Consider the following 138,190-nt stretch of genomic DNA (forward strand, 5'->3'; position numbering starts at 1 on the left):
GTTTTAAGAAGCTTATATTGATTAAACAAACAAAGCTTTGACATTGAAATGCCTAGTAATCAAAGCACTGGATCTATATAAAAAAATCTTTGGTGTACTTTATGTAAGAATTTGCACATATCTATTTCAGAAATTGTGGGATTTTTTTTTAACATCTCCAGCATTCATTTATTTTTTTATCTTTATTCTTTCACGCTTTTCTGGGTATAGCAAAAATTGTGTTGAGGTAATATTGATGGGATTTGAAAACTTAAAAAAATGTTAGTTCGTTATAACAAATGTTTTATCCCTTACTCTTAAAAGCCTGGTCTCTGTCTGCAACATTTTAATGAATTTCTCCTTTGCTCTCTTTGTCAGCAGTGGGTAGTAGTATGAATTATTTCTTTTTAAGTTTCTCCCTAAATAGCAAACTGTGCCTATGGCTCAACTTCTCCTTCTCATTTTACTACCTTTCACTGAAATTACTTGCGATTTAGGAAATAGTCTTTTGCAAGCTCTCTGTGCAAGTATAGAGTGAGCCTTTTTAGTGTCTGTTCTGCAGTACTAACTAAGGATACGTCTATACTGCAAAGAAAAACCCGCAACACAGAGTCTGAGACTGGGTCAATTGACTTGGGCTTGGAGTGTGGGGCCAAAAATACCTGTATAGATTTTCCCACTCTGGCTGGAGCCCGGGTTCTGAAACCCGTTGAGGTGGGAGGATTTTGTATCCCTGACTCCAGCCCAACCAGGAAAGTTTACACTGCTATTTTTTAGCCCCGCAAGCCCAAGTACAGACTTCTAGATTTATTTGCTTGTTCTACTACAGACTACAGTAAACAAACTGCTGCGTGCGTACTCTCCTTAATATACCTGTGCGCTCTTTCAACATTGAATGTCATGGTAATCTGAGCAAGAATATCAAAGCAATCAGTCGAACCCACCAGGTTTCATATGGTTTCAAAATTATTTTGAAAGAAAATCACAAATTGGGCCAGGTTTGCCAAAAGGTGCATGTCCTAAAGGCCCATCAGTACTACAGCGATAACCAATTCAGGGATCCAAAGTTTTTATCAGGTTGTGGAGACACGAGACATCTATACTATAACTTTTAACCATATTAAGGCTGAGTCCCCTAACTCAGTTATAGTTTTAAAGGTAGGGGCTTAGTGAATCTTCCAGACAACCTGGTTTATGTTTACAGTTTATTACAAAATATGGAACCCAGCAAGTTTTTTAAAATTTTGTGTTTCAGTGAGTAACCATTTTAAATCAACTCTTTTCAACTTCAATTAAATCATTGAATTTTACTATAAATTATCATATGACATCTGTCTGTACTGCAGACATTTTTTATTTTAAAAATCCTATGCAGTGAGTATTTTAACTTCTCTCAAAATCAAATAATATAAGTTGCCAAGATGCCAAGTGGCTACAAAATATATGAAAGAAATGACTTTTTCTATAGGCCTTTGCTAACTTATGAAAAAATTAAATCATCTAAATTTGTATTTCTATAGCAGACCACAATGTCTCCAAACAAATGACATTTGTGTCCAAGATTTACCAAATACGGATTATGCCAACAATAGAAACTTTGAAAACTGTTTATAGATTCATAGATTCCAAGGCCAGAAGGGACCATTGTGATCATTCTAGTCTGACCTCTTGTATAACATAGGCCCTAGAACTTCCCCAAATAATTCCTAGAGCAGATCTTCTAGAAAAACATCCAATCTTGATATAAAAATTGTCAGTGATGGAGACTTTACCAGGACCCTATTGATAAGTCTCAAGTAATAAAACCTCTGAATTCTTTTGCAAAAAAAAATAATAATTTTGTAGCCAGTTCAAGAAATGCCTTCAGCATTGATACAGTTCACTTACAGAACCAGCTGTTTGTTGTGGAATATCAGAAGTACTATTTTGACATTTCACTCAACTTTCTTATCAGTTGTTAGTGAGTGAGATGTACTGAGGAATGTGCACAGATGTTGCAATATAAGAGCAAGACCAAGCAGATGTGTCCATTTCTGTTTGTGGCAGATAAGGATTCTGAAAATGGCTAGAAGAAGTAAAGCATTCAAGGTAGGGAATTTTGTAAAAACTGATGCTTCTAAGATCAAACCAGACACAACCTTTCTAGAAATTTCAGCAGCAAAGCAGTACATCTCTATGTTATCAGCATCCAAATAATAGTCTAATCTGTCAGTGATTCTAAGCGGAAAGTAAAGAAACATACCAAAGAAAAGGAGCTGGGGAGTCCCACAAACAGTAGGTAATTCAATTTGATATAAATTGTGTCAGCTTGCAGGGAGCATCCTTAATTTAGTTGAGAACTGCCCTGGAAACCTTATGAACTGAAATTCAGAAGCTGTATACTTTAATAAACCAAAAGATGTAAGCAGGACTAGATGTATGGATGCAAATCCATATCCAGCAATCCTTAGAGATTTATGACCAGAAACTGTCAAGTAAGCAGTATAAAAAAAAAGATTGAAATTTAGCTAATACTTTGACATTATATATTCACTTCTACAAGTGCCTTGCTCTAATTTGTTAGAAAAAGTAAATTTTCACTTGGTTAATCTTCTGACTTCCAATCTTTTAAGACTTGGGGACAGATCCTCAACAGGTATAAATCAGCATAGCTCCAATGATGTGAATTAGCATAGCTCTATTAACATCTGCTGAGAATCTGGACCATGATCATTTGCATATAGGAATCCGAGGTAGATTATTGAATAATAACGCCAAAATAAACCATTCAAGCAATAATTAAAATTTTTCAAACTCCTGTTCCGCCTCTTGTTTCCTACACAGAGACCCTTTCCTGAAAACGGAGGGGAAGAACCCAGTTTTAGTCTTTGATTAGTTAGATTTTGCCATTTGTAATGACAAGTGTAATTTTAATTGTTAGATTGATCTTTATTTCAGCTAAGTAGTGCATCCTGGAGATGTTCAGTTGGCTAGTTTGCCATTTGGATTCTTGATTAATTGTGGAATGAAATGTTGTTTCAGATGCTGCCTCAAAGATTACTGCTTTCATATTCATGCACAAATACCAAAAATCTGTGTGGCTTTTCCTGTGTGGATAAGAAACATGTCTTTGGAGTCTTTCAGGTTTGGCTCCACAGTTATGATTTCTTTGATATTTGTGTGCTACAATCATGTTTCAAAAGAAAATGGTAAACTTGATAAATTGAGGGTAAGTGCTCCTTCAACTTACCCTGTTATGTTGAATCCTGCACCGGAACAGTGGAAAAGCTGACCTATTGCAGAGATGATGATCTCTGTAGTCAGTTACTACTTATGCACCCTTCCCTCACCTGACTGATACACTAACAAAGTATTAATGTTTGTTTTCCCTGTAAAATGCTTGTGACCTCCCTGGGTGGTTGCAATGAAAAGGGAATGTATCTGAGCCCAGGATGAAACTTATTTTGTAGCTTTAAATGTTGTCACAGGCCTTATATGCTTATTAAGCATGAAAATAGACTACAAAAAGAAAAGGTACTCAACATTTGCTGAGAAGAAAAAGCATGAAATAATTGTTAAAAAAATATTTAAGGCTGACCTTCTTACTCTAGAAACCAGTGTCTGAAGAACAACCTAGCTTTATTAATAAATGTTCTTCCTGTTGCTTATAAGGAGCCATTTAAAATGGGCTAATTCTGAACAATCAAACAGATTTTTAAAAGCTCAGTAACCTGTGGGCACTGCTAAATCGATACATGTAGCACTCACCGAAGTGTAGGCACCATAGGATGTCTATTGGGTTAATTATCTCCCAAATCTTTTCAGAATAATCGTTTTTGTTGTTTGTAGATAGTATATTAAAAATGTACCCTTACAAAAGATACGCAAATAGCAAAACCAGGAATTTTCTAGAATAATGAAAATACTTAATTATGTTTGTTTTCTGTCTGCAAAACGATATTTAAAATAGGAATTTAATGTTTACTTGGAATTAAAGTTAAAAATACCCAGTCACAAGTGTCAGAATAGTTATGAAGAAATTTCAACTTAAATATTTGATCCTAATCATAAAAATAAATAGCAACAAAACTTGTTCTAATTCTTTGATCTTGCAAAAGCTTGTTTTTGATTTCTTCAGTGGTTTCTTTGTGTAACATGAGTTGATTAACATTTAATAAATTTAAAGCACAAAGTAATGTATGTGTCACACATATGCACGTTGTATCAGGTTTTATTAAAGCAGAAAAATTACAAAATGTATTATCAAAAACATTCTTCTGGGAAGGAAAAAGTTAAACTGTCTTCCAGCAGTTCAAACACAATTAGGACACTTTAGATTAGCGGGTGCATAATTTTTGCTTATTTTTCACAGGTTAGGAATGAAATGGAATTTAAGCACATGGCTTTCTATTCAACTGCAGTCCAGAGAGCCCTTCCTACTGGCGTGCTAAATGTAACATTTGGGGGGAATTGTACTGTGACAGATTGTTGGACTGGTTGATCTGATGGTCCATGAGGAGATCTTTAGAGCCCTGCAGATCTGCAGATATTCACTTTATATCCACGGATCACGTTTGCAGATAGCGGATCGGATGCGGATACAATTTTTGTATCCGCGCAGGGCTCTCGAGATCTTTCCCCTCATGAAGTTGGTCTTCAGAATTAAAAAGTTGGAGAGCTTTTGCTGTACAGTATATGGCTTGGTATCATTGAGCTACCCTACTGATCCCCCTTGTAAAGGTCTACGCTCAAAGCTGTTCCCCTGTTGTTAAGGCTATCAGTGCTATATAATTTATTCGTTAGTGTATAACATTTTAACTGACCTAAGACCAGATGTTGAGTTTGGGCTGAAATTGAGCTTTGATTTGAAAGTTCCACTCAATCAGTTTAAACAGTTTGTCTTCTTTCATTTCCTTTCTTTTCGTCTTCCTCCTTGGTTTTCATTTCATATACATTAATAAGATAACGGAATAGTAATCTGTACTCCGGCATTCTCACTTTGAATCTCATGCTTTAGGTCCACTAAGTGAGTAACTGTGTTTCAAATTAGATACAGACTTTGTTTATAGTCCAGAAAGGCTGGAGAGAGTTCTGAATCAATAGTTCTATACAGGAACTTATATCTTAGCTAGGCACAATTAGGTGTTTAAACCTCATCTGGCACACACTTTGAAGACGCTATTATTTTTGTAGAGCAAAAAAGCAAAATATATTTGATCTAAAAAAATCAAACTAAATGATCTAGTGTTTGTCATAGTATCAAAGGAGAACGCAAATAGTAAGCAGGTAATGATTATCTTTTGTGTTGCCTGTGACATTTGTCTAGCAAGTATTTAAAAAACAGACCAAAAAACAAAACAAACAAAAACAATATTTTAGGTGTTTAGCCCTTGAGGGGAGCCACCTTTTCTTTGGAAGACCTACTGTTTAAAAATATTATGTTAGTTTTTAGAATTGATCTTTTTAATTGTTCTTCCTCTTTGCTGCTGCTGCTTGTTACTTTCCATTTGAGAATCCATCCTCATGAGTTACAAGTAGAGAGCCCTGTGTGGATACAAAATTTGTATCTGCATCTGATACATGATCTGCAAACATGGTCTGTGGATATAAAGTGGATATCCGCAGATTTGCAGGGCTCTACTTACAAGCAACACGTTTCCTGCATATAAAGATTATAATGTTTTGTTCCAAAAAGTCAAAAGTATGACAACCTCTAATACAGATTAATAGAATAGTCTGCCACAGGAGGCGAGAGAATACACAAAGCCTAGCACTTTAAAAGAACAATTTAATATAAATAGTATTTATTGTAAATGTATTATTCAGTGTAATGTATAGTTTAGTAACTAACATTCTTAGACTGGAAATATTGATCTACAAAATTTACTTGCTAATATTTAACCATTAAAATATATCTTTGCCAATGTAAATTCTGTAAGAATTTCATTTTTTTTAAACGTACCCTTTTATTAGTAAGGCTAAATCCTGTTCACTATACTCAGGTAAAGTAGTTTCACTGACTTCAGTAAGTTTACTCATGAAAATGATGAATATGACATATCCTGAAGTGATTTATCTATTCTTGTTCATCACATTTATAAAATTTATCTTTATTTTCCTACTGTATACTCTGTATGCCTATCCTGTAAGTTAAAAAACACAAAATATAGAAGGACTGCCTGTCAATATAATCACCCCTACTCTTAACCCTTTCTCTCCTCAATAGCCTGAGTAAAGAGAGAAGACAATATGGGCTTTGTAGCATTCCTGGGGACTAATAAATCCAAGGACCTATCACAGAAAATGCTCTGCCAGCAGCTCCCTCTTATTTCTATTGAGGGCATGCCAGCTCAAGTGACTCTGCTGATCTCAGATGTGGTACTGTGTAATATGAGGAAAAGAGATCTATCGTCTCTCACAGAAATAATGGTTTTCTGGCTTAGTACTTGGAAGAATTCTCCAAACATTGCTTTCCATTAGGGTTACTTGATTTTATTGTTCCCACTTTGTTTCCCATTTTATTTGGAAGTGCCAAGATAAAGACATTTTTCTCCTCATAGAAACATCTGATCATAAGGTGTGTGTTTGATGTGACAGCAGCTATCAGTAAAGAAGAGAACACGATATAACTGCAAACATTTGAAGCAGGTGTAACAGAGTAATGGGATAAAAGTGAGATGAATAGCAGGGAAAAAAAACTTCGCAGTGGGGGGGAGCTGTGAGGTTAGAAAATTGGGGGAAGCTCTATCACTTGAAATGTTCTAAAACTGGAGAAAGTGCTACAAAATGTACTTCAGGGAATAATCGTGCACTTCTTGGGACATGGACTTAAGACTTGAGATGTTTTCTTTGTAAAAATATTCTAACACTTTAGATTGGGATTATGTTTCAGTCTAATATTTAGAAGTTATGTTACGTGTATTATGTTGGACTTTGCTTTTTTAAAGCATTTCTAATAAAAGCAGACATGTTTGCACCAGTAAATGTGACCTTGTTCTCCTCTTAGATTCTAACATTTGAGACGAAGAATCCAACAGAACTAGCGGAGCGTTTGCGTTCTGTATGTGGAAACCAGAGCAACGCCTATGCCCGTCTGCTTGAATACCGTTTAAATGCTTTGCGTGGACTCTGGAATGCCCAGCGCCAGCTAGCCTTGGAAGAACAACACGAACGGGAAAATTCTGGGGATGAAGAAACATTGGCCTTGCTCAAGCGTCAGGGTTTGTTACAGCAACCTGAGCAAGCACCATTTACTTCACGGATGGGACTTCTGTTGGTCTTTCCTCTCATTCAGTCTCAAAGTAGAACAGACCCTTCTCTCTGTAACATAACTGCTGAGGTACTATTGAATTGCCTTCGAGATTGCCAGCCTTTGAGTTTGACTAAGGAACCAGCTGACTGTCTTAATGGAATTGAATCTTTGCTCTGCTCCTGGTTGGAGGAAACATCTGCCTCAGGCCAACAGATTCCATATAAACAAAAAGAGAATGCTGCTGCCGCCCTTGTTGCCTTGGCCTGTGCAAGGTAAGAAGAGTCTATATTAGACAGATGTCATGGTTGATGATGGTAGCATGTGTTTGTGCTAAAGAATGGCAGAAATTATAATGTGGTCATGCTGTGGAAAAGCTTTTCATTTTACACTAGCTAGTAGTCTCTTCATATTAAAAATTGCCTGGAAAAGGTTAAACCAATATGCGAGATATAAATGCTTAGCTCATGTGGAAGAGGAAAGATTTAGGCTAGGACTGACTCTTGTGCATGTGGTTTCCTTTACTGTGTTGAACCCATCTGTAAGGATGGTTGACACAGGATACTAAACATTCTCTTCATTCTCTTTCTTTTAATAAATGGGGAAAGGTTTGTCTGACTTCTCCCTGTGCTCTCTGACCCTGGTCCTGCATCTCATTTTTCCTCAAGGGCTTATATAGAGGTCAGTGTACGTCAGTCTGTCATCTGCTGCAGGAGGTCTTTTTCATTCAATTGCCACTTTACATAGAGAAGCCCTCAGAGGAAGTAGATTGTGCTAATTCAGTTTTTCTTGGACAAAAAATGGTGTAGGCTAAGACTTTCAAAATTAACCATTTATTGATTGATTGTTTTGTTTGTGTTCTACTTCACTTTAAAGGCTCCTGATTTTTAGAGGACTGGTGTTTAGCACTTTCTGAAAATCGTGACTCTCTAATGTACACCAAATTGCTGGAATACTGTTTCCCATTCTGGTGTCTGCAATTCAAAAAGGATGAGATAAATTGGAGAGGTTTCAGAGAAGAGCCACGAGGGTGATTTAAGAGATTGGAAAACTTGTCTTATAGTGATAGACTCCAGAAGCTCAATCTGTTTTGCTTAACCAAGAGACGGTTTGGGGGTGGGGGGGAAGAGATTTTATTCCAGTCTAGAAGTACCTATATGGGGGAACAAAACTTTGAGAATGGGTTCTTCAGTCTAGCAGACAAAGTTATAACAAGATCGAGTGCTGGGAGTTGAAGCTAGACAAATTCAGACTAGAAATAAAGCACAACTATTTAACAGTTAGTGTTATTAACCATTGGAACACCTTACCAAGGGTTGTGGTGGATTCTACATCAGTGGCAATTTTTAAAATCAATATTGAATCTTTTTCTAAAAGATCTGCTGTAGTTGAAACACAAATCAATTCAGGGAATTCCTATGCAGGGTTATACATGAGGTCAGATTAGATGACCACAGTAGTATCTTCAGGGTTTATAATCTATTAAATGCATTAAATAAAATGTATGTGACAAATAACATTTGTTTTGTGCATCAGTTGGGGGACAATGGTTGCTATCTGGCATGTCTAAATTATTATCAAAAGGCATGGATAATGTCTTTGTGAATTTAAATGGTTAAAGGAACCAAAATTAACTAAAGGCATTGAATTGAAGATCTTCTTCTTAGCTTGTCTTTACAAAATTATCTACATAATGCTACCTACAGTGTTATAGTATTTTGAGTTTTGTGTTTACCTACAAAAGCCATGCACTCCTCCATGCATTGGGCACCATTTATAAAGAAAGAAGCCTTTGAAAGAAGACTACTATTGATAATCTTTTTTCAATCCTGGATGCTTCATTTTCCGAAGGATACAAAAGCAATGGGATGAATATTGTTTTAAAAAACTGATTAAAATTCTTGGGGGGAAATTGAAATTGAGCATTTCAAAGATGGGATGTCAAAGGACTGTCAACCATTAGAGGCTTTTTCCAGGGCGTAGCACTACTAAAGTTTGTACAAAACTAATGTACTGGTAATCTGCTTTCTTAGTTTCTATATGCACCTGCAAGTTAAACATTTTGTAGAAGCTCCTAAGGAGCCCCTTCAGTTGGGGAAGAACCCATTATAAGAAACATTTTGGTAGTGGCCTAAACAATTAAGAGATTTCTACCGGTCAACTTCTCTGACAAACACTTGCAAGTGTATACCCCAAGTTCTATTTTCTAGGCTTGGGATTTTTAAATTCCTTTTAAGGATAATCAATTGCGGAAAGCACTTGACTATCCCTTTGAAGCCTTCATTTGCAACACTTATAAACCAAATATAGTCCTTCAGGCTGCATAGATGTCATTATTTTTCTGAAATGATGAATAAAAAGAATCTAAAATGCTCTAATCTAAGATGATTCCCAGTTGCCCTCCCTTGTATATTGTTTATGGAGCTGCCTGTGGCAGCTGATGCCCAAAATAAGAAGTGGGTTCAGGGCTGGCAGTTAGATAACATCCTTCCCTCTGCCCCCTCTTTGTTTGTGTTACCCCAGAGTTGGGTGGAAATAATCCAGAAGAAGGATGCAAACAGGAAAAGATGTTGGCTCGTTGAGAGAGAAAACATCCTTGAGGTTTTACAAAAAGTTGTCATTGGACATTGTCTTAAATATCTGTTATCCTTTGTTGCCTTGCATACAAATTAGTGTATTTTCCATGAACAAAGACTTCTAACTCTTATTTTAATTATTTTCCTAGGGGATCACTGAAAACTTTTGTTCACACAGTACATCTATTACAGAAACAGACAGACCTGGGATCCCTGCCTGTGGCTGATGTATTATACAGGTGGGTAATAACTTTTCTAATTGTAGTTCTTTTGCATCAACCTTGAAAATGTGTAAATATTAAAGATAAAAGATTAGTCTCAAAATGTGATCCACTGACAAATCCAAGACTTTATAGTTACTAAAATGAAAATTTGGAAGCCCTAGGAAAAATCCGGTTAATTGAGGAAGGATAATGATCAAAGGCTAATTCTCAATATGTGTTAATTTAAAAAAAATTAAATTCCTAAAGTTCCCTTAAAATGGCTTAATTATGAACTGTAACATAGAGATAAGAAATTTCCCATTTAAAAAATATCTTTAATCTTAATTTTCAAGCTGGTTAATTGTTGCTTTTATCATTACTCTGAAAACATTTTCTTTATGTATCTTACTCTGTACTCTTTTTGGTTTAAAGGTTGCTGCTTCTGGAAGGTGGGCCTGGATCTCCCTCCTGTTTGCTTGGGGGAAAACACATGGTATCTTGGGGATTTGAAGATATGTTACCTGCACCTGATGCCAACAGTGGCTCCAGCTCTGAAAACAAAGGTGAAGAGTTTGTTTTATGACTATACTAAAATCACTTAAGAGGATCAGATTTTTTTTGCATTGATTGTACAGAGTATTTTTTCCCCTCTATCTAAAGCTTTAGAATTTGAGAAGTTCTTTTTCTTTTTGTTGGAAAGAGTATAAAAGCAGTCATGAGGCATAACAAAGAGCACACATGGGGCCATGTTTTTAAGAAGATAGCGTACTTGGGCATCTGTAGGAACATGCAGGCACTTGTTATAGCTGCAAAACCCCACATTTGCGCAAGAAGATGGCTATGTAGGGACCCAGTTTTCCAACTTGCACATTCAAAAACAGACTAATGGGCATGGACTTAATTTTACAGGTAGCCTGTTATTACTGGGTCATCTTTGTAATAGTACACAATCTTTGTAGTACACAATCGTGGAAACTTGATGGAGATGGGTACAGGAGTGAATAGAGCTTCCTTTGGTTGCCTTTTTTTTTTTTTTTTTTTTGAGTAGGGGATTGACTGGAAGAAACAAGTCCACTTGTATTAAAATTAATAAAGTTTTAGCTGGCTAAAGGAAAGTTTTAAATCTGCATATTGATGTAGTACAATGGATTGTATCACTTGCTATTGGCTTCAATGTATGGGTACAACTCAGTTACTGGTAAGGACTGAATGTCATTTTTATCATGGCTAGTGATCTGGGGTGTACATTTAGGATTCTATCAAGCAATATGCATAGCAGAACTCATTGATTTCAATGGGAGTTTTGCACAAAGATTAAATTGAGAATAGCTTTTATAATGAAACTTTTGGTTTTTTGTCTAATGCATTATTGTCACGTTAAGCATCCATTAGTGGGAAAGTGCTTAACCTTAGGACTGCCAGTGTTTCTGTCCTTTCTCTTCCTTACCCATCCTCCTCTGCTCTGACTTATCTCTTTCTGTGCCTCTCCTGTTCTTCGCTCTGTATTTCCCTGCCTGCAGCAATTCCCAATTCCCACCACTTCCCTAATTTTATTGCTACAAAGGTAAGCAATGAAATAGTTATTGTTGGTGTTGAGGTGTCATCAGACTTGAGTTGACATCTCAGTGAGATCACTGGAGATGAAAGGAATTCACACCTCTGAGTCATTGTGTCAGCTTGCCTACAGACTCAGGAAGACAAATGTATTGGTTTACACTCTATGCATATTTGGAAGCTTCTGTTTGCAACCATGAGAGCTAGGAAGTTACTTGTTCTGAAAAAAAATGAAAGCTTAGATTCTGTGATCTGAGGATGTAATGTCAACTACCAAAATACCTTAAGTGGGCTGGTTATTTGACATTCCTGCGTTAATATTATATCTTGGGTGCCATACATGTATCATTGCAGCCAGATTTTTCCATTCTCCCCCCACCCTCCATCTTTTTTTGCTTGCTTGTTAGTTTTCTACTTCTGATGTATATGAGTTAAAAGATTGGGTAGAGATCTCATCCTCCTTGATCAGAGATCTTTCTCTCAACTAACAAAGATCTGAGAAACAAACGGCTAGATGTACGAGCAATTACTGGCACCAACAATTATATCTTCAATGCACTTGGTTGGATTTTTTTTCACACAGTTACAAACAGTATGTTACGGTTACAGTGGTGGTCTTGAGCAGAAAAGCTTGCCATATTCATAAACCTTGGGTGTTATCTCCCCTTCCAGTATGCTGATGTGTGAGCAACAGTAGCCTCTTCTTGATGCCCTAGGAACAAGAGTTAAATCCTTCTATTCTTTTCAAGCAAAACAAAAGAAAATGGTCTTCTGCTCCATTACAACCTTCTGAAAGTATTTAATTGAAAATTATGTTTAAAATGTATTGTATGGAATAATTTTAGATTCTGGTAGTGAAGGTAAAGCATTTTCATCTGAAATGAGTCCTGTTGATCATGTCCTATTAAATGCAGCATTCTAACTTGCACCATAGTCAGACTTGAATAGTGTACAGCCAAAAATGTGCAGGGGCTCTCTGATTAGGTCCTGAACTCTGAATCAGAACACATGAGGAATTTAAGATTAGAACTTAAACTCTGAGCCATATTGCATAACAGATAAGAAAGCAATACAGAAATAGGGAACTTCTCAAATGTATATCATCCATATCTGAGAAAACAGTTTGTTACCTGATGCCATTTTGCATACTTGAATGAGCAGCTGGGTGCATGTTACACTGTTCTCATTCAAGTTGCTTGGAAGCACTTCACATTTTTTGTATAATTTATTTCATATTTTAATATATGTATATTAGCAATGTGGGTAAATTGTAAATATACAGTTATGCATAACTGGATACAGGAATGGTAGAGTGCCTGCTAAAATGGGGCATTGGTCCTTGATTGGTCATCATAGAAGTGACTGTAATACAAATAATAATTTATATATAAATATAAACTTCTGACCAGAGAAGAAGAGGAGCTCTCACTGGTTTTCAGTCACTGTCCTAACAGCAGCAGCGACATGATCATTGTAGCTTTGCTGTTCATAAAAGGTCTCCACTCAATGCTTCCTTCCTATTTCAGATGCAGACTTAGGGCGCTGTCTTGCAGCAGATGGACTTTATCTTTATACAACTAATTCAGTAGGCAGAGGAATAAGCAAATTAGGATCTGGATTACACGGTACTTTACGGTAAGCCACAGTATTGTGATATTTCTGCCTTTGCAGATCTATTATCCTATCTAGATAAATCTTTGTTGTCAGAGGACCTGATATGTATATGAAGCATCTAATATTTTTTTCACTAAATCATTTTTCAGTGATTCAGATTTAGTGATTTGATTTCTCCCCTTCTTATATTGAAAATTACTGCCATTAAATATCTTCCTCATCTAACATGGCCCATATTTTGAGATGTTTTCCTTTATAGAATATTGTAGGCATAAATTTATTCTTCCCTGGGAGCAGTTGATAGTGGCAAGTGGGACAGCCTCTGTACCTAGGGAATGAGACTGTCACTGAGGGACACCAGGAAGCTTCCCCCCCACATTGGAATCTCTGATATCCATTGGCCAGATGGAGCAAGGGGAGCTGATTGACCAGCATTTGCCAGCTCCCAGGATTTAACCTGAGTCAGGGGCCATGTGGAGGCCATGTAGAGCTCTTTTGACTCTGTTCCACCCTGAACTAGGCATGGGAATCTGGCCTGACTGGTACTGCGAGACTAGCCAGTCACCCGTTTGGGGGGTCAGGAAGGAATTTTTTCTCCCATGAGCCAACTGGCAGAGGACCAAGGAATTTTTCACCTTTCCTCACAGCACCTTCAAGCCACAGTAGGCTGAGTAAGAATACGCTTAGTACCTAAATGAGGTACTTGGTTGAGTTATGAATTCATTGCAACTTACGGCCCTTCTCCAGTGGAGTTGAAAGGATAAAATTAATGGTTCCCAGAGGTAAAAAACCTGGGATTTTGGTGGTGGCCTTGGGCTCATGGGAGAGGGTGAGTCCCTCGTGGGTCAAGGTCCTGTTCCTTCTGTACCCTCCATCCCAGTCATGGAGGGGTGGGTGGTTGGACTCGGAACGAGCTGAGCCCTGAGGAGAGCCTACCCCAAGTTACTGTTTGGATGGTGGGGTTTACAGGGCTCCTACATTGGAACCAATGAAATGCCTGGTATAGGAGAGTATTGATGCTGGATGGGTAGTGCCACTTTCTTGTGTTTAAGTTTAATAAAAGTCGCGGCCTGCTGCTTAAAATCCATCCATCTCATTTCACCACCATGTCCGCATCAAACCTTGGTAGTTAGGAATTTATATCGCCTATGTTACAAATTTCAGCCCTGTGCAATTCACAATACAAATTATTAGCACCAAGATTGTTCTATCTCTTCATTCTTTCCTTGCTTATGATTCTTGAATCTTCAGAGTCTTCACATGCTTAAAACCAGTGCTACTACGTTAAATAGATACATGGATTTGTAGCTAGGTTCAAACAAAGCTCAAGAAATGTTTGAAAAGGTGCAGCATATTTAAAGGTTTGTAATGTCCTGCTTTTTCCCCAGAGGCTTTGTATACTGTCGTAACGAGGAGTTGGAGGCTGGATGGGTTGCTTTTGGCAATGGCAAACTTCTTCATCGGCCTGTCTCTTTTGATAATAAGCCTCACTCCCTTTTCCAGGTCATTGACCAGAATACCCTTCAGGTAAAAAAACCACCAAAACCCTCATGCCTTTATTTCATAATCATAATATAGTAAGGAAATGTTCTTAAATTGTCAAAAATAATAATAATACTGATGTACTTTCAGCAAAATTTCTAATTCAAATTTAATTAGTTCTCTTGTGCTGGGAGTTTGCTTTTTCCCTCCATGAAACTGCTTCTGCAGATTCTCACTGGTAGGTAGAGTTGCATGTCATGCCTCACAAACCATCTTACAAGTTACATTGTGTTACAGTGTTTATGCGCACACATCACAAATTAATAGTATTTTAAAACAAAGCAAACTGATATTTATCTTTAAACCAAATAGATTTAGAGCCTACCTATCCCCGATGCCTCCATTTTTCTTAAGTACAAGAATGGTTGGCACCTTCACTTCTCGCTATAATTGTGTTTTCAGACGAGCAACTATCCCTCCTGACAATGTTTTTCCATTGTGGTTTAAAGAAGTTTCACTGAAGAATAAGGAGTAAGGCTGTTTGTCTGTTTCCAGCCATATACAATATGTTTCCTCAAATTAAGTGTTTGGATTCCTCATTAAATGAGTTTCCTTCCAGAATTTTGAGCAGACATTTCAGTGAAGTAGGATAAAACAGAGAACTATATTAATATTTACATTTTGCTAATGGTAATATGTACATTTTTCAGCAATTTGAAACCATGATCTTTTGTCTATTTTTAGATGGATAACTGTGTCTTGCTAGCATGGAATTTGTTAGTACGCAATACATCTATTTGGCAAACTGTATTCTCCCTCAAATCATAGCAAATTATAATTAGATAAGTAAGCCTAATGAGCCTTGCTCTAGAATAACTAAAAACACGCACTTTTTAAATTAATAGTCTGAAGAACAGCTTCAAAATGTGAACTGGACTCTCCTTCTTTCTTGCTTTCCTACTGATCTCTAGGTATGTCACATACTCCCCATGCCAGTAAATCACTTCCCAGTTGGCAGTACTATGACCACAGTACATCTTTCTTCAGATGGTACCTATTTCTACTGGATCTGGTCTCCTGCAAGCCTGAATGAAAAAACACCAAAGGGACATTCTGTCTTTATGGATATTTTTGAACTTATAGTAAGTGTATTTTCAATTAAATTAGCAATTTGTTTGTTTATTTGTAGCAGACTTAGTTTAGTGACATGAATAACACTTCTTAAAATAGTAACATTTAATAAAGTTACTGGACATGTTAATTGTTCATTTGAGTGCTAGTACATAACTTCAGGAATACAGTCAAAACATTACAAGCAGTTGACATAGTGTTTAACAGGATGAAAAGCCATACTATAAAATCTGCACTTCCAAAGGACATTCCAATATTGAAGGCTTGCTTGTAACATGTGGTGTTAGTGTGAAATATATTATAGCATCATTATTACTCTGTTTCATACTGAAACAGTACTTTTAGTGTAAGTGCCATGTACTAAGTGGAGACTGCTTACTCCGTATTACTCTTTTAAAACGCAATAAGATCATTTTAATAGAAGTTGTCTATATAAGGCTAAAAAAGTGCACTTTATCACTCAAGTCTACATTTTGTACTGATTTTTTTAAAATTATTTATTTACATTTTGGAGCTATACATGACAACAGTTTGTATTCCTTTCCTCTCAACAGCTCCTATACATCCTTGGTTGATACTCCTGAGGTGCAGAAGAAATGTTAAAAATGTAACACTCAGGTTTCAAGCTTGCACATAATTGCTGATATTTATTTAAATGGCACAGTCTCCAGCAGTTTAAACAACTTCAGTTCTATAGAAGCTGAAACCATATCAATTTAACAACTTTTTTTGGCATTGGTACAACCCTTAGTATTGTCAGTACCAATAGACTTCTGCAGTGGTATATTGGAAGCAGTATAAATGGTAGAATTGATGAGCAAGAATCAGAAAGGTAGGACTGAAAGGCACCTCAGTAGGTCATCTAGTCCAGTCCCCTGCACTTAGGCAGGACTTAAAATTATCTAGATATGATACAGCTGTGGGCGACAGTGCAGGTTCTGACTCCGTAACTTGCAGCAGACTCCCACTGTACTGACCCCCTGAACTATTATTCTCCAATTTGCATGGAATCTTGGGAATGAGTTGAGGACTTAAAAATACATCTAATTTGGCAAACATATAAAGGGGAAGGGTCTTCCCATTCTTAAGGTAAGAGATTCTCCAATTCATTTCCTTTGTATGTTACTAGAAAAAATGAGTTTCAGTTTCCGAATGACCTCCAGTTGGGTCCCTCCAGAATGTGAGCACTCTGGGCGGGTGGTTCTGGCCTTGGCGCTCTGTTAGGAACGTCTTTTGCAGGGGAAGCACTTTAGAAAAACTTTTCACTCATTCCTGTAGAGAACTCAGCTACTGTCTGACTTTTTGTGGAGTTATTAGTTAAAATACTCAATTTATTAAATGTCTGATCTACACTAAATATTTTTACCAGCATAGCTATGTTGATTAGGGGTGTGCTTTAAAAAAAAAAAAATGACAGAGCTGTATCTGTGCTTATGCTAATGTAACTTATATCTGTTCTCCGAATACCAGTATATTAGTATAACTATACTGGTAAAATCTTCTTGGGTTAGACATGGCCTAGAACTTTCCCAGAACTGCATTATGTAGGGAAAATCTTCCATCCAGTTTTTCAGCTAATGTGTGACTTAGACTTTTACAAAACTTACTCAGAAAATAAAAATAATTTTTAGTATATTATATTTGTTATAGTTAAAAAATCATCTAAATACTGGGTTTTGTATAATGTTAACTTCAACTTTATTTCTGGAAATTTATTTATGGCAACTGGACTATTACTGCTGTATTTTCCAAAGTAAGAAATGTCTAAAGATGATCAGTCATGATATGATTTTGGCCATGATATAATAATCTGTATTTCTAGGTATTTCAGTCACACCAATCACCTTGGTATCAGACTTCCTTGCATACATCTGGATCTGGTTTTTGCTTCTCTTCTCATTTTGCAAGCATGGAGGAATAAAATCCTTAATCTCTTAGGGACTTAAATATCTAAAGATTTTTTTTTTTCATTTGTATAGGTAGAAAATGATATATGTATAGCAAATCCTCTACAGGAGCGCATTATACTAATGAGAAAAGAGGGAGAATCTGCAAAGAGTATAAATGAGATGCTTCTGAGTAGGCTTTCAAGATACAGAGCCTCCCCATCAGCAACACTGGCTGCTCTAACTGGCTCTACAATTTCCAATACATTGAAAGAGGACCAAGCAGGTCAGAAGAGTTCTCTTCTCCTTTACTATACTTTTTCACTTTTGTTTGGAGTGATGCATATTTACAAAATTATTTCTCTAACTGTAGAATTTGAAAATCCTACATACCTGTACGTATAGTGTCTTTAAATTTAGGCTCTTTAAACTGCCATCATATACATTACTGTTACGAATTTCTTAGAATTTATTAAAATTCTTTAAAGTTGTGTGAATTTCTTGTAAAGATAATTGCTTTTGGAATACTTCATGCAAATACATACTTCAGTGCAAGTGCTTAACATTCAGAGTTCTAATAGCAAAATAACAGTTCATATTCAAGTAAAATACACTGCTGCAAGGAAAAAAATTGATCATGCAAAAACTGTAGCTGTCGTAAACACAGCGCCCTTTTGTTGCTAGTTTATGGCTCAATTGTGCCACCCTTACTCTGATTGATAGTCCCACTGAAAGCTATAGGACTATTTCAAGAGTTACTCCTGGAGGAATCCTGCACTACTGCATGTTCGCATAATTAACAAGCTGTGCATATTAATTTTTTGTACAGAAAAAAGCTTCTGCCAAAATGTTGCTGCAGTTCTGTCTTTTGCTTACCAGAGGGTGCTGTGGCAATAGAACACAGCAGCAGCTCCCAGCTAGTGAGGGAAGAGAAAGAGCCTGCCTTCTTTGCAGCGCCTGTCAGGCCAGGAGACAGGGGCTATGGGAAGACAGACACCATGGGGTGCTGGGTGGGGGGTCAGAAAGGGGGTCATAAGGGCTAGTGGGGGAGGACAGACGGGCCAGGGGCTGAATGGGAGTGGAGGCACAGGGCCTCGGCAGGAGGGAGGTGCGGGGCTACATAGGGACAGGAGGTGGCTGAGTGGGAGCACAGAGACACATGGGGAGAGAGTGCAGAGGTAAATAGGGACAGGGGAGTGGCTGGGTGGGGGCACAGAGACACATGGGGACAGGGGGAGGGGGTACAGAGCCACTTGGGGACAGGGGGAGGGGTGCAGGACCACATGGGGATGGGGGGAGTGGGTGTCTGAGTTGGGGTGGAGGGACACATGGGAGTACAGGAACACGGGAACAGGAGCAGATGTGTCTGACTGAATGGGAGAGGCTAGGTGTCAGCCAGGGTCTGCATGGGGTATGCTCCCTAACAATACCTCCCCGCCCCTCCTCCCCAAAAACCTCTTCCATACTTTTCCCACCCAGACCCAACAACCCTCCAAGTTCACACCCAGGCTCCTTCCCAGCAATTTACTTCCATTTCCCTCAGCTCCTCCGTTACCCCTGACTTTCCCAAGCCTTTGCACTGCTTCTGAGGGGTGCTGGAAATATGGTTCTGTATTGTAGTTTAAATGAATTACTCAGAGTTCTGTATTAATATGCCTAGTAAGGAATATATTTGTCAAAAAACATTAACTGAATCTTTTTTGTTGTCTGTATTGTTACAGACAAACTTGCTGACAGGCATTTTGAAATAAATGACCAAAAATAATTGAAACTGGTGTGATTATATTGTGTTATTTTGACAAGTAAAATATGCAGAATTTTGAAATATTGTGTGCAGAATTTTTTAATTTTTGTTGCAAATTTTTTAACTTTTTTGGTGCAGAATTCCCCCAGGAGTAAAGAATAAGGTATCACTCAGTATTTGTCACTGGCATAAAATATTAAGAATACGATATACTCAGTAGACTGGTAGGAATTGTAGAAAAGTAGGGTAAAAATCAAATTAATTTGTAGTGCAGATTGATCTTGAATTATTTTTACAGGCCATCTGGATCCCTCTGTCTCAATGTTATTATAAACTCCTTTAATTGGACTAAAAAGAAAACATTCATCAGCCATAACTTATAGAGCTTTCCTAGATTTTGGTGAAACTTATTTCACTGAAGATCTCATAATACTTTGATTTTAGTCAGGTAGCTCCTCTCTTCTATTTAATTCTACATTTCCAAAAGATCAATAGGAAAACTGAATGTCGAAGAATAAAACTAATGGCTAGACTATGAGACTGGTGTGTCAGACAAAACTGACTTGATTACCCTCCCAGAAAATTAATTTTATTGTCAACTCCATGGTTAAGTGATTATTTGTTGTTGTTTTTTTGTCCTTAAAGGACCAAGATATCATCTTTGATATGGGGATGGGGAGATACAGCCTGTGAAGGGATTTGAGGAGAAGCAGAAGGTGGTTGGAGTGGCAACCAAGAGGAATTTAGCAGATGTATTCTGAATTGATTTGAGGAGGATCATATGATTTTCATGGAGACCAAAGATGACATTGGAGTAGTTATGTGTAAGATTATCAGGGTTTAGGCCAGAGTTTTGGTAGGGGGTATAGAAAGGAAAGTTTAGATTCTGGAGATAATGTAGAAAGAAAGCTGACAGGATTTCATGATAGATTTGATCTGGGGAGAAAATGAAGGAAGAGTAAAAATAACCCCAGGATTGTGAGCCTGTGTGGGGAAGGGGGTAATGGAATTGCCAATGAGATGAAGATAGGAGGAAAATGAGAGACTAGATGCATAAGTGATTTCATAAGGATTTAAAAATGGCATTAGTAGTACATTGAGGCAATACTTAGAGGCCTTAAAAATCTTCCAAGAAATCCAAAAGGATCTTTTCCTTCAGAAGATGTTTCACTTTTAGGCTATAAATAAAGGCTTACATGGAACCATTGACAAACCTGTAACAATAGCATGGTGAATTATTTTCTTCTGGCATTATTAATCCTTACTATGAATAGGATACTTCAGAAAATCCTAAATCAATTTCCAGTAAGTGTCCCAAGCTCTCAAAATGAACTTTAACATTTCTGTTGGCAGTAGAAATTGTTAATCATATTCTTAGTTTTTTATGCCAGTGACTGTGTGTGTTGTGAAATTTCATTATACGTGTGTAGACTCATATTGAGGTGAGGGATACTCCAGTGGTGATGCACCATATTGTTTGGGACATCAATAAACAAGTGGTCCAATTCCCATTCAAAGCACTCATCGAGTACTCTTTTCACACTGTAGCACTGTTGGAATTGCTTTTTGGGCACTATTCTGCAGTACCTCTTCATTATTGATGAAATAGCAAATATGTGTGACATAGTTATTGGTATTCTGATTAATTGTTTATATATTACAGTATTACTGTTCTTTATGACCTTATTGAAACTACTATAGTAGTTTCACTTTATTCAAACACCCTGTCTAAACTAGTGTAGTAATCACTTTCTTTGCATTCTGAGGATTTTTTTAAAGTTCCTTTTCAGGACAAACTTTCTATGTGTATGTCTTGAATAGTTCTCTTCCTTTTTTTTCAAATATGCATTAAACAACCTGGAACCCTGGGTTCACTGACTAATGGTGAGATTACTGTATGCATATGGATTTTAAAAATCTCATGGATCCAGTTACATGTTGTTATAAGTTCCTCAGTTAAGAAAATGCTCTCTCTCTAACCAGTGGAATGTACATTTACACCACTGCAAATATTTTTCTAATGTTTTTGCACGTACCCTTTAGATTGTGACAGGGAGTGGAAAGAGGTATAATGGAGATCTTGTAAAAGCTGTATGTTGCCTAGTAGTGAATAGGAGTGCTTCAGAAAATAAAATATGGGTTCCTCTTGAACAGTATTCAGAGCAATGTTGATCAGCTTTGGCTGGAGCTCCACCCTCACCACCTTGGCTGGAAGTTAGATCACCATGCTTTACTGGATATGGGACCAGGGTAGGGGGATTTCAAGGGATTAAAAAGTGGTAGTGAATGCCTCTTGTCTTAAAACTTCCTTGGGCTTTAAAATGTTGCTCATGATATTTTACCATCTTAGACATCCCTAGGACAGATTTTTGTTTGCTTCTCTGTATATTATACCTTCTATTAGCTTTTAGGTTTCTATTTTTTTCCTGATGTTGTTGTTTGTTGTTGTTGTCATCATCGTCATTATGGAAACTAGGGCTTATTATTTTTATTCATATTTAAAGATTGTTTTATTCAAATTATATTTTAAAATGCCACTGAAACCGTGCATGCCCTCTGAGGAATTATCTCCTAATGAGTGGGGGGGGATCTTTAGAGTCCACTGGCCAGCCCCACAAGTAACTTCCAAAGCCTGCAAAAATGTTAGATTTGTCAGTATTTCTGATGGATTTATTTAAACTCCAAAACAGATTATATTTAGGACTTCTATCTTGCTTGCTCTCCATATCGTACTAATTGTTTAGAGAAATAATTGTTTGATTCATTGCTTTATTTAACATTTCAGCTGCTAACACTAGTTGTGGGCTACCACTAAAAATGTTACGAAAGACTCCAATGTACACATGTGGAACATATTTGGTGATGTTGGTCCCACCTCCAGGTGGGTCAGGCAGCTCTGCGACACGATCACTGTTTGGTGGGACAAGTGGTTTGTCATCTTTGAAAAGTAAGTTCTTTTTTTTGTTATCCTTACAGCAGATTTCAGAGACTCTTTTCTTTATCATATTTTAAACGTTTGAGAAACTAATTGGAGAATTTTTTTTTTAAAGTTCTTGCTTCTAGCTTGGTATACAATATTTCGGATGGGCAGTTCACAAGCCGAGCGGATCTCATTGATGCCGCAGGAAGTTCGCTTGGACGTGGTGCTCTAATACCAGGACTTGGTAAGAAATACATTTATTTTTAGGGACATTCAGTATTGTAGATAGTAATCTGTATTTTCTAAATTTTTTCTTTCAATTTCCAGTAACTTCCACTTTTTTTGGTAAAAATTAAATAAAATTACAACTTAGAAGATGTGATGTGAAAATTCTAAAGGAAAGCTTTTTTCCTGGTTTCTTATGCTTTGGTTTGCAAGTTTTGAAGGTGCACTCTGTCTTCTAGAAAGTGAGAAGAGGTATTGACCTTAGGTGGAGAGAACTTGGAAGGTTTTTTTAATATCTGTTGTATTACAGACTCTTAAAAGAAAGAGTCAGTGTTTAGAAGATTTGAACTTTCCTATCTTCACTTTAAAAAATAAATGTATTAACCAGGAAGATGTTCTGCTTACATTTTCTTATTTCCCTGTGACTTTGGTTTTCACGACTTCACTTGAATTTGCATTCTGGACTTGGATTGCTTCTGCCAACTCAATAGTCAGAATGATACAAAATAAAATAGGAATAAATTGTTAAACACCGGCTATGCTAGATAGCTGGCGAGGGATAGCTCAGTGGTTTGAGCTTTGGCCTGCTAACCCAGGGTTGTGAGTTCAATCCTTGAGGGGGCCATTTAGGGATTTGGGGCAAAAATCTGTCAGGGACAGTACTTGGTCCTGCTGTGAAGGCAGGGGACTGGACTCAATGACCTTTCAAGGTCCCTTCCAGTTCTGTGTGATAAGTATATCTCCATATAATAGATACCAACAGGTTTTAAACAATGCTTAATTAAAATGTTAACTAGGATCTGTATAGGAGTCAAGTTGACAAGGATCAAAGGTATAATTTTTTTAAATGTTCGTTAAAACACTTTGGCCAACATATTTTGAAACTCTAGCGCAGACAGGGCTAGGAGTATGTTAACATGTTAATCAATCAAGCTGAAGGTTCACCTCAATCCGCTTAACGTCTGTCACAATACAACTAGTCCAGTCTACCCTTGAGTTTTGAAATGTGCTTAAATATCTTCTATCCTAGTCTAGACAAGCCTATAGAAGAATTTTCTGCAATCTCATGCAGTGGGGATACTGCCAAGTTCATACTTTTCCTCTCTCTCCTTTATATAATTTCTAAAGATCCAGCTATGACGCTCTCTTGTTTTTTCGATGTATTGTGCCCACTTGTAAGCTCCTCAGGCCAGAGGTCTGTTTGCCCACCACTCTTCACCAGTTGTACAGCACCATACATGCCACCAGCTCTAAATAACCTGCAAAGTAGTAACAGCAAGGCTATTAAATTAAAACCAAATGCAATTAATTATGAATAGAGAGAGCCAAAATATTTGAAACTGCTTTATCTATTTTTCTTGAACAGCAGCATAAGCAGGGGTACAAATTTTGAGGTCCATGGTAACTTTTAAAAAAAATTGAATGACATAACATTTTCCCCTCTCCCCCCCATGTCCATCACTAAGTACAGTAATTTTGTCAAGTGTCTGTCGTGCAACATTGTGGTGCTGACCCCTGAGCATAAGATGCTAGCCCCAGCATTTCAGCCAGTTGACTAATTGGTAGCAGGCAATTTGAGTGATAAGGACACAGGAATACGAAATATAGCACTTAAGGCATTTATTTGTTGGTGCATGAGGGGTTTGCACTAACCACATTAGGAAATTTGCTTTAAAAGATTGTTATTCTTAACCCTTACCTTTAAGCAGCTTGATGTGTCACATAATGTAATTGAATTAACTTTAGAAAACACATTAAATACACATCTGATATAGCAATGTTTGAATTGCTTTCCAAGAAAAAAATTCCAATAGAAAATACTATCATCAGACAACTTTTTAATAAATAAACTATTTTGATTTTTTTTGTATATTCTCTCTTCAGGTGCATGTTATGATACTATGAATAACATGATATGGACGTGCTCTAATGACTATATTGATCAATGGTGTAATCCTGGAAACCAAGCATTCCATTATGTCTGTCAGAGACTGGGAGTTAGTCATATCATCACAGAGCCTAGAGGTGAGCATATAATCAGCACTTTGTATAAGTGTAAGTATTATATATGAGATTAACGTAGTCTAAACTCACATAAAGCACTGAACATACTTTCTTCAGAAAGCCACAAGATTAGTTACAGCATATTACAAAATTACTTGATCTTTATTGAAGATAAGAAAAAAGCTTTTTTGTGCATGTTTATTGGTTTTCTGACTTCTGCATTTAACACTTCTAAAAACTTGAACAGAAATCTCTTACCTTTAATGCAGACGATAGCTCTGAAGTGCTGCAGAATATCAGTGATGCTAATGATGGTTTCATAACATATTTTAAAAAGGAATGTAAACTTGATATATGCACCTCTGTGTTCATAGAGAAAAGTATGTCCATTTATTTTTTTCTTTCAGGAGATGCTATAACCACAAATGAGGTTATCAACCAGTTACTGCACCATGTTGGTGCCATGTGCATACACCAACTAAATCTGCTTGCAGCCAGTAATAATCTCCCAATAACAAATTTTTTGGGCAAACAACATCCAATTGAAGCACACCATCTCAGCAGTATTTGCGACATCATGGAGAAAGCTATGGTGAATGGAGATACTTGCATTATACGCTGCATCCTTGTTGTCTTTCAGGTATAAACAAATCTTAAATATATTTTAAAATAAACTCTGGAAAGGAGACTTTAAGAATGCAGATCAACAAGTAAGCCTCTTTTTAAATGAATCGTGACTTTGTATTGCGTAGAGAAGAGCTAATGGACATTAACCTAGAGATAACTTCTTATTTTGCATTTCTAGAATGTGTTATAGTCTAAAATTAGACCCCTATGAGTTCTTATCTATGTTTTACAAATTGGATAAGATCCAGAGAGGTTAAGTTATTTGCTCAAGGACAAGGGTGGTTTGTCTAGTTTTTGTTAAGGCTCTGATCACAGACTCAGTAGATCTGGATTCAATTCCTGATTACCACCAACTTTGAGCAACCTTGGAGAAATTATTTAGAGTGTTGGCCATAAAAATCTTTAAAGTTGGCCTAACTCTGCTTCCATTTGAGCCACTATGTTATAGGGGCTTTCCTGTATGAAGCACTTTTCTTGAGTAGAAAAGAAATTTGTTTTTAATATTGCTGTATTTTCTAACTATCATTTTTGTAGGTGGTTTTTAAATTTTTCTTCAGCCCCCAAACTGAGAGAAACAGAGACATTGTTAGAAGGTCTGGCCTTTTACTTTGGCAGTTATTGATGGCACCAAAGAGCCAGATTTGCCCTGAAATTCAGAAGGAGGTCTGTCTAGCAATCAGGTAAATATCAATGTTACTTTGTCAAAACAAAGTGAAACTAAGATCTTAATGATAGTTATGAAAAATCATAACCTGACTGTAATTTCTTAGTTTACTGTTGTTTCTTAGTTCACTGAGCCATTCAAGTTAAAAATACAGCTAATCTGAACTTTATTATAAGAATCCAGGATTTTGTGTGTAAACTATGCCTGTGGCAAATTTTAGATAAATATGATCAGATCTTGCAAATTTGGTTGGTTTGGAGGGGAAGAAAAATGCAGGATGTTATATTAAGTGGCGAGGGTGATGCAGTATGCAATAACTACATTATGCCTACTTTAAATTGCTCCTGCAGTTCCTATTGGCTACACTTTTTCTTTTAACCTAACCAGGAGTATGGTGTTAAATAGCTGTCAGTTTCACCCAAGAGTTGTCTGCATTTCAGTGACGGGTGCAGTGTGTTTGTGTGTGTGTGTGTGTGGTTTATATATGCTCTGAGGTGAAAGAATCTGTGTAAATGATGGTGGTTAGAGCAATGTTTCAGAAAGCAGATTTGAGACTTTTTGGGGGGGTGACCAGGGGTGTGGAGACAAGTGGAGTGAGTGGGGTTTGGGGATGCTATAGGTTGAGGATGATTTTGGAAAAGTATGAAATGGGTTGCAAGGATGTCCAGGTGGCTTGGGGTGGCGGGAGACTTGTGTTTAGGGATGAGGAACATGTGTTGTATAGACGTCCTGGGATGGGGTGAGCCCAATGTCTTTGTGTTGCGGCATCAGCACCTAACAGTATTATCCAAGCAGATGCTTCAGCTCCCCAGCACACTGGGCACTAGTGCTGAAGGAGCAGTGTCACTGAGCCTGAACGGCACTGCTGTCTCATTTGAGCTACAAGCTGTGAAACTTTTCTGTGGTTTGTCATGAAAGCAGAGTGACCAAGTTGAGGACAATAAAGTGGGAAAAAATGCAATTGTTTATCAAGAGAATCCAAAAATGTGCATCTCAAGGGCAAAGAATGTTGTCTCGGGTGTCTTAATCACAGATTGTAAATCTGCTTTCAAGTGGGAAATCTTCCAGAGCTTGAGAACAAAATCTTCCAAAGATCAACCTGTGTGCCTTTCTTATAAACCACTAAGTTACAAAATGTATACAGCCATTTAAATGTACTAGAGAATAGTAGTACCTCTTTGGTTTGAAGGCCGTCTTTTCAGGTTTTATATATGCTGCTGACTGTTTACACAGCGGATATTGATAGAACAGTTAAGTAGATGTTACAGTATTTGACTAGATTCATTGTTTTTGGTCAGCAAATACATTAAAGCATTGTAGCTTATGTAAGCAAAGGAGCAGATCAGTAAAGATCAGGAAGGATTTCTTCTTATTGTAGTAATAATAAATTCCAAGTTAACTTTGAGGTTCATATTTTCTGACTTAAATTTTGAATTAAATAAATTGTGTTGTAAAGTACTATGAAATGTAGGCTCTCCGGGTGGTGATGGCTATTCTAAGGCTACATTTCAAAGAGACTTGACTGTGATCAGTCTTGGAGTCAGTGACTGAGTTGGGAAAAAAACTGCAGAAATCTTGGCTCTAGTTCACTCTTGTAAAATGAACAGTAGACCACACACTTATGTTTGGTATGAGATACATTTAATAAGGTAAAACATGTCCATATAGTAGCTCCTTTAACACTATAAGCAATCGGGAGCACACGCCTGTGCACAAGGGTGATCTTTTACCCTTGATATGGTGAATAATTTATGCAGAGGGGACAAACTATTAAAGGGTGGGGGAGACTAATTTTTTTTTTTTTTTTTTTTTGGAGGTGTATCTATAGCAGTGCAGTTCCAACATTACTGTACTTCTGGCTCCCCACTTAGTTTAAAGAAGGATTTCCATAATGGGTCAAAGGTTAATGAGGTTAAAGGAGTTAATACCAGTCAAAGTTCTAGGCTACTGGCTTTCATTTCCTATAGCTCTTATTTCAGATATTTGATTTGCTGCTTTCTACCTCTCTCCACCACTGTTCTGCTCAGATTTGCAGTAAAGCCGTCATCCTGTGTTTGACATTGGTCTGTTTGTTACAGAAATGACTGTGCTATCATATGTTACAATGATGACTTCACTGTAGGATTTGTCAGGAGGGAGCAGATGGCTCAGAGAGGGGGAAATCCTCTGCTTATACAACAAAACTTCTTTGATTAGCAGAAATCACAGAGGAAACATTTGCAATTATATGACAGATAAATTAATCTAAATGTTAAGATGTGTTGGACATCTCTCCTTAGTATAAAAATATCTCTTTATAAAAATTCAGGCAACCATATGGAATAATTCTAAGGGTGATAGCTATACAATTGTAAGCTCCAATTTTTAATGTTCTGTTTCCCATGTTTATAATGGAACTATTTTCCTTTCACTCATTATAAACAAATGTTAAATTCGACTTTTGATTCCTCCCTCTCCCCACCTTTTTTTTCTTCTTAGCTCTGGCTTAAATATCCTATATCCTGGAGAAGTGGAAATTAATAACTTACTTAAGTTGGTCTTGACAGAAGGTGAGTTCTTATTGATACTCTGGAGAATAATTTTTTAAATTTAAAAACTAAGCAGAAAGAGGGCAGTTTTGTCTTTTTTCCTGTTAGTACTTTTTATTTCTGGAATTAAAGAAGTTCAGGAAAAAGGTTGAATGTTAGACTATCATAAACTAGTACCTCCTTGGAAGTTATAGAATGTTTTAAATTCTCAATGCTTTGCCTGGATGTGTGGGGAAGGTGAAACACTGTATCAGAGTAATGGCAAGATCTAACTTAAAACTAGAAAGGTTTACAAATCTGTTTTGACATTATTCATAATGTACTTTGTCTAGCTTGAATATTGTACCTAGTAGGTACACAGCAATTTCTCAGAAAGGGCCCTCGTCATACACACATCTCCATTGTATATCATTTGAAAAATTATTTTATGTATGTGTAGATGAGGGACGATGTGGAACTGGCAAGTGGTGTCGTAAATCTGTAGGTGAGGTGAAACAATGAGACTCAATTGAGTTCCAGAAACATTGCAACATCACTGACTACAGTTTTTACTGTTTAAGTTAATTTCAGTATCTTAATGTGGTGTTCAAAGCTACCAAACGACAATGTAGTAAAATATGTGTATTAGTTTTACATGGGCAAGTATTTATTTTCCCCAAAAATTATGAAGCTGTTTAGCATGTGGCAAAAATGGTGAATACCAACATTTTGCAATATGCTAACATGAATTGTTTTCACATTGCACATTCTTAATTATCAAAATCTCTCATAAGTGATTTTAATAGTTCTCTATATTTTCAATTGAAATTTGCTGACCAGATCAGTCTCACTGAAGGTTGTGTAGCAGTAGATTGTGTGCCCATAGTTCGTACTGTGTAGTGGGTAGATATAAATGAATGTGAATTCCTAATACAATGCTTTGCCATTTGCAAGATTTTGTACATACAATGTAGCATCTAGTCTGCCTGATAGGTTTTAATTTGTAATTGCTTATGCATGCAGTACTAGCCTTTGAAATATTCTAGAAATTAGCTTTTAATTCAGTTACACATATGCACAGGTCAATATTAGAGTTAAAGATTCATAGATTCTAGGACTGGAAGGGACCTCGAGAGGTCATCGAGTCCAGTCCCCTGCCCGCATGGCAGGACCAAATACTGTCTAGACCATCCCTGATAGACATTTATCTAACCTACTCTTAAATATCTCCAGAGATGGAGATTCCACAACCTCCCTAGGCAATTTATTCCAGTGTTTAACCACCCTGACAGTTAGGAACTTTTTCCTAATGGCCAACCTAGACCTCCCTTGCTGCAGTTTAAGCCCATTGCTTCTTGTTCTATCCTCAGAGGCTAAGGTGAACAAGTTTTCTCCCTCCTCCTTATGACACCCTTTTAGATACCTGAAAACTGCTATCATGTCCCCTCTCAGTCTTCTCTTTTCCAAACTAAACAAACCCAATTCTTTCAGCCTTCCTTCATAGGTCATGTTCTCAAGACCTTTAATCATTCTTGTTGCTCTTCTCTGGACCCTTTCCAATTTCTCCACATCTTTCTTGAAATGCGGTGCCCAGAACTGGACACAATACTCCAGCTGAGGCCTAACCAGAGCAGAGTAGAGCGGAAGAATGACTTCTCGTGTCTTGCTCACAACACACCTGTTAATACATCCCAGAATCACGTTTGCTTTTTTTGCAACAGCATCACACTGTTGACTCATATTTAGCTTGTGGTCCACTATAACCCCTAGATCCCTTTCTGCCGTACTCCTTCCTAGACAGTCTCTTCCCATTCTGTATGTGTGAAACTGATTTTTTCTTCCTAAGTGGAGCACTTTGCATTTGTCTTTGTTAAACTTCATCCTGTTTAACTCAGACCATTTCTCCAATTTGTCCAGATCATTTTGAATTATGACCCTGTCCTCCAAAGCAGTTGCAATCCCTCCCAGTTTGGTATCATCCGCAAACTTAATAATCGTACTTTCTATACCAATATCTAAGTCGTTAATGAAGATATTGAACAGAGCCGGTCCCAAAACAGACCCCTGCGGAACCCCACTCGTTATGCCTTTCCAGCAGGATTGTAAGATGACAGTACACAGCTTCATATTATGAATATGTAAAAGCTATGAGAGAAAGAAGTGACTTAACCAGAAGTAATGAAGACTAAGTCCACAAACAAGTCCTTGCCTCTGCACGGAAGAGGGATGAAGAGCATGTTATAGCTCTTACCAACCATGTCATCAACAATGTGACAAACCCATTTGACCCTGAAGCACATCCAGGGGTACTTATCAAAATATCTACTAAACTGCATGTAACATCAGTGTTACAGGAGCTCTACTGAAAATAGCAGATGTTGATGAAGAACAAATGGAGAGATTTGTGAGAGGTGCACTTGATCCTGAAGAGAGACACAGCTTCTTCAGCCGCCCAATCAAGAAATCTGGCATCAAAATACTTGCTGACATGGCCAAGAAGAACAAATTTAAGCCTGGCAAGGGAGGCACAATCGCAGCAGATACCAGTTTTCCACAGAGCCTTGTCCTTTGCAAGATGCAATGATGATGTTTCAATGGGAATTGTTCTTAGTCAGCCAGTAAGACCTGTGCCTTTGTCCCGCTGATGGAACAATGAGAAGAACAGACAAAGCTGAATTAGGGTATCAGCTGTAAAATCAAGCTGGAATAATTCATGAGCTAAGAGCATGCAACAAAGAAACCACAGTGTACATCCGAGATGCCATAGCTGTCATACAAATGATGACTGAAGACAAATTCCACACGTTCGATGAATGGGCTGCTGAGTATATGAGGCAGGTCCAAAAAGGATTTGACAAAGCTAATTCTGTAATCGAAGTCTGAAGACAAATATGACAACAGTAACTCTGTGAAAACTGCAGAAAGACAGTGCTGGACAGGATTTAAGGATGGATGCAAGAAATACCAGGCCATTGGTGGACATCCTGTGCCTCAGTGAAAAAAGTTTCTAAAGTTAGCATCCAGTAAGCTGTCACTTGTAAAATTCCTCTGTGAATTTATGGTTCAAAATCTACCTGACGGTGTAGGAGTCACACCCAACACAAATACTCCTTGATTGAGTCTTTTCCAATGGTGAAGGAGCAAAGTCCATCACCAGTAGAGGTATTGCAGAAGCCCAGGACTTGCACAGCACTCAAGTGGAAGTGGACAGAAGAATGCTTCTGCATGCTGTATATACCAATATGGCATTTGAGTCTCTTTGTATCAAAGAAACTGTAGTAATTAGGTCACCTGATGCACATGTTTTGATCCTTGCTGTTCTCTTCTTTCCAAGAATGGAACATACAGATAATGTGCGGATTGAAACAGGTACCATTACCAGCACAGCTGACAAGTGTTGCTTCATACCCGTGCATGCAATTTGTGATGCATGTACTTCCTGTTGTACATATTAACAGGATGACTGTGTCATCCCTATTTGGTGCTCGGAAAAAAATTATGTTGTCAAAACAAAGGGAACTTACCACTTAAGAGATCTTGCCAAATTCGAAGAGAGTGCTGGACAAGCCACAGTTTTTGCAGCAAGGAAGTTGGTAGCAGTGCTGTGGTCAGACAAAAAAAAAGATGCACAGAGACCTGAATTGCTTGTGCCTCAATCTAGCCATCAAAAAGGACAAGTCACTGGCCAAACTCTCATCATGTGAGGACAGTTTTGAAGAGCTTGTCAAAAGAGCATCTTGGCAAACAAAGATTTGGATGTCTTTGCACATAAGTAAACCAGATATTGCATCACCATTGTAACACAGGTGGAAAAATATGGATGATGAACTACTTCCTGTATTCTTCAAGGGCCCAATGGCATCTGAGTTTCTATAAGACCTTATTTGTACCAGTAGGGGTCGCTGCACAGTCAACTGTCTGTAGCCAGGACAGTCTTCCCTGCATAGACCTATGTACATGCCAAGGCAGTAAAGACTATGGTAACCCACTCACTCCCGGCAGAGATCATAATGATGAACAAGATGATGATGATGATAACTAAAAATGTCACCACTGCTAAAAAAAATTATATAGCACACAGGTTAAGAAGAGAGTGTCTGTACATCTGGGTATATTGCTTAGATTATCCACAATACAAAGTTTGTTTTAAAAAGTCATAATATATATATATATATAGTGCATAATCAGGAATAACCCAAATTAAGGTGAATAAATTTAGCAATACAGTTTAGATATTAGAATCCGAATACTCGGGTACATCACTAATGAAAAGTTATACAGAGAGTTGGTTGTAGAAAGCAAGTATAAGAATGAGTGTAGATTGTCCCTCAGTAATTGAGCATTTAGGGTAGATTGTGCAGTTGGAAAATACAATCCATGAAGAAAGTATTTCAGTTACTTTCCCCACTGCGCTTCTCATCAGCACTGCAGCTCATCCCTCCTGTTGTTGCCGATATCCGGTGATGCGTTCTAGGTAGATGTCGCTCGACCACCTGATGGCGTCCAACACCATTAGTTGCTGCATCAGCCGAGCGTAGCGCTGACCGATTCTGCATTCTCTCAACACTCGCTCATTACTGGGGTCCCATGCGCCCAATGATACCTGTACAAGTTTATTATTAGATTTTGTTGTACCCTTTAGATTGTTGTGATGCACTGAGGTTACAAAGAAATCCAATGTTATGTCTTGAAATAATACATAGAGTCTTTAAATTAATAGAAATGAATGCAAATACTTCAAAGTGGTCATTTTAATGTGATGATGGTGTCATTAGTTATCCCCATTTCTGTGGAAACGGCACCAGTTGACAACTGCATATCATACTTCATCTTAAAATAGACACAATAAGCTTTGATATGCATGTGTGTAGAGAGCCTACATTGTCGACCACATTAGTGGTATCTTCCGATCAACTAAAACCAGTGAGTCGTCTCAAAATTTAAAACAGTGCTGCATATGTAGTAAGTCCCAAACTGCTTGTATGTCTGTGGAGAATCACAATAAATTGTAAGCATAGTTACTGTTAGTCTGTAGTGTATGTCCAGCAACATTCCTTATGAATTAATAAAAAATTGTATCTAAAAAAGGCTGTTTTACAATATTTTTCATGTTCTGCCATTGTAGGAGAGAGAAATAGTGGGCTCTCCCAACTTCGTGATGTGATCCTCACTAACTTAGCTGAACAGCTTCAGAACAACAGATTTGGAAGTGAAGATGACGATCATTACAGGTAAAGTGAAATAACACAGTTGTCGCTCTTAATTTGTATTGAAGTGCATTTGGCTTGTCAGCATTATTGTAAACTGAGCTGCTTTCTGTCTAAACAACTCATTCCCTTTGTTACTGCAGTTTGAGCTAATGCTAGCCTTGTGTACATATTGTACCGTTTGCTAAAAGCACTGAATTCCCCTGAGGGTTTGAGGTATTATGGAACTTTTGGAGATTTCTGTAGAACTACATAAGTGGTTTGGAGGAGATTTTTGTGAATTCCCCGATAGTTAAATGAGAGCAGATGACATTTTATAATCTAACACTGCACTCCATATTACTGTGTTTTAAGTGTCACTCTTCAGCACTAAGACTATCACCCTCAAGAAGCTCTAACGTTTACTTAAAGATTGAAGTTTGGAAGGGTTTTCTTTTTATTAAAAAAGAAGGCTTCACTTGATATGGACTCTCTGGAGGTACAGTGAGCAAAGTGAATGCAGAATGTACTGATATTTTAAACAAGCCAGAGCTATATCTATCTTATATTATACTGTGGTAAGAGACATTTTATTTTTCAAACATCTTTGATATCAGAGTGCTTTGGTTGAGCATATTAGGGCTTGAGCATCTCTGATGCAGTCATTCAGTCAGTGTAACCTAATTTGTAATATGATTTGTCAAGACTTTTCAGGTGTGTTGACTGTATCGGTCATTAATTTTCTTTAATTATAAATCATCAACATCTCCTCATGTCTTTCCTGCATTTTTAAAGACTAAACGATGAGCTTTTGCACTACATTCTCAAGATTGTTGTTCGAGAATCTTGCATCTTAATCACCAAGTGCCAAATTGTATCTAAAGATGAATTTCAAAGACTTCTTTCAACTGTGCCTGTAAGTAAAATGTATTTGTTGAAAATATTCAATTTGCTTACGTTTTCTTTCTGTTCCTTGATTCCAGCAATCCATTCCCTTTTATGTAAAAGTATACAATAACACAGTCTTGAAAAAGAATAGGGGAGGGGGTTTTTAAGTGCATATTGTTGCAAAAATAAAACCTGATTAATATTACTGAATTAAAATGCTCATGAATAGAAAGGGGGGCAAGACACTTTCATTATAAAGAGATCTTGTATAATAGTGTGAAAGCAGGTTTATGTATTGATACGTTTTCCCTGGCACCTTGCAAACTGTTTGTTTTAACATTTATTTTTGTATAAGGTCCTTCAAAGTTTCACAGAGTGATTTATAAAGTGGATTAGAATATAGAGAGAACCTTTTAGAGTTGTGTTTAATTATGCATATAGGCAGAGAGGAATACTGTATGCTCAGAGTTGGGAGATGAGTAAAGAGCTGAAATTTTTAGTAGTAAAAATTCACATAGATATTCTTGCACAACCGTTAATGAGTAGGAGAACATGAAGTTGCAGTAATGGGGAAGTAATAAGTGGGATGAGGTTTGGGATCTGTTGTTTTCAGATTTACTACAGTACTTTACTATGTTAGTAAAGTTACTAATTCTCATTTCAGTCTCGTTGACCTGCACACCTCGAATCTCACACCAGAGACTGTGCGTCTCCTTTCAGCAAAGATTTCATGGTTGAGCTCTGCAGTGAGGTCTCATGTTAAGACTTCATTACTTTTATTATATACACCATAAAACATATACACATACACATTTAGTATTTAATTACGACTACGTTTTTGAAACAAATTTAGTGCTTTATGATGCTTCATTCTTTTTAAATGTTCCACCTACTTATTAGTTCACTAAATATTTTGGTCTCCCAGCCTTCAGTATGAATTGGTGAGATTCTGCTGATTTAACAAGAACCATATAACTCAGCGACAATAATTTGTTCAATAGCAGTAATTTTGTATCTTTCTTGTACTTTTTCCCCCTGCTTGTTTCCTTTTTCATACTTTAAAAAAGCACAAGGATTGCCTGTGCCAAGTCTGATTTAAAGAGTTCAGATAATGTAAAATGTGCTTATTTATATTAAAGGCTGCATCTTCATGCTTGCGGTATCTGATGGCTGTACAGAACCACCTTCTGAGTAATACTATTTTGATTAAACCTGATGAAAATGATGACAGTGACAGCTCCTTGCAGGGAGAGACATTGAAGGTACAGGTAAACACCGAGTTTTATTCTAGTACTGCTTTCTACGGCCAGTGTTCTTCTGACAGTTCTTATGTTTCAGGAGTGCAACTTACTGGTAGAATCTGTTTGTGTTGTCAGTTTTTGTTGTGTTGAAGAAGTTATATAGTGGAAGTCAATACTGTCCCATACTTCAGCTAGAATCTGTGATTGTTCTTTGTATAGATTCATTTGACACTATATTGTTAGAGTCTGCCAGCACTTCCCTTCTAAAATTCTGCGTGAAGGCGTTTCATACTTGGCTGTTAAAGAATGTAAAGTGTCTTCTGGACTTCATGTATTTTTTTAATGTCATATTTAGACTAACTTTGGAATACAATTTTAGAAAACATTAACTCTAGAGATTTTTATATATAAACTTACTGCTTTCAGAAGATGTTTTGGCCTCCTGTAACTATTGACTTCACTCATAAAATTTTTGCTGTTTTTTAACTAAAAATGGAACGGTGTTTCCCCTGGTCTCTATTAGCATGACTTTGCTAATCTTCAGAGCTTGCTGCAAGCCCCATCTTTTCTCCCTGTCCCAGAGGGAGCTGGGGGAAAGGTGAGGTTGGGGGATTATGGTTGTTTCATTGATTTGAGGTTTACTAAATTGTGACTACATTTACACTGCTGCTGGCGTAGTGTTGTCAGTAGATAATTGTCAGTTTTGTCCCAAAGCCCAGGTTGTTTTTGTAACTTATCTCATAATCTTACTAATTGTATTGCTAATGTCATTGGGCTGTTTCTGTCTGTTGCTTTTTATAGGCGTTTGTATGCTTGTTATCTAATGCTATTTATGTTTAAGCTTATTGAGTAACTTCTAAATGTTTCCGTACTATTGTCTGTCTTTTTCACTATTCATCCATGTTCTCATTGTTCAGTTTCTCTCTACAGTTATCCTCATACCTTCTAGGACATTCTATCCCCACCGCAGTACTCTGGCTGGCTACTTTCCTGTGCTGGATTGAGGACTCCTTCCCTCCCTAGAAACTGCGTGTGCATCCTGTAAAATGCACCTAGTTTCTCCCAGCACTTTAGGGCTTAGCATTACAAATCAAATTTAAGTCTTGGATGAATCTACTACCATAGGCTTTGCCAGGTCACATTATCATCATTTAATTTGGAAGCCCACCATTTTGTTCAGTTGTCAGTTGTTTATTCTCTAGGAATTTAAGTATTATTGTATAACATTTTGTACCTAGGAGCTAAAGACCAGTATTTTGGCTCTTGCTACACAAATCCTGACTGGATGTGATGAAGTTTTAGATATGCTGCAACAGGTCACTACAGCTCTTATAAACAGTGACATTTCTGACAGAGAGCAGAGGTAAGACAACCTGAATTCATATATTTAGCCTGAAATATATGAGCTGCTGCCCATTGTGTGAACCAGCTTGCTTAGTAAAGGGAAGCTAATACTATCAGAATTCTTACCTCCCTTTATTTTTGTTTTTAATTGAATGATCAAATTATTGAAGGGCTTGGAGCTATTTCTTAATATGAATTATCCTTTGGCATCCCCAAGGCAGTCTTCCTTTGGAGAGCTTTGAGTCGGGCTTTCCGTAAATTGATTTCAGTCGTATTAACATAATATACAGATCAGCAGAGACACTCGAAAATCGTAAGTCTCTTTAGCTCTATAATTAGTCCAGTTACTTGGCTAAGTACTATAAACATTATAATAATTGGAAACAACCTTAATTGCCAACATCCTTTTGGAATCCATCCTGCTAGAAATTCTGTAGTTTAGGGTCTTTATCTCCTGAAGATCTCCTTGGCAGCAGCATTTGTATCAGTCACATTCCTTGGTACTACTCTAATACCCTTCATATATCATCCAAGCAGCACCCTCTGCCCTCTTTCTTCAGGCAGGAAGTGAAACTTGGGACTGGAAAACAAAAAACTCCCCAAAATCTTATTGAGGGTTTTGAAAATGTCTCCATGTTGAAAAAAGAAGAGTTAGGCCTAAAAATAAGTAACTGAAAATATCCAGAATGAAGGAAGGCTTTTCTACAAAAAATCCTGTTTCAGACTCTAGGCTTTGAGCTGCGTATTCTGTTTGCACCCATAGGGTCTGTATTGTGTTTTTGGAATACGTCCCTTTTTTTGGACTGCTCTCTTATTGTCATACATACAGATTTGGTTTTTTTGTGTGTTTTTTTCCCCTCATACGTAGTCTTGGAGACTCAGATGCCTTACAGCACTTTTATATTGTAAGGAGTTGTGGACTGGGCCCTGTGTCTACCTTTGTGTTGGTACAATGCATAGCACATTGGGGGCCTTGATCCCAACCAGAGACTCTGGGCACTACAGTAAATTAAGAATTTAATTATCATTCAGCAAACAGTCTTCTAGGACTGTCATTGCTTAATAGGAATTGCTTAACAGAAAAGATTGTGAACCTTATCATATATGTTATGAGATACTGGAGTGTTCAGTAGACAATAAAATAGACAGATTTTTCTCAATACACTTGCCCATAAAAGTTTACTGCTGCACTTTGAATCATTTACTTACGCAATCTGATTTGGTATTAAACTCTTTTCTTTAAATAAAAATAGTAGTGGGTCTGTGAAAAGAATTGTTAGTGTGTACTTTTGACTCTTGTTGCAGGTTAAAAGGCCTGGAACAAGTTACCAAGGCTACTATGCTTGGTCACCTGCTTCCGGTATTACTGACATCTCTGATGCATCCAAATTTACAGACCCTAACCATGGCCGATGCACTGATGCCTCAGCTGGTACAGCTGGTACTTTATACCAGTCAGGTATGGCCTTTATACAGTGGATTGAAGTATACATATTTTTAAAACAAATTTAAACACATAAATATTAAACTTATCGATGGTATTCTCATGAAGGATACCAGGGTAAAATATCAAGACTAAGGAATAATGGTGAAATGTTAGCTCTCCAAAATGAGCTGTGCTGTTGGTGGGGTTCTTCCACAATACCAAGATTGATAAAAATGTAATAAGAACTAATCACTTGTTATTGTTTTGAATCAAAGCTGTCCTTGTGTTGTTCACATACAAGGAAACACATTTTAAGGTCTAAGGTGAAAAGACCAAGTCCTTATATGTTCCAGCTAGCAGCAAATTTCTCCAAACTATTAACACATGGAGAATTTTCTAATTTGTGATGGTGTTTACACAGCTACATTAACTAAAATAATTTTTTTCCTTAATTTGTTAGCTCAAGGGTTCTCAAACTTCCATGGTGAGGGAGGATCATATCCTACAAGAGATTTTCATATGCCCACTTCCCTTCGCATGGGCAATTTCACAATGTCCCTGTGGCAACTACAGCAGTTGTTTATCTGGAAAAGTAATAATAGGAAAGCATTTAATTTATTTTTAGCTTTTTTAAAAAATATGTGATTTAGCAACTAGAAACAATGAGGAGAGCTGGTGGCATGTTTCCAGCCAGCTCTCTACAAACCATCAGCAAGTGTTCCATGGATCACAGTTCAGGAACTGCTGCTTGGCAACTACTAGTAACAGAAACAGATGCTATCCATTGTGCCCCATCCAGTTTAAGTTACAGCATTAATAACTATGCAGCGTAATATTAACAAGCTTCAGAAACCTACATGATTCTTACAGTGAAACATGGTGTTTATGTATTGTTAAAGTTGTTTGTGTTTGTTGCAGACGGCCTTGTTGCTTAAAACCCAGTCTCCAGTTTTCTCAGAGGTGGGCAGTTCCCCCAGTGGTACATCAGAGCAGAAGGGCAAGCTGTTCCCTGATGAGAGGTGATTGCCTCTTACTCCCAATATTCATGACTTTTATATTGAAAACACTCATTTTTTAATTATGTTGCTCCTGGTCTGACCATTGCTGAAGAGTGACTCATAGAACAAGGATTGTAAGGGGTCAGCATTACAGTAGTCTGAATCTACAAAGCAATTTTACATAACAAGACTTTACAAAGTGCATTTAATTTTTTGAAAAGAAATAATTTCCCATAAAGAGTTGAAATATGGGTCTAATAGGAAGCTTAGATGAAGTATAGCATGCGTGTGTGCTCTCTCTAGCTTTGGAAAAGGATTTCTGCATGCTTGAGCCCCAGGTCAATGTATAGAATCATAGAGAGCTTTATAACAAAATGTGGTTCACTGTAGCAGCATAGAGTATATTAAATTCATTGTGATTTTTAAGTAGTAAAGGGCAAGATGTAATTTATCTCTAGTCCTGGTTTTAAATCTTAGGTCACAAATGAAAAGAATATAGCCTCAACGTAAATCCAGTTATCGTGTGCAAGTTTTGTTTAATGTCATATTTAGCTTTTCCTATTTGCACTGGTAGTTTTGAAAGCAGTTTTTTTGAGATATGGTAAATGCAACCACTTCCTTTCCACTCCAGACTTACACAGACTTGAATGAAATGTTACGTATATATTCTTTTATGGTGATTTTATCTTTTATCAAGCATTATCCCAGGAGGGAAGATGGATTATGTATTAAAATTCAGAGACTGGAACCAGTTTATAGTACAATACATTACTTGTTAGATATAATTTTTTCCAGGGATTTCTAGATTTCTAAAACTGTGACATATCCAAGTTTACTGCTTACAGCTTGACATATTTTATTTGTAATTTAAAGCGCTCAGGTTATTTAAGCTGCCATTGTACCCTCCACACACCTGCTTAAAGTGATCAGACAAATATTTTGTTTGCCACTAGTAACCCGAAGAGAATTATTAGGCTTTTAAAAGCATCTTATGGTGGTGTTTGAATATATAATGCAAAACGATATATGTACATCGTCAGTACTACCTTTTAGCTTTTTCTGTGATTTCAGAATGCTAGAAGAGAAAGAGGAGCCAGGTTTTCTCACTGGCTTGAAAATCCCAGCTCCGTGGGCTGCTGGGAAAACTGTAGAAACCGTGCATCCTGTCAGGGACAACTATAAGTTTAAAGAAACTGTACATATTCCAGGAGCCCGCTGTTTATACCTTAGATTTGATAGCAGATGTTCTTCACAGTACGATTATGATAAGGTAAGCAAGGGCCAGTACAGAAACTTCTTTATTATGTGTCTTTCATTAATGTTTCTCATTTTCATCTTTGCTGCTTCTCCTCATCCATGGCACCTTATTACTAGTAATGAGGATGATGTGGGAGGTTTTTACTAACAGCAGCACTAACATACTGTAATTCCACAAGGTCTGATTGTCCCTAGAATCCTAGAATTTAGAGATGAAAAGAAATTTAGGGTAGTAGGCAGCTGTGAATAACTTCTCAGGGGAAAGGTGTCTGTCTCATTTCTTAGCACGTGTAAAACTAGGTTGCATTATAGACTAGAAAATATATGGGGGAGCTATCCTGAAATGGCAGAGATTGGACTGAATGATTTAATAGATCTTTTCCATCTCTGATTTTTGTGGGGGATAATTTCTATAATTCTATTAAGAAAAGGTCAAAAATTATGGGCTAAACATTTACAAAGGACATTTTTGGAACATAACATCCAGTGAATGTCACTGTTGTCTAACAGGAAACTTAGTTGGTAGATCCTTAAAGAATTAGGTTCCGTACAGAACTTTTCTCCTAAGGTGCTGGAATGTGGTGATGGTAATTCAATGGAAGAAATGTAATAACCCTCAGAAAGGTTACCTCCCCTACAAACCCAGACCAACATTCCCTGTTGACATCCATTTCATGACTGCTTAGATTATTCCTCTTTATTGTAAAACGTGTTGAGTTCATTCTCCTTTTTTTGGTCATCCAGTTTTCCTTATTTCTTTAACGTTAATTTAGTTGTCTCCTTTGTAGATCAGCACAGTTTGCCCAAACTGGGCAGAACTGGAAAGGATAACTTTCTGATTATAAATGGCTTGTTTACATGGATTAATATGAGTATGTCTTTTCAATTTCAAGAATATAGCTAATGAAATACCACCCTTATTTTCTGTGTACTCTAAGAGCCACTTACACTGCTTAGTAATTGTTGCTGTGTATTCTCTAACATTGTAGTTTGAGTCCTGTGATACCTAATCTTAGACTTACTGGTTTTGTCACCAGTAACTTTTAAGCACTTAAAAAAAAAGGGCAAAACAAAAAAACTTTGGGCCTCATCATGTCCCCATTGAAGTCATTTGCAAACTGTTAACTCCCATTAACTTCAAAAGGAGCAGGATCCAGCCCTTTATTTAGAGAGGCAGCATGTTCTTGTGGGTTGAACATGGGACTCTGGGAGCTAGGATTGAATTCCTGATTTCTATTCCAAATTCTGCCACTGACTTCCTGTGTGATGTTGGGCAAGTCACTTAGCCCTCTCTGCCTCAGTTTCCCCATCTGTAAAATGGGGATAATAATACTTGCCTGGCTGCCTATCAACCTCACAAGGTTGTTGTGAGGATTTGTTTCTTAATGTTTGTGAAGCGCTTTGAAGTTATAAAGCGCTGTGTAAGTGCTAAGTATTATTATTAGATTTTTTGTTTTTCTTTTACAGTCTAACAGTGTATTTTATGTTTTGAAGTTGGTGATCTATGCTGGTCCTAACACAAACAGTAGGAAGGTTGCTGAGTATGGAGGCAATACACTGGGATATGGCAGCCGTAGTGTCTTAGGAACGGGTTGGCCGAAAGACTTAGTGAAGGTACGGTATTACAAAACAACAATATTTCACATAGAAAAGTCCCTTTTTGAAAACTGCATAGAGATTATTTTTAACTCTTATTTTTTAGCAGTGGAGCCCAAATATTTTAGTGTAAGCTTATCTTTGAGAGCACTCGCTAAGATGGTGTTTATGTCCTTGGGGAAGGAACTCTTGTCCCATACAACATTACAGTTGCCCATATTTTATAGGAGCATGGTACTCATTTTGGCAGTAATGGCATTCCACAATCAACATCTTGTAGGGGCATCAGGAAAGAACTGCACTTCCAATCTCGGAGACTTTCAGGACACTACCATTCCCCATGAGTATATATAGCAAAAGTTCCTGCTGACCCTGAGGCTATGCAAATAGTCTCAAGGACCATAGGGGCATAGTTTTAGGACTGCACACAAGCCACTAAAAATATTAAATATAACAATTTCTGCTCTCCTACTCATTTGTCTGTTTTTTTTTTAAAATCAGTTAATATGCATTTTTTGGGAACATATATTTAACAAGAAATAGAAGTCTGAGATTCTCAAAAACCTATAGGAGCTCCATCAAGATTGGTGAACTTAGAATGTGTTCAGTATGTTCTCTCTGACTTATGTAAGATCACTTCCCTTATGTAGTTGTGGTGAAGCATAATCCTGAGTATTGTCCTATACTAAAATTGGATGTGTACTTGATAAAAACATATGATATTGTCAAAGAGGAAAGCGAGAGGTGGTTGTTCAGTTAGACAGCAGTGCTTTGACTTTCAACGTGGAAGTTCTAGTCTGGGAACACTCTGTTCCAGTGGCTCAGATTAGCGATGATAATGGTATTTTGTCAGAAATTACATAGATTTGTTAGCAGCCCCTGCTGTTTACTTATTTACTAGCTTCCTCTACTTGAAGAGCTTGCCTGTCTCTTTGGCCATAGGAAAGGAGCTGGTGATTATTGCCTGTGCTCTCCAAAAAATAAAGAAAATGTTTTAGTGGAAATTTGCCTGCCCGGGTTAGCTATCATAGTAGCCATATGGCGACACATTCTTTCTTTGCCCCACTATAGACAGTAAGCAGCAAAACCTAACCAAGGTGTAATCAGAAATGGATATCTGCATGAAAAGGGGAAGAACTTAATTAGTATACATAATTGGAAAGAAAGAGAATTTTTAAAATAAAGCAACTGTCATTCTTTTTAAAATTAATCCATAAAATAAGCCAGTTTTATAAAAAAAAAAAAAAAAGTGTTTGCATTGTTTTAAGTGTCTTTTTTCCCCTCCCTTTAAAATTTAAGGTGGAAGGGGATACAGTCACCTTCTCCTTTGAAATGAGGAGTGGCCGTGAGCACAACACTCCAGACAAAGCTATGTGGGGCTTTGCTTGCACTGTTCGAGCACAGGTACTGTCAATATGACCAGTGTTGTCAGATAGGCTGAACTGAAATTTTTCTCTGGTTTACATTATGTACATTATTTTAATTTTAAAAAACAAATGGTGGTTGTATTTATGAAACAGACCTAAATGTTGGGGTTTGGGTTAAAAAAAAAAAAAACAGAACAGCTGTTTGGATGGCCATCTCTTTACAATGGAAGGGAGCTACTGCCTTAGATCTCTCACTTCTTCATTGGCTAGATAGGGTTAGGCACACTTTGTAGTATGAGTAGGCTTTGGAACAATGGATGACAGTTCTAAGTCCCCTCTGCTTATCTGTTATGAAGCATCAATGGTGCTGGACTTGGAGGAGACCACTAGATATCCATCCAGGCTTGTAGGATATGAGTTTAATGGGAGTGGGGGGGTTGAGTATCTACTAGTAAGCTGGGCATCAGAGGTATAAATAATGGCTCTAGGACAGACTTGGGAGGAGAGGCAGGAAACTGGGATCAGATACTATGAAGAAAAATTCATACCACTGTGCCCAGGAGATAAGACAAAATCTGGTCTAAGAGAAGATAAAATGGAGTTTTCAGAGGTGATGGATTGCCTGCCCTCAAAAAAATAATTCTTAGTCCTTTTGGGTTATATGGCTTCCAGTTTTGTAAGCACATGAATTTCTTAGTACACCTCTACCCCAATATAACGCTGTCTTCGGGAGCCAAAAAATCTTACCGCGTTATAGGTGAAACCACGTTATATTGAACTTGCTTTGATCCGCCGGAGTGCGCAGCCCTGCCCCCCTGGAGCACTGCTTTACTGCGTTATATCTGAATTCGTGTTCTATCGGGTCGCGTTATATCGGGGTAGAGGTGCATTCAAATTCAGTTCTTATACATTCTGATTTGTAGTGTTAAGTAAAAAATAAATAAAATTGCCAGAGCGTGTTTTATTGTGGCACTGTATGATATGCATGCCGTATTTTGACGTAGATTGCTTAGAGAGCCACTTCAAAGTTGTGGTTTATCCCTGTCAATACTGCAGGAGTCTTCAGAAGATGTGTCGGGAGGATTACCATTCTTGGTTGACCTGGCTTTAGGCCTTTCTGTGTTAGCTTGCTCCATGCTAAGGATATTATATAATGGACCAGAAATTACGAAAGACGAGGAAACATGCCAGGAACTCTTAAGATCTAAACTGTTACAGAGGTAAAAAATCTTGGTTTTAATCTGAATTTAATGTAATTGTGTGCAGTGTAATTGTAGCAGTGTTGGTCCCAGAATATTAGGGAGACTGGGCAGATTTTGGGCTCGCCACTCTCCTATAGAATAATGGGTTTGCCCTGGCCTCCTTGATCCATCTTTGACCTCCAAGGTTAATATCACCAATCATCCCTCCAATGTGTACCCCTCAATTCCAAAGTTCTTCCAGAAGAGTCCTTAGAGGACCAAGGTACTAGTTTGCTGGTCCTAAAAGCTCCAAAAATGCCATGCTGAACAAGGCCCCTGCTTGTCCACAAAGACATTTGGGCTCAAGGATCCGCACCAGATCCCAAAGTGTGATGAGGTTATTTGGTACAAATTATAGACTTGGTTTGTGTGCATTGTCTTTTCTGAACTTGTCAGTTAGCCCAATGTCTTTTGAAGAGGGTGTAATCATAATTAAGGCTGTGAGTTTGTCACAGAGGTCACGGATTCCGTGACTTTCCATGACCTCTGTGACTTTCCATGACTTCTGCAGCAGCCAGTGCGCCTGGCACAGGGGCAGCCCAGGCAGCCCCTCCGCCAGGTGCATCGGCTGCTGATGGGGCAGTATTGGGCCATCATGCCTGCCCCCCCAGCAGCAGAGTTTGGTTGAGGGACAGGGGGTTGGGGCACCAGATGGGGTGAGGTGGGCTCTGGGCAGTGCTTACCTGGGGGGCTCCCTGGAAGTGGCGACCTCACCCTTGCTCAGCTGCTGGGTAGGGGCGTGGCCAGGCGGCTCTGCGGGTTGCCTCCACCCAGAGCACTGGCTTCACAGCTCCCATTGTCTGCCCCTCCCTCCCCCCCAAGTTTTATTCACTGGTATTTTTAGTAAAAGTCATGAACAGGTCATGGGCCATGAATTTTTGTTTACTACCCATGACCTGTCCATGACTTCTACTAAAAATACCCGTGACTAAAATGTAGCCTTACTCATAATCCATGAGGTAGACTTTTTCTGTGCTGTGGGGCTTTGGATTCATGTTTTGTTCCAAACTTTGACATGTGACAATTCACTATAATCTTGGGGTAAAAGGTTTGTCAAAATTTGACTCAATAAAGACTGCTTCAGGTTTATGCATTATAAGACAGATCCTGTTCTCATTTACGTCAGTGGCAAAATTTCCATTGGTTTCAATGGGTGTGGTATCCAACCCTAATGAAGCATGAACCTCATACTTTCTTCATGTTCTGAAGTAAAGCCATATATACAATATTTTTAGGCAGTGTGTTGCACTATGCCTTTCTCAACCTGAAGAGTAAGAGCTAGAAAGAAACTAAAGGCTCTTTAATATGGGTAACTGTTTATCTTTATTTTCTCAGATGCCAGTGGCAGGTGGAGGCCAATGGGGTAATATCTCCAGCCCTCACTCCAAGTCCTTCTCCACTGCCTCTTACTATAGATGAGGATCGAGAATTCACATATCCTTCTGATGTCCTAGTTCCTCCTGTAGGACATTACTTTGATCTGCCTAGGATCAGGTTGCCTCCAGGAATCATGATAAAACTCAGGGAAATATCTGGACGTGCTCGGCCTCAGTTTAGACCTAGTATAAAGTAAGTAACTGTTTCTTCACCACTATTTTGCTAATTTATGTTTTATTATTATTGAAATTGATACACAAAGTGCTGTCAAATGCACAAAGCAAGCAAACTAAATAAAAGTATTCTCCAATCCCTCAGTAGTAGTAAATGTAGGATGGTATTTGTAACAATAATATTAAGCACAGAAATATCAGATGGAAATAGATAATTCTCAACTTGGTGTGCATTCAATAGTTCCTAAAGCAAAATTTCTTGAATACCGTGGCTGGTGAACTGTAAATATAAATGATGATGTATCCTTGCTAATCAGTTTGGTTTCCATCTGTAACAGAGAAGTGATTCAGCCAGATGTAATGGAGGAGATGGTAGTTTCATGTGTTATTAAACATTTGAACTTGGTTGATGCACTCCAGTCCCTAATAAACTTCCAGTATCAAGAAGAACATGCTGAGGAATATGATTTGCTGTGTAAAATTATGGGAGAGACCTTTAAGAAGCTAAATGCCATGGAAAGACAATTGCAGGTAAGACTGCTAAAGAAATAACTTTTATTACTAACTACTAAGGATATTACTAACATAGAAATGTAAAAAAAAAAACCTCAAAATGCACTTGAAGACCCCTTTTCTCTTACTGAAGCTAAGATAAATGGATGCTTACGTATATTCAATATTTTTGTATCTTTACTAGAGTGTAGCTGAATTGGAACAGAGATGGCAGAATGAGGTAGATGATGCCATACATGGGAAGCTGGAAAACAATGTTCCATTCTTTTATGATTATCATTTCAATGAGGTAAGCATTGCATTTATCCCATTCATTTATAGAGATAAGAGTTTGCTCTCTTATTTTTGCATTTGTAGACTGCAGTATAATTACTCTTTTCTTTCATTTACTGCTAAGTTTTTCAGTGTGTAAGTTTATTAGTACTAAAAAATTATAGTGCATGCTTTCAAGTTGTCTAATGTATATACTGACAATAGGAATTTATCATAAATGTCCATCACTATTGCTTTTTGGAGTAGTTTTTGTTAGGAATATAAAAAGAGTAAGATCTCCCAAAAATGTATTATGATTTCCCAGTGTCTGTATCTGCATTAAAAAGTTGGCAATTAGATATGAGTGATTAATATTCTTGGTTTGTAACCATGGACATTTTTAATGCATACGTGCAAAAAAAAAATCCATGATCCTACTGAATTGGATACATTTTTATCCTGTTCTTCTCTAGAGCAAAATGAAAGAATTGGAACTTCTATGTTCAATGAAAGAAATTTCCTTTGATGGAAGTGATCTTGAGAATATGGTCCTGTCATTGAGGTTAGTAGTTGGATCTGTTAGCTGAGTGTTCTAGGCCCTGACTCAGCCTAGGTTCTTAAAGTATATGCATAACTTTAATCACATGCAGTCTTACTGAGGCTAGGTCTACACTACAGCGGGGGTCCGACCTAAGATACGCAACTTTAGCTACGTGAATACCGTAGCTGAAGTTGCGTATTTTAGGTCGACTTACCTGGCTGTGAGGACGGGGGAAAGTCGACTGCTGCCGCGCTGCCGTCGACTCCGCTGCCGCCTCTTGCCGCGGTGGATTTCCGGAGTCGACGGCAGAGCGATCAGGGATCAATTTTATCGCGTCTTCACTAGATGCGATAAGTCGATCCCAGAAAATCGATTGCCTGCCGCCGGACCCTCCGGTAAGACTACCCACAGGTTTAAAGTTATGTATGTGGTTAAACATCTTTCCAAATCAAGACCTAAGTCTTGTATGAAACTTCTCGGTGATTTTTACTTACCTTGATTAGATTGTTGTTTTGAAAATAGAATTGAAAGGCCTCTTCAAATTGCTGGTAACTCTGCATAAAGAGGGTCATCTTTGGGAAGATCAAAGTTCATCAAAATTTGAAATGCTGGAAACATAAATACAGTTAACTGTTTATGGATGTTATGTAACGGGGAGGGAGAAAAAAACAATAGGATTATTCTGTTTTCTATTTGAATACATTTCTTAAGTCAAAAACAGTAATTAAAGAGATTACAAGAGGGACATCTTTAAAATGTTACCAGTTAAGATATGTTATATCAGGAGGCATAAAGAACTACTAAGTTTACACTGTTTTTTCGTTCACCATTTTAGGGAGAAATTTTTTCAAGAAGTCAATTCTCTGATTCAGAAGCCCTCACATCCCTTGGCTAAAACAAAAACATTAGTAAAGAGCTTGATGAATAGAGCAGAGCTACTGTTGCATGTTACTATTGCAGCACAAGCTGGTATCACAAGAAGTATATCCGGTACCCCTGCTGAGACACCAGGTACCAATTTACAGTGCATCGGATTATTAGACCTGAATATTTGCTATTATTAGTTGCTATGAATATAAATGACACCTGTAATTAATAATCTGTAATGCCCCTTAAAATCACATTTCTCTACCTATTTTTCCTTTTCCATTTAACAAGCAGTGAATTTGTTTTTAGGGCTCTGTTTACTATTTGTCTATCAGTGTCACCATGTTACCAGCATAGCTCTGTGAATAGTGTTAACTAATTTCAAAACCAATAAGTGGAATTTGCAACGTTAATAACAATTATATTGCAAACATAGTCTGCTTAGTCTTTTAAATTTCTCATTTATATAGCTTGATTTTAAAAATAAAATAATTAGGTCTTCTGATTACTATAATCTTGCACACCTCAATCGAATCGCCTCTGATTCCTCTCCTTTCCTATTGATAAATAATTCCAGGTTCTGCAATTTCACATTATAAGTAAATATTTCATTATAAGACTATTATTAGATGGTGTAAAGAGAGAGGATTAAGAAGGTGGTAGCCCGTCTACAATAACCTTTTCTATCAGAGGTTGCCTTAATATAGAAACTGGCTGTAAAAATGAAAGCAGAAACTTTAAGAATTACCCGTTAATTAGATGGTCTTGAAATGTTAAGATAAACATGGATGGAAGACAACTTCTAAGGGAAGTGACCCAGTGTTAATTAACATTTCTGGGTCTATAGAAACTATTTGTTCTTTTTCCTCCAAAACTTATTAGGTACACTCTGAATTGCTGATGTAAAATAAAAGTGAAATTACGTATTTTCCACTTTCCTTACCTAAAGCTGACTCAATGATACTGCAGTCTCCTAAAATGTAAATACTACACATAGTAATAATAAAACACATCATCCAAATAAAACCAGGTACCTTGAAATAAAACTTAAAAATGTATGAGGTTGCCAGCAGAAGAGCCATTTAAATGGAATTTCAGATTCTTGCATGGGATTAGGGGAAATGCATTTGGTGTTTTGTGTAGGTTGTTGTTTGTGTTTTTAATTTGTTTCCTAATTTGTTTAGAAATTGCTTTACACTGCAAGACCAGCAGTGACAGAACTTTGTTTTATAACATTGCAGCTTGTAAATCAGCATCTGAAACAAAAGTGATATCTCATGCTGTCCGCCAGCCTGTCTTCCTTCGTAGCATGTCGGCACCTTCTGACCTAGAAATGATTGGAAATGAAGATTTGGAGTTCACTAGATCAAGTCAGAGGTATGCAGATGGTAGTCCACTGAATTGCTGTATGAAACACCTAAAAGTATATTCTGTATTTCTGTTAATAATGTACCATGTTTTTAGAAGAAAATTTTTCATAGACAAGCCCATTCTTAAATTCTCTAATAAGTGCTGTTTTCCCATAGGCGGCGCCATGTTACTAGTCATAGAAGTAGCTCTTTTACTCTTCTTCAATCTTTGACCGTCGAAGATAGCAGAGATAAACCTACATACAGTGTCTTGTTAGGGCAGCTGTTTGCTTTCATTGGGACAAATCCTGACCAAGCGGTATGTCATGTTAAACATGCTAAATCCTTATATGCTCAAGCACAAATGTAACATCAGCTTTTAATCTAAGTTGAAAGGTACAGATGTGGGGCTTATGTAGTAAAACAGAGACATTTCTTTATAAGGTATCCAGTAGCAGTTTTCTGTTAGCTGCTCAGACCAGGTGGCGTCGTGGGAACACAAGGAAACAGGCACTGGTGCATATGAGAGAGCTTCTAACAGCAGCAGTTCGGGTTGGTGGTGTTACACATCTTGTGGGTCCAGTGACTATGGTACTTCAAGGAGGACCAAGGTAAGTTGTTCCTCAGAACTTTATTAAACTTTTGGGGCTAGATGGTGTGCTTTATGCAAGGAATGGTACTGCATTACACCAACTGCAACTAAGGAGATAACTGGCTTTCCATGCCCAGGGCATGAGTTCTCAGACTTTGTTATGACCAGTCCTCTTGTGAGGCATCTTGGAATTCCTTTTAATGTTTCCCACAGTGCTTCAAAAGAATTGGTAGGTCCTATCACCTGTCAGAAGGTACAGGTATCACAGAGTCTTATGAGATACTGCTATTTGAGGACTAGCTGCAAGTGATTTTAGCAAGTTCATCTCAGTGTATGACTAAAGACAGGGAAAGAAGTAGGAATTGTAACCCCACCACCAAGATACCTGCTGCTGCCTCTCAACCACTTTAGGCCAATGACCCATTAGTTGAGAACTGCTGACTTAGGAGAATTGAGTGAGCGAAGACTTGGATTTGGTTTGTATTATGTTGTTGCGGCCTAGTGGCTGTGTGCAAGGCTAGGGAGGTAAAATGTTCAGGTGTTAACAATTATATAATACATTTTCAACTAATGGCAAGAACACATAAAGCACAAGAGAGATTCTTTTACATTTGTGATTTAAATCTAAACACACACCAAATAAAATGAATTGATAAGATCTGAACTAGTGGGTTTTTTATGGCATGAGGTAACAAAATCGGATTTAGGCTCTTTTATAAAAACTTCTTTATGTAACTGTAAAAGTAAATTCAAATAGTTTGTTGGGCATCTGGAACCAGTTTCTCAGTTAGGCAGTGTAGCCAGAATGGTGATTTAAGTCAGTATTTTGCATGCATTTTGGGGAGCAGAATAAGAATGCCGTATTTTGTAGCATTAAGCATTTCTTACATTTTATATAAATCTGGTATAGAATTTTGTCTTCAAATCTTTCATGAATTCTTTCAAATTGTGGCGATTTCCTGTAGCTTTGTTTTGGAAGCTTTTAATTTTACTTGGCGCAAAAAGACATGATTTCAAATATATAACTTCCAACAGAATCGAAGAACTCACTTGTGGCGGGATGGTGGAACAAGTCCAAGAAGCCTTTGGAGAGACCATGACCTCGGTGGTTTCATTGTGTGCTCGTTACCCCATTGCTTGTGCAAATAGCATTGGCCTCTTGTGCACTATACCATATACCAGGTAGGAAAGGTTTTGCTTCAAGAAGGAGAGAGAAAAGAATGGTTAGATTCTTTTTATACAGTTGTGCCATATAGTTACGTGTTGCTTCAAAGGGAAGTATTATTATGTAGAGTGGAATGGACTTTGTTGTTGTTTTTTAAAATCATCCTGTAATATCTCCTGGCAGTGTATTCTGGCAGAATAAGCACAGGGGTGAGCATTGGGAGGGCCTGAGTCTTGGCTCTGCTACTGATTTGTTCTGTAGCAATGGGCAAGACACTTCAGCTTTCTCGGTTTGCCTAAAGTAAGCATAGTCCCTAGCCAACTATCTCTTGGGGTGTTGTGAGGATTAATGAACATTATGAGAGCATTTTGAACATAGAAAGTTCTATATAAATATAAAATATTACTGTTGTTAATGGTGAGGCATGAAATAAAGATGATTAATATGTCTTCCATTTTTAGCAGGTGGCATAACTCAAAATGATGCTCTGTAGACTGCATATAGATTTAATAACCCTTTATATAGCACTTAAGCTTCTATTAGGAACAGCTTGGCATCATGACCATGACATTCAGAGATAATGCTGGATGACAAACTTGGAGAATATCCTGTTACATTTTGTCCCTGCTAAGGCTAAAGTAATGGAGGAAACATTGAATTGTCCAATGCTACAATGAAAGATCTGATAAATAGATACAGTACATATGCTCAGAAATGTGGGATAGCTTGTGTATGTTGAAAACGGTTGAGAAGTTACTGCAGTACAACCTTAATTCTTTGTTCTTCTGAACAGGAGTGAAGAGAAGTGCTTGGTACGCAGTGGCCTGGTGCAGCTTATGGACAGGCTCTGTAGTTTAAGCAGCCAGACAGAATCCAGCTCAAATGAAAAGCAGACTAAAAAACAGAAGGTGGCTACTATGGCTTGGGCTGCCTTCCAGGTCCTAGCCAATCGCTGTGTTGAATGGGAAAAAGAAGAGGGTAGGAGCAGTGTTGATATTACATATTGTCTATTTTAAAATTGCTGCTAGACATTGAGTTCGTGTATGAGAGGAAACAGTATAGATTTTTTTAAAATCTTGCATTGACCAGACACTGACATTTAGGAATAATTATTTTTATTAAATATAAAATATTTTATTATATATATTAAAAGTTATGAAGTGCTTTGAGATCTATTGATGAAAAGTGCTGCATAAGAGCTAAGTAGTATTATTTATTTACCAATAGTGTTGAGCTGGGATGTTAAAATGAGTGGGAGGGGTGGTGTTTTTAAATGAATCAAGAGAAGTTTTTCATTCTAGAATTTTTTAAAAGGGGAGAGGCTTGAGTGGCTTAGTGTCAGGTTTAATCAACAGTATATGCAATGGCTCAAATTCTTCTTTGGTGTAACTCCAATGGAATAATTTTGTCATTTCAGTATTTTTTTTAATCTGACAGGCTGTTGGTGAACTTGAAAAAGTTCTGTTGACTCTTGTATTCTTATATTTATAGAAAACCAGCATGTACGTTTAGATACCCATCTGAAATTTCTGGAGCCTGGGTTTTCTCTAAATTGTGTCTTTATGTAAAATTAGCAAAATTACTTTGGTGGGAAACTTACTCACTTAAATATTATCCATATAAATAGAATAGTATGTTCAACTACACTGTGTCATAAGACTGAATGTCCATTTGTTACCTAGCAACTAGATGTTATTGCAGGTTTGGCTTTAACTCAGAATGATTTTTTGTAAGCAATTACTGTACTGTAAATGAATGTGTCTAGGTTTTTCCAATATATTGCTTTTTTATCATGTATACGTTTAACAATTGTACATTCTTGCATTACCTTTGAAGGTGGTTCAACAGAGGCTGTTCATTCTGGTCTGGCTCGTCAAGTCTCCAGCCTTCTTACCAATCACCTGGCACGAGCGACAGAATGTTGTGGTAATCAGGCTGCTGGAAATGATGCACTGCAAGATGTACTTAGCCTTCTTAATGACCTGTCAAGGTACTGGAAGTACTTCAATAAAGTCTGTTGTTGTTTTTTTTTCTGGACTACTCTCCAGAGTTGGAAAGCACTTCATTTCCTCTAATGGAAATATTAAAGATAATGACACCTCTTTCAATACCATTGCAAAAGCTTGAGGCTATTTTGAAATGTGGCCTGCAGCATAAACACACTTGTGTTAAATTTTAGGATTAATCCCTTGTTGATAGCAGGTGAGGGTGTCTAGACGTCCAGTAGTACTTTCTGAAATTGAAATCTATACTCTGTGTGGCAGAGTCAAGTGACTTGTTTGACAACATTAATGAGCTTATGTGTGTCACATGGCTGCATATTTTTAAGATATATGCTGTAACAGAGTAATAGTTTATTCATTAAGAATGAAACCATTCAGTATAATGCCATTGTAAACCTGACCCTGCTGTCCTTGGTATAGTTTTTATTAACCTCAATAGGAGTTGTACACTGGGAACAACTGCAAGATTGAATATGAAGACTGCAGTCTCACATACTGTTTTTGGCATCTTACTGTGTCTTTTTGTTGATGAAAAGTGACACACAGCTGCAGTAATACCATAGCTAAAGAACTTTTTTGTATTTGTTCTGGGCTGTGGAGTACATACTGAAATAATACAGTACTTATATGTTACAAAGGAGATTAGTGGAGCGGAATATCACAGACTTCACAGTTGCTCTTATGTTTATAAGCTTTGGTGCCTAGGGAAGCCTTCTTGGATTTTTTGAGCTGGAGGATTAATGGGACTAAATAGCAGCATTTAAACTGTTTTGCTCTAAAATTTGTCATGAAATCTCAAATAATGGAACTATCTTCAAGAGCTGTTTTATGAGAGATTATATGGGAAACAGGCAACCATTTTTTATGGGAGTTGTATAAGAGGCTCCAGACACCAACGAGAAATAATGGGGTATCATTCATCTTGCATTTGAAATTGATTACTACTTAACTCTGATGGACCATTTTATGTGTTTAATGTTAAGTACGGGCTTTAATAATATAATCATGTATCGCCATAAAGATCCCTTTACCCGTGGCAGGATGTCATCTTCTAGTTTGTATTTGATTACAGGAGTATGATTTAACTTTCCTGTTTTGCAGTCAGAGAGATGACTGTGCTCTTTTCTCTCAGGAGTCACATAGGTAAAGCGATCCTGAGCCAGCCAGCCTGTGTCTCCAAACTTCTCTCACTGCTTTTGGACCAACGACCTTCTCCAAAACTCGTCCTTATAATCCTCCAGCTGTGTCGTGCTGCGCTTCCTCTCATGAGTGTAGAAGACTGTGGAAATGTTGAACTGCCCCCATGGAGTTACTCTGTGCCCTCCCTGAACAGTGAACAGGATGACCCCAGTGACCCAGCCTCCAAGATTGCATCACTACTCTTAGCAAAATTGGCAGATTATGTGGTGCCAGGTGCTAACCGTTTCTCATGTCTAAATGTTTGTTCTTATTATGGGTAATAAGTGTGTCACAAGCTTGAGAAATAATGCATTATTGTGCAAGAGGCGTGTGTTGACAAAAGGCACAATTAGGATAAATGGGTATTAAATGTTCGTGTTCAGAGGGTTAACTTGCCAAAAATTTAACAGCAGGATGAGTTTGAATATCTAGTAGTAGGCATGTTTCTATAACTCTGGCATTCTGACTGTTCAGTGTAGTTCAATTTTCTGAATAGGGTGCTTATTGCAGACACGTGAAAGAAAGCTCATATAAATCTAAAGGCAATGCATATAAAGCCAGGAAAGTTTGTTAAGGAAGCTGACTTCAAAACAATCCTTGAAAGTATCTGACTGTTGCGCTTTTTCTTTTCTGCTTGAAGGATGTCAGACAGTTCTGTCTCCAACTGCGTCTGAACCAGATACCACTTTGGCAAAAGCCAGCCCCAAAAATTCCATAAAAGGAGATAAAGATCCTGGAGAAGAGAGTGAGGCAGTGGATGGTAAACTTTCTATTTTTATTCACAAACGGGAAGATCAGTCATCCCATGAAGTCCTTCAACCCTTACTGAGGTAACTTTAACTCAGTGGATTAGAATTAACAAAGCAATTGGGGGGTTTCCATCTTTATTTCTATACAGTGCCAGAACTGTAGGAAGATTTTGTGTTGGAGATGATCATAACTGAGCAAAAGCAAAATGCTTCAAATTCTGTTTTCTGTTGCTGCTTGTAAATAGTGGGATTTTTATCCAATAGTGAGTTTTGGTGATGATGTGCAGCTACATAAATAGAAATGCACACAGCTACATTGAAAGTTAAACCACAGTTCCCCAAACTTGGCCCATTGATGCACAGACACCATCAGCTCAAAAATCAAATTTCCATTTGTACTTTACTTATAGATTAGAGGAAGAAAAATCTTTTCTTTTCACCTATTTGTTTTTGTGTATTTGACAGCTCCTGGTGTATAGTCAGGTTCATTACTTTGTTGATGGTCAAATGCACTTCAGGTCTAATTCATTAACATAGTGACCTTGTCTGTGCACTAATCTAGGGGAAGCTTATGTTCATATTCTTCCCCAGTACCTGCAAGAGTGTGTGAACCAGTGACCACAGCGGCAAAGCTGAAACTTCAGAGGCAGATACGCAAAGAGGGAGGGAGAGGGTAGAGAAGTCACAGCCTGTTTGGGGAGTGTTGCTCTTTGATCTGCTCAGAAACCACAGCAGGGGAGCAGAAAAACCCTTTCAAATGTGTTTTTAAAAGAATTAAACACAGGACCCACTACTTAAATGGTACTCTATCAGAAAATTTGAAGAGCCTCCTGTTAATCCACAACACAAGGTGATATTACAAATAGTAGAATCACCAGAAGAAAAATTATTTTAAATGTCACTCTCAGTAAGGCCCTCCATTAGAATAATTCCATTAGAACTTCAGAAGTGATCTTAGTTTTCAGTCATACCAACTCAGACTGTGATCTCTGTAAAACTCACAAGAGACCCCTCCAAAATAAAAGTAGGATGCTGGAAGAAGTGATGTTGGTAGTTCATTACATGACACCTCTGTCTCTGAGTCAGCCTTGAGCCACTGCCTCAGTATAATGCTAACAGGCATTGTTGTTAAACCATTCCTGCCAGCAGTGCTCTCTTTCAGATGAAATGTAAAACCAAGACTCTTAGGCATTCATGGCCACTAAAAAAACTCATGATACTTTTTTTTGTAAAAATAGGAGAATTAACTGCAGTAGCATCGCCAAATTGCAATGTGAATAACTACATTCTATATACTTGCATTTCTCCTGCAGTTTCAGTACAATGGTAATCTTCCCATGGTGTGTCCTCAACTCATTAGAATTGCTGTGATATTAAGCAGCTCAACTGGAGAGAATTCTTTTCACTACAGAGCAGGTTGAGTTCTTCATGTAAATAAAGGCTTTAAAGTGCTTTGAGATCCATTAGAACAAAAGGGTAGCTAGTTCACTAATTTTACATAGTAAAGCCACATTTAATAGGTTTTATTCTTACATTTGTAGTAGTTCAGAAGGTCGACCATTCCGACTTGGCACTGGAGCTAACATGGAGAAAGTAGTGAAGATGGATCGGGACATGACTAAAGTAAGGAAGTAATAAAGATAATTGTTTAACATATTAGAAATCATTAGACAGTCAACATTCTCACTACCCCAGTGTTCTTAAACCTTCTGTAAAAGAACCAGAAAACTAAATTTAATTCTCTTCCAAATAGATAAATTATTGGCTAATATTTATATTAAACAAGTGAAATTCAAGAAAACTTGTTCATAAACTTTAGCAGTATAATGATGTTATTGACATGCATATGTAAATCCTTGAAAAACAGGTGTTGTGTTACTGCAAAAATATTTCCACTAATGTTTTCTCAAACGTGTTTGTCATGGTTTTGTGTTCTTTCACAAGTATTTAAGGAGACCGAGTTTTACTGGGATGAAAATCCATAAAAAGTAAATTTCAAAGATCATGTTAGAATATTTAAGGAAATTGGTTTTAAATTCATACTCATGAGTATTTGTGTCAGAAGTACTCATGCATTCTTCGATCAAAGAACAGAAACACCACCATGTGACTATCTGACCGACTAAACTAATAGTATTGAATCCACTCCTTGATCAAGTCATCGATTAAAAAAATGAAATCAAACAAAAAACTGTCCAATATGAATAATGAATACAGTTTGAGGAAGTGTTGATTTCTTTGTGGTTATACCACAACTGGGGTCAGGGGGAAGCGAAAATTTGTCAGATAAATGATTCCCTTAGCTCTGGCTACCTTGGGTTATGATTGGTCTGAATAGAGCTATTTAAATAGTCACTTTGAATATCTTCCATATTTCTTTTTCAGAGTGGCTGCTGTGAGGTTATTACAGAAGAGGCTGCTGCAGCTCTTCGGAAGGCTACCAAGTGGGCGCAATCTGGCCTAATTGTCAGTGTCGGGCCACCTATTGAATCTATCAGTCCAGAAACCACTAGCGGGCTGTCAACTGGTGACAAAAAGAAAACTGCTCAGACCTCCATTTGCAGGGAGAGGAATTCTGAACTTGCCAGGTAGAAACTCACTGTGGAGTCTTCAAAAGAACATGAATGTCTTTGTAGGAATGTAGAGAGTAACTATTAGTACCCTAATCTTGCATCACTTGTGTTGGGCAGGGGTAACAATTGAAGTGTTTATTGGGCAAGTGACATTTTTCTTCTCTACAGAACAGATCCTGTGCGCCCATTTATCAGTGGTCATGTAGCAAACAGTATGGCAGCAGAGGTGATTGCTCTGCTTCACAGCTTATTGATGGCACCAGAATCAAATGCAGCTCAAATATGGACAACAACGGCTGAAAAGGTAAGCAACGGAGGATTAGGTATCTAAATGGGTGATGCACAGTACAACTTCTAACTGTTGGCATTCTTGAGCCAGTTCCTTCCTCTCCTGATTCCTTGTTTAAAATATATATTTTTAATTGTCACTATCCAGGTAGATCCTATCTGTCCTAATAGCCCTTCTTGGGCCCATCTGCCATTTCAGAGAATGTGGGTGGAGGATGGGGGAAAGAATTTGTCCAAACAGATCTGGAAACAAGGAATTGACTGCTGATAAATAGCAGTGTTACATTTTTTTATACTTCATAAGACTGTTTATTCAGGCAGTCATCCTGCCTTGACAGACCAATCCTCTCTCACCCGGACCCCTAAGGGCCAAAATAATGGTTGGAGGACGAAGTCTTTGCTTCCAGATCTCTCAGCATACGTTGTGGCTGGTCAGGCTGTGTGCTGGAGAGAGGATGACACATCATTGCCCTTCTAACAGTTATGTGGGAATCAGCAATGGAACCTGGCTTTGTTACTCACTGATCACAGAACTTATTTTAAAGGATGACCGTACACTTCTTCTTGAAAATTAAAATAGTTCCTCTGGTGTATTTCTAAAAAATTCAGCTGTGCCCTCAGTGCCTACACGTTCCTGACCCATATTTCTGCTTTGAATATTTAGGTTCTGTCTCGGGCTCTGATGTACATTCCACAACTTGGGAAATACGCAGAGAGTATCTTGGAGAATGGGAGCAGCAGTGGCAGGAAACTTGCTAAACTTCAAAGAATTGCTCGACAGGCGGTGGCTGCACTGTGTGCTCTTGGTGGCTTTAAAGAGACAATTAAAATAGGTTCTGAAGTGCAGGTAATTAACTTCTTTTCCTTTTATACTTCAAGTGAGAGGTGATTCTTTTGATCATTTTACAATTTTAAAGTTGTACTTCCTTGTTCATTTTTGTAGGTTTTGGGTAGAGGAATAGCAGGAAGCATTGGAGTGGTGGCTTCTATTAATGAACAGGAAGGTATAGCAACTGTCAAATTTCCACCTGCCAGTATAGACTGTAGAAAGACCTCACAAGCATCAGACACATTAACTATTCCATTATCTAGGCTCTGTGTTCCAAGATCTGAGGTAAGGTCATTTTAAAATCCAACATTAAGTGTAACAACAAATTGTAATTATACTGTGATTTAAAACAACAACGACAACAGTCTGCAGCATGTAAAAGCCTAATTCATGTTTGGTTAAAGATGACTTGTGACGTTTACATCATTGTTTTAAACATTTCATAGCAATGTTTATATGTAATTTCTCATCCAAATAACATATAATTCATCCTTCAGCACTTAAGGATGTTCCATAGCATGTTGTGTTACCTTTCCTTTTGGCTTGTGATTTTTGTGTGGTGCTGTTTTTGTGATAGTACAAAATGAGAATTAACTCCAGGTGATGAAACGCCCTCATGTCTTAGAAACTAACTACTTGAATTTAACTTTTTACCGTGCCCCCACCACCACCACCACCACCATCAGGCATTGCCTCTTCATAAACTGTCCATTACTGAGAAGGTAGTACAGGCAGTCCAGTCCATGTTGCTTCCTCAGGAGGGAAGTCTATCTATTCATACCTCACTTCCTGCAACAGGAGATGGCTCAACTCCAGTAATGGCAGTGGTCCGGCTCCTTGGAGAAATAAGAACAAGGTGAGGTTTTGTTCATTATTTATAAAGGGCTCTAAGTGTACAAGGTGCTGTACAAAATGTAAATGCTCCAGCCAATTGAGGTCATCTTGAGGCTTGTTTTTCCTATGTAAATATTGGCATCTTGCTACATGGAACAATTGTGTGTTTAATAAAGAATCATATTAGTTTCCAAAAGGAAATAAAGTTAACTGACTTTGTTACAATGTCCTCACTGCTAATAAGGAGCCCAAAGCCAGGAGTGGACTTGGCAACCTGTTGAGCTGGGTGTTTTATTAACATGAAGTTAGTCAAGTCATTTCTGCAGCAGTCCCAATGAACAACTAAACAAACAGAAGTAGACAAGAATACGCATTTTCTTGAGGCTAGTCCTGAAATTATGTTCACAAGTATTGACATCAAGTTCACCATAGAATGTATATTTTTTGTTTTTTTATATATAATATACTTTTTTTTTTTTTTTTTACATTAAGAGCATGCCTGGTGATGGCCCAGCTATTAGAAGACAGTTTGTTTTGTGAAGAATTCATACAACAATGTCCAGCTGCTGTAGAAGTTCTTAATCTGGTGGCACAAGAGTGCAGCCCTGGTATGTATTTAACATGTCCATACAGTTTTACTGTTGTATTTTGTCAGTGCAGTGAGATAACAGATAAGTAAGGTTAATTTTAAACTTTAGGTACTAGGCTATATCCCAAATAAAAGTGAACTATTTAAATACTAAGGAATGGAAGACAGTATTAATAGCACTTACTAATATAATACAATGTGGCTTATTACAGTTGCAGAGATCTCAATAAATTTATGGTGGCTAATAGCTTGACTTCTTGAAATTAGGTTTTAGGTATAAAGGCAGTGGATTTACATCTAGTGTGAATATGGCCAGCGAGTTTCCCCCCTCCTCATAATACTCTGGTCTCATGGCTGGTTCACTGGTTTTGTGTCTTGTTTTTGATAAAGAATATCAGAATTTTCCCAGGAAGCCTCTCTTGTATTGATGCATACATCAGGGTGCAGGTATACTCCGTTTTAGTCAATAGCAAAGTCAAGTCTGAATGAAATTGCAGGTGATTTACTCAAAACTGTGAGAAGTTATAATTTTATTAGTAATCTGTGATGGTGATTTATTATAAGCTGTGGTATTTACATGAATGTACCCATCCATACTAATGTACAAACTGAGATGAAGGGAAGTCTCTAAATCTTGGACTTTTTTTTTTAATTTCTCCATAGTTTTTTGAGTGTAAGCTGCTGTTTTTTCTTCATTATTCTCTTTTATTCATTCTTTAGTGTATCAGTGCTCTTCTTGCCTATTTTAAAGACTACTCAGTCACTTTGGTGTTGATTTCTGCCTTTCTCTGTCTTGTAAGTCTTTCTCTCCCCAACTGTTGTTTAACCGTAATATAAAAATAGTCAGCATTCAGATTACTCCACTGCTGTCTTTGGAACTTTTATTCTTACAAATTTGTTGTTTTTAATCTTTCACTTAAAAATATATTGGCTTTGTAGAACTGTGTTATGACATATGATACTGTTCCCAGTAGTGAATATACTCAGTGTGATTAGTTTAAATAAAACACAAAAGAAATAATTCTTCCTGCCTGACAAAATTTGTCTTTTCTCCTTAAGGTTCCCCTTCCCCATGTCACTGACATGGTTCCCCTGCTTCCCAAAGTGGATGCTATCTTGGAAATATTGTTTTCATTGGCTTCTAATGTTCCAAATCTAAATGTAATCAGAAATTAAGTTTAAACCTTTGAATCAATTACAGGTGACTTGAATAGGATAGCTTCTTTAACAAGAGTTTTAACCCACACTTTTTATCTGTATAGGGACTAGTGAAAACATGTTGACTTATGTATCAGACAAACCTACAGATAAAGTAACAATAGTTAATAGCCAGGAGAAATTGTTACTTTACCCCTTCCGCTTTTCTTACTCATTTCAGTTTTTAAAAGGAATATTATGTAAATTTTAAAAGTATGATTTACTGTTCTGGATGCTAATTTAAATTTCAGTTTTAGAGTGTTTGCTTCATTTGTAGTCATTTGAACATTAGGTTAAATCCCCTTTAGCACAACTCTTCTTCAAATGTAGTGTTTTCCTTGATCAGGAATTCCCTGGCTCCCAGAGTTAGGTCTGTGCACAGTATAGTACCTTCAGGGAAATGTTAGCTAGGCCCGGAAGAGCTCAAGCACTATCTGCACTCAGCTTCTAGGGGAGACATGCACTTCATACCAGTCTTGTTCTTTCAGTGTCAGCTCAACCGCAGGCTAAATAATTTTAATAGGAGAGAAGGTTTATCTGTTCTCGTTCAGCCAAAGCTCCGTGGCCTAGTTTTTTAAATAACTAGTGATTTGGGGCGTCTCAGCTTTTGGGCACCCAACTTGACACTTAACACAGCTTGATGTTTCAGAAAATGTTGAACACCTTCCATATCTGTCTTGGTACCCCAAATCACTAGATACTTATGAACAATGCAGTACTGGGCTTAACATTAATAGCAATCTATTCTATTCCTAGTGAGTATCTCCACTGGCCATTTTATTCCAATGGTCAAACTATAACTTCAAGGTTCCCTTTCCTGAAAGTATCCTACAGACTTCAGTGCATTGAAGCATCTTGACTACCTAACAGCAAACAGGATAGTTTGATTTGATGGTGTCTTAGTCAGTTTCATTTGCAGCTGTAACAAGCTCATTGATTTTATTTTAACTAAATTTAACACAAACATGTATTGTCATAAGGAAAATTAAACAAAACAAGGATATTCTGAATAACGACGGTGGGGTGTAGGTATGAGGGTGTCTTTCCATAGTATGGATGTTAGGTGCTGTAGTGCTGTGTAGTACTTCTTTACCATTCATGCTAGGTAAAGATGGAGTGACAGCCCTTAATGCAGATCAACTGCTTTTGTTCACCTAAAAATTTTGCTGTTACTTGGAAATAATTTCCATGTAATTTTTAGATTTGTAATTCCTCTCATACATGAGGCTTTCGCTGAAATATAAGCCATTCTCAGGTGTACTCCTTAGGTTTTTCTCAGTTTGGGTTTTTTTGATTTTGGGATGGGGAGGGGGAAGAAGTGAGGGAAAGATTAATTTCTGAAATGGACCTGATTGTGACATTTAGAGATTTTTAGCATAGGTGTAATCTTGAGATCTCAAATGACTGTCTCCAACTAAACTCTCATGTTCCCAGTATTAATGGTGTTGGTTTGGTTTGTATTGTTACAGGGGAGAGGCTTCTCGTTGTAGAAGTGCAATGTGAAAGGTTAAGAATGTTATATCGAGATTGTGCTCGTCCCCCACCTCCGCCACTCCAGGCAGACCGAAGACAGGTAAACATATCAACAAGGTGCTGCTTTTCTGGCTCTTTCTCTAATGGATTCAGTTTCTCATATGGCGGTCTAAGGATGACCGGAGTCAAACCATTACAGTGGTTTAAAGGAAAAAGAAAAATTCATCACACTTAAACATTCTTGAATGCAACATATTGGTTACTTAATTATATCCTGGGTCGAGTATGCATTCCATAGCAGATCTTGGACACTGGATTTCAGTAGAATGAAATCTAGCTTGTGACCTCAAATGCAGTCAGACTAAAACACTCTTTACCTGTTTTACAGCCCAAGGAGATTACTTGGAGCCCTTCTAGAGTGTTCCCACCTGTGCGAGCATGCATGTTCTCATCACATCTTACAGCTGTGACCTTTTTGGCTGACCCTAGTGCAGGCGGGGGACTGCCTCGTGGCACGTTTATCTACGCTACCTCCCCAGTTCCAGTACAAGTAAGAAATCACAGTGATGGAGCAAATTTCTGTGTTGTTTTACCGTCCCTTTTTTCTTTTTTTTTTTTTTTTTTTTTTTTTAAAGATGACCAACACATTTTCTGCATGGCTGTTTCCTTAGGCCCCATCATTTTACTGGGAGATTGAAATAGTTTCCTATGGAGATACAGATGACGACACCGGTCCAATAGTTTCATTTGGGTTTGCCACTGAAGCAGAAAAGCGGGACGGCGCGTGGACAAATCCTGTTGGCACATGTCTCTTTCACAAGTATGTTGCAAATGTGTTCATTAAAAATTACAGCCTGATGCACTGCGTAAACTGAGTATAAGCGCCTCTGGACTGGCACCAGGCTTGTTTTTTGTTCCTGAATAGTGCTGAATGGATCATTTCAGTGGAGGGATTAAAGTTTTGAAATATAGTAATTTCTTATCAAAATGAGGAGAGTTCCAGCTGCATTTTAGCAGTATATAGCAACCACCTGAATGCTAACTGATGGTTATTTACAATGATTTTTTACCCTAGAGGGCTGCTCTTTTATGTTTAACTTTCTTCTTCACATTTACTTTTAGTAATGGACGAGCTGTGCATTACAATGGCTCCAGCTTGCTACAGTGGAAGAGTGTTCGACTGGATGTGACCCTTTCTCCTGGTATGTCAGAATTCAGCTTATTTACTTAGCTGAAAGAGCCTGACACTTCTTAAATATAAACAAGGTAATGGATGAAAAACAGAAAAATCCTTGTTTCTTTTTGGTCATGTTTTATTTTCCTCTAGGTGATATAGCAGGAATTGGCTGGGAGAGAACAGAAGGCACTCCTCCCCCCCCAGGACAGCCAGCTAAAGGAAGAGTGTACTTCACGTATTGTGGACAGCGACTTGGGCCTTATCTGGAGGATGTCTCTGGTGGAATGTGGCCGGTGGTGCACATTCAGAAAAAGGCAGGTTTAACAATAAAACACCTACTTTGGGATGTATTTGACTTTCATCAACACTAGTCAATGTTCCTGTGTGGAAACCATAAAATATTTTTAATATCATTTTCACCTTTATTTATTAATTTGGGTTAAAACTTGTATTCTCTTTCTAATGGGCATATACCTTTACCTTTAATGGGAGCTAGTCTCACCCATCAAGACAATAAAGTAGAGCTGGTCTGATGAGGAGAATGAGCTAATCTTTATATACTAATAGGCCTTACTTGACTATTACTTCACTTTAATTTTAACAGTGACCTTGCTGCAAATTGCATTTGTCCAAATGACTGTATCTTGAAAGTACCAGGCTGAACAATTAAAGCTTAAAGATTGTATTGAGCAGGTTTATACTTTTCAATTGTGTATTATCGGACTTATTTTTTAAACTTTATGGTCAATAATGAAAGGAAATCCATATCACTAGAGGATATGGTAATGACCAGTGGGGATCTCATCCTGTGGCCAAGGTTTAGAATAGGAAGATCATATCCAAGGGTTAAAATAGTACTTTAAAACAAAAGCTTCTTCTCTTATGCTTTATTTGAATTTTGTTACAGAATACAAAAGTCCGTGCTAACTTTGGATCTCGCCAGTTTGCCTATGCTGAGGGACAAGCTCACAGGAATGCTGCTGATCTGTGCATTGACCTAGCTGAAGAAATAAGTGCCAACTTTGAAGCACTGCCTTTTGCCATGGCTTCCGATAGTGATAATGATGCTGGTACCAGCATAGCTTCTGATCCTGGAACCCATGGACCTCCTTGTAGAATTGCTGCTGTTGCCACAGCTCAGCAACGTAAAGTGATCATTAATAACATTTAAATTGCATGTTCAGTTTATTTCAGTAAAACAGTCTAAATCCAATTAAATGTTCTCTAATTGAAATTCTCAGGGTGCTTACCAGATAAAATACAATAATAAAGCAGCACAATAGACATTGGCAGATAAATGCTCACTTCATTTTAGACAAAGCATTCTAAAAATCAGTTATCTTTCTTTTACGTTATATGGAATAAAGCATTCAAATTGTTCTGAGTTAAAGTACCCATAATGAAAAATTATTTTATTAGGGCTCTGAATGTAGTTAGATGCTTCACTTGATTGAGTCATTCAATGTGCTACACTATGTCAAAATGCATTAAGTAACTTCCACCAAATGATTGGAGAGAGACCACAGAATACAGCGTATCTGAAGAACTTCATGAAATGTTTTAGCATGTCTAGTGATGATTGAGAGTTCATTATTTCAATTTGGTTGGTTGCAGAGTATGACAGTGACACTTCTTGTCATTATAAAATGGAACTCAGCTATGAGAACTTCTTCACATCAGGCCCAGATCCACATCCCCCTGCTATTGCAGATGACGAAAGCGATGATGATGATGATGACGACATCCCCCGGGTAAGGAAGATGGGACACCTCACATGTTGCAGAGCTGCTCTCTAACTATAAATCTTTGTATTTAAAAAATGTGTTATGAACTGATTTTTTTTTCTTTGAGAAACTAGAGTTTCCATTAAATCTCTTGTTCTAAATGCCATTTGTTTTTTGTTTGACTTCTCTTCCCAGGAGGATCACTATGCTCTCTTGGTTAAAGCCTGGGAGACTAAAGTTTTCCCTACAATTAGAAGACGGTTTCGCAATGAAGCTGAGAGGAAGTCTGGTCTAGACCAGATTAAAGGGGCTTTACAGCTAGGTATGACTGTCAAATGTTTATTTCTGTGGTCGTAATTGTATGTGGCATATAACAGGTGCAGGAATGAAACTGTGGGAGCTGGATTGGTTTTGTTGCACCTACTAGAGTCAAGGCTGCAAAATAGTTTGTCTTCTGTTTTTCACATGCTTGTAACTTACAGAAACATTCTTCTTTTGGGCGAATATTTTCCATGCTTGGTTTCTGCTCAAAAGTGAGATATTTTGTGGGGGGTAGAGGATTGTGGAAAGTTTCTGCAAAATCTTTTCTGTTTTTTAGGTGATGAGCTACGAGTCTGAGAACAGAAAAACATGTAGTAGTTTGGATTTTAAAAAGCCACCTAAACACACTTTTTAGACACAGCTATATCAATACTGACTGAAAATATGAAACTTGTGGGGAAGCATTTTTAGAAAGAAGAAAGGTTATAGATGATTGAAATGGTTGGCAGCTTGTTAGCATTTAGTAGAGCTTAATGACATTTCTACCCCCTTATGAGACAGTTGGGCAAGGAATAGAAAAAAGGTTCTACATTTTTCGTTGCAAAGATCTAACCATTACAACATAAAGATACGGGCTGCTGACATCTTAACCTGGTTCTTCAGGGCTTAATTTGGCTCATTTTGAACACTAAAATTAATGTTATTGTTGGTACCTTAATTTCTCTGTTTTATGACAGATTTTTTTTTAGTTGTATAATCTTGTATTATCAGAGATTTTTTCATTTACTTTTCTATAGAAGTTCTTTTAATCAAAATTACTTGGTTAAGGACCAAAAGATCTTGACAAAATGCTACACAGTTTTCATGAACTCCTGGTGGTGTATCTGCTTTTGATACTTGATTTTACTTGCTATTCAGGAGTGATTGGCAAAGTGCATAGCTGTAACCTCTATCAGACGTATGCTAATTTATTTTATTTTTATGGCTAGAAACCTTAGCTCTAGTGTTAGGGTTTTTTCCCAAGATGTGTCTTCTTCCATGTTGATAAACTAGTGATTTGGACACAGTGGAATGCTGCAGAAAGACTTTTCATTTCAGTACAAGTTTGGCAGCTCAGCCTCACGTGCAATTACTTGCTCAGCAGGAGAGTCAACAGCCTTCTCGTACAGCTTATGTACGGGGGTCCAATCAGCCTGAATATTCCATGACACATGTGCTTTGTAAATAAGTCTTTCTCCTCTGTGCTTTAGAAGTCATTTTTTTTATTTCATTGCCACTCACAAGTTAATTGCACTTGGTAGGTCAAAGTTTATATAGCAGCTAGCATGTGAGTGACTGAGTATGTCTTTGTTCCTAGTCACTTGACACTGAGGTTCCTAGTCACTTCTTCATGCAGATTAAAATAAAACGTTCCTTTAAAAAAAAAAAGCCATGAACAATTAAGTAGATAAACATTTCTGTTGTGATAAAATCAAAACAAGCTCCTGTGCTGTGGTTTTCCCTTTATAATGCTCTTTCTTAGTTTGTTTCGTGATTATTCTAATCCATTGGCTCATTAATCTTAGTTTAATGTACCCCTGGGTGGCAGAGGTTGAGGGCTCTAATGCAGGATATACTAGCTCATTGTTAAAAAAGCCTCACTTCAAATCAGCCTGATTGATAGAATTTAAATAATCAATAAAATCTCATGTACCTGTGATGCTGATGAGGATGAGCAGTGGTCTTAGTATTTTGGAAAAATCTGTTTATTTCTCACTTCAGCTGGGTGGGAAGAGTAGAGCTCCTGCCACTTCTGTTTTCCTTTCCTCTACTCTTTTACTCTAGGGCCCTTGATATGCCAAGTGCAACATTTCCAGATATGGAAACCATTCCGGATCGGCAACCTTCGGCACGTGGCTCGCCAGGGTAAGCCCCCTGGCGGGCTGGGCTGGTTTGTTTACCTACTGCGTCTGCAGGTTCAGCCGATCGCGGCGCCCACTGGCCGCGGTTCACCGTTCCAGGCCAATGGGGGCTGCGGGAAGCAGCGGCCAGCACATCCCTCGTCCCGCACCGCTTCCTGCAGCCCCCATTGGTCTGGAACGGTGAACCGCGGCCAGTGGGAGCCACGATCGGCCGAACCTGTGGATGCGGCAGGTAAACAAACCGGCCCGGCCCGCCAGGGGGCTTACCCTGGCGAGCTGCGTGCCAAAGGTTGCCGATCCCTGGCTTATAGTCTGCAAGTAGACATTTAGTTTAACTATGAAATAGTTATCATCAGTAGTAAACAAACTTCTTTCCTGAAACAGATTAGCTCTGTAAATATTCTCCAGAAATCAATATGATATTGCTTTAGACTTTTTGAGTGCTAGACATAAGGCCAGATTTTGCTATCTCTTATCCAAAGTGATGAGTGAGGTGGAGGAATCTGGCTTGTAATGAGTAGATGAGACTATGTTGTAATGTATTTGTTAGATTGTGTGGTTTGTTACAAGACCAAGGCCAGCGTCTAATCCAGATGCTATTCTGTTTATCAGGAATGGTCGATATAGCCCGACAAACAGTAGAATTCCTTTATGAGGAAAATGGTGGTATCCCAAGAGACCTCTATCTTCCTACCATTGAGGATATCAAAGATGAAGCAAATAAATTCACTATTGATAAAGTTCGGAAAGGTATGTCTATTTCAATCTTTATTTGCCAGTAGGAGAAAAGTTAGGACGGAATACCCTTTGACCTTGGTGCACACAGGACAAAATCATTATTTGGTTGAAATTAATGCTGCAACTTTTTTAGTTCAATAAATGGATAGAACTGGAGGGGTTAAATCACTGCTTTTGTTTTGCCTTTTTAATAACTTTTTAAAAAAGTGAATCACTTGTCAGTATATGTGCTGTGCACAAAGTGAAAATGTTAAACAACCCACCAAATAGCAGAATCAGGTGTGCTAAGGCTACTACAACCTGTGCATTGTTAATGCAAACAGTCTTCGTGCATTCTGAGCCAAAGATTTGTCTATCGGACTCTGGGTGGTAGGAGTCAGCTTGTATATACTGTTAGTTTATTCAGGACCTTCTCATTGTAAATGATGTTTTGAAGACATGTTATTCCTTTATCTCCAGGCCTCACAGTGGTGACTCGCTCCCCAGACAGTAACAATGTGGCCAGCAATGCTGTGGGAACGGCTTTACCTAAATTTGCTATTCGTGGGATGCTGAAGACATTTGGTCTCCATGGTGTTGTTCTGGACGTTGATTCGGTGAGTAAAGCTATATTTAAGTTTTTTAATGGGTTTACAGCATTTTTCTCTGATCTACGTGGTAAAACATGCTAGTTCATGTAAGATGCTGTTTTCTGCTCTTTGAATAAAGATGTGTCCAATGTATTGATGATGGCGTTGTGTTTGACATTTCAGGTAAATGAATTGGTGCAAGTAGAGACTTATCTCAGAAGTGAAGGTGTGTTGGTAAGATACTGGTATCCTATTGACATGTTAGAAAGGCCACCTGCCGGCTACAGGAGGACTGCAACAAATGGATTGGTTACTCTGGATAGTACAAACATCCAAATTCACAGGTAAATAAGAAATTAATTTAGTGTATTTAGAGTGCATATATCAGTATTTCCATGCTTACTACTTGGATGAACGTACAGTGTTTCATACGGTAAAATGAATTACTTACTGCAGCTTTGCATTAAATAGTAGATTTCAAGTAAACTTCTGAACACCTTCTTAGTACATTCACTAGGTTTAGACCTAAAAAGAGGTCATTGGATCTCCACATAGTATTGGCTAGATCATCTTTTTATAAAAGGAGTTATGATGATCTTATTAGGGCATTATTAAAACAAGAATGATCTCTAAATTATTCATAAATATTTAGCTCTGGCAAGGGCAAAAACATCTTGTCTAGTATAGTCACTTATTGTGATGGTGGTAATTTCTGTTTATCATCTATGTGCTCAATCCTGTGTGATTCGAACACTTCAAATTCCTACTGACTTCAGTGGGACCTCAGGGCACTTCACAGGATTGAACTCATAACTTGAAGGATCAAGTTGTAAAAGCAAAGACCACTAGTGGAAGATACCTAACGTATTTGAGGTCCCAACTGAAAGCAAAGGGAATTTTAGGTAGGAAGAATTTATACCTTTACCTTGCCAAAAAGGGCCATCAGATCATTAACTAAAACTGAGGCATTGATCACTTCATCTTTCTAGAGATGAGAAGAGTGTTTGTTCACTGCCCTTGTCTCAGAGTTACGAGTAAAGAGGGCTCTGTTCCTGTCATCCGATCCATACATGTGGGCCTCCACAACTATGAAGAGCACCATAGAGGTTTAAAACTTGTGGCCTGCTGGTGCCCAAACACTGGATAAGCAGTAGTGAGAAGTTTAGAGTTTCTCATATAGAACCTATCTATTCAGTCACTAATGATTTCCTCTCCAAAGTGAATAAGGAAGATTTGGCTCTACTTAATAAATTATTGCTGTTTTTAAGTTCATACGTCTGGTTTGGGTCCAAAAATCAAGCTGCTAGGTATAGTTCCTATTTTAATTAACTCTGTTTCTCGCTTTTTTATAGAGAACTTTTGCGATGTGAAGCCTCACTTGCACGGTTGTACTGCCGCATGGCTCTCCTCAATATTTTTGCCCCCAAATCTCCACATATGTTTACTCGTCTATTTCATATTCCTGCTATCCGTGACATCACCCTGGAGCACCTGCAGCTGCTGTCCAACCAACTTCTTGCACCACCCCTTCCTGGTAAAATAATACTTGCTGCATTTTTCAGCTCATTTGCTTTTGATACAGTAGTATAGCAATGTGTGTAAGACTGATTAAGTTTAGGAGTTTCTTGAAACTGACCATTTTCAATTTGTTTCATGAAGCCATTAAGTGCTATTGTTTTTAAATTAAGTTTTTCAAACTTGCATGAACATATGAAATAAGCAATCTCTTACTAGATTCATGAGCAGGTAGAAATAGGGCTAACCACTGTGTAAAAGCAGTTAAATAAATTCTGGGCTAAACTGAGGTGTGTTCATTGCAAATGTTTATTAATGATCTCATGAAAAGTAAGCTGTAGGAAAGAATTCTCCCTCCCTTTTCCTCCCCCAAATATTACATTTAATATGTTGCTGTTCTTCTTTTCGTTTGTGGGATACTTGTGAGAAACTGAAAATGTTGTACAGTTTGAATTCAGTATAGGTATATAGCTGCCAGTTGGGTCACTTCATTTTCAAAATTCAACTCATCTCCAGTTTTACAGAACAGTTCATCCTTTTCCTAACAGAGTCATGAATCTGATAAGTATCAGAGGGGTAGCCGTGTTAGTCTGGATCTGTAAAAAGCGACAAAGAGTCCTGTGGCACCTTATAAACTAACAGACGTATTGGAGCATAAGCTTTCGTGGGTATTAGTCTATAAGGTGCCACAGGACTCTTTGTCGCTTTTTCTGAATCTGATAACTAATTCCTCATGAGTCTAAGAGAATGCATGTGGCCGAATTCTGGGAAAAGATCTTGGGTTAAATTAACTGTGTGTTAGTGGTGGAAATCAACCTGTCAAATTCCATTCTGCATGCCAAGAGATGCATGCAACATGGCAGGGCACTTAGGAGGAACTAAAAAGTAGCTAAAAATAGGTTGTTAATACCCAAAGTTAATCTAAAGCACTTGAAGATCTTCCCTCCCCCAAATCATTCTGAGACTGGACTAGCTCTCACAGAGGCTGCATCATGTGTGACTCCTCTGCAGAGTACAGAGTATTTTGAGGAATTGCATGGCTTTGGGATCCTTTTCTAGATTACAAATTTAAATATCCGTAATTAAGCGCCCACCCTCCCTCCATACTTCCTTGCTTCTCCTGCCTTCTTAGCAATATTTTTTTTCCATTTCTGGCCTTGTTTAGCTAATCTGTGAGTAATTTTTATCATGTTAATGTGTATAATTGCACCTCTCTGAGCGGGATTTCTGCAAACAGGCTCTGTAGGAATTGCTTTGTCTAGTGCCACCATGCACTGCACAGCTCCTGCAGTAACTTAGTAGACATCAGTAGTCTGTAAGGGAGGCAGTGATAGGGAGCCCTCTAAAAATCAGGGCCGCCCGGGGGGGGCAAGTGGGGCAATTTGCCCCAGGCCCTGCAGGGGCCCCAACGAGAATATAGTATTCTATAGTATTGCAACTTTTTTTTATGGAAGGGGCCCCCGCAATTGCTTTGCCCCAGGCCCCCTGAATCCTCTGGGCGGCCCTCTAAAAATAGCTTGTTTGTGGGTGGGAGAAGCTTGAGGACAGGGACACCACTTCTCCCCGCTTCATCTCATGGAATGAGCGGGGGGAAAACCTAAAGCACCATGGACTCATTGTACAGCCTCAAAGAACCCCTCAAGCTGGGGCTACTCGGCCCCTTCTGTCTCCCTGGCCATCATGCGGATGGGGACACGCCCCCACCCACATGGGCATGGGGGGAAGCAATGTCTCCATATCTGACCAGTGGGGTGGGGAGCTATCTGACTGCTTCCGGGGGGGGCACAGTTGGGTGGCCCCGGAGCCCTTCCACTGCTTTTGTTCCTGAGGGAATCCAGGTAAAGATTGGACTAATGCTGGGACAGAATGAGACCGGGCCTTCGACCCTCCATTCAGTTCTGTGACAGCAATGTCAGGGGCACAGGTTTGGCCCTGGAAGAATTCCTTATACTGCTAAGCCTTGGGAGGACTTGCACTTGGGCAGGAATGCAGATATAAAGGCTTGTGATCTGAGTGTTTCTTTGACTGACTACTTATAAGTTCAGAGATCTTCCAAAATATGCAGTGTATTGCATTTGTTCTTTACAGATGGAACAATCAGTTCAAGTTCTATTCTTTTGGCCCAGTCCCTACAGCATTGTATCCATTCCCAGAACTGTTCTGCCACAGACCTTTTCTACCAGGGCAGTTCACAACAAATCAGGGAGTGGCTGACTGTAGCCATCACCCGGACACTACATCAAGGAGAGGAGAGTCTGTTAGAACTAACTAAACAAATCTGTTCCTTCTTGCAGGTAAATGATATTTTTTGATGCTTTCTGAATGTTTATAGTACTGTAAAGAAAATGTGAATTTATTAAAATATGTATTAATCTTTTTCCTCTAGAGCGATTCTTTCTTCTTGCCAGAATATTTTTACGTCAGTTATTACTGTCCTTAAATTCATAATACTGTTAATCATAGTGCAGTGTTTCTGTGCACACACTGCAATGCTGTCTGGTCATACTATACACTTTGTGAACATGTGCAGGGGGATAGCCTGTGTAGTACTGAAATGAATGGTCTCACGTTATCTAACTACTTTGCAGTACTATTTTTAGCTGTAAAATAAGGGGCAAGGAAGGGGTTTTGGCTTATTGCTTTGCTTCTCCCAGGCTTTCATTGTTAAATGTCATTTTACAGACTGCACCAGAACAATTCCCCGCTGAAGAGTTCCCTATTTCAGAGTCCAAAGTCAATATGGATGTTAATTTTCCTGGGGCTGCTTTTGTAGTTGTGTCCTGTAAGGAAAGTCAGTCTGGATTCCGCAAAGAGTAAGTTATTAAGGAAGCGGGAGAGCAATCAGTTATAAAGAGACCCTGTGCAGGCTGCTGGGCCTGGGTTGTGATCTGCCTCTCTCGAAGACCTCTTTGGGAATTCTGTGTAATGCTTGTGTTAATTTTTCCACAAACCTTTCCAAGGATTTATCTTGGAGAGGTGGGGGATGATAGTGCAGAAGGATATGACGTACCCCTTGATTGTGTCCTTTTTAAGTTTGGGTTTTTATGAATTTTAATTAATTAATTAATTTTGTTTTCTGGTTATTTTCTAGTTCCTCCCTGTATAAGGCTCCATGGGCTCGAGTGTTTGTCTATGGTCTTGGTCATAAAATAAAAAGGAACGGTCAGTTAAACCTAACAGAGGCAGTATGTTACCCTCGGGATGCCTCTCCAACCAACACAGGCTTGACACCACCCCCAACAACCAATCAGTATCCTTCAGTGATTATCTCCACTGACAAGGTCCACATCAAATTAGGTAAATGTTTTTAGTATTTTCAAAATGAGGACAGGCTAAATCACCTTATTTCTCAGACTTTCCTGAGGCAGCACCAAACCTACATTCTGTTCATGTGGGTACTATGCTGTGCAAGGTATCAGAAAATACCAGGCAATAGGACTATACCGTCACTAACTAAACAAGCAACCACTTCACACTGCGATCTCATCAGTTCTCAGAAGTCAGTCAATACTTGGCGTTTTCAGGGGGGGTTTCCCCTCTGCAAGCTGCAGGAATTGGGGCCGGTGACTGAGCAGGCAGTACTTGTTCTGCTAAGTTCAGTCCTGAACCATTGCCCCAGGTTGGTGCTTTGTTGTTTGAGATCCCACATTTTAACCTAGTTTTATCTATGTAGATAGTTATATGGCTGGCCCTCATCACTGTACGATCAGGGCCCCTTGAAAATATTTCAGTAGAAATAACATTCCTTCTTCTCTCCAGCCTGGGGGAGAAATAGCTTGATTTGTTTATAATAAGGGGGTGAGGGGGGGGAAGGCCAAAGAACAAGTTTTCTTTCAATAAATTCTTCAAAGACTCACCACTCATGGTCACTATGGTTCCTGTATTCCATTTTGCAGTAGCACTAGTGTCCTGCCAATATTTAGGAAACCATTGGCTACATCAGGGGTGGCCAACCTGTGGCTCCAGAGCCACATGCGGCTCTTCAGAAGTTAATATGCAGCTCCTTGTATAGGCCCCGACTCCGGGGCTGGAGCTACAGGCGCCAACTTTCCAATGTGCCGGGGGGGGGCTCACTGCTCAACCCCTGGCTCTGCCACAGGCCCTGCCCCCACCCCTTCCTCTGAGCCTGCCATGCCCTCATTCCTTCCCACCCACCCACCGAGCCTCCTGCACACCACGAAACAGCTGATCAGGAGGTGCGGGGAGGGAGGGGGAGGCGCTGATCGGCAAGGCTGCCAGTGGGCGGGAAGTGCTGGGAGTGGGGACGGCGGGGGTTGACGGAGGGCTGCTGACATATTACTGTGGCTCTTTGGCAATGTACATTGGTAAATTGTGGCTCTTTCTCAGGCTCAGGTTGGCCACCCCTGGGCTACAGCATTAACTTAATATTTTCCTTTTCTGTCTTTTCATTTCTGTTTAATGAGAGGATTAGTCAATTTAATGAACTACCTCACTTAACAAACACTTGAGCTTAGAAAAATGTAAAACAGTGCTTGAACCTGGCCTAATAAGACATTGCTTTTTCTTGACACAGTTGTTACCTTCTAGTTTATAGAATTGTAATGGGAATTCCTCTGTCGTCTTGTTTAAGGAGTATCCCCCCCTCCTGGCGCTGTCTTAGTTTTGCACTCTCTTCCGCTTGAATTCCCTCTGGCTGTGGCGTTTACAGAACAGCTGTTAACTTGGAAATCAGAGGATGGTGATGTGAAATCAGAAGATGAACTGGATACTATCCCTGCTTCAGTTCTCTTGCAAATGGTGGAACTTTTAGGTGAGAGTACAGCATTTCTTGAGTATTTAATTACCAATGAAACAGCTGATCAACTGGAATGTTCAGAAAGAAAAAATTACAGTATTTAAGCTTTCTTTAGTAATTATGATGGAATTTATGGTTTTTAAACTCTAAAATAGTGTGCATTCGCATGGTTTAATAATGCTAAATTCTAAAATAAACTCAGTACTAAAAAAATCACATGATTTTCCAGCTGATATCTATTAAGTACATTGGGTAAAAATTTTCAAGAGCACCTAAGTGCCTGAATCACTTTTGAAAACGAGACTTAGGAGTCACTTAAGCGCTTTTGAAATTTTTACCCCTTATCTCATCAGTGCAAGGATGTTACTTAGTAACCAGGACCCTGTGTAGTCTCCAGTACTGCAGCCAACTTTTTGCTACAGAAGCCTCCATTCTGAACTTTCATTTAAAAAAATCTAGCACTCACGGTTGTGAAAACAATTTTGTAAATCTCAGTAGAGTGTAAACTGCTATAGCGCTGTCCTCCTAAGTCTCCCGATGGCTTAAAATCATGAATGTGGCAGTTTATACCACTTGTATTTATCTCCTTTTATTAACTATGAAACCTTAAAGATGGGAAATTCTATAAACACTAACTGCTTCTCTACTGATCATTTTAAGAAAACATCCAGGTCATGGGCTTATCCCAAAATTAAATCTCTGATTTTGCCATTCAAATTTTTAGTCAATTTCACTGCAGAGGTGCAAGGGGGAAAACCCCAGAGTCATGAAAAAATCAGAGAGACGCAGGGTTGTTGGAGCGTGAGCCCACCGCTCCCTCCTCCTGCAGTGGTAGCTCCTGTCCTGCTGGGCTGGACCGGGCCCTGCTTCCCACCCTGTGCACTAGGTCACAGCGCCACTCAGGTTTGGCACATCCGCCCCTCCATCTCCATCTCCAGCCGGGTGTACGCACCAAACCGGAGTGGCATCGTGACCCCATGGGCCAGGTCATAACGCCCAGAGCAGGGGGCCAGGCTCACAGGAGTCATCACACTTTATTAAAATTAACAATTACTGTGAACGCTGTGACCTCCATCCAAAATCGTAGCCTTGCCCATAATCACAAATGCTCTCCGACACGTCCCCAAATGCCACAAAGCTCCAGTTATCCCTACCCAGCTGCCAGTACATCCTGCTTCCCCTGACAGCTTCCTGTGATGCAATGATGTGTTGCGAATTGAACAATCCGGAGTATAACAAAAACTGAAAATGTGGAGACATCCCTCACAAGATAAACTGAATGCAGCATTACAGTAAACACAGGCCCATTGATCAGGTTGTATTCTTGCATTTTTTAATTTTAATGAAGGTGCTGCATTTAAAGCCTGCTGAACTTGAGAGATGCAAAATGTAGGTTTGTTTTGCCATAGGACCTTCTAGTATTATGTATTTGTTGGTTGCATGAAGATGTCTCTGTGGGAAGAATATCCCCATGGGTTTGTAAGTGGCCTTGCTTGATTTTACACCCGTTGAATGGCATTGTCATAATTAATGTAATAAAGACAGTCACATTGGAATAAATCTAATTCCCATGTCTGTCTGTCTTCCATTCATAGGGAACTTTCTCTGGACGACAGACATGGCAGCTTGTGTGAAGGAACTGATATTTCATCTCTTGGGAGAGTTGCTTCGCAAAATTCACAATCTGGAACAGAGAAAGAACCCAGCAGGGTTGTCTTCGTCCATTGCACTTCAGCTAAATCCCTGTCTAGCCATGCTTATGGCTCTTCAGTCAGAACTGCACAAACTATACGATGAAGAAACTCAGAACTGGGTGTCTGGAAATGCATGTGGTGGCTCTGGTGTGGGAGTGGCTGACCAGGGAAGATTTTCAACCTACTTTCACGCTCTGATGGAAGGCTGTCTAGCTGTAGCAGAAGTGACTCTGCCAATAAACATGAGTGTAACCGCTAGTGTGATGTCATCAACAAATGCCCCAAATCTAAGTGATTCATCTTCCTCCTCTTCATCTTCTCCGGGGCAGACGCCCCAGAGCCCAAGCCTCCTGTCAAAGAGGAAAAAAGTCAAAATGAAGCGGGAAAAGACATCGTCTTCAGGTAAACGGTCTTCATCCCGAGCTGCTGAAACTGACACTGCAATTCTCACTATAGGAGGAAGCAAACCTGAGGATATGTTATGGTTTCATAGAGCGCTGACCTTACTTATAATTCTCAGACACCTAACTAAAAAGGATCCACAAGGGCTAGGTGTGACAAATGATGCTGTAGCTGATGCTTGCCAGGCACTAGTGGGTGCAACAGCTCATAGTCGGTTACTTGTGATTTCTGGAATACCAACTCACTTAGAGGAGGGTATTGTCAGAAGTGCAATCCGGAAGGCGTGTAACGCACATGGTGGAGTCTTCAAAGATGAAATCTACATCCCTTTGCAGGAAGAGGACCCCAAAAAAATCAAGGACAAAGCAGGAGGAGGAGAATGTAGGACTGAATTGGAAAAAGCAACTGTATCTAGTAGTGCAGACAGTCTCGATATCAGCAGTTCTAGCAGCGTCACACCTGCCATGAGTGTTAGTGCCTCAGCCTCGACAAGCCAGGCCTCCCTCTGCAGCTCGCAGGGTATCTCTCGGACAATTAGCGATATTTCTGTAGACCAGTTTCAAGCTTCACTGGAGTTGGCTATTCCACCAGGACTGCTAGAGCCACATGTTGTTTCCAGCCAGGAGAGTTTAGATCTTTCACTTTGCAGCACTGGAAGCCTTGGCAGCCTTGGCAGTCTTGGGGAACCACTTGACAATGTAGAAACAGCGTCTGTATCTGATGTTGGATCAATGTACACTGTCACGTCACTGGACAACCAGCCACTGATGTCACGGCCAATCAAGGGTTTTGCAGTAGTGGAGGTAACAGCTTTCAGGCAGTGAGGGATTCATTTGTAGCTCCCCTTTCTTGCAGCAGTCAGGTCAGATTTTGTCCTAAATGAATGATGTCAATTCTAATAACGGTCTTCCCCCAAACTCAAAAACAAAACAAATCTTGTTTCTCGCTTCTCTCTACACCATACTGTGGGGGTGACTCACAGGGCCAAAGAGGGTGTTTCCTTTCCATGTGACTGGTGTGGGGGTAAAACTACAACTTGAATAATTCACTTTTGTATGTTGGCTGAAGAGTTGCAGGTACTATCAACAAGCAATAGTTCAGCACAAATTATGCTATCTAACTAGGACACGCATAAAATGCATTCCAATTAGAATTTGATGGGTATGCTTTCTTGTACTAAATTATCTTCAGATTTGCCCCAGAGATCACAGTGCAGTGACTCTAAACACTTTCTCTTGCCTTTATCAGAACCTTTAAAATCAACATCCTTTCTGAATGCAACAGTGTAAAGTCACTGCGGGTTTTTAGAGTCTATTACTTTAGTGACTTTAAGAATGTACTTGATTCCATCAGTATTATGGTTTGACATTGAATAGTTTTGAACTTTGTTGCCAAAAGCGTAGCATATGTGGGCTAACATCTGCTTGTTTAAAATTCTCCTTTCCAAAGGACTGCAAATGCTATTGAAAGTCTAGTGCTCCTAAATCCCACATTTGAAAAATCTCCCCCGGGCTTCCAGATGCTTTCAGTAACATCTGCCTCAAGTTTGTTGCAGCTTCAGAATTAGGCTTGTGTTTCAGCTCCTCTTACAGAAGGAAATATAGTTTACTCCAAAGGAATGTATTCAGCTGTCTTAATTTTTAACTGAGCCAAAGATATTAACATTGAAACAAACAAGCAATAGACCCTGTACAAGGAAATTGGTAACATAATCATGTTGAACCCTACACCTGGTCTGTAGCTACTCCAATAATGATGCATTACTGATATTCACAGCTTCCAAGAAAGTTAGGGAGATGGAACAATAGCTCTGGTTTCAAGAGCCAATTTTATGTAGATATTTTCTAGATACTGCACAGTTGAGAACTGCAGGTGACCCTGAAACCTTCAAGTTGATCTAGAACTAACATTTTCTTATCTCAAGGCTTCTGAGAGTTGCCTCCAAACTTAAGAAATGGAATAGTCATTTCTCAGAGGCCTGTGTAATTAACCCAGGGTATGGTGGTTTCAAAGAACCCACTTCCTAGAGTGGATGTATTGCCAGGTAAATCTGAATTCTGGTATCAGAGGATTAATGTAGCACATGTGTAACGTTAAACCTCTGCAAGAAAAGAGAATGCAAGACTTAACCAATATAAATGACAGATAATTTGTTCCCCATCAGAATTCCTTGTAACTACTTTCGTTATTTATGCAGATAAGGTCACGAGCTAAAATAGAGAAAATCCGAGCCAGTTTATTTAACAGTAGTGATCTGATTGGTTTGTCAAGTCTGGATGGTGAAGATGAACTAATGGAAATGTCAACTGAGGAGATTTTAACTGTATCTACTGTAAATCAGAGTTTATTTGATACGCAAGGGAGCCCAGTCCTAGAAGACTATTTTAATGATAAATCGATAAAAGGTGTGTATCTTTCATATTGGTAAATACCTTGTTTCCAGGTTTTATGCAGTGGTCACATTCTTCTCACGCTGGTGTAAATCCAGAATAATTGATTGACAGACTGACTGACAATGGAAAAAATTGTTCTCGTATAAATTACTTGCCAATAGATTGGGGGGAGGGGATTTGTGACAATTGGAGTATTCAACAATCGCTAAAGCTGGTCAGTCAGATAGTAAATACAATATTATTCATGATTAACTTATTTAATAGTCGACAGGAAAAAAAATTGTGATTTTAACCCATTTACAAATATTATTAGACCAAACTATTCCTTGACTTGGACAGAGTTATGCTGGGGCAAATGCAGAGTAACTGAGCAGAATTTTACATCAATCAATGGTTAATTTTATTCTAACAATGTGATCAAAACCTCTTGAATCAAATCATAGAAAGCTATAGAAAATTATATCAGTTGGATGGGGCCTAAATTCTAAATGAGGGGGAGAAAAGATTAATCCGGGGTGGGGGGAGAATTGGCCTCAGAGAACAATTAATTCAATTATTGACATAAACACTATTGTGTACCTATGCAAATTGTGATGTGCACCCGGGGATCTGCTGGATAACTAAATCAATTGTTGATGTCACTCTAAATTACACTAACGTAGTGGATCAAAATAAATGGAAGGCACTGTCTGCAGTACCATCCATTGAACTTTAAAAATGTCATGACTGCTTTGTGTACTATTTTCTAAATTATTTGCTGTCTAGTATTTTAGAGCACAAGTTTTTTTTAAATAATATAGTGAATGAATAGAAACACGTCTTCCCAGTGTCTTAATTCTAAACTCTCTTTTCATGTTGGATTTGTATTGTATTGCAATTTTTTGTATTAGGTGAGAAATTGGTCCCAGGTGCTCGAGAAGTCCTCTCAGAAATATTTAAGAGCTGTGGTCACTCTGAACAAATGCTGAGCCTGACTCCAGCGAAACCCATTAAAGTTGCTGATATTTATCTGAGCAAAGAGCAAATAAATTCCCAGACTCCTGGAAACCTTCTCCATGTCTTCTTCACAAATGTCCGCCCACCAAAGAAGGTGCTGGAGGACCAACTCACTCAGGTAGCTGGTTGTAAAACACCTCTTTAATTATTCTCCTGGGGTAATTTGAAAATATTGGCTAATCATTCATTTCTCTTGTGGAAGATTTTAAGGAAATACGGTGTGTCCAAGCCTAAGTTTGACAAGAGCAAGTATAACAAGGCAGGCAAAGAGCAACATCCAGTGAAAGTTGTGAGCTCCAAACGTCCGGTTACTAAACCACCTGCAAAAGAAAAGTCTGTGCTCAATAGTGTCAGGTTAGTGCCTTGAACTTTTCTGCAGTCATAAAACAGCTGGCTTTTCTGCATGGAACTAGCTTTTTCTTTTCAGTGTTCTGACATACTGGTGTGCAGAAGATGATTTTAAAAGAAAATTTAAAAAAATCAAGAGGCTACCCAAAATAACTTATGGCTTTGAGGGCATAAATCATTTATTATGTTAAACAATATTTCATATTTTAGACTGATCCCACATTCAGTCATTTAAGGAAATATACATTCTAACCAAAAAAATGTTTCTGTCCCATAGCAGAACAGCTTTAAGTGAGAAAAAACCTACTGTAAAGCCAAAATCTCCAGAGAAGGGCAAACCTGATGAGAAGGACCCAGAGAAGTCTCCTACAAAGAAACAAGAAGGTAGGGGCTGTCTAGAAATTCTTCTCATTCCTTTATCTCTGAAAACATGTTATCTATCAAAGGGTAAAGATTTCAAACATGTAAAGTGGCCAGGTATTTCTAGACTAAAAATGAAAGACCACTTGTCTTTTTTTAAATGAGGTTAATTTACACGTTGTCTAAAAGATATGGCAAATGTTGGTCCAATTTCCACTCTCGCTTGTATCAGTGTGAATCTGGAGTCCCTGGGGTAAATGAGAGCAGAACTTGGCACATGATTATTATAGCTCCAGCGGCGTACTAAGCACTTGGGGCAGGGAACTAGTCTTCCTCTACGTCCAAAGAGCTTAGGTTATAAAGGCAATGTGTAATGGAGACAGAATGTGATTGAACAATGGGACTTGCCCTGTGTTTGTGTTCCTCAGTTTTAGTGTGGAATTGGTTTCTTCGTAGTAAGACTTTTGTAATCTATTAAGCTGAAATAAAAGCTTCAGAAATGCTGCGTAGCTAGCATGGCAATCTCGGGTCTGGTACCGCCGGGCAGGGGAATGGAGTGCAAGGCTCTCACTTGATATTCCACTCCCGGGCCAGCAAGGCTTGAGAACGAGGCTTTGTTCTGTGGCTCCACCCTTCGGTTTTGGAAACACATGGTCAGGTTATAGGAGAGCTAGCATAGAGCTCCCTCTCAGGTAGAAATGCTCCGTGATGGAATTGCAGGGATGGAGTCGTTAATAAGGGAGAAATGAACACTGAATTCAACCCTAGCAACCCTGATGTTTTCAGATTTTCTTCTGGGAAAGGCTGTCTTGGAGTTGTCCCTTGTGGAGAGGACAAGACCAGTGGGAAGCAGGCAGGGAGCTTGAGTTTCGGCTGTGAGTTGAGGGTAGCCAGACAAAAGCAAACACTCTGGAAATAAGCCTGCCTTATGTACATTTTTTTCTGGTAAGTTACTAATTGCTTGATACTTACGTCTCTTCTGTCAGTTCCAGAAGAGAAGTATTTGACACTGGATGGATTTCACAGATTTGTTGTTGATCGAGCCAAACAGGACATCCGTAGTGTCTGGAGAGCTATTTTGTCCTGTGGATATGATCTTCATTTTGAAAGGTGCGATACATGTTTTGTAAAAGTGGTATAGAATTCAGTGCTTAATCTGAACATGTTTGGAATGGATCAGTTCTACTCCAGCTAGTCTGACACTTCTTAATGCTCAATACACTTCTGGACATGGCTACAATGCCTCAACATAGAATTGTTAAATAGTTTCTTAGAATGTTACTTAAGGGACTTGATTCATATTCAGCTGCCAGGATTAGTGTTCCTGGCTCCCACATGCTAGCTAGGAGGATCACACCTGAATTGTGGAAACCTGATTTAAACAAAATTAATTCATTTTGTCCCTCTTACTTCCAAAATCCATAATAAACTGATCTGTCAAAAACTGCACTGCCAGCTGTTGCCTGAACTGGCCTTCTCTGGCTTCGTGCCACATCAAACCTGCATTCTGTGCCTCATGATATTGAAACTGCTTCGGTAGATTTCTCCACTTGTTTTGAAGGAGCCAGTACAGAGTAGAATGTTTAGTCATCATGTTACTTTCTTCCCTGTTACCATTTCAAAGCAGAGAAGTCCCTTAAATGGATTGATCCTCTTCCCTGGTATTGAGCTGCAAATTGCCTGCCTGCTATATCCCACTCCCTTGTCTGCTTAAGAGCTTAGAGTAGAGAGTGCCCAGGGCAGTAAGTAAGCCTAGTAAGCAGGTAATGAAAGTCAGGCAAGGGGGGATGATAATGATTCGTTCCCCCTCATATCTGAAGCATTCTAATCTCTAGGCTAAAGGAGTTGTACTTAGGGAAAGGGAAAAGGAGAGACCTAAAGCCACCTGGCTTCATGGTTAATACAGTCCAGGGGAGCATTTGCATGTAACAGTTCTAATCCCCTTGTTCTTCAGGTGTGCCTGCATTGACGCGAGACACGCTCAGAAAGCATCCCGGAAGTGGGCTTTGGAAATGGACGTAGCCCTTGTGCAGTACATCAACCGACTCTGCCGCCATCTTGCAATTACCCCAGCACGACTGCACCCACATGAAGTTTACTTGGATCCAGCTGACGCAGCTGATCCCAGAGTCTCTTGTCTGCTGAGTATGCACAAATTGGGGGGCTTCTAGTTATTACTTCATACACTTGTATTCCTCTTCAGTTCCTGGTTATAGATTGCTTATGGATTCACTGTGAAACACGTAGTGAAGGGCTGTGAATTCAGCACTGGATTGACAGCCCTGGAAATTGAAGTCCTCTGGGTCACCACAGAAAAGGAACAGCATAAGCAATGGCAGTGCAGGCTTCCCCCACACAAAACCCTGTCAGTGTGTCTCTACCCTGGCCTGCAGGGGCTGCTGCTAATGGACATGAGGGTAGTTCGTTCTGCAGGGCCCACGCAGTCTGTGGTCACTAGGTCACTATGCCAGAATGGGTGCTGGTGTGATGAGTTTGGGGACTCCTGTCCTGGCCTTTACCTCTCTGTTTCTGAACTTTTCCCCCATCGTAGATGTTCCCATTGAAAGTCTACGTCTGCGTTTTGCACTGCTTCAGTCTCTGAACACCATGCTGGAGACCTTCTTCCTACCACTGGTGGAGCTGCGACAGACAGAAATGTACACTAATAGTATTGCTGCGTTATTGCAAGAGGCCAAAGGTCAGTGTCTCTAGGACTGCATGAGTTCTGTGACTGTCTGATGCTTGGGGGAAGTTAGCATGTTCTGGGGGTTCTCTAATTGGTAATGATTGGAGAAAATATTAATCCACACTTACCTCGGAAATCGGAGAACTTTGTGGGGAGATAGAGAGCTGATCACCATACTGACAAAAGCTCCTTGACTTCGCTTCTCAACTAGCTAACCCAGTATGCTGACTGAATGGGGTGACTGTCTAAGAACAACGTGAGCACATGAGTAAGAGCTGTTGTTAGTGTTTTCCTGGATTAGAGAGAACCAACCAGAGCAGTGCTATGTTTCAAATGACCTTGCTGAAGTACCCTGAAAACGCAGTAGGAATTGCTGTAATGAGGAGGCTGCTGTATCTCACTACAAACATACAAAACTCACTACAAACATCTTCTGTTAGTCTTAAAGGTGCCACAGGACCCTCTGTTGCTTACTACAAACATAAATATTTAGATTGTATGGTTGGGGGATGGAGACAGGCTGTTCTGTTTGTGTATAATACCTAGCACAACTGGATGGACGTTTGTCCTGCTTGGGGATTCCATGTGCTACCGCAATATAAATAACAATAAGGCTGAAATGGTACGTCAGTCACAGGAGCATACAATATAGTCAAGGGTTCCAGAACCGGTGACCCTGCTAACTGCCACAGAAGTGATAGGCTTACAAAGATAGAAGCCTTCATGAGAATCTCCAATAATCATAAAATGAGTAAAAGATGTAGGCTACCCTGGCCAGATCAGTCATTTCATTTACTCTGGAGAATAGCTGATGCTGGGTCTTTGCTTCCACCCAACCAGAAAAGAGCACTTGCAAACCTAAGGTATGAAAGTTGAGTATTCATAGTCTCTGTCTGTGCGTAGCGTATGGATTTGGGGTGCCATGCGACACACTTATTTATATCTTCTTGTCATTAGTATCACCCTCAGAGCATGCCAGATTTCAGAAAACTATTTAGAAATGTGCTTTTCTATCTTATTTGCACAGCTTATGGTTTGGCTGACAGGAAATACTCATCTAATATAAGAAATCTGTTGTACAGAAATATCGTGATAAAGTACTTACTTGACATGTGTCTTCCAATAATATTAACTCTGAATACAAAAAGTGTCCAAAGGTTGGTTTGGGTTTGCCAGCTCTTAGACTGAGGTTTACAGAAGATTAAATCAGTCCCAAAATGTTGTTCATCAGATGATTTCAGGAAATAAAATGACAGAAGGACCAATTGTAGACCTAACCATGTATTTCTTTATTTAGGTTTAATCTTTTATGACACAAAGGTGACTGTAATGAATCGAGTGCTGAATGCCACAGTGCAAAGAACAGCAGATCATGCAGCCCCAGAAATCACACTGGATCCATTAGAAATAGTGGGAGGTATGTGCATTATTTATTCTCTCTACAATTCATTTTCATTTACTGCCTATGATTTCAAATTGGTCTTAAAATAACCAAGCTCACTCTCTTATGAACACAAAATACTCAAAGTAGATTCAATTTTTAAAAATGTTTTTTTTAAATAGGGGAGATCCGTTCTTCAGAGAATTCCTACTTCTGCCAGGCAGCTAGGCAGCTAGCCTGTGTGCCATCCTCTCAGCTCTGTGTTAAACTAGCCAGTGGTGGGGATCCCACATATGCCTTTAACATTCGCTTCACTGGAGAGGAGGTTCATGGAACAAGTAAGTTACAGTCTGACAGAATAGTAGTGACACCTGTAGCATTGGGCATGTTGATCAGAATGTACCCAAAGAAGGCAGGGAGAACTAATGCTACAGAGGACTTGAGCTTGTAGTCTCTACTAGGACCAGGTTCCATAAAAGTTAATGACTGTTTAGACTGAATAAGTAGTACAGGGACAGATCCCTAGTGACACTACAGTGATGCTCTACTTAAAAGAACGTTTGTTAGGTCAGAACTTTTTTTTGTTAAATAACGACTGACTGTGATATGTCTCCTTTTCTCCCAACACTTTGTGTTTTGATTTTTGAGTGCAACTTGGCTGGGACAGTGAGAGTACACTGGTCAGTTTCACTTTTTTTTTTTGATTAATCCCATGTTACAATAGCTGAGTTGCAGACACTTCAGGGGAAAGGTTTAAATTAAGCCAATTTAAAAAAAAAAAAAAAAAAAGTTCATTTTCATAGTTTTCCCTTTTTTTGAAGGGGAAAAACAAAAGCCTAAGTTTGGGGTCTAAGCTATCTGATAGTTGTTTGGTTTATCTGAGTAGACATTTATATTACAAATCTTTCTTTGGAGACATGAAATGCTAGTCCCTGGTATGCTTTATTCTTATGCTAGAAAGAAATTGGGAAAACATCATATCTGAGGCCAACTAGTTTTCTGAACATACTGACTTTAGGGAGAGGCTTATCTAAATGACTTCATCACTAAACTTTGGCTTAGAGACACTTTCCCCAGTGCTACATACTGTTGGGTGGCATCTCCAAGAGATACTGGTATAAGAGCCAGGAGAAAGTTTCCTGTTTTACTGATTCGTTGCCATCCTCGGGGTATATGCAATTGCAAGGGAGGTTTAAAGAACAAACTATCTGAGAAAAAAAAATCAATTCCTGTTTGCTAGATTGATGCAATCTCCGTGTACTGATTCTAATGGGTCGTTTTAGGAGGTTAATGACAGGATATAGCATGGGAGATGGAAAAATGGAAATTCTAGTTAACACTTTCCCCACTACTGACTACTCAGTTCTATCAAACTGCAGGAAGTTATTGGAGGTGCACAGAAATGTCATTAAAGAGCTGTTTGAAGTATCCCCTCAAAGTATTAGATCCATGTTTTCTTTTTAAGACACACGGTTATGATGAATAACAATACCTGTAAATAGATTAATGTGATGCATACTTAACTTGGTTTGCTTTAAGATTCTAGCAGTATTGCCTCATTGCATTTAACTATATTGCGAGTACGCTGCGTGCATGTTCCATCACTATGAAAATATGAAGTATCAGAGGGGTAGCCGTGTTAATCTGTATCCACAAAAACAACGAGGAGTGGGTTTTTTACCCACAAAAGCTTATGCTCAAATAAATCTGTTAGTCTTTAAGGTACCACCGGACTCCTCGTTGTTTTTATGAAAATACGTTCCATTTTAATAAGGTTATGAATTCTCCTTGAAGTCTAAGCAGGTATTGCACCTCTCCAGATAACCTTAAATAAACAACTAGCGGTTGAAGACAAGACCGTTACTTGAGAATGCAGTGGAAAGCAATCCACTGAATGTTCTCTTCTGCAGTTAAACAACGGCAGTGGAGACATGAACAGGTTAGGGATGGCTGCCATCTTCCCCACTCTTGGTTATCCACCTATACACAATGAAACATGTTTCCCCTGTAGAAATTGGAGTTACACGTTGATTTCAGGGGGATAGTACACTGTGGACAAGAAGGCAGCAGGAGCGAGGCCAGAGGGGGAGTGTGGTTTGTTCGCGTGAAAGCATTGCCTCTTTCTTTCAGGTGGTTCGTTTCGTCACTTCCTGTGGCAGGTCTGTAAGGAGTTACAGAGCTCCTCACTTTCCCTGCTCTTGCTGTGCCCCAGCTCTGCAGTCAATAAGAATAAGGTACGATATCCCCATGGAGAATTCATAGAAAAGTGCTTTCCTTGTACGAAGGACACACTCGCTATCGGCACTCAGTGACTAGGGCAGGATTAGAATGCTCTCAGTTGCTGACAACTGGGGGTGGGGGGTTCAAAGTGATGCATGTGGGAGTTAGCCATACAACTCCCATTAATGACTAGAGGGAATGTGTAGGTGAGTTCCCCTGCATGGTGTTTAGAAAATGTCCACAAGAAGTAAGGTGCTTGTCTGTCTGCTACATGCTGTAGTTCTGACCTTAGAACAAAGCTCATCTCCTCCCAAGCACCCTTTAAAGTGTTTGATTTCAAGATTGTCCCTTGTATTTCTTCATGAGAAGTTATTTATGGGCCAGATTCTGCCATTCTTACTCCACAAGTGTCCTCACTGAAATCAGTAGTGCTACTTGTGGAGTAAACCCAACTCAATGTGAGTAAGGGTATTGGAATTTGGCCCTTATTTTGTGTGCTAGACATTTTACAGAAACAAGTAAAGCCATGGTCCCTGTCCCAGAGAGCTCAGTCACTGAGGCATGACTCCTTCCCTGCGGTGCTGCTGAGCTGGGGCAGAGCAGACTGCATAAACATAAACACAATCCAGTTCTGTATGCAGACTACCGCAGGGCTGTTTAACACCTAGATGCTTTAGACCTTAAACTATTAAAACTAATACAAAAAAACTAGGCCAGCGTTTCCCAAACTTTTAAAAGCAGAGCCCCCTTCAACACCCCAATGTGTTGTTAAGGGCCAACACTTATATATCTTCGGGCCCCATGCTTTGAGAAACTCTCTTCTAGGCAACTAACGTGGCTGAAAACCTCTTACCTGCCAATTCTTACTTCCTGAAAATATTCACCTCTGGCGTTTTCTCTAATCATTAAACGTTTGTGTTTGTTTTATTAAGGGGAAGTATATTCTGACACCTAGTCCTATAACCTATGCGGAAGAGCAGTTGCTTCATTTCTTTGGACAGCTGCTGGGCATTGCAGTTAGAGCTGACGTTCCTCTTCCACTGGATCTCTTATCCTCATTCTGGAAGACCTTAGTAGGAGAACCACTGGATCCAGATGTTGATCTCCAGGAAGCTGACATCCTTACCTACAACTACGTCAAAAAATTTGAAAATGTAATTTTTTCCCTCTTTTCTTCTTTGTCTTCCTTACCCATAGCCCTTGTGCACTGGGCCTTAGCTGCTGATAGCAAACCCTGCCGTAATTGTACTGCCTGAGGGCCTGATCCTTCAAACTCCTGTTAAAGGCCAGCACGGCTCCATGTGGGTGCAAAGCTTTATCATCATGCATGAAACTGCAGGATGAGACCCTGAGTTTTAGTCATTTTACATCCCGTTGGCATGGGAAAGCCGCTCAATCAGACATTGTCATCCCTCCCAGGATGGCCACGCTCTGCTTAAATTGAGACTAGGAACTTTTAACTTTTACAATTTATCTGTAGGTGCCACGATCAACTGTGTCAGGGCTTCCACATTAGGTAGCAACAGGTTTTACTCATTAGCCAGCAATTCAGTAATCTGGAGAAACCTAATGCTGTGAATCAGTTCCATAACTCAGCCCTTAGCGCTTAGTTTCGAAACATTGCAGGCAGTAGGCGATCCCATGCACAAATGTTAGTACGGTGCACAATTGTCGGGAGAACTATAAAACAGTAGTAGCTTTAAATTGTCTGTGAAATGCTCTTTAGTTTTTAAACTACTCTTTATAATATTCCCTTAAAAATGTGAAAACTAACATTGCTTTTCCTAATAACTTGGTGTTCTGTTTGGCAAATGTTAATTTCCCATAACCCCATGTTTCTAATAGACATTTTAATTGTCCTTATGCACAGCACAAAGTAGCTGTTAGCACAGTAAAGGAAATGCAGCAACGTCTGTTCCTTGGGCTGGCTCAGCAGTGGCTGGCACGATCTTTAAAACGTTCTGTGAGTTACAGGGATAGTTTTAGGGTTTTTTTAAGCATAACCTCTAAGAGAGTCCCCCAGCAGATCCTCACAGCTGGAATGCAGGTCAAATGACATGCTCGTTATCCTTCTTAAATATTTTACTTTATGCAGCATGTGAAATTTAATACCACATTCGTAATCTGTACAGTGCTAAACTAGAATGCTGGCTTGCTCCTCGTACCCACGTGTGCTCGCTTACCCGTGGACAGGTTGCCTTTCCGTGTCTGTGCCATTGTCATTGGATGATGTAAAATGTAATGGGGCCCTTTCATAGGCGCCGACTCTTCGGGTACTTCGAGGCTGGAGTGGGTGCTCAGCACCCACCAGCAGCCCCACTGATCAGCTCCTCCCCCTCCCTCCCAACATCTCCTGCCTGCTGCGGAACAGCTGATGTGCAGGAGGCGCTGGGGAGGGAGGGGACAGAACAGGGTGGGGCTTGTGGAAGGGGTGGAGTGGGAGGCGGGGCCTGTGGCAGGGCAGGGGTGAAGCACCCCTGGGGAAATGAGGAAGCCGGCGCCTGCCCTTTTACTCATTATGTTGGCATGATGTCTGAAGAGATTAACAAGAGCAAGGTACAGTAAAGTGCAAGTTACTAGATATTATCACGTGTCATCCTAGATAAACGATGAGACTGAACTGGAGGCCTTGTGTGCTGAAATTGCATCCCAGCACCTAGCCACAGAGAGCCCTGATTGTCCTAACAAACCGTGCTGCAAGTTCACCTACCTGAGCATGACCGGCGAGGAGGTGGAGCTGTGTCCTAGAGGCAGGCACATTCCCGTCATGTGAGTAACACCATTGTTGGGAGGGTGTTTCACGAGGATAAATGTGATGGCTTTTCAACCATCAGCTAAATGGTGATGCTGCTGTAACATGGTGAAAGCTGGGAATACCAGTATCTTTGACTGGCAGGAGCTGGGAACCTCCAGCATATGGCTGTTCATCTGTAAATAATGGAGGGCTGAGCAGTACTGCACAGTGACCACTTCCTAGTAGTCATAGCTGCATGTTGTGTGCGTGCACTCACAGCTATGAAAGCAAGGGGCGTGCACCAGGATCAGCAGGTGCTGCTGCATGTGGGTTAAATTGGGAACAGATGGCATCAGAATGAGTGACCAGAAGCCCCTGTTTGGGAACCCAGGAAATGGGATTGCAGCTTGTAATAGGGAGTAAGACTTTTCTTCTGACTCATTTCTTTCTGAATCCCTTATGTCAGCTGGGAGAATAAGGACATATATGCAACAGCAATCCGGAATCTGAGGCTGCATGAACTGCAGAATCCTGACTGCATGACGGCTGTGCGTGCTGGACTAGGGTCGATTATACCCCTGCAGCTTCTAACAACGCTGACTCCTCTAGAAATGGAGCTAAGGACATGTGGGTTACCTTACATTAACCTGGAGTTCCTGAAGGTATGTTGGGCTGAAGTCCCTTGGGAACGTACGTGTCTAAAGTTAGGGTAACGAACTTTTTTCGAATTGGTAAGCACCTTCTGGCATAGTTGCTTCTGTTTCAAGAAAAACTACAATTCTGTTTTTCAGGCAGGGCTTAAATTTGTTTAAAATCAGTATTTAAATTATCAAACTCTAAAAATGTCCACGTCGCCAAACTCTATTCAATATCTGCCCCTTCGGCTAAGATTACATTAGCTGTTTAAAATTTCATAACGGGATATAGCAGGATAATTTCTGCAAATGTACTTTTTCAGAATTACTTGACCTTGGCCTTGAAGTATGTTAATATTCTGCTATAGGCAATGCACCGCAAAGAGGGGTTGGTTTTTGGCTTCCGTTATCAAACACCTTTAACTCGTTGTATTACAATATTGTGTGATCTCTTCAGATGTGTTTGCCTTGCAACAGCAGCAGCCTTGAGCTGGTATAGAACCGTGTACAAAAACACAGCATGGAAGCGGTTTAGAAAGGGTCTGTGTAAAGGTCAGTCTGTTATAGAAGCAGATATTGGGATCGAATGATATAAAATTCCAGGTACATCTCAATGCAACAGTTTGAGTGAATCGATTTCTAGTGGAACTTGTATTGGTAAAACTGATCGGTTAGGATACCCTGCTGTGTTTGATTTCCATTATCACTGGTGCTTTAAAATAAAAGTGATGGAAGACGTGAAAAGGAGAGTAATACACATCATGTTCTTCATCTGTATCTAATTTCACTGTCCCTCCCCTTCCCTCTGATAGGCACACACCATGTACCAGGTGGGGCTGATGGAAACAGACCAACATATTGAATTTTTCTGGGGTGCATTAGAAATGTTTACTCAAGAAGAACTCTGCAAATTCATCAAGTTTGCCTGCAACCAGGAACGAATCCCCTTTACATGTCCATGTAAAGATGGAGGGCCAGATACTGCACATGTCCCACCTTATCCCATGAAAATTGCACCCCCAGATGGAGCTGCAGGTATGTTGTTTACTGTACATTTGTATAAATAAAGTCAGCCTCTCGTACCTTGTGACCTTTTTTAGATTTGAAATCCTTACTGCCTATTAAAACATTCTTTGTTGGACAGATTCAGGGCTTGTCTGCACAGTGGAGTAAAGTGCACTAACATGATACAGAGTGCTGTTTAACTTAGTGCATGCCAGCAGGGTCTGCATGGACCAGTTAACACACACATTAGTGTCTTTTAGAAATCACACCCCCATCGTGCACATTACCCCACTGTGTAGACAAGGCTGCAGAAGAAAGCGCATTGCAGTTAGGAAATGGTTGTAACTATGACACGAGAGATGATGTGGCTGTTTTTAAGCCACGCCCTAATAAGATGCTTCAAGCAAAAAATAAATCTTCTCAAGACTCCAAATACCTGCCCTTTGGCCGTATACGCAGAGGCAGGGACTGTGGTGGAATTTCGTGATGTGGCTCCTATGGAGCAGAATCTCTTTTCAAGTGACGATACTGTAGGCCAAGTGCTGGCCCCACCAAACTTAACAGTATAAATTCCATTGGGCTTTTTGATGGGTCTCCTGAACCTAGAATTTACGGGATTCCATTATTTTGATACATGTTAATATCAACAGTGTGAAAATTACATACTTGGAAGTTCTAGTTGTTAACAAGTCCTTCATGTGGTTCCTTTACAGGTTCCCCAGATTCTCGGTACATCCGTGTTGAAACGTGTATGTTCATGATAAAGCTTCCTCAATATTCCTCTCTGGATATAATGCTAGAAAAGCTCCGGTATGCTGTTCACTACAGAGAGGATCCACTTAGCGGCTGAGTTGGGCAAGACCAAGACTAGGGATGCTTTTGGGAGGCTCGTTTCATGACTCTGTTGGAACCCTGTGATTTACCTGCAAATACCTCCAGTGACACTACATGAAGAATTGGAGACTAATTTATTTTCTGAACTTTTGTTCCCATTACAGTAATTACTGGAAGACTTACATTTTGTATTTGTAGATTTTGTGGTGGACTGGTTATTTTGCTGCCTTGTTTGTGGAATATTTGTAGGATAGTTTAGTACAGAACAGTTTGATGTGTATAATTTAATTTTAAAAGACCTTTGAACATGTACATTTCTAATTTTGTAATTTAAAATTGTGTTGCCCATGCAAACACAACAAACTTGGCTATTCTGAGGTTGAGCTCAGATCTAAATGATTAGAGCTCATTCTCCCTCTAAAACATTTCTGAGTACAAAAATGTGATTTTTTTAAATTAATTTTCACATTTTCCATAAAATCAGAACAACATCCCTCTCATATGAAAGCTGAGAGTTTGTTTTCTGTACTCGATACACTGAACTTCCAGCACACACTCACACGGGTTTTGTAACAGAAAATAGGTTTCCCAATTACAGGTGTTTACATATCCTGAAATGTTCTTGATTAACTATTTAAATACAAATCAGACACATTGGTAACTGCCACAGTAAATTTCAATGTTTTATTTTCAGAGTTGGATAACTCTGAAAAACCCAGAACAGTGAAGAATGATACAGTTAAGTCCTAATCAAGACATTCCTGGATTGATACTGAACCTACTAACAAAAATTCCTTCACTGATCTTTGATTTTTTGGAAGAAAGAGTGGGTTCTCTCTATGGTGTATAAAATACCACATTCCATGTTTAAAATATTAACCTGTGCTTTGTTTTTTGTACTCAAAAATGATTTATCTAAAAGGAAGCAAATTATCCTAAAAATGTGACACCTAGAAGGGGGACAAAGACACAGAGTTGCTGAATTGAAGATGTAGCTTCTATTTTATATAGAAAGATAATGGTGGAATACGGGGAGGTGACAATTCTGTATGTTAAACTGTTGTATGTTATGGAATGTGTTCTGCAGCGGTAAAACACACCACATCTATCTTCCTTCACTAACGCAACAAGTGTTGCCCTCTATTGGGTGTATTTAAAGTGAGGCATCACTTCATAAACCATTTAGAACTGAACTCATATGAAAAACCTATTTGTGCTCAAGAACCGAAGAGAACACTGAAATTACTGCTGTACTTCTTGGCTCAGTACTATATGTAAGTTAAGTGCCAGTACTAAGCTACCGATTAGTCATTTTCCTGCTGGTGCACATCTAACCACATAAAGGTCTATGACTCTGTGTGTGTGACTGTACTTTAAGGTTGGTATTACGTGTCTCTTTAGAAGACAGACATACACTAATTGTTTGGCTTGTCAGTTGTAATGGGAATTGAAAAGCTGTATTTTTTGTATATTATTGTGAATATTGGGAATTATTATGTGTGTGATATGTTTGGAGAGCAGGATGTGTGAGAACAGAGAAAGCCACTAAGTGTGTATATGTGTGTTGTTCTGAGTGTGAATGGAAAGGTGTGTGTGTAACAGCTGTAGTAGTAGTAGTTGGCATACAATGGCTCCAGATCCTTTTGTTAGGAGAACTGTCACCATTCTATAGCATTCCCCTCCCCCTCTCCTCTGAGAAACATGTAGGAATAATATATATTCTTGAATCTTGTCCACTTTCTGGTAGAAGCATAGATGTAGATGAAATATCATTCCAAGTAAGGCAAACGTGTAAAGTTTACCAAGACCAGAGGAAGACTAAGCACAATATGTTGCTTGAAATGCTTTATTCCCATCTAAAAAGTGCATTCTCAAACAGATGCTGAGCAAGGGGAACATGAAGAATGTCATCTGAGTTTCAGAGCAGAACTACTTTTGCTGACAATTAAATGCTTTGGTTTTCTTTCGGGTTTTGAATAGCATTTTTATACTGTTTAAGTATCTCCTTTCAAACCCCTAACAACTTGAGTGGACTCAAAATTCAGTCAAATACCTCACTGGTAGGGGTTTGAGGACTTTGGTATGCCAATCCCTTCCTAGGATATGATTACAGCTGTGAGTAAGATAACTGCTGCTAATGTTTCTGCTTCTCCTTCCAGAAAGCACATGTGAGTAAAGCATCTCCACAGCTTGGCCCTGAAATGTGTGCTGTAAAATTCCTTGATCTCTATTATTTATTATAGTTATTTATGGTTGCATTTAACAAACTTTTAGTCAATGCTGTTTACACCCTGCTGTGTAAATGAAGCTTCTTACTACAGGAAAAATGTGTCAATAATAAATAACCTTCATCTACTTCTGACTGATTTGAAGAATGGTGTGGTCCCTTGGTAGGAAGAACAAGTTAACGGAATGAAGTGCTGCTGTGGCTTAGGTGACAATGACCTTGAACTAAAGCTTTTCTAATCCTGGTTATTTCCTTGTGCTCAAAGTGAACCTTGCAGTCCCTGGAATAAGCCTGTCTTTCTAAGCAAACCTTGGGTTGTGATTTTTTTAATTTTATTTTACTTGGATACTCATTCAGAATGTAAAATTACACAGCAGTGGGAAACAGTCAGGTATTTATTCTAGTACCTGTAAGGGGTCCAGCTTGGTACCATACACAGCATTAATGAGTAAACATCCATCTTTAGATGTATTTTGTGTTCTTATTACTTGAGACTAGATATAGAAAACCTGCCCGTGAAGTTGCATCTTCTGAGAGAATTAAAACTACTAGAAATTCTTCTTTAAAGCCCAGGTCTATGGGCTAATATTCTTTATATTTCTTTGCAGCAGAGCTGTAAGTATTTTTTACAATAGGGAAAGGCAAGTCCAGACACTGGTAATGTTTCTCTTGAACAGGAAGAATGCAGTGCATCTCCTGCAGAGAAAACCCATGTGGCAGCTTAGTTTGTTAATTTATTCCATGTTTTCACCCTACAATTTCCCCATGAATAAGGTATCCAATTAGACCTCATCATCTAGAGAACGAGAGATGCAGCCATAGTATTCTGCCCCAGAAACTACCATTGCCAGGTTGATTGCCACTTGTTTTTAATTCCTTTAGTTGGCTTCTCTTGTATTTAATAAATGCTTACTTTGGGTGGAAGCATCCTGACACTGTCTTTATTTGTAAACAGATGTTAGTTCTCAGCTTCAGTTACATTGCTTGCTGCTGGCAGAAGCAACTTACTTAATACCAAGGATGTTATGGGACTTTTCTAAGGAAAAACCTTTGATAGTACTACCTCCCTGACACTGACTGAGCCCTCCTTATCAGGGAGAACATTGAATGGCACCAGTACAGACTTGGCCCCTTGGCAAGCCCTTGTGTGACTGCAGAGTAACATCCTGTGTGGACAATGGTGCCTTGCAGTGAAAGTCCTGCAGCAACAGCTGCCACAGGGGATGTTACTGAGCGACAAGCAGCTCGTCTGCTGTACATTCCACTCAGAAGTTTGGCTGTGGGGCTTGTCTACACAGCAATGTTTGGCACCAGTTCCCATTCCAGTACTGAACTACAACTGCTTTAAGAAAGCAGGCTTCCCTGCAAACATTGAAACGTGTGGCTACTTTTACTTTTTACAAAGTGTATTGTTTATTCATTAACAATTCCTAATCTGAGATGTGCCTATAAAAAACTAGTTTACATTTTAGAACACTTAACTTAGGGTTTAGATTTATTAGGAACTAGGGAAACTTTTGGGAAAGGGGGAGCCTATACTGGAAGGATGGGCTCCACCTAAACCAAAGTGGAACCAGATTGCTGGCGCTTAAAATTAAAAAGGTTATTGAGCAGTTTTTAAACTAAGGGCTGGGGAAAGCTGACAGGAGAGGCTCTATTAATGGAGATTCTCTATGCCCTAGTAAGGAGGAGAGGATGGAAGATAAAATATTTCATAAAACTGGAAGGAACCTTGAGAGGTCTCTAGTCCAATCCCCTGCACTCATGGCAGGATTAAGTATTATCTAGACTATCCCTGACAGGTGGTTGGAGATTTTTAAGAGCAGGTTAGACAATGATGGAGATTCCACCACCTCCCTAGGCAATTTATTCCAGTGCTTAACCACCCTGACCATTCAAAAGTTTTTTCCTAAGGTCCAACCTAAACCTCCCTTGCTGCAATTTAAGACCATTGCTTCTTGTCCTATCCTCAGAGGTTAAGAAAAAATTTCTTCCTCCTCCTTGTAACAAGTTTTCAAGTATGTAAAAGGTTCTCCCCTGTCTTCTTTTCCAGACTAAACAAACCCAGTCTTTTTCAATCTTCCCTCATCAGTCATGTTTTCTAGACTTCAATCATTTTTGTTGCTCTTCTCTGCATTTTCTCCACATCTTCCTGAAATGTGGTGCCCAGAACTGGACACAATACTCCAGTTGAGGCCTAATCAGTGCAGAAGAATTACTTCTCATGTCTTGCTTACAACACTCCTGCTAATACATCCCAGAAGGAGGTTTGCTTTTATTTTGCAACAGTGTTACACTGTTAGTTTGTGGTCCACTATGACCCTTAGATCCTTTTCCACAGTCATAGTACTCCTTCTTAGGTAGTTTTTCCATTTTATATGGGTGCAACTTCCTTCCTAAATAGAGTACTTTGAAATTAAATAAGGACAAATGCAACCTGTTTACTTCAGACCATTTCAAATTTTAATCCTATCCTCCAAAGTACTTACAACCCCTCCTAGCTTGGTAGTGTCCAAACTTTATAAGTGTACTCTCTATGCCTTTATCTAAATCATTGAAGATATTGAACAGAACTGGAACTGATCCCTGCAGGACTCCACTCATTATGCCCTGCCAGCATGACTGAATCACTAGTAACTACTCTCTGGGAAACTATCTATGCATCCCATCTTGAGGATCTGATGAGAAACAGTCAAATGAAAAAAAGTCCCATTCAATTACATCATGTAATGGCAGACAGCTAAAAAGTGACAGGCTTTTAAAGTGCTTATATACCAGTGCTAGCAGTCTAAATAATAAGATTGGTAAACTAGAGTGCCTCGTATTAAATTAGGATAGTGATAGAATAGGCATCACAAATTTGGTAGAATGAGGATAATCAATGGGACACCATAATACTAGGGTACAAAATATATCTGAAGGATAGAACAGGTTGTGCTGGTAGGGGAGTGGCACTATATGTAAAAAAAGCATAGAATCAAATGAAGTAAAAATGTTAAATTAACCAAACTGTAGCATAGAATCTCTATGGATAGTAATTCCATGCTCCAATAGGAATATAGCAGTAGGAATCAAGTACAGACCAGGATGGTGATAGTGACTGTGAAATGCTCAAGGAGATTAGAGAGGCCATTAAAATTAAAAACTGAATAATAATGAGGGATTTCAACTATCCCCCATATTGGCTGGGTACATATCACGTCAGGAAGGGATGCAGAGATAAAAAGTTTAACACCTTAAATGACTGCTTCTTGGAGCAGCTACTCCCGGAAGCCACCAGAGGAGAGGCAATTCTTGATTTAGTCTTAAGTGGAGCACAGGATCTGGTCCAAGAGGTGAATATAGCTGCACCGCTTGGTAATAGTGACCATAATATAATTAAACATCCCTGTGGCAGGGGAAACACCACAGCAGCCCAACACTAGCATTTACATTTCAGAAAGGGGAACTACACAAAAATGAGGTTAGTGAAACAGAAATTAAAAGGCACAGCACCAAAGGTAAAATCCCTGCAAGCTGCTGGAAACTTTTAAAGACACCATAATAGAGGGTCAACTTAGATGTATCCCCACATTAAAACACATAGTAAGAGAACCAAAAAAGAGCCACCGTGGCTAACCAGAGCCCAACTGTCTACACTGCAATTAAAGACAGCCCCCTTCACCCAGGCCCCAGGCAGCTGGCATGGGCCAGTTGCAGTGTAGATGTGCCCTCAGAGCATGCCACAATCACAGTTATGGCTAAACTGAAGAATAAGCTGGAAATTTTGAAACCAAAGATGGCTGATGAAAGAAATTTGTAAAGTTTCTCCCCAGAAGAGTAGTTTTCCAACCCATTCTGCTCAGCATAATTTTCAGTCAGTCACTTTCTAGTGTCTGCCTAGACTTTGTGTCAGTTTACAGAACAAAAGACAGATCGGTAAATACAAATTTTATTACAAGTAATTTAAAAAGTAAGGGCTCCAGTACAGCAAAAGAGCAGTTTTGAGAGAATGGAAGCCCGTGGGACTGAAGCTCCCACACTGTGGATCACAATCCCATCTGTAGATGCCTTTAGGAATACTGGGCACTTCTGGTATTTAATAGACTTAGGAAGACAGAACCACCATAAGAAGTTACAATATGTATGACTTTCCCCACCTGATTCCCAGGCCAGGTCTGACAAGATAGAAGGCTTAGGGAAAGTCTTGACTGTAGAAATAGATAGTTAATGCAGAATTACTGCCAACAGCAGCAAGCTAAATGGCTGAAGGGGGAATAGGTTTAAAGCCAAGCCACTAAACTCATCCCCTGATCCCAAACCTCAGTGAAGTTAATCATTAAGATCAACTGCTCATTAGAGACGTATGTTCTGCAACCGACCTCTGAGGAGTCGGACTCTAAACAAGTCAGACAAGTATTGAACTCTACTGTAACTTACTATGGCAGGTTCTTCATCCAGAGTAGTTCTGGCTGATTGTTTTGAGTTTGATTAACAGGGTTGCTGTTCAGACATCTATTCATTTACTTCAATGATGAAGCAATGGATTACTTCTGCTGCACACTGCTGAGCCAAGGCCTAGCACATTAAAAGGAAACCCCTCTCCAAACACAAACAAGCAGATGAGATAAAAACAGATTGGTCCTCTGAGTACTGACTGATTTAGGATACTGCCAGTTTAGACCACCCAAATAGCAGCAATATAAAATTTACACTTTGACATTTCTGTACAGCGGCTATAGTATGCGTTACTCCCACAAACTTTTAAAAACAAACAATTATAGAAAAATCACTGCCTAAAAAATTTAAAGTTAATAGAAAGTCCCCATTGATGGTGGCAATATAGCAAGTACTTGCACTGGGATAAATAAGTACTATAGTGCATAGTAAGAGAGCGTCAAGTGCTAAATATGCGCTTCATAAAGGATCGATTATTCTTCCTCAAGATGGCCAGACTCTGGTTTCTGGGATTTTGCCTGTGTAAGGAGGAAACAGTAAGTGAAACATACATGTCATTTTACACAGACAAGTTGAATCACAACGTGCTCTCTCAGACTTGATCAAGGAGAGAAGGACACCGCCCCAAGTCCTATAAGGAAGTAGAATAGTTCAGACTCCTGCAAACACCAAGCAATAGTATATCAGCAGAAAGGGCAGTTCTTCACTACTCCAGAGGAGACTGAGGACAACAGACAGTCAGTGTGAGCTCTCTCTAGTAGCAGTGAGCGAGTCATTAGCAACTACCTGTGAGTTCCACAGAGGCAAGCTCATGCTTGATGTGGGCTGCTCAAAAAAGACAGTAGTAAAAATAAACTAAACCTTTTAGTCGGCCATTGAAACACAGAAAAGAGGCCATCCAGCACCCGGGAAGAGCTCTGAAACTTACCTTTGTGCTCCTGTTTCTGAAATTGACAGGAACATTTGCAGTCCTAGGACTCCTGCCTGCTTCGTTTCTCACACTGCAGAGGAGAGAAGTTGACACCATTAGACAAACCAGCTCTACAAATTCAATCCTCTTACAGGAACTGGTTTAAGAAAAGAGCACAGTCCTCCTGATAAATGAGCAAGAATTCCATCATAAACCCCCAAAACTCTCACCCTCGGCCTGTATCCCAAACTGCTGAATGTTGGGATCAGAGAACAAGATGTCTCACTAGTTCACCTTGGGTACTTTGATACGAAATGTTGGGCAGAATTCACAGAGCTTTTGGCCATGCATACTGGAGGCTGGACCCAATAGCAAGGGAAGTAGGTGTTAAAGACAGAACTATTTCTAACCAGTGGCATCCCAATAGCAAGAATGCTACTGAAATATGGGGGGAGGGGAAGACACAAGATTAGACTCCTTTCCATGAAAAAGGAGAGAGCATGTAAAAGATGTACCCAAATACACAGGGTACTACCAAATTCAGTCCATTTCACGGTCATCAGATTTTTAAAAACTTGTAAATTTCATGATTTCAGCTATTTAAATCTGAAGTGTCATGGTGTTGTAACTGAAGGGGTCCTGACCCAAAAAAGGAGTTATGGGGGAGGGGGGCAAGATTGCTGAGGGGGGTGGGGGGGAGGGTTGTGGTTCTGCTACCCTTACTTGTGTTGCTGCTGGAGGGGCACTGCCTTCAGAGCTGCACGCCCAGCCAACAGCTGCTGCTCTCTGGCTGCCAAGCTCTGAAGGCAGCAATACCACGACCTCCCTAAAATAAAAACTTGCAAACGCACCCTGCATCTTCCTTTGAGTCAGGACCCCCAATCTGAGAAACGCTGGTCTCTCCCGTGAAATCTGTAGACTTAAGGCTACGTTTTAGTCAAGTATTTTTATTTAGCAAAAAAGTCATGCCAGGTCACAGGCAGTAAACAAAAATTCATGGCCCATGATCTGTCCAGGACTTGTACTATATACCCCTGACTAAATATTTGGGGGGGGAGGGAGCGCAGGGGGGTTGGGAGAGAGGAGGGGCACAGCCCAGGGGTGCCGCGGATGCTCGCAGGGGACACCACAGGTGCTTGGGGGCTGGCAGTCTCCCTAGGCAGCTCCCCGGAAGTGGTGACATGTCCCTCCCTCAGCTCCTAGCTCCGCACGCTGCCCCCACCCCTGCAGCTCCCATTGGCCAGAAACTGGGGCCAATGGGAGCTGTGGGAGCAGTACCTGCAGGCGGAGACAGTGCGTGGAGCTAGGATCTGAGGGGGGGGACACGTGGCCACTTCCAGGGAGCCTCCCAAGGTAAGCGCTGCCGAGCCCTCACCCCCTGCCATGCCCCAACCCTGGCCCCCTCCTACACCCAAACTCCTCCTGCTGGGGAGGGGACGGGGCGGTGGCTTGAGACTGCTCCAGCAGCGGCCGGTGCGGCTGGCCAAGGTGCTGCCTGAGCTCCTCAGGCGGCTCACAGGCCAGCTGCACTGGACATTGCCGAAGTCACGGAATCCGTGATCTCCATGACAAACTCGCAGCCTTAACATAAAATATGCAAATGACCAGATTTCACGGGGGAAGACAAGATTTCATGGTCTGTGATGCATTTTTCATGGCCATGAATTTGGTAGAGCCCTAGAAATAGGTGCCATAAAACACAGTTTCCTAGAAAACCTGTTTTCCTCTTAAACTTATTACTACAAATCCAAAAAGACACCAGCTAGTCAAACTGAGGGCTGCCTACCCCAGTCATAGGCAAAATGTACAAGGATCTGTAGTGGGGTGATGAGAGGACCAGTGGACGCAGAATTCTCCTCCTCCTGTCAAGTTTTGATGTCTGCACTAGCAGAAACCAGCCCTGAAGCACTGCCTCACCTTCACCATAGCAGAACTAGATCGGAATGGACTAGTTGTCCATTCGTAAGGATGAATCGCTTAGAGCTAAAAATTCTCTGTCCACCACCACACTGAGCAGAGACGCTACCTTGGTCGTGTTGGAGATGCCCTTGGGAAACTGGGCATGTAGCTTTCAGGGTGGATGTTTTGTGTGGATCGCACAACTGGCCTGGGGCCTGTTCCAGATTCAGCTGTGCCTCTGCTTCTCAGTCTTCGGTCATTACCATCCAAGTTGCTGGACTTCCCTTTGTGAGTCAGAGCATCATTAGCTCTTACAGCACTAAAAGAGGTCAATGGTACGCTTCTGGCAACTGCCAAGTTGCTTAGTGATCGGCTCTCTCGTACAGCATGGGCAAGGCTCTGCTGCCTGAAGTCTTCTAGATACCGAGGTGAAATTTCCCCTAAAGGAAAGTCAGATAAAATAAAACATACTAGGAACAGCAATGAAATAACTGACCAAAGCAAGGAACAAGGATCAGAACAAGAGGCAAAAAACAAAACAAGCTTCTGGATTTCAAAGCAATAACTAGATTTTTAATGCAATACCATATAGTCTGTGAAAACAGAACTGCACCATAGAAATATCGTCTTCACTGACTACTACAATTCCCCCAAAATTCTAAGCAGCTTTGGAGAACTTCCTTTAGTAGTAGTACCTTTTTAAAAGGGTACACAGAGTATGGTACCGTGATGGCATTTAGGTCAGTGCTATAGTACTTTAAAAAGCAGAGTTTTGTCCACACTGAAGGACGTCAGGACAAAATTTACACATTTTACCAGCTTCACATGGAGGCTGAACTTCTTTAGAACAAACTTATGGGCATCTGTTCATTAAGGGAAACTAGTATAAAAAGTTGCTTTGCTTGCATTTTAAAACTGGCTTATGGGCAAAGTCACTACCTGCCATAACAGTTAAATTTACATACTAACTTCAACCAACACACTGGATGACCCCATACACAAGTTAAGTAAACTAGTCCATTTCCTTTTGGCAATTTAAGGTAATACATATGTTCTGGAGTTTCTATTCTGTGATTTGTTGGGTTTTTTAATTTAGTAAACATTCAGGATCAGCTTCTACCCTCTGATACCCATGTACGATTTCTATTGTCACTTAAACCTCTCTACATGCAACTAACTACATAATTTGACCCTAAGGGTGCAATAAAAACTGATGATGAGGCAAGAAATTCAAAGTTCACCCCATCATTAGTTATGGATGGAGCTAGCAACATACGCAGACTATAATCAGACTTGTCAGTTTCCACTTGCTGCACAGGGCTGGGTAATTTCAAGTTTCTCTTTGGTTGTTTGTGTGGGGCTCCAGGCTTATGATTTAGTAGCATTTTTAATGTATGTTGCAAGTTCTGCCATCTGAAACAGAACAATGGTATAAGGGTGGAGTTAGGAAGTTCTAGTCTTTATCTAGATTAAACGCATGTTGTTCTTGTTCTGTTTTGCAGTTGGAGAAAATGATCTTAAAAGCATGAATAGAAAGCAGCACAGGCTGGAAATCTGTACTTTGCCAATACCTTGATGTCGGATGCGTCTTCTAGATTCTGGCGATTCTGATCTCTCCAAGTTGTCTTTGGGAGGCAACAGTTGTGAGGATGGCAATCCCACCCCTGGGCTGGCAGTGGCTGGGCGTAAATCACACTGGTCCTAGTGCAAGAGAGATTTTGATCATTTCTGGACATTTAGATCCTGTGAAAGCTTTGAAGGATACATCTTCCCTCAAATGCCATGGGGAAGTAAGGATTTGTTTTGAGAAAAGAATGAGAGACTGGTTTGATAACAGCATGCTCACTTCTAGGTCACTTGTTGAAGTACAGCCCAGAAATAGTAACTAGTTGACATGTGGTCTATGCAAGATGGAGTTGATGACCTCAGTCTACTCCCTATAGTAGAAGTCACCACACCATAATTGGTGTCATGCTTTATGTCCAGTCGATGCTTAGCCTGTCATCCTTAGAGATGATCCCTCCAAGCCAAGCTGCAGCACGTGAGCAGGCAATCTGCATTGCTGCTATAGTGACAATGCAACCTTGCACCCCATCAGCAGGAAAGTCAGAAAGAATATTGTCACCCTGCTATCAATGTAGCTTAAAAAGCCAAGTGAGAAGTATCTTCAAGTGCTATTCCCACCCCAGAGCATTCATGCCAGTTTCCCTAAGTTTTACAATTTTTTTTTTTTTAAATATAGTTTCTCTCCCTCTGTTGCTGTGTGAAAGAGCGTCACTAAAGAGGGGAAACTGACTGCACTAGGTGCTGTCAAATGCACAAACTGAAAACAGAACATATTTGCCATCTTTCAGTTACACATATTAGGGATTACCTATAGCACGAGAGGGTTAAAAACAAACGTGAGGATTGTAAATAGAAGGGTGTCCCTTTTAAATTTGATAACCACAGGCCAAGATGACAGTAAGAAAGTTGTATGCGACAGCAGCTCAATCCCAGTCACTCTAGATACTCTGAAGGAGCCCCAAACTGCATACTATGATCAGATGTACAAAGGCACTTTATCCAAATGTCCTTCTACTTTCAAAAGGCAGAAATCAACCTGATGTGGAAAGCCTCAGCCCTCAACTATGATCCAAGATGCACTGAAACGCCCCCTACTATGGAGCACATGCTATAAAGGAAAGAGGTAAGCTATGCAAGTTTATCAAATTAACTTTGAAAGATTACTACCAAGGTCAAGGGAGTAAAATTACAACTTCTGTGTTCCTAGAAAAATAAATGCATAACTAATCTACACAGGGATGAGAACATTTTAACTGCTCCCCACACCATTGTTTTGCATGGCACAGTTTTCATCATACTTGAAGACACTACAAAACCATCCAATTTGGATGTTGGTTCATGCATTTTCCAGTTCACTTCAATTCCTTTCAATATCCTCCCTTCTCTATCACCTGAGACATCTCCATTACCTTCTGTCTCCCAGGCTTGTAATCTATATATGTGGGAATGAGGAGGTAGAAGATACAAAGACTGCAGGTTTGGTCTCATCTTCTCTTACTTTCCCTTCATTCCTTCTCAGTTTCACACCTTGCAGGTTAGTTTACCCCTTCTGGCTGGGTCCATTCCACCTACATGGTAACTGGCCACTCAGCCCAGTCTTACGTCTACCAGGGCCCTCATGCCTGCCTGCCCCTAACTCCTACTCCATGCTTGATCTTGTCTGTGTTAAGCTAAGCACTTCACAGTGGAGACTATGACTTATTCCGTGAAGATGACGTTTTGTACATTTGTGGCACTATTTAAATATAGTTCATAGGAATACAAATCATCCCTTCATACTGATGGCAGTGGCCTTTCTTCAGGAGATTGCCGGAGTGAATTAGTGGGCCTAGTGTCACACACACACACAGGTTTCCCCTCCTGATTTAAACAAGCGGAAGCCATGCTGCAGCAGTGTTGGCAGACTCTTGAGCTAAGTAGCAGAACAATTCTCATAGAAACTCTGCGATACATTTACGGGACAGGGTTTCACTTGACAAAAAAAAAAAAAAAAAAAAAAAGCAGAGGAAGGTTTAAATAAGTTTGCAAAATAGATCCTTTTTGTCACACCTCTGACAGTCTACAGCTCATTAGATCTAACGTGCTGTGATAGGAAAGTTTGCAACAGTGTCTGATTATGGCAAAATGTCATCTGTTTGGCAGCTTTTCACTGAACAGTAGTTAAACCCAAATACATCATGAACCCAGAACACATCAGCCAACAGTATCTGAATTTAGGTCAGACTCTAGTCTCAGATGACCTGTGTGCATGCCATCTTCCCTTTCAAGAAGTTCTGCATCAGAGAATTGAATCTGTTCATTCATGTGCATTAATTCAACAGGTGCATGAGCAAGAGACCAAGATAATGAAAGTGTAAGACAATTAAAATCTGAGTTCAGGTTTGGATAAGGAAATAAAATAGGTCTCTTGTGAATACTTCAGAAGAACCCAATGGGAGAAAGATTCAAGAACTCAGACATTACGGTTCTCTCTGCGGAATTATTTGCCCTCACTGTTAAGAGATGGAAGGTGGTCATGCAGAGGAAGGTATTATAGTGAAGGAGTGAGAAAGTGGCAGTCAGGAGCTCCTAAAATGTAAGGATTTATGCTGTATTGCTTGAATGCTGTTTGCTCAGACTCCATTATTTGAAAAATAATATTTCCACAACTGTTCCTTTAACATGAGCCCCAGTATGCGCCAACATCTTGGGTACAGATCATAACCCCTGTGTTGAGAGAGGACAGATTCAAATGACAAGTATGTGAATCCCTGGCATCTGCAATCCCAATTGCAGCCTCTGAGCATTACCATGATTTCAATATTTACTACTAAGGAGTCAGATTTGCTAGGTCTTGTAGAATTCCATCCTCGAAATAGCATTTGTACCTGGTGGTGGAAGAGTATTTCCTCTTCTAACTGAATGCCACAGAATTCACATGGAATGATAATGCTCCCTTCGGTCTGTACCGCTTCTTGCTGCTGTGGATATGTAGATCTGCTGCTGTGCAGTTGGTCTAAGAAATCTTTAACAGGTCTGTTGTATTCTTGTTGTTGACTTGGGGAGGAACCTCTTTTACTGAACGAAGCAAAGGCGCTGGCTGGGTTACAGCCTGTCTGTTACGTGGGCAACGTTGAAAAGAAGGAATTAGTTATACTTACAAAGCCTTCGTGTGCTAAGTAATATCTGAACACTGACAGAGTAAAACAGATCCACCCTCTATTTCCAGTACATACTCTTAGTATTAGAACCACCCAAAATTATATTCCACTTCAGATATCCAGTTAATGGGACAAGAAGGTTCAAAGTAAGTTGCTATGCATGGTGAATTTCAAAAAACTAACATCAGTAATTAACTTATTTATTTTTCACAGTGTATGTGGTTTACTATTAGCGTTAAATTTGTTTCTAGTGCTAATCCAAGGAACAGCACATTGAATGTTTTGATGAAAGTTTTGCATTAGTTTTTTTAGTTTACTAAGACATTTCTACTGAATATTAGTGTTTGTAAGGTTCTACGCAGATGTAGCATCCTGTAAGCATTGTTGGAGTGAGTTCCCACTAACTATGCTAAACTGCTCCAACAAAATTCAGTTTCTAAATAGAAATTGTACTCAGAAGTGCTAGCATCCATTTCAGTAAGCCTCCTGCGTATACACCTATAAAATGGGGATAATGATGCTTACCTCCTTTGACAAAAAGCACTTTAAGAGTTAAGTATTGTTATATAATACAGAAATGCCAAACCTGATGGAGAATCAAGTCTTCTTCAGGGTAGAGTGCCTCACAAAATTCACATGGCAACATGATATCATCATCATCTGTGAGGTAAGAAAAAGGATTAAAACCCCCTACCTTTAAAAGGGGTAACAGACTAATCAACCTGTCTTCAGAATTTCTAATCCATGAGATCATTCTGTTCTGCACCACAGAGGAGGGATTATAGCAAGTCTCAGGGCAGTAGTCACTCTACTTTCACATTTATGAGTTTTATAAGTACCGGGGGGGAGGTCACTTTTTCTAAAAAGTTGAAAAGGATTTTTTTTTCCCTCCAAAACCTCAGTTCTTTAGTCCAATACCAAAAAAAAAAAAAAAAAACCATCTCGTTATCTGCCTGCCTATGGATGTACACACACAGTACACACAATTTCTTTTTAAAATAAAATAATCTGGCACTTGGATAATACAGGAGAGTTCTTCAGCATGTTTAATCTTAAATGTAACATCCCTACTCAGTTGTTACATCTCAGTACAAGCAGGAATAAGGGGTTTTTTGTTTTATTTTGTAAAGACATGGCAGAACTACAGCAAGTTAAATCTGCTAGTATACGGTTTTCAAAACAAGTCACTTTTACCTTCCCATATTAACATGCTGTACTCCTCTTTTGGGATAGACAGATACCAATATCAAATTTCACTAGTTAACAAATCTTAAGAGACTATTGTCTATACATAGAAATGTTGCTATTTTAGCAGGCAGCACAGTCAAAAATTTAGGGAGCTGAAGATACAGTTCCAGAAAAGAAGGAAAAACTCCAAGAATAGGGGAGGCTTTTCTGCACATTCAGAGAATTTCTACATCAGATGCCGGGGATATCTAAAGCAGTTTAGAAAGTCTCAAAGTGCTACTGTTCTGGCACTGAAAGTCAGAATATCTCCAAGGAGCTAGGCATGAGAGTCCCCCTGATCATCAACAAAAAAAAATTTAAGGAAAGCTTTTAAAGAACTTACTTTTTAGCTGATCCAAAGTGTTAATAGACGAAAGATCATGGGAGAAAGTATCTGATTTGTTTATTTCATTAAGCTGCTCAGATGGCTTGGACTCTTTGGAGTAGAAGTTCTTCCAGAAGTCACTGTGAATTTCAGCTGCAATATTGTTGTGGGGATTATTCTCACGTTGCAGGCTAAGGGCTAACATATAGTCTAAATTGGAATTCTGTTCTCCATACAGAGAGGACTCCGTGTTTTTATTCCTCTCCAGCCGTTCCAGCTCATCCTCTTAAATAAAGATATCAGAAGCTGTAAGTATCAACTACATAGTTTAACAGTCTGTTCTTAAAATCATAATTATTAAGTAAATAAAACAGAAGTTCACATATGCAAACGAGGGCAGAATTCGGCCCCACACACAGCACTCTTGTTTTACAACAGATAGCCAAAGCCTCAGAAAGACACTTCATGACATATTTTGGGATGAATTAAGGGAAGCTAATCCTTGCCCTTTCCTGTATTTTTCCCCCCCGTCTAGCCTGAGAGGAGGGGAACTTTGTTTCCTTTACTGGCTATACAATTGGGGGGAGGGATAGCTCAGTGGTTTGAGCATTGGTCTGCTAAACCCAGGGTTGAGAGTTCGATCCTTGAGGGGGCCATTTAGGGAAATGGGGGTAAAAAAAAAAAAAAAAAAAATCTGTCTGGGGATTGGTCCTGCTTTGAGCAGGGGGTTGGACCAGATGACCTCCTGAGGTCCCTTCCAACCCTAATCTTCTGATTCTAATTCTTAAATTTAAACAATTTAAGAAAGGACATCATATTTTTTCCATCCCTTGCAATCTTTAAATCACAATTAAACACCTAAGAAATAAGCTCTAGTTCAACCAGAAGTTGTAAGCTTGATGCAGGAACTACTGGAACAGATTCTGACATGTATCATGCAGGAGGTCACAGTAGTTCAGCACGGTTTCTTCTAGTCATAAAGATCTATGAACCTGTAACAAGTCTTATGTTTTCAGTCCATCACTGAGCAAAGTCCATTCACCTACTGATGCAAGCATCTGACTCAGATACAGATTAGTGGGATTATGGCTGTACAAAGCGAGGCCTCTAAAAACATTTCAGGAAGGAGTATTCAGACTTTAAATGCCTGCAATGACATTTACATGCACTGATCTCTTCACCCACATGGGGATTTCAGCACACTGAAATCAGTGGGGTTCTAATAGGCTTTATTTTGTACGTTAGTATGGCAATTTGCTACAGTACGTTTTAGCATGCAAGCTGTGAAAAACTTTTCTGCACCCCTGTGGCTTGAGACAATTCCTTCAGTGACTCACTTTAAAAAAAAAAACCACAAGTTTTTTTAATATACAAGATATGGCTGATCACAACTTTAGAGACCTATATTTATGCATTGAAGATGCAATCTTAAATTGTACATCTCTTTTAAAAGGCACATTTGTTTATACCATTTTTAAACTCAGGTTTCTTAGTTTCTCATTAAAATGAAGATACAGGTGTTCAGTAAGATTAGGACTTTAAACATGCTTTAGCAACGTATCGGTGTTGGAAGATTCTACCCCACTAAACCATGTATTTACAAGGTATAGGACACTTCCAGGTGATGAATAAAAAAAAAAAGTGGGAGATGATATTCTGAAGACCATTAAACACAAATCAGTCATTACCTCCCAGGAAATGCACATGCCAAGGCTGTTACTGCTGTTAGACAAGCTGAATAGGAGATCAAAATAAAAAAGGCGTATTTGATCTTTTTATGGGTGATGTACATAGCAGTTGAAATTACAAGACCTTTCTTGTACATTAGCCGGTGTTTGAATCAACTCAATATTCCATTCAGACAAATAGCAAGTTTATGATTAAGCAGATATGCAAGCTTTTAACCTATGAAATTAAACCTGGAGTCTTAAAAAAAAGCCAGTCCATTTAAAAAAAATAAATTCATAACCCTGTAGTGAAATTAGACAATCTTTTAATGATTTTCTAATTCAAACCAAAACTCAGGAGTTGCCAATTTTTTTTTATTATTTATTGCTGTTCAAATCCATCATTGCTGGTCTTCAAGTCTCGTGACTCTGCATGGTTCAAAACAAAAATCTTCCGTTTTCAAGCTATATCTTCCAAAGGGCTTTATTCAGTTTAACTAGAGGATCAGAGTAATAGTCATTTGCTAAAGCAACAGTTCCCCAATGAATCCCTTTCTTTGAACATGAATATGAATTCTTACTGCTTCTTCGGGATTCACACATTGGTATTTCATAAACCACCTTAGCTCATGAGCTTCAATGGGAATAACTGCAAGAGAAAGTCCAAATCTTTCCCCTATCTGTCCGAAAGCAACACAGTAACCAGGATCTCCTTCAAAGAAAAACCTATTCCAGGGCCCCAAGACAGACCAGCTGCCCCATTATCTGTGGACATCCTCTTCCACCAGTGTTAAGAAAGGGTAAAAATAAGAAGTAACTGCATCATGACCAGGGACACAGGTTTCTTCCCACTAGTCCAGCTCAATCACTCACAGCCACATTTCTGCATCCAGTTTAGGAGACCCAGAAGAACAAGTTATCTCAGCTCACTGCTAAAGTACTCATTTGAACTCACTACACTACGGTAGTCCAAATGCTCACAGTGGGTGTGGCTGATCATCATTGCACCTATTTTTGGGAACTAGTGTGCACAGAGGCCTTTGGAAACGTTTTGGACCCATGAACTGTGCGGGGGAAGCCCACTGCCTGAAGACAGGGAAAGAAAGAATTACAAGTTCACCCATGTCCCAACCATCTAACTTGCATGCCAGCTTCATTCTTTCCAGCTAGCTCAGGGCTTGGAATGAAGTAAGGTTTTAACACTGGAAACTCTTTATCAAGTTCCTGTTTTGAACATGGGATGTAGCTGTTATTTTTTCCCCCCCATGAGGGCCCATTGCAAAATATTGAAGGCACAGATGGGCAACCTCCATGTTGGCCAAAGGTTGACAAGTGTTCCATCTTTACCTCTCCTTGATTTAGTTACCTCTTCTGTAATCCAGTCTGAAGCTTTTCCTGAGTGTCCTGGAAAAGTTGCTCTCTGGAAACTGGACTGGAATTTTGGCATTCCCTTACTGCTTAAGAACGTAAGAATGACTACACTGGGTCAGATCAATGGTCCATCTAGCCCAGTAACCAGTCTTCCGACAGTGGCTGATGCCAGGTGCTTCAGAGGGAACAAACAGAACAGAGCAATTTATCAAGTGATCCATCCCCAGTTGTCCAGGCCCAGCTTCTGGCAGCTTCCTTCAAGTACTGTTACATGCAGTAAAAGGTTGCTCTTCAAGAGTCTTTGTCTGCCTTCTCCATGTTTTTTTGGGTGAAGAGCTTGTGGGAAGTGTCTCATCTTTGTCTTCCTCCTCCATGGGGCTGATGCTACTCCTCATCCCTCTTGGTTGCCCTGCAGCTCCCTAGATATTAAGCAGCAGCTGCCGCTTCCTACCTGACCAACAAAATCATTAAGGGCAGCGAAGAGAGATCCAGGCAGCAGCTCCACATCATGGTGGCAGCTGTTCCTGCTCAACAGCTCCTGCACACCCCCTCCCAGACACCATCTACTCCCCCAGCACAGAAAGCTTGTCAGAACCCCAGCACTACATCACTGCAGGACTGGGACCCAGGAAAGACTGAACTCCTCCATGCTGCCGCAATTAGAAAATTGAACAGGTATTCAATCTGAACTCACCATATGATCCAGAAATTTTTTTTTGCACTGAAATCTACATAAAGGAGGAGGGGAGAATTCAGTTCCTTCCAAAATGTTCAGTATTAAGCAGCCCAATTCTAGAGGTTCTCTTTCCAATTTGGAAACTAAGTCATTTATCTTCTCAGGTTTTAATAACTTAATCTGATGAGTTATTTCACAAGCAGGTGAATCTTAAAGCAAAGGCCATCCATTCAGTCTTCAGCAATGCTACATACTTTGAATAGCTCTGAACATAAAGCAGAGCATGTGTTCATGGAAAGGGTGTCTTCTAGGCATGGTGATTTGGGATATTAGAACTTAAGTGGAAAGAGAAAAGAGGCATTTATAGCACCTATGTCCATACTGGCTGCTGTTGCAAAAATGCTCACCATCAAATATGAAAGACTGCAGAAACATCTTAACTAACCTTTAAGTCAAGCACAGAAGAGTTTGACTGCTAAATAAAATGGACAAAATTTGAATGGATGCAAGCCAAATTCTGTTTCTAGATAAAAGATTCATGCTAGTTATTAATATTAGTAAGCTACTCGTATCCTACCACCAGATATTTCAGAAGTCATCTACTCAATTGTTTTATGTCATTGAAGTTCTATTCTGAAGTAAAAAAAACTAAGCATGCATATGTGAACTCTAGCCACACTTCATTAGAGGTTTTCTAATTATCTGACATTTTCATACAGCAGTGTTTCCCAAACTTGGGACACCGCTTGTGTAGGGAAAGCCTGTGGCGGGCCGGGCCGATTTGTTTACCTGCCGTGTCCGCAAGTCCGGCCGATCACGGCTCCCACTGGCCACGGTTCACTGCTCCAGGCCAATGGGAGCTGCTGGAAGCAGCGGTCAGTACATCCCTTGGCCCACACCACTTCCAGCAGCTCCTATTGGCCTGGAGCAGCAAACCGTGGCCAGTACACAAACCGGCCCGGCCCGGCCAGGGGCTTTCCCTACAGAAGTGGCGTCCCAAGTTTGGGAAACACTGCCATACAGTGCACAGGTATAGAGCTTTCACTCCACTTAGAATCATAGAATCATAGACTTTAATGTCAGAAGGGACCATTATTAGTTACCTAACTTTAAATTAAAGGTAAAAATAAAACTTATGAATGTATAATTATTGCCCTTGTCCACACTTTACCTCGGTTCTGATCTCTCTGCATTGCTGATGCATTTCTTCTGTTAATATTCTTAGAAGCCTGGTCTCCTCCAAAACTGCTATAAAATTGGCCTTCCAGTGGCCCGGACATCCTCTGCAGAGGCCCAGCATAGCCATCTGAACTCAGAAGGTTTCTGATAGTTTGAAAGGTACACAGGTTTGCAGCCTCATCTTTATAGTTATAACGTGACATTGCTTGGCTAACTCTTTTTTCTTCCACTTCCTTCCCACAAACTTCAGGGTGCTCTTTCAGATCTTTCACCATTACATTGCGACCGCACTCACTACATGTTTCAGTCCTGGTTCCACAGTAATCCTCGTGGTCCTGAAGTTTATTGAATGCAAGCTCTATCTCACAATGTTGGCAAACTGCAGGACGCAGAGGGCATGCTGATGCCTAAAATATAAAATTGAATAACTCTTGATATATGCACAGTCTTATGGTTATGTTATGCTTACTTACTGCCCAAAGAAGGTACCCAGTTCACGGTGTTATTACTGAGAGATGCATTCCAAATTGCTTTAGAGATTAATTGTGTCTTCAGCTAGAAGCCAACCAGCCCATAAAAGAAGACTTAAGTAGTAAGTTACTATTTAAGACAGGGAGTACAAACTCCTGAGTAGTTATACACAGTATGTCTCACTGGAAGTTCAGTGTATTTTATACAGGAAAAAGGAAGCATGTATTTACTAGACATCATACTTAAAAATAACACCCCTAAAAAACTAATCTGAACACTCAAAGTGGATTTTTTTGGTTGTGTTTTCTACTTAACTGTCCCGATTGCCACTGTTCATATTGCTTCATTAATAGTTATAGTGCAGTAACTTACTCAAAGCACTTCATGCAACAGGAAATCGGAGGATCAAAATTGCATGCTTTAAAATAAGCCACGTGGTCCAACTCCCTTCGCATCCCTCCCCATGCCATAGCTTTGCATTTGATGCTTATGCTGAAGCAGAATCCCATTTTTCTGTGACACACTTTTGTTCCACTGACAACGTTAACTCCAGTGACAATTTGTAAATACGAAAACCATAGGAAGTAAATGTTTATTGTTCCATGATTTTTAAAAACTGTTTAGACAAGACAAATCCTTAGGTCCTGCATAAAGGTCAGGGCGGGGGGAAAAAAAAAAAAAAAAAAACACACCTGAAATAAAGACGACACTGAGAAGTGAAGTTGCCAAGCTCAATGCAACTATAGCCACAGGCAGAATTTTTAGCCTTAACCACTACTTAGGGACAAACCTAGGCCACCAACCTAAGCTACCAATGTACATAGACTCCCTCCTGTTGAGAAGCTTGGAGCTGCTTATTAGGCATGTGAGTACCACCACTTCAAACTAATACAGCTAGCCTCTTACAAGAGTATCACTGATTAGCATGGATTTAGAAAGCAGATTAAACATGGGCAGAGCAGACCCAAGATCAGTTAGCACGGTAGCTATAATCTGAACAGTAAGGCTCTAGTGTCGGTACTGGAAATACACTAGAGTATTATCAAGAGCAAAAACCAAATATACCAACCTCATGATCCTCTAAGTGGCATTTTTCCATCTTCATATTACACTTACAAGTAACCTAGGAGAAACAAAAACAATTACTAAATGTACTTCACGAAGATCAGCTATTTTAAAGTAGAATTTATTTTACCTGCACATGTTCAGATTCAATGTGGTTTTTTATTTCAGATTTAGGGACAGACTCCTTGCAGAAACGACACACTCCAATATTTCTACTACAGTGGATTTCATGGATGGTGAAGTTAGCTACAGGTATAGCCTTTTTGCTACAAGAAGGATACAAAAAAGTTACTCTTCACAAATTACACTGAAAACAAACAAATAAATTTAGGATTCAAGAGAGCTGCCTGAAAGGAAGAACCAATGGTAAAAGCAAATAAGCCCTTCAGGAATTCATCGTTTCCATGTATTCAGGTTTGTAAAAGAAAAAAGCCTATCTAGGACTACATGTTGTGTACAGTCAGAACACACACACTTACCAAGCTAGACACCCAAAGTCTCCCAATTCATCAAATTAAGTCAAAACTCTGTTCAGCTCCCCCTTTGGGGAAAACAGACAAGCCTTGCAGCATACTCAGGCAGTCACCAGATCCACGCTGTCAGACCAGGAGTAACAGTTACAGACTCTGCAAAGAGCACTCCGCCATAGTGTAAAAGTCAGGCAATCCTCCACAGGGCAAAGCTAGAACACAGATTCTTCAGCTACGCTGCAATATTGGTCAATGGTTCAACCAACAAAAGATGCAATATCCCTGCTGTTCTGAAGTGAGGAATCCCTACCTTACTCTACTTTGGAGAAATCTATTGCTCTATCCTGAGCTATGTGCAGACAGACTTACAGGCGGGAAAAATCCATTCAGCCATTTGAAAAGTGTGTAACAGGGTAGCACTGGCCCTTTAAGAGGGAAGAGTACAATGCACCCCGAGACTGGTCAGCTGACCCCAAACTGGGCTTAAGAGAAAGAGCCTGGGCCCTAGTGGGGAGGGAGACCAGAAAAATCAGGTAGGAAAGGAACAGAGAAAACAGAGGTGGGGCTCTGATGGGCTGAAGCAGAAAACTCTGCAGGTTCTAGAGAGAAGTCAGAAACCAGGAGGCCTGGATTGTGGGAGGAGGAGTCTCTAGAGCAGCAGTTCTCAAACTGTGGGTCAGGACCCCAAAGTGGGTCACCAGAGCTGGCTTAGACTTGCTGGGGCCCAGGTCTGAAGCTTGAGCCCCATCACGTGGGGCTGAAGCCCAAGGGCTTGAGCCCTGGGCAGCAGGGCTCAGGTTACAGGCCCCCTGCCTGGAGCTGAAGCCCTTGGGCTTTGCCCCCTCCCCACCGCCTGGGACAATGGGGCTTGGGTGGGCTCAGGCTTCAGTCCCCCCTCCAGGGATTGTGTAGTAATTTTTGTTGTCAGAAGGGGGTCGTGGTGCAATAAAGTTTGAGAACCCTTGCTCTAGAGCAGGGTTTGGCAACCTTTCAGAAGTGGTGTGCCGAGACTTCGTTTATTCACTCAAATTTAAGGTTTCGCATGCCAGTCATATATTAACATTTTTAGAAGGTCTCTTTCTATAAGTCTATAATATATAACTAAACTATTGTTGTATATAAAGTAAATAAGGTTTTTAAAATGCTTAAGCTTAATTTAAAATTAAATTAAAATGCAGAGCCTCCCGGACCGGTGGCCAGGACCCGGGCAGTGTGAGTGTCACTGAAAATCAGCTCGCGTGCTGGCTTTGGCCCGCGTGCCATAGGTTGCCAACCCCTTCTCTAGAGGGAGAGGAAGGCAGAGGGCAGCACCCTGTGGGTGATGTCACAGCCAAGGAGCAGGGAGCTGGGAAAAGCCCAGAAAGGATGAGAGACTTCTATTAAGCCTAGGTGGGTGGATGTCATTTTGTGTTGTTGCTTCATTTGGGCCTCTGAAGTTACCACCACTATGTGGTATGAATATTCTGAGCCTAAGAGTGCTGGAGAAGTATTCCTGAGGAGCCCTAAGAGGGGAAACAGAGTAGAGTGCCTGAAAGGCTAACCCATGCCATAAAAGCAAAGATGGCAAATCAGACCAAGTGGAAGCAAAGTACTCGAACCTCTCCCACTCTCTACCTATATCAACTTGATAGAGGAAGTAGAGGAAAGTTCAAGATGGAGTTTGACTTTTAAGGGAAACAATGTTCACAAGCGCAGAAGTGAACTCATCAGCCCCCAACAAGACAATTATTTTTTACCTGCCCTACCACAAGATAAAAACTTAGCCCCTCCCAAAACAACAGCAATAACCCTTCATTTTCATCCCATCTGTTCCTAAGACCCCAACAGGCTGGGATATCAGCAAAATGATATTCTGCATGTATGACAAACACACAGCTATAATAAGCCACAAAAATTAAATCCTGTATATTTCAGCTTTCTTGAAACTGATTTTGAAGAAACATTTTTAAAAAATTATCTGAAGAAGAACCAATAGTTTTAGTTGATTTCTGCTTCTTCTAGGGTGGAGTAGGGGAGGAGACCACCACCAGCAGGTTCCATTAGTATTATTCTGCTGTTCTCAAGGTGACACAGCAAGTTCTGAATACCGGTGAAGTGCCTACCAGAATATTTTCTGTTCTTTTATGGTCAATAGAAACAATTTTATATACCACTTGTTGCTTCCATATCTGAAGACATCTGCCAGCAATACAGCATGTTTCTATGAGTTTATGTAGGGACACTGTAATAACATACAATACACTTGTGCCAACAGTGCCGGACATTTGTTTCTTACCAATTGCTGCACACCTGGGTTTCTTGTTCATTAACTGCAGCCATATCCATGTTCTTTTGAAAAGCTGGAGCAAGGGACAATTAAACATTTTCAGTTTCATTTCTGTCCATAAGAACAAATACAATTATTCATTCTGCTACTTCCTGTTTCTTCAGATCCTCTGGCATTAAATCACATATTCCATTATTATAAACTGTTGCTTTCCTTAAGCAGCCAGCAAGACTCCCCCACCATTTAGAAACAATTGTATTATTAAACATGGTTTCAAGCAGCTCTTAAGAGGGTAAGGAACCCTAGCTGGCTAGTGAGGATAATCTCCTGCAGATGTTTTTCCCTGAGATGTGGATAGTGTCTTCTTTTTATTTTAATATATATACATATACATATACATATATAAAAACACAAGTAAAATATTAACTCTGCAAAACTATGAACTGTTTATGGACAGTAAAGCATAATTTAGCCAATAAAATTTATACAGCAAGACCTAGAATTAAGACACCACTCAACAGATCAACAAAAACATCTTAAGGAAGACAAACCTTAATAAAGAGAGCTGAAAATGTTACTTGGAAAAGCCCTGACTCCTGCCCCAGGTGATCATATCAGACACCCAAAACGATATTTAAAACAAAAACCACTAACATAGAATAGGTGACGTTTCTTTCAAAGAACAGATTTTTTCCAGTGTAGAAAAGCCACTTCTAGCCAAACGCTGATCAGGACTTCCAGTTCCCCTACAGACAGGTGAAAGAGGTGGGAGTTTGGTCTCCATAATCACGGTCTGGCGTTTCTAGTATAAAAACTGGAAGGAATAAAGCAACCCATAGACCTATGCAAGGTAGGGGCAGGGTCTTCTGTGCACGAGCTGCAGGTGTACTCAGCGGCATCTACTGGGCCTTAGAGTCAGCTGGGGGGATACGGGGAGGGGCGGGGGTCCGAGCGGGGGGGGGAAGCGGGTGGAGGATGCGGGGGGGACCGAGGGCCGAGCGCCCCCAGGGACCCGAGCGGGGGGGAAGCGGGGCCCGAGCGGGGGGGGAAAGCGGGGGGGCGATGCGGGAGTCCGAGCGTCCCCGGGGGGGGCGGGGGTTGAGCGCTCCCGGTCCGCGGGGCCATTGCGGTGGGCCAGGCCCCCCACGGTTAAGGGCGTGCCTAGCAGTTCGCTGCCCCCCGCCCCATTTCATTCTCCCCTAGCGGCCCGTTCCCCGACTCACCGGCTCCTCAGAAACCAAACACCGGGCCCAGCCTAGCGTCCTGCTTCCTACCCGCCGGCGACACCCGCTCCCCGCCTCCCTATTGGCCAACTGAGACTCGGTTAACGAGCTGATTGGCCGTAGCAGCCGTCGTTTACGGCTATTCTAGGCCCCGCCCATACCATGGCTGGATTGGGTAATACAGAGGTCACTGGAGTTAGGCTCCGCCCCCTCATGATTGCCCCTCCCTCCTCTTATCAATAGGTGCCTGGGATTGACCAGGACTCAGGGTGAGCAGTTTAGTGATTAGAGCGGAGCGTAGTGGGTGTTAGGATTCCAGGCAATTAAAGTAAATTAATGTCCTGGGCAGGCCTCCAAGCTGTAGGGGAATGAACCTGAGGGAAGCTGTGTGTAACTAGACAGACAATATTACACAGGTGCCAGACACTGGCCTCTGACATGCAGTAAGGAAGGGAGTCTCTGTTGGCAACTTTGAAAAAACTTAACTCTAAATTGTCTAATCTTTGTTAGAGCCCTTACTTTTTCCTGTTGATGGGGCAGAAAAGGGGATCATCCCTTTTTTACTTTTGGGCAGGGTGGCTGGGTGTTGGGGTTTGTTTGTTTTCTGGCTGTGTGAGTTTGCTTTGTAAATTGTGTTACACTACAGAATTCTAACTTTCTTTGATTGAAGCTGGTTTAAGATTGTGTTCTCATACAACATCCCCTTCGAGTATGTTCTGAGAAGGAGCCCAGATACCTACGTGTCTAACTCCACTTGAGGTACAGAGAGGGGTTTGAAATATAGCACAGAAATACCCCGGTCTCATTTCAAGTAGTCACAGAGATTGCACTACAGAGGTGAAAACGTTTGTGTTCTTTGAAGCTTTATGTTTATATGGGCAAGAGTTGAATGGACCCAATAGGAAGGCATCTGGGAGAACAGTATGTTATCCTACCAAACAAACTTTCTAGGAAAATCTGTCACACCCATTTGCTACATATACAATATTGTACAGTATGCTAAAATTAGAGCGCCACCTGGTGGCTCTATTTCAGTGACACAGGAGCATGAGCAACTCTTCCATAAATTCTTTTGAGAGCAGGAAACGAGGCATGATGTCATGAGGAAGGGAGTAGCATGGGAGTAACCCAGCACCAGGAAGAGTTAATCTCCTCTAGCAGACTTGAGGCATTTCTAAAAGTAGAGTACAGCAACTTGACTTTCAATCAGCTACAATTTATAATTTAAAAAAAAGTCATTTCAGTGCTGATGAAAGTTGGCAGATTGTCAGCTCTGGAGAATGAAGTCTTCTGCTTCTCCAAAGAACAGGGACAACATAGTCAAGCTTCCCCTGCATCAGTTGCAGCTCCAGTCTGATGAGACTTTATCCCCTAAAATGAGAGGGTAGTTCAGGTTCTGCTAGTGCTCTGCAATGAGGATACTAGCTGTAGAAGTGTTTTTGTAATGAGGACATCTGCTTACTGAAAACTGGATTATGATGACTACCACATTCATGTTAGATTCCACCAAAAATAGTGTCAACTAGTCTGGACTGGATTTGTTCTGATGACCAAATAGTGAAACACTCTGCTTCCAATTATCAGTCCCTGAACCAAACAGTACCCCTTCTCTAAATCTAACCTGGAGGGGTTTTGGTAGCTATTTAGAACACTTCTTATGTGACAGCTTTTTTCTTCTGTGATTATGGCCTCAGAGCCATGCAGACTCCTGAAGTCTGAAAGCTTTTTTGAGAGTATAAATAATAATAATTAATACATACTTAGCACTGATTGTAACTTGGGCCTCAATGTGAGGTTGAATTTATGATATTGGACAATACTTATCTACAGAGTTGCAGTGGACAAGACTGTCCGTTTATTATTATGTTACACGGTTATTTACAAACTTCAAATTCAAATGATGAATGAAAATCTGAGGCAACTTTTGAACTGTCCTACATGCCAGGAGTGGGGGATCTTGCAGCAACTGTGTAAAGTGTGATGAGTGAGCTGTGTTGAATTTGGTGACAACAGTGTGATTTGATTTTGGCATTTGGCGAGGACTGAAGACAAAGGCAAACTTCACTGCTAACGTAAGGATAGGCAACTCAACTTACACCACTGCTGAATTAGGCCAGGAAGCTGTTCCCTCTGTGATGCTTCATCCTAATCTTGTAATTCTTCCTTACTTTTTATTTTCTTCATATTAATTTTTATTCTTCATAGACTAATTTGTATGGAGGAGTAAATAATATACATGCATTACTAATTTACTGTACCTGAAAAGTGCCAGCTTGATAGCCCCAGAGGCTGAAATCCTCCCTATAACCTCCTACCAGATACAGCCTGGGAGTAGCAGTGGAAGCTCCCCCATGCTGCTTCAATCTTAACGTGAAAGGACCCTCTCTAGGAGTGAGAAGGCGGGAGTTCAGATTCTGAACATTCAGTCATTGGCCTCTCTGCTGAGAATGCCAACAAGCTAGCCAATCAGTGTCAATTATTTTTGCCACCCTGACGCTAGAGGGAGCTCTAGAAGGGATAGTGCCTCGACTACTGCTTCAGCAGAGCCCTGCAGAACACAGGAAATGCATGCCTGCTGGGAAATTTATGACTGTGCATCGTGCTCTCTCCACATTGCAACTAGCCACTTCTTAATTGGTGTGGCATGGGGGGCACTGCCCTGGCCTCACCGCCTCACTGTTCCTTTTGAAAGCCTAGGGTGCACTAGCAAGGAACCATGGTGGCACAGAGACTGCAGTTGTTCCTTGCCCCTCCACAGGAGACAGAAGAGCCAAGCCACATTGCCACCTTTCTCCTGTGTGGAGAAGGCCAAGAGGACCCACTTCAGAGGAAGAAACTAAGGCAGGGATGTTGCAGGGCTACCTCATGCTATGAGGGGATGCTTTTTCAAGGTACAATACAAAATAAGAGTAGCACATAGCTATTATTGTTAGAATGCTTGACAGAAAATGTCTCTTAGGAAATCACTTAAACTTTGGACATCATACTTGTATTAAATGCTGATCTTGTATTCAGTTTCATCAAATGTAGATCCTGTTTGGTGATTTGTTTTTCCCTACAAATGTTAGTAATAACTTCTTTTCTACCTATTCTATATTTCTTTTTCCTGGATCCACAAGTATTGCCAGATCAGGACAGATGTGGCCCATTTAACTCAATATTCTGTCTCAGGCACTGGACCAAGTTTTAATTAGTGAAAAAGAAAAGATGACCTTATAGATGCTCTCAATGTTTAGAGGCCCATGCTCCAGAGTGAATAAAATACATGTAACTATAGAATTGTGACATTCAAGATGCTGGCAGCATCTAATTGATTTTTATTTATTTATTTGGTCAGTTCTTACACTGTAAACATTTATATGGGGTATTTAGCTGCATACCTTACTGGGCATCCAAGTTATAGATCCTGTGACATTCATAGTGGGTTTTGTTTTGTTTTTTCCGCCAGCTCCAGTCAATACCTAGTCACTTCCTTTCTGCAAGCATTGGTCAGACACATACCTTACAAAACATTAGATTATTATTATGGCCTTGATTTACAGGAAAATTGTGTCCTTTTAATGTTAGCTGTGGAGTCAATAAAATTTTGCCTGGAAAGATGCTATAAGCCTCTTTTTCTGCACTGCTGGCAATCCAGTAAGTGAGAATTTAGAACTTCCATTCTGTTTACCACTACAGAACGATTATTATTAATGGTTGTGAATAAGAAAGTGGTATTACTTCAGACTTCTTTATAATTCGGTATTAAACTACTTACCAACACTGCTGTCTCTGATCAGCAAAGATGCTCCTAAGTATGACTGTATCTGTGTTATTTGAAAGGGCTTCAAGGACATCTGAAAAGCAGTTTAAAGCAATTACTGTCTCTTCCCAGACCGTGCAGGCTAACACAGACTGAAATGCTGCAGAAAAGTAGATTCTACACTGTACATATTAATATCAAACTCTGCCACTGATTTTGTTGAGAATCAGAACTTATGTTTAAATTAGTCTCATCAAGTGAAAGTGGTTTCTAATGACAAAGTCACTAACCTTTTATGTTTACCAAATTAATTTCAATTTATACACAGCACCTTTCATTCTGAAGGATCCTTGTGCATTAAATAAATATACTTTATATGCTCTTTACACAAACTATAATAAAGAGCATTATTAAGCTTGCAAACCCAATCTCTCAAAAGTTTGGAAATTACAGAAGTAATGTTGCCTGTGATGGATTTGCTGTGGGGATGAATCAGAGTAGTGCAGTGAAGGAGACTCTTGTCTGCTTTATTCATTACAGAAGTTGGAAGACGTGTGCCTCTTGTGGGTACTGGGGGGATGGGTGAGCCTAGGCCTTCCCAAAACTAAAGGCTCCCTCCCCCCATGATGGGGTGGAACCACATCTCCCAGATACCAAGTGATTATGGGGACAAGAAATGGAAAAAACAGGAATGGAAGTGCAGGTCAAAGGTTGAAAATCAGTGTTCTGGATGGGGAGTGGATGAGGCAGGGGATTGCAGGAGGAAAGGATGGTCATGTTTTCTGCCCCAGAAAACTGCATTCTACCTGTGTCTCTGCCAGGGTGGAGTTCTTGTGTGAATGATGCTAGTCAAGTTGTTTAAATCAAACTCAACAGCTGGTCTCTAATTGTGTTTCTGACTTTCTAGGTACCTGACTTCAGCTTCTGGGCTCTGATATGCAGGAGTGCAAGTCAAAGGGAGCTGTACTTTGAACATCTAATGTATTGTGTTAACATAAACATGTCCTAGATGTCTCAAACTGGGTAAAATTAGTGGATGCTTTTGACCTTAATCTCTCTGTGCTCCCATATCTCACCTGAAAAATGGGGCTAATACTCCTCATCTCACAGAGATGTGGGAAAATTCATTAATATTTTTGAAGCACTCAGATACTATAGTGGTGAGTACATAGAAAAGCCCCTGAGGAAACTAATGATTGTCTTCAGAGTAGGGTTTGAGTAGTGTGCAGTAAAGGTGGCATGGAGCCACACAGCGAACAACAAGGGGAAAACAAAGCATTGTATTCCTGCTTGTTAAGCAACAAAATAAGTGTGTTCTAGCAAACAGAGCACTGGACTAGGATGCTGAAGACCGGTGTTCTATTCCCAGCTCTACCAGTGGCCTGCTCAGTGACCTTGAGCAAATCATTTCCCCTCTTCGTGCCTCAGTTTCTCTAGCTGTTAAATGAGGATAATGATGCTGACCTCCCTTAAAAAGTGCTTTAAGATCTGCTGATGAAAAGTGCTATATAAGAGCTAAGTATTAAGTGATCACTGAATGAAGCAGGAGTCCTTTGGAAAAAATAGTATGTGATCATGTCATTAAGCTGTATTATAATTTGACCTCTTTGAATTCATGCATTAAGGCTGCACAGGCAACCTTTAATTCTGGCATTTCCTAACTTTTGAGTGCTTGACCTTAATTTTTTAATGTAATTTTTATGTATGTAACTTCCTAGCTTTTTAAAAAAGCAAACTAAAAAAACAAAGTCTATCATGTGGTATTATATTGGCAGCCCCACGAGTCCTAGGTTGGAACCTTTAGTTATACTATGGTATAACAGGTAGTCTCTGCTCATCAGGCTTCTTATCTCAGTGTCCCTGCCTTCAGCTCCCTGACCCTGTTCTCCTTGCCAAGTCAGTCCCAGGCCCTCATACAATTTCTCTCCCCTACCTGTCTCTCATGTCCTCCACATACACTGTCCCCACTATCTATTCCCACCCTTTCTCCGTGTGTTCCTTGTCCAATGTCAGTGTCCCCCTAACTCCTTGTCCCAGTCTCTTTATCAAACATTCCCAATTCTCAGCCCAAACATAATTTTGCCAAACTTTACTAAGCATCTGAGAACAGGGTCTTACAGACACAGAATGTAAGACTAGCCATACTGGGTCCGACCAATGGTCCATCTAGGCCAGTATCCTGTCTTCTGAGGGTGGTCTATGCCAGGTGCTTGACAGGGAATGAACAATTATCAAGTGATCCATCGCATTGTCCACTCCCAGCCTCTGCACAGGACTCAAGCGTGAATGACAGTAGAAATGCAGCTCTCTGTGAATTGCACCGTGCAGCTGAAAAAGACTTTATGCAACTCAAACAGAAGGAAGTGAGATAGGAGGAGCATGACTAATAAGACTTTGCATTTGTCTGCGCTTATCATCCCAAACCCTCGAAGTGCTTTGCAAGGAGTAGATAAAACTCACAACTCCCGTTTGAAGTACTAGACTGCTGATGTGTGGATGTGCCCCCAGGCCACTGCTTACCAGTGGGTGGAAGGGGAGCATCTCACCTGTTGGACATGGCCATAGGCCTCCCAGTTACTGTAGGGCCAGGCGGGGACAAGCAGGGGTCTGGGTGGTAGCCCCGGGGCTGCTGTGAAGCTCTGAGCAGGCAGCAGGGCCATGAAGAGGGGGGCACCGCCCTGCCCTGTTTTAAGGCCCGGCTGTGCGCTGCGGCCCTGTCTCCCGCACGGTGCGTGGGTGAGCTGGGGGCACCTCGCAGCAGGCCCTGGCCGGCATCGGGACTAGGGGACCGGAGAGCCCGGCCACGCGAGCCGGGGGGGGGAATATCGCGGTAGGCCCAACCCCGGCAGCCATGAGGCGAGACGGGGCGGGGCGCTGTCCCCACAGCCCGCGGGCTCTCCCTTGGCCAGTCATATCGCGACAGGCCCTATCGCGGTGGGGGAGCGAGGGCGAGTCCGGGCCCGGCTGGGGCGGAGGCCGCGGCCCGGGAACGTGAGGCCGGGCAGCGCCCGCCCGCCAGACCCGGCCTCTTTACCCGCCCCCGCCCCCCGGGCCGAGCCTGGCCGGTCCCGCCGGCGCGGCGGCTGCGCACTGCGGTTCTGCGCTCTCATCATGGCGGCGCGGGGCCATGTGCAGGACCCCAACGACCGGCGCCTCCGGCCTATCTACGGTACCGACCCCCCCGCCCCCTCACCGGGGCTGTCCCCGCGCCGCGGCTGGCACCCGGCACCTCCCCGCCCCTCCGACCAGGCCTCGCCACGGCCACGGCGTCGCGTGGTTCCCGCCGCCCGGGGAGCCCCGCTGGGCCGGAGACTCGGCCGGGAAGGGCTAACCCTCCTCGCCCCCGAGCTCCTGCAGGGGAGCGGGGCTCAGACCCCGGGCGGAGCCCCTTGCGTGAGGGGGAGGCGCCCCTCTCCAGCTCCTTCCCTCGGGCGCCCTTCACCCCCCTAGCCTGCCCCTCTGTGCCACCCAGCTCTGCCCCCACAGGGGCCCCTCACCCCTCCTCGGGGGCCCCCGACCCCCATGTCTCCCCACAAGCCCTGGAGGCGGGGTGTGTCCCCTTGATTTCCCTCCTTCTCACTTAGCGTGGCCAGGTGCCCCAGTGTTGGGGGTTTGTCTTATATCGGCACCTATTTCCCCCCCCCCCAAAAGTGTCCCAATTTTTCACACTTGCTATCTGGTCACCCGATCCCCATTATAAGCTCTGTTGGGCTGGTTTGCATCTGCTATTGGAAATAACATGTGAAGGGACCGATCACTATTAAGCTTCCCTCCCTGAAGCACGTGGGGCCACCATGGGGTAAAGAGGCTTTACAAAGTGTAGACCCTCTGCTTGGGCTAGGGAGGAGAGAATTTCCCTGCTTCTCCTCACCCCTTACAAATCTGTGATTAATCATTGCTGGTATTTGGAAGTGCTCAGCCCAGGATTGCTAAAGGAGCTATTACTGCAAATTGTCAGTAATTGTGTTTACATGGTGAGAAACTGAGGGATTGGCCCTTTCTTCCTCTACCTGGTTGGTCTTTGGCCCTATGTTACTGTTTAGCCCTCAACACCAAGTTGGTAGTGTTCAAGGCAAAATGTAAAGAGACTCCCTGCCCCAATTAGCTTGCAGTCTGTTAGGGTTGTAGAGTGGTTTATATCTACAATTGGGAGCTGGGGAAGCTATTAATTATTTGCACGATAGTAGCACCCACAGTATACTAAGTGCTGGCCACCATCCCTGCCACAAATAACTTCTTTCTCCTGCGTCCCCCATCCAAAAACTGATCCCTGTCTTTAAATATGACTTTCTCACCAGCATTAGAGAATGTATTTGTCCTATTTCACTTCTGTATATTTTTCTGTAGGTTACATTACCCTTTGCTAAATATATTACCCCATGCTTTAACTTGCTGTGCAGCTTTGATATCCTTCCTTCCTTGTCTTCCCACACTTGGAAACCTCCCAATTCTCTAACTCTTGGGGGGAGAGAAGGGAATGGTATAATTTCTTATTAATTCTTGGACAATTGCCATGTTAATTTCTTTTCCTCCTGGTTAAGAGAATTGTGTTCCCAGTTTATGTTGTTTTGCACAAAAGATTGAGAGACTTGTAAGAGTGGATGCATATTTTTTAATGCAGAATTGAGCTTTCTTTCCCCATCTGCCTTTGCAAACAAACATCAAATCTTCCCCATGCAAAACTGATTTTTAAGTTAGAAACTCATTTATCTGTGAAACTAAAAGGGGCAAGAGAAGCCACACACTCTTTAAAGCTGTCGATTGAAATATTGAGGCACCTAGATATCATAGTGATGGCTATACAAAAATCAATAGAGAGAAAAAGCAGTGAAACTTTACAAGAGCGTAGTCTTGTTCAGCAACCTCCTGTCTTAAAAGTCTGCCCCAAAATATCCTTAAGTATTGCATGCAGTTCTTCTCCAGCTTTATTAGGAGGCACATTGGTTAAGAAAGTAGTTGAAAAATGTTGCTCTATATTTGTGCATGTGCCACACTGGGATGTTGTTAAACTTCTAGAATCCCAGAACAGATAATTTAGAGAGTGCAGAAAATGTGCTTGACTTCCCATATGCAAATAAATCACTGGTTAGAAACACAAGGGGAATTGCATTTGGTTAGGGATGAACTTGTTTTTTTTAAGTGAACCATTCATGTTTTAAGTACTTGTCTCACAAAGAAAACTTTGCAGGTAGACCCCTGCATCCCAGGTTGAATTCTGGTGAAGTCAGTGGAGGCAGTTCTCTTTATGGGATTGGGACCATAGCTACTTCTACCTGGTGTTAGTTAAAATACTGTAAAGAATAAAAATATAAAGACATGGTTATATTAAAGAAAAATAAACATTCCTTACAGAAATTGTAATTGTAGCTCTCTAGTTTGGTTCAATGTGATGAACTGAAAGTTTTTCTGAATTTTCTATGGCATGCTCCGGAATTGCTGGCTTTGTATGTAGTGATACATTTGCAAAGTGGCTTCTTAAACTAGAGAAAATTCAAATTTAACTGTTAGAAAAACTGTAACTTAAAAAAATTAAGCCAGAAGACACTGAAATATACTGACATTTTAACTGAGATGTATTTTGGTGTTTCAGCCCCTACCTAGTAGCTGTCAGAGAGAGTGTAATGCCTTTTAAAATACCATGTGCTGAGTGCACGGTGTTGGCTCTAGAAAGCATCACTGGGAACCTAAGGTGTTGTGGTTAATATTTGGTATTTATAGTCCTTAATAAATGAAGCATGGCTTCTTAAACATGTAATTGTGTGGCTTTTATTAAAGGCCAAAAAGTAAACAGATTTTGTGTGGGGTGAAGGTTCTAGTTACTTTGCTTGTAACATCACTTTTCTGTTTGTACTGTGTACTTGATTACTCAGGATGCCTTGACAGTTATGTCCATCTTTTATCTTAATTTGTTGTACATTAATCAGGAAGTTAATTATGTTGGGCATTTCCATTCATTTAAAATCTCCACCCATAGACTTGCTATTAATAATCTGTACTTTAATATTTTTCTTTAGTTTAAGTTCTTTTGTGATAAATGGAAGATGCCAGTTCTTTTGGTTCCTGAGAAACTTGTTCATGTTGTTGACAATACATAGTCCTTATTCTGCTACTATTTAGAAAGCCTTGTGACTTGTGTGTTACACTGCTACCTATAGCAGAGATCTTATCAGTGCAGCTAGATAAGTTTAACAACCCCAAGACAGTCAGTGCAAACTGGATAAGAACATAAGAACGGCCATACTGGGTCAGACCAAAGGTCCATCTAGCCCAGTATCCTGTCTACCGACAGTGGCCAGTGCCAGGTGCCCCAGAGGGAGTGAACCTAACAGGTAATGATCAAGTGATCTCTCTCCTGCCATCCATCTCCACCCTCTGACAAAGAGAGGCTAGGGACACCATTCCTTACCCATCCTGGCTAATGGCCATTAATGGGCTTAACCTCCATGAATTTATCTAGTTCTCTTTTAAACCCTGTGATAGTCCTAGCCTTCACAACCTCCTCTGGCAAGGAGTTCCACAGATTGACTGTGCAGAGTGTGCGCGTACCATGAAATACAAATCCGTGAACCAAAAAACCCATCAATTTATAATGAGGTTACCAGCTTGTTCAATTTCATAATTTTTAAAACGTCTGTATTCGGCAAATCTTTAAGGTCTAACAAGCCTGGAAGGGCATTGGAGAGAGGTTGCTGTGCATCCTTTTCAGAACAGCCACCTCTTATAAAGTCATAATATCATTTTACCCTGTTAGTTGAAATACTTGAAAGTTTTGTTTTAGTTAGTATGGACAGACTGCACAATATGCACTTAACCTATACAATCTCCCCTCACCCCCGCCAGTTCATTTAGCAGTGGTTCAATTCTTTAGCATAGATACTACCATAGAGGCAAATGTTAAAGGCCATTAAATGTAAATCTCGGTAATATGGATATGAATTTTGTAGAATATGGCAGGAAATTACTAAGGGTCATCTTCTTAACTCAGTGGAATCCGTCCTCATAAGAAATGCAGTCCTAGCAAGAAAGTGTATAATTTAATTTCAGTTAGCTAGTGTTAGCTCCTTACCAGGAATTTAGAAGAAAATTAGGAACACTTCACTTATGCTTTTTGGCTCATTGGATACATCCCAGTTGTTTTATGCTAGGTTTAGGTTAACAAGTCTCAAAAAGTCTGACATGGTGCAAAGATTGAGTGGGTTTATTGTTCTCTTCTCAAATTAATCTCTTATTCTGATTTCAGTAATTTTCAAATAATCTGAGTGTATCCCATTGGAGTTAGAAGTGAGAATAGTGATATGAAAATGAGAAAAGAAACTTTTAAACTGTATAGCCACATTTTTCTAAAGGTATGTCGACACTGCAAAAAAAAAAAAAAAAAATCCACTGTGGCAGTAGGTCGTAGAGCCCAGGTCAACTGACTCAGGTTCACAGGGTTTGCGCTATGAGACTAAAAGTAATAGTGTAGATGTTCCTGCTCAGGCTGGAGCCCTCCCCGCTCACTGGGTTTCAGAGCCTGGGCGCCTGCCTGAGCGGGACTGTCTGCATTGCTATTTTTAGCCGTGTAGTGTGAACCCGAGTCAGTTGACCCAGGGTTTTGTGCAGTGTTAGACATACCCTAAGAGATGAGAATAATGGAGTCTTCTTCCATGACTTGGGGGAAGTCTATGCTACAATATTAAGTCGACCTAAGTTATGATGACGTACAGCCACCCACAGTAACTAAATAACTTTTGCATGTCCACACCGTGCTCCTTGAATTGGTGATGCATGTCCTCACCAGGAGCGCTTGCACTGATTTAACTGTCAGTGTGGGGCATTGTGGGATGGCTTCTGAATGGCAACAACAGTTGATGTAAGCAATGCAGTGTCTACGCTGACAGTGCGTCAACCTAACTACATTGACCTAAGCACTACACCGCTCGCAGAGGTGGAGTTATTAAGTCAGTGTAGGGGGCGAGTTACATTGGCGGGAGCAACATTTTAGTGTAGACACTTACAGATTTAGGTTGATGTAAGCTGCATTACGTCAAACTAACTCTGTAGTGTAGACCAGGCCATGGGCTCTTGCATGCTACAGTAATAGAAAATAATAATTACTAATTGTGGAATAGTCTCCATAGAGCCAATGAAAGCCTCATTATTTGAGTGCTTTAAAACTTGACTAAACATAGCATCATGGAATATTAGTACGGTGCGAACCTGCACTGATTGAGGAATGGATCATATAACCTAATAGGTCTTTCCATGTAATGATAGATTGCAAATGTCTTTTCAGGTCTGATCCACCACCACTTAAATCCATGGAAAGACTCCTATTCGCCTATCAAATTCACTTCTACTTGTAACTAGAGCAAAGGATGTCAGCCTAGTCTTTAGTGGAGAGAGGCTCGGATCTGAAGCCATTGTGCCTTGTCATATTATTATGTATCCTGAGCTTTTATCAGGAAAGACCAAAAGAGTCTCTTACTGTACTTTGTGTTGGGATGACTGAAACTAGAACAAACGAGATATATTTCTAAGATGCACTGTGGAAATGGTCACTGAACAGGCATTCAGTAGTTGTGAACTGAACATTCATTATCACTCTTAACACCACAGACCTTCCCCCCCCTCCTTGAGATTAGGGAATTAGATATCCATCTTTTCTTTGCTGTCAGTTGTAATCACTGTGTGTTTTTATGTAGATTATCTTGATAATGGCAATAATAAAATGGCAATCCAGCAGGCAGATAAACTGCTAAAAAAACACAAAGATCTTCACTGCGCTAAGGTAAGTTTGATTGCTCTTCATTATGTTATTTTACTGAACAAACACAGTTCTGAAATTTGGAGAAATTCTGCTGTCCCATTCAAGCTTCCAGTAATCTGTGATATATATATTGTTTTTAACAGAGGCCACAGTGTTTCTTAAAATCTTTCAGAAGGTTAATAGAACACTTTCAATCATGTAATATCATGTTTGTTTGAAAATGTGTTAAGAAATGTTACTTTCTAAACTGCAAAATTCTGCCCTTTGGCTGCTATGATGTTACCAGGGCTTCTGCTGTTCTATCCCTCTTCCAGGCTTCTGGCTACTGATGCAGCTGCGACTTGTCAGAGCTTTCCCAAGCTGCTGGAAAGTGAAACAGATGTGAATATTGTTAGTTTCTCTTCTGACCACATAGTTCTGAATAGCAGTAGTGAAAACTGGTGAGACTGGTTGGTTTTCACTCTGCTACAGCTAGGGAAAATTGAGCAGCAGCAAAAGCACTGAAACTGGCAGTCTACACAGACTGAGGAAGGCAGCACTGCATCATTTTACATCAGTGGTTTTCAACCTTTTTTCATTTGCTGGCCCCTAAAAAATTTTGGGTGGAGGTGCAGACCCCATTAGAAATCTGAGACATAGGTTGAAAACAACAGTTTTACACTATTCACATTTGGAAGTTTTTCTTCGCAACGCCTCCCCTCCTTTTTATTTTTATTTTATTAAATGGAAGCTTAGATTCTTCAGAAATTGATGGCACTCACTTAGACAAGTCAGTTTCTCACCATGGGCAAGTGGATTTTTCTCTAATAATGATCCTTTGTTTCAAAATAAGTTTTTCTTTTGTAGATGTTGGCAATGTTTTTCAATAGCTGTTTCTTTATTACATGTGTAGGTTTTAAAGGCAATCGGCTTGCAGAGAACTGGGAAACAAGATGAAGCATTTGCTCTCGCACAAGAAGTAACAGCACTCGAACCTACAGATGACAACTCTTTGCAAGCACTAACTATCCTTTACCGGGAAATGCATAGACGTAGGTTTTTTTATTTTACTTTTCTCCTGCAAATTTCAGTTTCTTGATCATAATTATGTAACCTTTCCTTAGACCTTTCTTTAAAATGAATTATTGCCCAAAATTCAAAGGGAAATGTACAAAGTCCAGTTTTCACACATGGGCATTTTAATAGGTGGTTCAGACATGGGATTCAGATGCCCAGTTTGGCACAGAACTGCGTAAATGCCCCTTTGACATGCAAGTTTCTATTTGATCATCTTAAAGCAAGATGTTCTGGTTAGGCTCCTATTATTGAAAATTGGGTCCAGAGTAATTTTAACATTGTATGTTAGTCATAATATCAAACAAATTCATTCAAATTTATTCCAGCAAAAAACATGTGGTGTTATTGTTGTTACTTTAAATAGGAATAATGTAAATCATAAACGGCTAATACTGTGTATGAATTTCGAAGAAGCAATTTAAAATAATGTATATAGACACAATCAAGAAATTTAGCCCCTCAAAATGGCTTTAGAAGTTGTGTTGCAGACTTGGAGGGGAAATCCTGACTCCTCCCTTTCCTGTTACTCTTTTCAAAACAATTCATCTGAATCATAACTTCTTGGGTCATTCAGTAAACAAAGTTGTGCATGCTTTCTACGAAAGAGAAAGCATATGTGGTTTGGTTAGTCTACAGCACAAGGAGATACCTTATCACTATCCTGAGGAGGTGTCAGTAATGTTCATTATCAGGTTTATTGCAGAAATGATTGTAGACTGAAAAACTGGGGGTTTTTTTACATGAGAAGGTGTAACTGTCCAGGGCCATTTCTTGACATATAGCAACCTCTTGTGTCCGTTACTAGTTAATTTCCAGTACATAATCTTTGCTTTGTTAAAGCACTTTTATTGTAATAATATGAAACCTCTTCATATCTGCCTTTAAATCTTTATTTCTACATTTCTCAACTTAAAAACCAGAAAAATATAAACATAAATAGAACTGACTGTAGTACACGTAGAAATTAATTATTCAAGAATATATAAAATCATACTAAACCTTATTAACAATAATACCTTGCACATATATAGTGCTTTTATGTGAAGAATAATTTGAGTTTTTAAGAAAAGTACATTCAATAATGATTGTGTGAGTAAGTACAAATAATTTTTGGGTGCGAGGGGGAGAAGGGATGTTAAAATCAAATACAAATAGTGTTTAGGGCTCCTAAATATCTAATCATAAGAGGCCTATATTAATAGGTTTATCTTGAAATAAATTATCTTTGTATTAAATTATTAAAGGAGATGGAAAGCATAAAAGTCACTTGGGAAAGATCAGGGCTTTTTAATGTATAGCATAGTCGCTCCTAATACGTTCGGCAGTGGTTCTCAAATTGTATGTCGGAACCCCAAAGTTGGTCATGACCCCATTTTAATGGGGTTGCCAGGGCTGGCGTTAAACTTGCTGGGGCCTGGGGCCAAAGTGTCCCACAAACCCCTCTGCCTGGGGCCGGAGCCTTCAGTCCTAGGTGGCAGAGCTCAGGTTACAGGCCCCCCGCCCAGGGCTGAAGCCCTTTTGGTTTTGCACTCCCCCCCAGGGCGGTGGGCCTCAGGCTCGGTCCCCCATCCTGAATTGTGTAGTGATTTTTGTTGTCAGAAGGGGGTTGCGGGGCAATGAAGTTTGAGAACTGCTGCATTAGAGAAGTTTCCTTAAAACGATTTAAACTTGAGGAATTCATTCTGTGTCTTAATAAATCATGTATTTAAAGTAGACAGTCTCCACGTGACCCAAGTACAAATCTTGAATTGGTGTAATGCCCCCAAATGGGTGAATTCGGAAGTTTTTTAACCCCAACACATGACGTACCTGAAAGCATTCAGTACGTTTCTGAACGTTTTAGTCTTTTTCTTTTTTATTTTTTTTTTATTTTTTTACACACACTCTTTTTCTAAACATTTCTCTTTCTTGCCTACTGTGTGTTTGTGGGGGAGATAGACCAGTTCCTATAGGTGTTGAGTGTAATTGAATTACTCTGCAAAGTATCCCAGATGTTATCTTGAGGTAGCTGCTTTATAACTTTATATTCCAAATGTGTGTGAACTGAAACATCTGTTTTTGGTTTAGCGGAGTTGGTAACAAAACTTTACGAGGCAGCTGTAAAGAAGGTTCCCAACAGTGAGGAGTATCATTCTCATCTCTTCATGGCCTATGCCAGGGTCGGGGAATACAAGAAAATGCAACAGGTACCTTCATCCATTTCAGTTATAGTAATCGTAGGTGTCGCATTTAACAATGGTGGGGGCAAAGTTGTTAGAAGTGTGGTTTTTGTTTTGTTGTTTCCTCCAATGAAACAAAGTAACTAATAAATCTAACATTTCCCTAAGGCTCTTTTCTGTATCATACTGTACTAGTGACCAGCACCTTTTAAAATTATATTTAATTTCCTAGAAAGCTGAGCTGAATCAATACTAAAATTCTACGTCATGATTAAATATTTGATACAGGGTTGGTTAGACAGAACTACTACTCAGATTTGTGTTTTTTATATAAAAGACAATTGCTTCCTTTCCCCTTAAAAGGAGAAGAATAACTTTATGAACTGTAGTCTGTACTGATGCAGTATGTTGGATGGTCTTCTTGGCATAGTAGCTTCCTATTGATACCTATATCAGAGAGTACTACGTTTGCACATAAGGGAGTGTATTAGGCAGGAATATTTAGCTTTACCGAGAGCTCCTGAGGGCCACAATTTCAAATAATGTACAAACTTTTTTTGTTTTCTTGTTTTTGCCCGCACTCTTATCTCTAGAAACCAGTGTGGAGTTAAATTGTGCAGCTTGTATTTTGATAGAAGAAAAGCTTAGTTGTTTTTTCTTTACATGCATCTTGGTTTTCAGTTGGCAAGACAATCTCATGCCTGTTAGTTTTGTTTTTCATTCTTCCCAAATTAGGTGCCTGGAGAATGCCTATAAATGGAAGTCTCTTTTCAAAGCGTACACACACTCCCTCTTTTATGTATAAAAAAGCAAAGGGAAGCAGGCAAATTGATTTCAGGCTCTCTCTTCCCACTGTATTAAGGCGAATCTTTGTACAAAGACCCTGTCTCCTCAACCAAAAAATAGAGTTGAATAATGGCGATTAATCTCTGTGTGGCCCAGCTGTAAGTGGCTTAATTCGATTGGGGACTGAATCATTGGTATATATGGTGCCTTAGAGAATGATTAACTTTTTATCAAATGACTCTTCATAAAAGGCTTAAATCTGCAGTATCATTGTAAAATCATTGTGTCTCATTTCAGATCTGTCCTGAATTGGTAGGTTAATTTAGACTGCTACTTAAAAATAGTTCTTATTGTACTAATCGCTTCTCGGTTCTCTATGAGCTGAGGGGTGAAAACATTAGTACTTTCAGTATTTATTTAAAAATAGCTGTAGATTTGACCACAACACCAAGGAATGTATCTGGTTTGCTAATCCCTAAATTTGCTACGACTATGCTTGTTACCTGATTGTTACCCACTTGACTCATGTCAGTGAGACTGAAGTCTCAGAACAGCCAACTACACCAATCTCTTGCAAGCTGTGACATTGCACTGATATACGCATATCACCAAGTTACAGCTTTATTAATCAGAGGGAAATATATATTCCTGCAAAGTGCTAAATACCAATACAGAGAGATCTGGTTTATTCTTGTTTGACATACCTGCATCTGAATATCAAAACAATTTTGGATTTACAATTTTTCCATACTAAAAGGGCTCGATTCTAGTCTGACTTGCAATGTATCATGCAATACATGATATTGCAGTTGTGCAGAAAGAGAACTTTTGAGATATGCTATGATAGTTGTGAGTTGGATATTAATCTAATCTTAACATTTTGCTTGTTTTAATGGATTTTTTTTGTTTGCATAGATAGAGGCTTCAAATAATTCTTGATTGGCCTTGACTTTGATTTAATGTCTTAAATAAGGATTATATTTATACTGATAAATGGGAACACAGAATTAGTTTGCTTCATGCTTGCTTATGTTAAAAATGATTATGCATGTCATTTTTATTTTGGGTTTTACAAAAAAAAATCCGTTACTGCCATCATTTTTATATACGATACTCTTTATATATAATTCTAGACAGCCCTCTGTGTGTTTTCCATTTAAAGAACTTGTTGATTTCAAAAGAAACAGGCATAAGCATGCATTTACATTTCAGGGTTCAAAATCAGTAGGATCCTGAGATCTCTAACAATGTCAGGCCATCTAAAAATGAAGTATGTTGCTCTCCCAGATTAGCAGTGCTAAGGAGGTAAAAGGTCTAGAAAATGAAGAATTCGTCTATAGGTGAAGTGTGCTTAATTTATGGCTGAATTAAGCAAAGTCCTTTTTTGCTGCTCTGACAGCTGCGTTGATTGTATAGAACTCTGACCAGAATCTAAAAAAAAAAAACAACAACTTTTTGCATAGATTTGCAGTGATGCAAACATCCTTCAGTAAGAAACCTCGTTGATTACTCTAGGCCAGTATATAATGCTACTTTACTAGCTGTATATGAAATCTGAAATTCAGACATTTCACCTTCTAATAATTGTACTCTTAGTTGGAATAATGAATGGAAAATTTCAGTCTTATATGGATACAAAATGTTACATAAATGCTAAATATTCTGTTCAGACCATTGTACAAACATGTATCTGATTAAATTATCTAGATTGGTAATGCTCGTAAATGGCAAATATAGGGTGTTTTTGAATGGGTATCTAATACACCTCTACCTCGATATAACGCTGTCCTCGGGAGCCAAAAAATCTTACTGTGTTATA

The 138,190-nt window shown here is 39.8% G+C and overlaps 3 protein-coding genes and 1 pseudogene across 9 annotated transcripts in view; 2 read left to right on the plus strand and 2 right to left on the minus strand.

Annotated features, from left to right (window-relative positions):
- The first annotated feature begins 6,970 nt into the window (after window positions 1–6,970).
- HECTD4 (HECT domain E3 ubiquitin protein ligase 4) lies at window positions 6,971–94,496 on the plus strand. 2 transcript variants are annotated; one of them, XM_026656876.2, is made up of 75 exons: window positions 6,971–7,482; window positions 9,933–10,022; window positions 10,419–10,549; window positions 13,067–13,175; window positions 14,543–14,681; window positions 15,608–15,778; window positions 17,747–17,939; window positions 22,183–22,344; window positions 22,448–22,561; window positions 24,427–24,567; window positions 24,954–25,186; window positions 25,708–25,853; window positions 28,316–28,386; window positions 33,470–33,575; window positions 34,326–34,446; window positions 35,558–35,686; window positions 36,898–37,022; window positions 38,309–38,462; window positions 39,348–39,448; window positions 40,499–40,697; window positions 42,179–42,298; window positions 43,580–43,684; window positions 44,704–44,867; window positions 46,224–46,457; window positions 46,777–46,969; window positions 47,136–47,240; window positions 47,677–47,765; window positions 48,580–48,755; window positions 49,853–49,988; window positions 50,138–50,279; window positions 50,405–50,571; window positions 51,588–51,734; window positions 52,511–52,695; window positions 53,554–53,707; window positions 54,853–55,133; window positions 55,540–55,729; window positions 57,190–57,271; window positions 58,034–58,236; window positions 58,390–58,525; window positions 59,174–59,356; window positions 59,453–59,623; window positions 60,025–60,194; window positions 60,665–60,780; window positions 63,428–63,531; window positions 63,820–63,981; window positions 64,103–64,251; window positions 64,554–64,633; window positions 64,759–64,922; window positions 65,516–65,753; window positions 66,223–66,359; window positions 66,528–66,654; window positions 69,107–69,244; window positions 69,692–69,828; window positions 69,985–70,145; window positions 71,154–71,335; window positions 73,405–73,610; window positions 73,999–74,129; window positions 74,408–74,613; window positions 75,908–76,087; window positions 77,668–78,971; window positions 80,366–80,573; window positions 81,452–81,675; window positions 81,760–81,911; window positions 82,183–82,289; window positions 83,252–83,375; window positions 84,220–84,410; window positions 84,817–84,963; window positions 86,249–86,368; window positions 86,515–86,670; window positions 88,463–88,566; window positions 89,485–89,706; window positions 91,155–91,321; window positions 91,753–91,948; window positions 92,734–92,956; window positions 93,640–94,496. In XM_026656876.2, exons 1-75 carry the CDS (start codon window positions 7,220–7,222, stop codon window positions 93,774–93,776), a joined length of 12,831 nt encoding a protein of 4,276 aa, XP_026512661.1. In that variant the 5' UTR covers window positions 6,971–7,219; the 3' UTR covers window positions 93,777–94,496. The 2 variants fall into 2 exon arrangements, with proteins under 2 accessions (XP_026512661.1, XP_024052023.1); XM_024196255.2 differs by lacking the exons at window positions 6,971–7,482; window positions 9,933–10,022; window positions 10,419–10,549; window positions 13,067–13,175 and having other exon boundaries at window positions 14,610–14,681; window positions 82,186–82,289.
- A 5,884-nt stretch (window positions 94,497–100,380) lies between these two features.
- On the minus strand, window positions 100,381–119,920 carry TRAFD1 (TRAF-type zinc finger domain containing 1). Of its 5 annotated transcripts, XM_024196251.2 has the most exons (14): window positions 119,880–119,920; window positions 119,311–119,402; window positions 118,666–118,729; window positions 116,051–116,186; window positions 115,925–115,978; window positions 114,377–114,791; window positions 109,510–109,776; window positions 108,878–108,880; window positions 108,526–108,599; window positions 107,667–107,894; window positions 104,805–104,934; window positions 103,361–103,673; window positions 101,353–101,425; window positions 100,381–100,942 (listed from the first exon to the last, which is right to left on the minus strand). In XM_024196251.2, the coding sequence occupies exons 3-14, from the start codon at window positions 118,713–118,715 to the stop codon at window positions 100,898–100,900; spliced, it is 1,788 nt and encodes a 595-aa protein (XP_024052019.1). In that variant the 5' UTR covers window positions 118,716–118,729; window positions 119,311–119,402; window positions 119,880–119,920; the 3' UTR covers window positions 100,381–100,897. The 5 variants fall into 5 exon arrangements, with proteins under 5 accessions (XP_024052019.1, XP_024052020.1, XP_024052017.1 ...); XM_024196252.2 differs by lacking the exon at window positions 108,878–108,880; XM_024196249.1 differs by lacking the exon at window positions 100,381–100,942 and having other exon boundaries at window positions 101,162–101,425.
- LOC112104116 lies at window positions 111,541–112,924 on the minus strand (annotated as a pseudogene).
- A 6,792-nt stretch (window positions 119,921–126,712) lies between the features above and the next one.
- NAA25 (N(alpha)-acetyltransferase 25, NatB auxiliary subunit) overlaps window positions 126,713–138,190 on the plus strand; it is a 42,078-nt gene continuing 30,600 nt past the window's right edge. The window contains exons 1-4 of one of the 2 annotated variants that reach the window (XM_024196247.1): window positions 126,713–126,790; window positions 132,306–132,391; window positions 133,263–133,401; window positions 135,494–135,612. In XM_024196247.1, coding sequence (XP_024052015.1) covers window positions 126,733–126,790; window positions 132,306–132,391; window positions 133,263–133,401; window positions 135,494–135,612 — 402 coding nt within the window. In that variant the 5' untranslated portion in view covers window positions 126,713–126,732. Of the gene's footprint in view, window positions 126,791–127,556; window positions 127,596–132,305; window positions 132,392–133,262; window positions 133,402–135,493; window positions 135,613–138,190 lie in introns of those variants that run through there. The other variant, XM_024196248.1, reaches the window with a different exon arrangement.

Source organism: Terrapene carolina, unplaced genomic scaffold, assembly GCF_002925995.2.
Source record: "Terrapene carolina triunguis isolate 2854851 unplaced genomic scaffold, T_m_triunguis-2.0 Scaffold234, whole genome shotgun sequence".
In the NCBI taxonomy this organism is placed as follows: Eukaryota; Metazoa; Chordata; order Testudines; family Emydidae; genus Terrapene; species Terrapene triunguis.

What these genes read in the sequence shown, in the direction of transcription:
- HECTD4 (XM_026656876.2), top strand. Translation starts at nt 7,220, where the DNA reads ATGGGACTTCTGTTGGTCTTTCCTCTCATTCAGTCTCAAAGTAGAACA. An exon ending in AGGAATTCTGAACTTGCCAG is followed by an intron (nt 58,237 to 58,389) that starts GTAGAAACTCAC and finishes TCTTCTCTACAG; the next exon opens with AACAGATCCTGTGCGCCCAT. An exon ending in ATGATGACGACATCCCCCGG is followed by an intron (nt 66,360 to 66,527) that starts GTAAGGAAGATG and finishes TTCTCTTCCCAG; the next exon opens with GAGGATCACTATGCTCTCTT.
- TRAFD1 (XM_024196249.1), bottom strand. Translation starts at nt 118,715, where the DNA reads ATGGATATGGCTGCAGTTAATGAACAAGAAACCCAGGTGTGCAGCAAT. An exon ending in AAGACTTGATTCTCCATCAG is followed by an intron (nt 107,895 to 108,525) that starts GTTTGGCATTTC and finishes CCCACGTAACAG; the next exon opens with ACAGGCTGTAACCCAGCCAG. An exon ending in AAATACTCTTCCACCACCAG is followed by an intron (nt 104,935 to 107,666) that starts GTACAAATGCTA and finishes CTCTTGCACTAG; the next exon opens with GACCAGTGTGATTTACGCCC.